The following is a 144,179-nucleotide window of genomic DNA, read 5'->3' as shown; positions in this document are numbered from 1 at the left end:
ACAGAGAGCTAATGACTTAATTTATTGTTCTGTTGAAGAGCTGACATGTGACAACCATGCGATACCGATAAGCTCATGAGCCAGTGATCGACAAAGGGTCCAAAAAGCAACAAGGTGTGTAACTGTCAGACACAGCTATCTATATCCTGAAATATAATCACAGAGCTTGGTTCAAACAACAAAAAGTGAACATTATAATCTTCATGAAGGGAGGATTTATTGCAGGACTGCATTAGTTTTAACTTACTGTACCTAATAATCTGGCAAATGTATATATTCTTATAGGCCTTATAGGAATGCCAAAATTGTGTATTTTAAGAGCAGTGGAGTACAAATACCAAATCCCACCAACAATAGAGACAAGCTCTCATCTGCATTTTGTCAAATAGCGTATATGTAACATTCAATTAATCTGAGGCATTGACACAGCCATCCTTTTAGCTACTGGTCTTTGCTTTGTTGTGTGTGTGGCCTTGTGTTGGGACCAGGTCCAGGGAGAGACGACCTGTTCCTGCACGTGGGATTGTATTCACTCTCCCTTGCACTCAAGACAGTCTCTTTGGCCAGCTACTTGTGCCTGACCACAATACTGAAATCAAATTTTGAACAGAATACACAGATAGATTTCAGCTGCACAACACAACTCCTCATGTTTATGGCTCCCAATGATTAATAACGGTTCAACTTTTCATTTTGTTTCCCAGAAAACATGGCTCGCAGACCTGTAAGAATGCCACAAGACTTTGCTGGACCAACATCACTTTAGTATTTTTTGGATTTTACATTGTCTCAAAATAACACTTTCTTCTCTCTCTTTGAGGAGGTGCAGCAGCTCTGTCATGAATTCTATTTTTAAGGCTTTATAATGTTGAGCTTTTGTTGACAGTCAGAAATGTGTAGATTCAGTTCAGTCATAGTTAAATGTGGTGTTGTACTCAACTACATTATATTGAGAGGTGTGTCTCGTTTCTCAGGGGCAGAAAAAAGTACAATATAATAGACCTCTAAATATAATGCAGCTCAGTACAGAACACCACCACCAACTTTGACCATGATGCTGAAACATTGATTGAATGAACGCCTCTATGGCAGTGTCAATAATCCTGAACATTACAGGAAACAAAAAAGCAGAACTTATGGCTGAGCTGTTGTACTAGTTTACATTAGATTGTACAGGTGCACTAATAAAGAGGCCACTGAGTATATAAGGATTCCCCTGAATGTGCGGTTGAGAGTGTGGTCACTCAAAGCACTGAGCTAACCTGTCACCTAAACTGCAGCTAACAGTGATGGAGCCACAAAATGCAGAATGGATTGTTTCTGTGTTGTTATTTTGTTATTAGAGAGGTTGCTTGTCACCAGGCCCGGCCACAATGTGTTGCCTTGTGGTGGTCACACACAGAGGGAACTGCTGAAGTGTTACCAGGAGTTTAGAGAAGTTTAGGTGTTTGGCCAGCCCGCAGCTGTAAGGTTAGTTTGGGATTTATTGGAAATAAAATAGCAACAGAAATAGAGAAATACAAAATACAAAACATATATATGTACATTTTATGCAAAGGGCTATTTTAGAAAAAAAGTATTATAAAACATACATATCAAAAAACTATATATATATATGTGTGTGTGTGTGTGTGTGTGTGTATTGCTGCAAAGAACTGTAAGAAAAATTGCCATAAAAATATACTGCCAAGAATTCTGTAGAATTTCACAGACTACACACAGACTGCACATGGTGGATAAAGTGACTACAGCATTAATGATACTTCACAGAAATAAATATGTATATGTCACAGTAGAATAGTATTATGTATTGATATGTAGAGTACTCAATGAGAGTGGAAAAAGAGCAATAATCCAAGGTATAGGCGTATGATAGATCACAAATCACTGCAAAGAACAGACTGAGTATGGATAACAGTGCTAAGATTAGGGGTTTAAACAGCAGACTTTCAGCTTTAGTTTTAGCGTGTTTATTATTTGGTCATCATATGCAAATAATCTGCAACCAAATATTTAGTGTGACTATTTTATTTAGGTTTATAGGAACCAATCACCTCTGAAACTGGCATTCTGTTAAATAGCTGGTTCACTTGATGCATCTGAAAATACCACAAATTTAAGATGAGAGTTTGCACTTGATGCCCATCTGTACTGCAGTGCAGAGACAACATGAGAAATCATTCCCAAGTCCAAATACATATGGACCTAACTGTAAGTGTGTCCTCTCACTTCTGTAATCTCAACCTTATGAAAATGTTTGGGAAACATTGGCTTTGATGTTCATTTATTTCCTTCAGTGTATTAACCTCAACATTTTTTCATCCTTCTTTACTTCTCCCAGTTCTCTCCAGCATTGTCAGGCTGGACTCAATTCAGGACCCGGTCTCCCCTGGGTCTATGACATGGCCTCCTTCTGGCAGTAGAATGTCCTCACCAAATATTCAGATAACTGTAGCATTACCTGTGGGATGGCGTTTGAATGTTTTCACTATCATTGTATGAATAAGTGAGATGTTTAGAGTCGAATTTCTTTTTTTTTTGTATTTCGTTTTTTTTTTTTTATTTCTCTCTGTTGCTGTTTTTCTTCCCACTACCATTACATGCTGCTGTAATGCCCAATGCCCAAAAAAGAAACAACTTAGCTATCCTCTCCCTGGATATATTATGTAATAAAATGCTTAGTTGAGTGCAATTGTCTTGTTTATTTAATGCTATTGATCAAACGTCTTTATTGCTTGTTTGCTTGTTGTGCATGTTAATGCGGACATCAGGATATGAGTAATTATAGCCATAAGCAAGCGTGAGAAAAATATGAATGCACACATTCTGTAAATCTGTGGTGGAAGAAGCACTGGGTAATAGTACCACAGTGTGGAAATACTCTTACAAGTTCTGCATTCAAAATTTTACTTCAGCAAAAGTGCAAAAAATTTTAACAAATACGATCTAAAAATCAGCGATATAATAAACTACCTAAAAAACTCAGGGTAAGGGTAAGAGTGAGCAGAGGCCATCAGTGGGGAGGCCTACTATGCAGGGGTGCCTAAAGGTGCCACCACTAGTGAAACACAGCAAACCTCACAGCAATCTCAACAATCGTGTCCTGGTGCCTTTACTTACATGCAATGTGTAGGACCCTTACCCGGGGTAGCTAGCCTCCCCAACAAAATGGCGCTCCACCTCACGAAAAGAAACAAATACTAATAACAAAATTAACAAATACAGCAACCCAGATGTTTTAATATATTCAAAGAAATAACTCAATATGATGTAAAAGCAAATCAAAATGAGAAACTGAGCACAGAATACAAGAAAGCAAAACAGGAAACCAAACAACCAAAACGAGGGCCAAACAAAGGCTCTAAAAAGGACAAAACACGAAGGCCCTGGAAGGGCTAAACTTATATTATTATAGTCAGGCGTATGGTCAATCAATTATAGCAAACACGTGCTAATAAGCATTGATTCTGAAACACGGTCATTAACTGAAACAGAAACACCTGTGCAGGAGGCTTAAAACCGGGGCCAACTGCTACCAAGCTGAGGTTGTGAAGGACAGTTTCATATCACAGAACACCATAGTAAGACTGAGCACAGCAACAAGATACAAGGTAATTATACTGCATCAGCAAGGTCTCTGCCAGACAAAGATCTCAAAGCAGACTGGGGTTTCAAGATGTGCTGTTCAAGCTCTTTGTGAAGAAGCACAAAGAAATGGGCAACGTTGGGGATTGTAGACGCAGTGGTCAGCCAAGGAAACTTAGTGCAGCAGATGAAAAACACATCAAGCTTATTTCCCTTCGAAATCGGAAGATGTCAAAGAACCAAACCTCTGACAATGGAAACAAGGCCAAGCGACTCAACTATGCATGAAAACATAAGAACTGGGGTGCAGAAAAATGGCAGCAAGTGCTCTGGACGGATTTCAAAATTTGAAATATTTGGTACAATAATGAGTGTCTGCAGGCAACAATGAAGCATGGTGGAGGTTACTTGCAAGTGTGGCATGACGAGGGAACTGCAGGAGAATTTGTATTGCTGTCGTCAACAACGCCACCTAGGGTAGGCCTAGGACCCTGCACAAGGCAGACACAGGTTCGTTTTACCACATTCAAGTATGGGGCAGAGACAGTACCTTTAAACATTAAAGTACAGATTTTATTTAATACAATTCTTTTAAAATTCAGTTTCAATAAATGACAATTTAAATATATGAATATGATAAATGATACAACAAAAAAAAGAAATCTCAAACCAAAAATACACACAACATGCAAAGAAAATAAACACAAAATTCACATTAACAAACCACCAGTTATTTACAGTTAAAATTTACAATATGTACATAAACCCAGACCGCTACTAACAGTTCCAAAGGACTCATAAAGAGACCTAAAGTTCTTTTGTGCAGTACCGGTCAAATAAAGAGAAACTGAGTTTTACCAAGACTGAACTGGGAGGAGGGACATCCAGAATGGACCAACCCAACACTTGCCAGTCCAGAACACCGCAATCCAGAACAGCGGAGGTGGGACGAGTTGTGCCAGCCATAGCCGGCGCATTCATAGGTGTGGGCCAAAGGAAGTCCCCAGGAGACACAGGAGATGCAGCTTAATCCTGCAAGCAGAAGCACCGGTCTCCAGACCCCCACGGAGGCGTACTCTCAGCCTCGGAATAAACGTGTGTGTTACCATGTGTGGCATGAACGAGGGGACGGCAGGAGAATTTGTATTACTGTTGTCGACAACGCCACCTAGGGTAGGCCTAGGACACTGCACAAGGCAGACACAGGTTCGTTTACCACCTTCAAGTACGGGGCAGAGACAGTACTTTTAAACCTTTAAAATACAGATTTTATTTAATACAATTCTTTTAAAATTAGGCTTCAATAAATGACCAATATAACATGAATATGATAAGTGATGCAAACAACAACAACAAAAAAAGAAATCTCAAACCAAAAATACACACAACATGCAAAGAATATAAACACAAAATTCACATTAACAAACCACCAGTTATTTACAGTTAAAATTTACAATATATACATCAATCCTGACTGCTTCTAACACCACGGGACCTAAGTTCTTTTTGTGCAGTACCAGTCAAATAAAGAAACAGTTTTTACCAGAAGTCCGGAACCCACGACTGAACTGGGAGGAGGGACATCCAGAATGGACCAACCCCACACTTGCCAGTGCAATCCAGAACACCGCAATCCAGAACAGCGGAGGTGGGAGGAGTTGTGCCAGCCGTAGCCGGCGCTTTCAGGAGATGCAGCTTAACCCTGCAAGCAAAAGAAGCACCGGTCTCCAGACCCCCACGGAGGCGTACTCTCAGCCTCCGAATAAACGTGTGTGTTACCACGCACTAGAAACCACCACACTACACAAAGAAGAGAGAGCATTAGACTGGCTGGGCACAGCCCAATGGGTCAAAGAGAGAGACATGCCACTTACCCGAACATCAAATGCCACAAGACCACGCAAACGGCGGCCTTTACGCACAGCGGAGACACTGTAAGAAGGGAGCGCATACATAAGTGCCAAATACGCGCCGCACAAAACCATGAAAGGAGGCAACGCGTACACACTCACCCACAGAGCAGCGCGAGGTTCCCAACGGCAGCTGTAATTTGTTACCGCTGACCAGGTGTCCACACACGCCACCAGTGCACTAAAACAAAGTGGCGTTAAGTGCCAAGTAATCGCAAGGATGGTGCGTAAAAGCAAAACAAAACTCACCCACGGAGAGCGGAGTGCTATTTATGCGGAGGAAATCCAACGCAGCTGGACACACCAAGCGCCGCCACAGGCACAACTCCCACGAGAAAGCAGCAAGGATCCACGCACAGGAGAGGCAAAAGAGAATCTGAGCCACTTCAGACCTGGGTTTAAATCCCCTCGGTCCTGCCCCGCAATCAGCGTGAGAGCCAGGTGCGCACACAGGTGCACTCCAAGAAACGGGTGGGGGAGGGCGCACGCTCTCCACACTGCCACACATGCATACGAAACCACCACACTACAAAAGAAAAAAGTATACCTAGAAGAATTGATGCTGTTTTGAAGACAAGGGGTGGTCACACCAAATATTGATTTGATTTAGATTTCTCTTCTGTTCATTCACTGCATTTTGTTAGTTGAAAAGAAACTATTCACACTTCCATTTTTGAAAGAATTTTTTCAATCCTGCGTAAAACCTTTGTACAGTACTGTATATTATTGAATTATAATAATATCATACAATAATTATATATTACTTTTGCTACTATTAATGTTGCAGCTACAAGGTGGATTGATTTGTTTTAACATATATACTGCAGGGTAGCATGTGAATTTCATCATAATTGATATGCTGATTCTATTTTGTATTATTAATCTAAATCTGCAAAAGAAGCTGTCAAATAAGTAGAAGCAGAAAGTAGCACAAAATAGAAATACTTTTATGAAATTGAAGTACAAGTACCTCAAAACTGTACTTATATACTGTACTTGAGTAAATGGTCAAATCCACCACTGTTGTAAATGTATTCTGCTTTCTCGGAGCAGTGTAGTCAACAACACAGTAAAAATTATTTCACACCACAATAATTTGTTTTGTGCCTGTCAAACTGTACTCAATTGAAAACACTTACTAATGATACTCTGAAACAGCTTTTAGAGCTCTGCAGCGCCATTTAGTATAATTCTATCTTTCTTTTTTTCCCACAATCATTTAAATATTTTTGATTAGGAGAAAAAACAGCCTCATCTGGCTGATGAAGCAAAAAAAAATGCCAGAGAATAGGGGCTCTCTCCCTGTCCCTATAAATATATTTCTGACAAATCGTTGTCTGTCCTTGAAGAAATTGACAGTCAATATTTTTCTAGTGTGTACTGGGTTGCTAGCCGTGATTTGCACTGTAATGACTTAATGCATACACATTAAATTTACAATTAAGTACATGGCTAAGGAACTGGTAAAACTGAAAAAGTTGTTGTTTGTGTCAAACAGGTTGTAGTCACGCTACTCTTTCTTCTCCTGTCAGTCTGCCATTGCACGATGATATATAGTATATTACTTCCTTAGTGACTGTTGGTTGTACTCTACTTTTCATAATGCATTGTGGGACACTCTGAGTCCATTATTTAGGGTATAATAATTCTAACTACACTTTTGGATAGCACTAGAAAATGGCGAACTCACGATATAGTGGACTATAGTGAGTAGTTTTAGACACAAACATAGATTGTCGCAACTCTCTTTATCAAGGGTTTACCCTCTTCTGGGTTTATGCGTAGTCCGCGCTGTCTCTGTGGGTGCGCACGGAGAAATTAGTCCCTGAAAAGGAAGGAGTAACAGTGATACAAACTATATATTGTACTTTACAGTGAGTAGCGAGTAAGCATCACTACGTAGTACACTACTTTTCATGATGCCTTATGGAATACTTTGAGTTCACTGTAGAGGGTGCAGCAATTGTCACTATATATTCGGACAGCAATACAAAATGGCGAGTGAGTGATTTCGTACACAGCCATAGATTGTCTCAACTCTCCGATTCAACAGCTCTGCCTTGTTCGCGCGTAATACGTAGTCTGCACGATGTGTCGGCGGACGTACTGACGCACGCGCAGTTTGTATCGAGTAATTCGGCGCTGAAAAGGAAGGAGTAGTAGTCATACAAACTAAGCACGACTTGCAAGGTGAAGCAGTGTGAAGTAAAACAGCGTCAATCTAGTGACTTTGCTTTCGGGCATTGTGATTCATCGCAGCGTTTGGAACATGGCAGATAAAGAGGGTAGGTTTTCAAACACCAAGTTACCGTACGCGGTGGGCCGTTTTCCCCGTGTGTTGCTCAGTATGCGCGCCACTGCATACTGGGTATTAGCATGACATGCTAACTCATTTAAGTCCTATAAGGAGGCTTACTAGTTATAACTATTCTGCGTACTATTCTCAGTTGAAATGTAACGTTGTTGTTTGAACTTCATATCAAACCTCTACTATTTAAGCTCACTATACACCCAATGAGCAAAACAGGACTTATTTCAACTTAAGAAATTGCTTGCTTGCTGTTCCACCGTCACAACCCCCTTCGAAATATACCGTAGTGGGTGGCGAGCAATACACCAGTTCTGAACCCATGGATGACAACAGCGTTATCTGGATTACGGGGAAGACAATAATATTGAATATCTGACCAGCTACGATTCTTGAAGTTCATTTTCAGTATTTTGGCAGTATTGTTAATATTAGATGAAGTTGAACCCCTAGTTGCCCGTCGGTCAGCATCACCAGATTATAGGTTGTGCTTAATACGTAACCGTACTTGTGTGTGTGCTTAATCTGTTTTTCCCCAGTAAACACGTAAATGGTCTAAGGAAAGTGCTCATTAGCTCCCATTATATGCTGTTATACCTGCAACTTACACCGTTTTGTTCTGCTCAAGTGTATGACGATGCAGTGGAAGAAAGGGTCATCAACGAGGAGTACAAGATTTGGAAGAAAAACACACCTTTCCTCTATGACCTGGTAATGACTCATGCACTGGAATGGCCCAGTCTTACTGTCCAGTGGCTTCCAGATGTCAGCAGGTATTTCTGTTGTTTCTGTCTTAGTCTTCATAAAACATGGTTTAAAGTCCCAGCAACAATGTCAACAAGTTATGGGTGGGCAGTACTGGGTTTCGTCATGGCATGGATTTTGCAATAACATCATTACAGTGCCAATCATTTTAGCATATTAAAGGTATGCATTGCTGTGGCTGTGACAACATGCAGGTAGAGGGACTGCACTTACTTACTTACTACTAATTTTCTCACTATAATGCCAAGTCCACTAACACAAAGATGTGGAAGGTAACCTTACGAGCAATGCATGCCATTTTCTCTGTTGCTGACTGCAAGAACCACACAAAAGGTATCCTCTCCCACCATCTGAGGAAGTGAAGACCCAGTGGACGAGCTTGGTGGAAATGTCCCTACAACAACAGCTGGAAAACTTGTGGGCTATATGTGTGCGCTGTCGTTTTACTTCAGACTGCTTTGCCAATACAGAGCAGGATTCACTTCTAAACTGAAGCTGTAATATTGAGGGACAGTCGAGATAAATTGTTTGAACATTAAGCCTCATTTGAAGCCAATAGCCAAATAACCAGAGTAGCAGGTTGGATGTGGGAAACAGTTTTTTCATGTTGCTTTTTGTGTAGTCTCGCGGACCTAACGTTATCTCCACAATTTAAACTGCAACACAGGCCTGGCTGGTTTTGTTGTTACAGGAAAGCCCCCTCTGCTGCGTGCCGCGTTGGTATGTGTGTCTGTTGCTGTCATATGTAAATGTCCTTGATGGACTTGCCATGTGGTGCACTGACTGTATTTATATAGTATACTTTGGACAAATAAATGACGTCTAAAATGACCCATTGTCTAACTGATTCTAAGAATAAATCACATTACATTTACTAATTAAGCTACATCCACATGGAAGGAGTAGCCTGTCCCATAACATATTGCAGCAACAGACACATATGCAGACACAATGTACTTTTGCAGAAAACCCGAAGTATATTGTATAAGTACAACCGTCAGTGTACCATGGGGCATGTCTATCAAGTACATTTGCATAGGGCAGCAACAGACACACATAGCTGCGCGGCATGCAGCAGACGGAGCTTTCCTGTAACAACAAAAAAACTAGCTGAGCTTGTGTTGCAGTATAAAGTGTGGAGATAGGTGGAGTTGGCATTATATTAAGGAAAATAGTAGTTCGTGAGTGTAACTCCACTTCCATGAGCATGTGCGTAGCCCTCTGTCTGCGTGTTATCACGGCCACAGTAAAGCACATTTTTAGTATGCGAACACATTTGTCACAGTAATGATGATACTGCCAAATCCACATCGTGGCAGAATGTGACACCAGTGACAGTGATGATCCCGGTATACTTCTCACTCCTAGGCCTATACCTCATTTGTACCTAATCTTATGATGTGTTTGTATACACATGAGGAATGTGACTCTGATTTTATTTCTGTCAGTATACCCACACAAAGTTCCAATAGAAATGGACATTGAAATAGATGTACAGATAAAAACAAGGACAAGAAAGCTGACAGGGAGACCTGACAACTGAACGCTTCTCTTATCTTTACACGATGGGTGTCTCTTTGCTGAAGGTTTCTTGCAATGTCTGTCTCTCTTTTGGGTTCACAAGCATCAAAACTATGCATCAAAGCCAACACCTGTTCAGGAGTGTGACAGACAGAGTTCAGTGCTCTGCTGCGTGTCAGCCCTAAAAACATTTGTTCAGTTCCTTCCCACTCTTTCTGATAACCTACATTTGTGGTCAAAGTGTACATACACTTGTAAAGAACGTGTATTTTGCCAGTGTTGAGTTCCAATGTTGTAAATGTAATGTCTAAAACTTGTATTTTTCCGTGACGAAGTGAATGAAATGGTTTATTTATGTATTTATCATAAATACTTTTGAATATATGACAGAATCTGCTGGGTCAGAAATATACATAGAGCAACTTGATTTATCAATTTTTGTGATGTAAAAAGTTTTGTCAATCAAACTTTCTTTGTGGCAATCGACTGGTGACTTCTCTGAGCCCATTTAAATAGGTTTTGTTTGATATACACAAAGGCTATAATGGGAAACACCAAGGAGCTCCTTACAGAGCTGAAAGAGCAGACTTGAACAAGTCAGAAAAAGCACTTGGAGGCGTTTCAAAGCAGCTACAGGTTCCAAGATCAACTGTGCAAACAATGGTAAATATGAAGTGCTTGACACAGTTGTCACTTGCCACGATCTGGAAGAAGAAGCTATTACCTGCTACTGAGATGAAATCGGTCAGGATAGTCAAGACTCAACAAAGAACCACCAAAAACAGGTCTGAAATAATTTAGAACTTGCTAGAACACAGGTGTTAGTGTCCACAGTCAAGTGTGTTTTCAAGCTCCATGGGCTGAGAGACTGCTGTGTAAGAAGGAAGCCCTTGCTTCAGCAGTGACACCCGAGGCTTGATCGATGCTGCTGAAAAAGGCCTTCTGGACAAAGGTTCTGTGGTAGGGTGAAACAAAAAAAATAAGTGGAACTGGTACTTTACGGAAAGGAGGATTACACAGAAAAATACTGTGCATGTTCTTTACAAATGTATGTACAATTGATTTGATTCAACTATATTCCTTCTTTTAATAAAGCAGAACTCACAATTTCGTTGTCACAACTACAGGACACATATTAAATAATGATTATTTCACACCTTCTATACTACGAGGCAATCAGCTGATGTGCTGATGATTATTTTATGCTCACAACATTGACAAAATAAACATAAATACAGGTCAATGGCAGCTGCTTTTACTGTGTGATAACTTAAATTGATGACATTTAATAAGTAGTCATAAAAGTGATCATAAAAGGGGACAAGTCTGCCCTGTTATCACCACCGAGAGGGTCATTCATCATTTGCAAAAGCTACGTCTTGGGGTGAGAAAATGTTGGAAAATTATTGGCAAGGGCAGTTAATATCACATCTCATCTCATTCTCATTCTCATCTTGAGAAAATGCAAGCTAATAGACAAAAGACAGGAAAATGTAGAAACAGAGATCGTGTTATTTTAAGTTGCAATGTGTTGAGCGCTCGAGAGAGTGACTGAGTACAAAAATCTAAACAAACTGACACTTAACTTTGTTTGATTTGTCTCATAGTGGCTACTCACTAAATTCAAACCATTCAGCAATGATCAGGTAGTGGTCTTTAGGGCTGTCAACATATATTCTAAATTAAAATTTAGATTCAAATTGTAAAAAAGCCCTTATACTTTTGACTTTGAAAATGAATGTTTGAGTGGAGGGGTTAGCACAGTGGCGGCGGCTGCGTTGACATTACTGCATGACATGTATGAAACCAGTTTCTACAGTTTGATATGTAGAAAATCTGTTGAAGTGCAGCATATTTAAGTCTCTCCTGTCATAATGAAAAAATGAAAAAAATAATTCCAGAGGTTTATGTGTAAATATTAAATATTCTGGCTCCACGTGCTGTTTTCCCCCTCTCTCTCACTCCAAAACACAGTTACTGATGATTTTAAAAGTTGTGTTGAGTTTAATTTTTGTCGCGTTTAAATTTTGTTTTACGATGATGAAATCACTGTTTTTGTGGAAGGAGTCTTAGGAGACATCAATAATTCAACGATATGGTAGAGGACCTTATTTATTTTGTAATGTGTCGGTATGTTATGGAGCCCCTAAAGTGTCATGAAGAAAAAAAAAACTATCGTGCGCACGAGATACTAAAACGTGCACACAAGATATTAAAACATGCGCACGAAATACTAAATCGAGCTCACGAGATATTAAAACGTGCGCTCGATTTTATGCATTTATACAGACAGGTAGCAACAACAATAGACAACCGGGCTCCATTCACGACTGAATCTGATTTTAATATTTACCATAAATATTGGCAGTATATTTGTGTGTCACAATCACTTAGCAAATATATATTGATTAGTTGTCTGTTATCAGAGAAAGCTTTTGATGCCAGTTACCACAGGAAATGGCACTGCTTTTGTTTAGGTTATGGATGCTCCTGTCTATCTTTTTTTAAGTTGCCAACATTAGAGACAACTATGGCTGTAAATAAATTCAAGAAAAATCCAAAAAGACATCCCTGTCTGTGTCTGTATCACAAGTATGACTGGAATTTCCAAATAACAGGAATACACTAAGCGATTCATTGTAGCCAAAAATATTTTTTGCAGCTTGGAATTCCTTCCTGTATAAAAGCTTATTGTGTTACTGTTGGACTGTTTTATGAAAACTAATCAATTTGCTTGTCATACCAAAAGGCCTGCACGAATGTTAAACTGAAAGGCAAAGATATCTCTGCTACACTGGCTATAGATTAAAATGATGTGTCCACGTCTGCAGGCCAGAGGGGAAGGACTACACTGTACACAGGCTGGTTTTGGGGACACATACATCAGATGAGCAGAACCACCTTGTGATCGCCAGCGTCCAGGTTCCAAATGATGATGCCCAGTTTGATGCCTCACACTACGACAGCGAGAAAGGAGGTAAATACAGTTGGAGTCATCCTGCAGAAGTGCTGCATTCGATGCTTTTCACATGCATGGGAATATTAGCTTGTCACCATTGTAAAGAAAGTCAGTGTAAAGTCAGGAAAGTAGGTGTACGCTTGGCATACAAGCAAGTGGACAATAGGGATTTTTACTTAATTATTTTTCTATATTCATTGATATTATCATATTCATTCTCTCCAAAATACATAGTGTGAATCTATTAGGCCTAGCATGCTTTTCCTACCTCCTAAAATATTTGAAGAAGCTGTTTTGGTGTTTTTATCAGTTAGCAGTCTGGTCATTTTCTGGAGTATTACCACCAACAATTCTCAATATCTGTCTATGCTGTCTGCAGAAGTGTAGATCTGTCGACAACATGGCATACATTTGATTGTCCACATGCTGGTAGAACATGAGGTGCAGTAGTCATCAAAACACCTTGACAACAGTGGTCAAACACTCAACAGAGTATCTAATACTGGTTTTACACAAGCTCAAACCTAAATACAGGCACTGTTGTGCTTCAATACAATGATCTAGGTTTTTGTAACTTCCCTTTTGTTTGACATAGCTTGTTATTGACAAAATCTCACCACATTTTTTACTATGAAAATGTCCAGACTAAGGCACCCAATTATTGAACTCTTGAGTGAAAGAAGTTACTTATTATGTGTTTTGGTAGGTTGTCACACTGACTTTCTCAGAAAGAACCTAAATTAGTTCAGATTTTTTATGTGCTTAGGGAGTTGGCTAATGACTAAAGACTGAATCTTAATGCTGAAACTATTCTTTTGTATTCCAGCAGGTATGTTGATGGATGGCCAGCTGTGTGTTAGTTTGCTGAAGGCTCGCTGCTCCTTTGGTGTGTTGTATGTTAGTATGGCCACTGAACAATTTTAAGGTACAGTCCAAGTCTTAACCTCAATACACACAAAGCAAATCTAGCATACATATAAAAAAAAAGAAATACTGACACTAATAAGGCAACTGCTAAAACGAATCTTACAAATGCAAAAATGTGAAGAGGTACCCACAGAGCAGTGACAGTGTCTCAACTTTTATGGAGTCAGGGTTATCAGAAATTTGTCTGGGACAGGCAGATTGTGGCAGCGTGTTGTAGTGTGCACTGGCCCTAATTTAATGTTCTACATGTTCAGCAGGTGTTTCATACATTTCTCATCCTTTCTCCCTCCCAGCTGCTTTTGTGGTATTTTTGACTAACAAGCATTTTTGTACAGTAAAGCATAAGCAAGTACAGACACAGGATAGAATGGCATCGAGGAAACCCACATTCAGAACCAGATTGATCTTCCTAGTCTGTAGTCAAGGCTCTCCATTAGTGGATACAATGATAAGATGATGTTCCATGATTTCTTATTTCACTGCCAATAGTTCATCAACCACCGATATATTGTATATCCCTAGTAAAAGTGCTTGTTTGTGTTCTCTTGTCAGAATTTGGTGGTTTTGGCTCAGTTAGTGGGAAAATAGAGATCGAGATCAAGATTAACCATGAAGGAGAGGTGAACCGAGCACGCTACATGCCCCAGAATCACTGCATCATTGCCACCAAGACTCCCACCTCTGACGTGCTGGTCTTCGACTACAATAAGCACCCGTCTAAGCCAGGTTGGGTCACTGCTGTGCCTGTATACTAAAAACTACATGAATCAGAATGCTCCCACTCCAGTGAATCACACATCATGTTGGTGAATGCAGTGTGTATTTGTGTGTTTCAGATCCCAGTGGCGAGTGTAGTCCGGATTTGAGGCTGAAAGGCCACCAGAAAGAAGGGTATGGTCTTTCCTGGAATCCCAACCTCAGTGGCAACCTACTCAGTGCTTCAGATGACCATGTAAGCTAGAAATTGTAGTTACTGAAAATATTCTTAGGTAGCGCAGTCTGTAACAAGCAATCATCACCACCAATTAAATTTCTCAATAAAATACAGGCTGGTCAGTGAATTCTATACAAGTAGAATCAAACATGGACTCATAACACTGGTGTGACACCACAAACGCATTGGTTTACCCAGCTTCAGATACATGGATAAGGTATTCCTGAGGGCTTCAACTATACAGAACACTACTTGAAAGAATTTCTGACAGATATCACTATTCTGTTCGCTCAGTATCAAAACCTTCAGTAGACCTCCTTTTTCACCATTGACATGGTACAGGCTCAGCACAGCAGCAGTGCTTTGTCTATAGCATGTCAGTGGTTTCTCAATTTTCTGTTCGTCACAGTGGTCTCATATTATACCTACTGGACCATGCTGATAAAGCCATTTAAAAAAATGTGGAAATATGAAAGCGAGTGAAACAGAAGCAATGAGCCATTTGCATTTTGCTTTATCACAGCACAATGTCACAGCAGAATTGAAAATCCAGAACTCTACAGTGTATGTTGCAAAATGGCTTCAGATATGTAGATGTCATGTAGAGTAGAATGGCTGGACCCTAGAAAAAAAGAACTTGTCTTTGGTCCTGTAAATTTGAGCTCACATTTTTACATCATTGATTCAACAAGAAGCCTTTCCTCCTTTTCTTAATTAACTCTCATTTTGACTTTTGACGTTTGTCCAGTCTTGTCCTCAGACTGAGCAGCAGTGCAGCAGGGATTTTCAAACAGGGTTTTTTGACACAAAGAGGTACTTCGACAGTTGTCAGGGGATACATGGAAAGATTATGGAGTAGCTCAGTTAATTTGAAAAAACAGAAATCATGCTTTGGTTAAAAAATATACATTCAGGTTTAGGGGGACAAATGAGTTCAAAAACTCACCCCCAAAGCACACAACGTAGAGTGGAAACAACCATAACCGAAGCAATGGCTGCACATTACTTTGCATGTTCCTGAAGTGGAAAAGGCTGACATTATGGTTTACTTCAGCTCAGCTTATGGGCACATCAGACAAGGATTGCTGTATTGTTTTGTGTATAGTTTCAGCTTCTGATGATAGTGTATTCCCAGTTTATAACTGGTCATTGCAGCAAGGAGATAAAAGAAATTGGTCCTCTCCATTTTACTTCTCTCCAGACTATCTGTCTATGGGACATCGGGGCCAGCCCAAAGGAAGGGAAGATTGTGGATGCCAAGACAATTTTCACTGGCCACACAGCAGTGGTGGAAGATGTTTCCTGGCATTTGCTCCATGAATCTCTATTTGGCTCTGTGGCGGACGACCAGAAACTCATGATGTAAGTGACTTAGAGCTGTACCTTAACTTTTTTGCACATTGCACTTGTGCTACCTAGGTTGATAGTTTTGTAAATGACATTAACGTTGCATACAGCACGCCATCAGAATCTTCAGACCGATATTTTAGTTATGTTATATATCTAGCTTCAAATGAGCAGTATAAACCTCAGTAAGTTTTTATCATCATTAAATATAATTCATATCAAATTCATATTGATCATACAGCATGAATCTGTAGTGTTTTTGGTCCATTGCTATTGATTATAGTGTCTTAACTTGCTCGTAGATATATACCGTAGATGATGCATCAAGCTTGTGAGATGTAGATCTGCTGCCACCATCTTGGAGCAGGTTCTGATCCATCAAACAGTAGAATATGCCAGACCTTTGTGCTCCTTTTGGATGTTCTAAAGAAAAGAAATGGCAAAACCAAGCAACAAGGAATACAATTTCACAGGTGCAAAGGTATTATGCAATATGTTATGCTTACAATACTGTTAAATTTAATACATCACAATAAGTTATCCTATTTTAATGTCCTGATACTAAGTTAAGGCAGTTTATGCCAGGTAATGGGGCATAATTTGTATTGTTCAACTTTCTGTATAAACATACAGCTGTAATTATTCCACCAGTGCTTTTATTTTCAGTTGTACAAAACAGAGATAATTTTATCAGAATGTGGAACTGTTCACTGCAGCTCTGCACTCTGGACATGTTTTTATGTGCATAATGTGTGACTTAAAATGCAAATAAGCCAAATATGAATTTTTCACTATAAACCTAAGTGAAAACAGAATTGTGAAGCCTGACAGAAATTTAGTTAATCTTGTAACAGGTGTGTTTGTTGTAATTTCTTTTTTTAATTTAAATGTATAAATTTGAATTTATTTAAATTCATTTATTTCCAAAGTAACAAACAAAATTATATCATGTCAGCCAGTTAACATACAGTAAGAAAAAAAGATTATGTCTAATTACTAATAATGCAGGCTAAGTTCATCTTAAATATTATGCTGTAGAAGTATTACTGTTACTATCTACATAACAGAATGTATTTTGGCATGAATACCTGCATTTTTAATTTAGCAAAGCATCCTTTATCATCAGTACATGTCTGGCATTTGTCACAAACTAAACTGCTTGAAAACTGGTCAGAATGAAGTGAGTTATAATGATTTTAATTGTGTATAGACCTGCTTTAATAGACTTATGTGCATTAGGAAGAACAGCTCCCCTGTATCAATATGGTGGCCATTCTCCGCAGCCAGGGACATGATTTATATGCAGACCATAGACTACAACTATGAAGTAGAAGAGAAATGCAGCACGGATTCACCACAAACAAGCACTTCTGTCTCACTCATGCAAATAGGTAGCCTTGTTTTGTGAATGGGGACAAAGTACTGAAGTTGAAACTGCTCCATTAATTTTATTTATTTATTTTCCTAACTAAGCAAATGATATATCTGCCATGCCTGACCCTCCTCCACCAGATGGGACACTCGGTCCAACAACACATCCAAAGCCAGCCACGCAGTAGACGCTCACACTGCCGAGGTCAACTGCCTGAGTTTCAACCCCTACAGCGAGTTCATTCTTGCCACTGGTTCTGCTGATAAGGTAGAGAAGAGGCAAAAATACAGTCTGAACTGATGAATGCAATGGAATGAAGGTTTAATGCAAATTTTATTTTGTTTCTCTCAGACTGTTGCATTATGGGATCTAAGAAACCTCAAACTGAAGCTCCACTCCTTTGAGTCCCACAAAGATGAAATTTTCCAGGTAAGTGTTGTCATTTATATATTAGTCCAATACATCTTTGTATGAATGGACTGTAAAGACATCTTTGTTCTGACTACCAACTGACAAACACCCAATTTGGTTCCCAACGATGAACCAAATTGGTGATTGCATATATTTTTGCATTGGAATGATGAGGGTATGTTACCTGTGTGTAGCTCTAGCATCTGAATTACAATTACATTATTCTCAGACTTGCCAAAGTTCTTGGTTCGTGCCACTGCTGCTCGTCCTCTGTACAGCTGAGTACTGGGGGAACCACTGGGATTTAGAGCCGGGAGTAATGTGCTAACTGGAACAGGAGAGCAACACAGTGGTTGCACAGCACTGATCCAGCCACACATGTACAGCTATGATGCACCAGCTCAACAGGGTTGAGTCCTTCAGCCCCACCTGGCAGAAAAGAAAGTAAAGCAAAATACTTTCTGTTCGGTTTGGTTTGTATGAATCAGGGTCAAATTCTAGCTTGATAACATTGTGCTATTTTAAGGAGTAAATAAGGTTCTAAATCTGTTGTTTCCTCATTCACAGGCAAATCTGTGAAGTGAAATTATACTCACAACTTCTCATACAGACTGATATGAATTCATGTATCATTATTCATTGTTATTATTCATGTAATATTTTCATACTGATGAAGAGTAAGAACCCATGAATTACTGAGCACTACCAAACTCTGCGTGCAAAAACTGAAACAAAAAAGCCAGTTTCTGGGGACTAGCTACCCCGTGCTCTTTCTGTTATACTAAGGTTTAGGTTTTACTATTGGCTCTGACATGTCTGAAATTAGCCAAATCGTAGAGCTGTTATCTTCATCCTACTCTCAGACAATAGGGCTTGTCTGACTGAAAAAATACATGTCATCTGTCTTTCAATCTAGCCAAACTCTATGCAGAAAACAAGAAGTTTACAGATGTCAAGCTAGGCTGCTGGGCTAAGTTATAGGCTTAATTACTCACCCTCGTAATCGTGGCTGTAACTTGATATATATAACTTGAAGCCCTTCTCCCATTTGCTAGTGGGTGTAGGTGAAAGTGTGTCATTGACATTTATGTGTGGTAGATCTTGCAAGAGTCACATTGATGAGAGGACTGACAGATTGCATTTTCATTTTGTCACATGGTGACATGTAATAAACAGCCAAATATAATTGCACTAGACTGAAAAGGTGCCACCAAACCAAAAGGAGAATTTTTTTAACAAAATATTCCATGCTGCTATATTATCACTATATTGACCTGCCAGTGACCAAGTGTCCAATTTGTCAGGTACAATGGTCCCCTCACAATGAGACAATCCTGGCTTCCAGTGGCACAGACCGACGTCTCAACGTATGGGATCTGAGGTAAAAACACTCCACCATACCTCCCACCATCCATGCCTATACTCTTTGTTTGTATCAAACAGTGATGGGTTTTATTTGTTTTAATCAGGAGTTTCGAGCAAAATATGTTGAAGTTAGAATTGTATAGCAAACACAGCCTGAAGAATACCATGATATAGACAGAAAATCTAATGATAAAATGAAACTGAGTCAAATATAAATGTTTCTCCGTTGAAACTTGGGCCCAAGATCAACAAGGAACATCTCCTGGCTGACTTGTCTGCTAAGAGCTCAGTCAGTTGTTCAGTCTCAGTTGTTCGTGGGCAAATATTCACACCATATGCTTTAAAGTATGAAATTAGAGCACGTAAAAAGTGGCTGTGCTGATAGGTAGAAAGTACGATATGCCAGTCGGATGGTCAATTTCAAAGGATTAATACTTTGGCTTTGACAGTACAGAACTATATTGGGAGCGGTTGAGTAGATGTTGGCTGTGGACTGCTGAGCAGGTCGTGTTAAGTGGGTTTATTAGAGCTTTTTACCTGCTGCTGCAGAAAACTGCGCTATGAGAGTGGTCAGAGTGAACCAAAATACTGAAATTGTGGCCTAGTAGTGGGTTGGAGGAGAGCTCCTGCCTCAAGTGGAGGAGTTCAAGTATCGTGGTGTCTTGTTCACGAGTCTCGGAAGGATAGAGCGTGAGATTGACAGGCGGATCGGTGCAGCAGCAGTAATGCGGTCGTTGTATTGGTCCATCGTGGTGAAGAAGGAGCTGAGCCAAGGCAAAGCTCTCGATTTACCAGTCAATCTACGTTCCCACCCTCACCTATGGTCATGAACTTTGGGTCACGACCGAAAGAACAAGATCTCGAATACAAGCGCTGAAATGAGTTTCCTCCGCAGGGTGGCTGCCGCATAGACAATTAATTGCTCATTCTCACATATTCTGTGCAATGTTTCAATCTTTTCAAGCTGTGCAATTCTGTCCAATTCTGTACCATGCTAATCCCTGGTTTCCAGTCATGGACACACCAAAACGCTTGTGCTGTTTCGAGATCTTCTTCAATACTTTGCATAGTATTGAAGAAGTGAAGTGGTCAAAAAGTATGGTGGTAGCTTTCTATATGTTGAGCCTTTAGCCACCACTGATCACAGAAGGTGTTAAATATCACACATTGCATTCAGTACATTGAAGGGTAACTACACCAAATAGACTCAGTTTTTTTGTTGGGTTTTGTTTTTCTAGTAAAATTGGTGAGGAGCAGTCAGCAGAGGATGCTGAGGATGGCCCTCCAGAGCTGCTGGTAAGTGATATCCTAAAATTAAGATTATTATTCAGTCACCTTTAAATCTTTCAGTCATCATGATCTGTAGTTACAGGCCTGAAATTGGGTCATTTTAGGGCAAGGCAGCGATGACCTAGTCATTTTCAAAGCACTGACCTTTCACATTTGTAGGGTTTGAACATGTTGATGGTTCCAAAATGTAGTTGTTAACCACTGTCACTGATTACCTCTTCCTGCCTGTCTCTAATTTCCACCTTTTTTCCCATCAGTTCATCCACGGTGGCCACACAGCCAAGATTTCTGACTTCTCCTGGAATCCCAATGAACCCTGGGTCATCTGCTCAGTCTCTGAGGACAACATCATGCAAGTCTGGCAAATGGTGAATACAGCTACTGCCCATCAGCCACACAGTTTTTCTTTTGGGGAATTTTTAGAATATGTCCCCTCCGTCTCACATAGCCAGACGCATCTCCTCGCTTCGTTATAAAGCTGTGTCAGAGCTTCACAGATATCTGTGGTATACCAGAGATATACCTACACCTAAAAAGTAGATTTCCTCATTCTCCAATTAATGTACCCGTATGTTAGCCTCTGTGGTCAAAAGAGGCAAATGCATGAGTCTTGGATGATGTTTGCACATGAAATCTTTATTTTACATAGCATCAGGTGGACTAGATCTGCCTAACACCTTTCTCCACCACACACAGACAGACTCCTTATATAAGGGTGTGTGTCTCAAATAATTAACTGGCACATACTATTTGCAGAGGCCAACGCAGATGTCCACACACAGAAATATACAATAAATATTGACATAAACCAATTACAAACATATACACCATCTTTATTTACACACACAGGTAAACCTAATAAAAACTAATAAATATCTTACATAAATCAGTACAAATGAACAATGCAACCAAACTCCCATTCCCACTTCCTGCTTGTTCCCCTCACAACACTAACAATGCAAGGCCCTGTGGAACCCTTTCCCCAAACACACGTATTTCCTCATTCACAGGCAAAGTGGAATAGCCCAGCGCCCTCACTTTGAACTCAAGCCAACTGCAACATTAGTTAAAACCCAGTGTGTTCATTTAACCTGTGTAATAATTTGTATGCTGCATCATTTAGCCATCTTCACTCATAGTGAATATCTAACAACAGTAATATCTGCTATTGACTGGAGATTTAATAATGGCGACCCATCATTAGTGGTGCAGATCATCACAATAAGTGTTGAGAAAATGTTTTAGATTTTCCAAAGAGACCTATGCAGAAACAAGTTTGTGCAGGCTAAACATACGAAACAAGCACACTGCCTGTCCAAGCCTGCTGCATGTGTCCAGAAGAACCCACGGCTGATCCCCAGCTCAGTGCAGCTAAATGATAGGTAGTTGTACTTTAGCCAGCCAGTGCTTTTATGTTACTCATAACATCAGGTTGAATTCAACAGCAAAGTAGACTGATGTAGTTCAGGTTGGAGACAGAACGTTAGATAGCTAACGTTAGCTTCACAGACTGAAAGGAAGAGGTAGGTGCTGATTGAGAACTCTTACTGGCTGGCCAGGTATGTTTGCATGATGTTGTGCTCCAGGTAAAGATGTCAGGGCAGCTTCAAGAGGCCAGCTGGGTCAACAACAGTGTTGTTGTTAACATTCACATGATCACTGTGACCATGGTCACCAGAACCTCCCTCTCTGTTATTGGAAAAGCAGTGGTGGAAAGTATATTACATTTACTCAAGTACTGTACTTGAATACAGTTTTGCGAGACTTGTACTTTACTTGAGTCTTTTTATTTCTAAAGGAGAAAAGAAAGCTTGTAGTGGAACAGGTGCGTAGGCAGGAGGAGTTGTTAAGAGGGGCAAAAGCAGTTGGTCAAGCCAAACAGGGACAATGGTTGAATTGGGAAGGTGTTGAGAAGAGGAAACTTAGTTGGAGGGACCTGTGGAATATGGAGGAAGGCCGTATTAAATTTCTGATAGGGGCGACATACGATGTGTTGCCAACCCCGCAGAACCTAAGTCTCTGGGTACAGGGCGATCAATCGTGCCCACTCTGCTCAGGTACAGCAAGTTTAAAGCACATTTTGTCAGGTTGTAGAATTAGCTTATCACAAGGCCGGTATACATGGCGGCATAATCAGGTGCTGAGAAGCTTAGCCGCAGGCATTGAGGAGAGAAGGAAGCAGGTGAATTCTGGAAGTTCTAGAAAGGAGAGGTTAGATGTGCAGTTTGTTCGAGAGGGGGAGAAAAATAAAGCTGCTAAGTCAGGGGGAAAGCAGGGAGGTGGCTGCCTGGTAGGGGCTGATGATTGGCAAATGCAGGTCGACTTGGGAGGACAGCTAGTTGTGCCCCAGGAAATAGTTTATAGTAATCTGAGGCCAGACATTGTCTTATGGTCCATGAGTAAAAAGACTGTGTATTTTATTGAGTTAACAGTCCCTTGGGAAAATTCAGTGGAGGCAGCTTATGAAAGGAAGAAGACTAAGTATGCAGATTTAAAGACAGAATCTGAGCAGAGGGGATGGAAGACCAGGGTCTGTCCGGTTGAAGTGGGGTGTAGAGGTTTTGTTGCAGGGTCAGCTGTTTCACTGTTGAGGGAGCTGGGAGTGCATGGGCAAAATTTAAGAAAGACAGTGAGGGAGATGTCAGATGAGGCTGCTAGGTCTAGTCAGTGGATATGGATCAGGAGAAATAATAGTAGTTGGGGGGTGAAATAGGGACAGTGGGGGGGCAGGCAGAGGACATGCATGCCTAACCCGGCAAGAGAAGAGGTTAAAGTCTGAACAAGACACCTCTCCTCTGCTCTGCTTTCCCCGCCCCATCTTCTCGCTCTGCCAATAGGAAGAGAACCAGGAAGTTTAGATAAGGTGGGGGTGTGGCCAGCTAGAGTCTCTCTTTGGGACCATGCGGCCTGTTCAGGTGAGTTTGCGTGGTAAGACACAGAGTTGGCTTGTTTTTTGATCTTTTTGGTTGTTTTCCTGTTTTGTCTGCTTCTTGAAGGAAATGTTAGGGTTTGTTTTCCTGCTCTGTTTGCTTTTTGAAGGAAATGGTAGGGTTTGCTGCTTCTTGAAGGAAATGTTAGAAGAGGCTGTTAAATCTAGTCTGTGGTTTAGGCCTCCACCTTCAGCACCTTCTAAATTTTCCACCCCCTACCCGAACAAGGGTCTGTATCCAATCCCTACTTTCATCTTTTGACTCTACCTCTTTATTTTCTATCCCCTACCCGAACCAGGGTTTGTATTCCCACCCCGCTTTTTCTTGGTGCAGTTGGTGAGAGGCAGGGGTAGATGATGGTAGTGTGGCAATCGGCAGTTACATGTGGCATCTAGGCCTGTGGTAGCATTGTAGCAGCTAACAATAGCTAAAGCGGTGAGAGTATGATAGTATCTTAGCAGTTAGTATTGGTAGCTAGCAATTAACATTAACAGTATAGGTGAATCTAGTGTTATTGTCTTCTTCTGTTCCTCTTAGCAGGTAGCGGTTAGCACATAACATTAGCTAAATGGTAGCATCGGAACTGTATTGTCTTCTTCTGTTCTTCCTAGCGGTTAGCAGTAGCATTAGCAATAGTTAAATGGTAGCATCGGTACTGGCCACTACCTGGAGCATCCCTGGGTCAGTTGAACGTGGCGGTGCTGTTTGGATTGTGTAGGAGCAGTGTGAACTGGCACTAGGGGGGGTGACTCTGGGACGCCGGAGTTCACTGCCTAACCTCCTGGAGGTGTAGTGGGACTAAGTAGGCGAAACACTGTTGAAGGGAGGTTTCCACCTGATGACCCCCAGAGACGTGTTAGGAATCACTGCTCTTTGGCAGGTATAGAGGCAGATTAGAGCTCCAAGGTTCTTCACTGAGAATGAATCCTCTTTTTGAGCACAAGTATCTTGTGTTTAAATTAACTTTTCTACTGCTTTCTACTTCTACTCCACTACAGAGACATTTCAGAGGCTGTTATTGTACTTTTTAACTACACAGCATTTCATTGGTTACTTTTATTAAATGTGGTTTGCAACCTTTTTATCCTGTGAACTCGGACAAAAAGTAGTGTCTGATTCGGGCCTCTTGTCACATTTCAGATGAATATTAATTGTTCACAGCTCCACCAAAGAGACGGTTCCCCTTTGAACTTCTCCAATATTTTCAAAAAATGTTCAAAGCTAAAGGAAAGAAAATCAATAGAACGATCTAATAATGGCAGATAGTCATGTATCAGTCACAGGAGACTTTGTACTGCAGACTGAAAACTGGAAGTATATTTACCTGATAATACCTCTGACAGTGAATGCAGTTACTTTACTTGTATTTGTACATTGTTGTACTGGTACTTCAAATGATCTGAATACTTACCCCACTGGTCGAGAGTTAACATGTTAACATGAATAATGTTTTCATAGCCTAATTTAGGTTTCCTTTTTTCCATATTAAACTACTGTCAGCAAAGCTCCACTCTTCCTGGTGTGTTTCCACATGAGAAGGTTTTCTTACCAAAGGAAGGCATAAAGACTTCATGTGTAAATTCTGGAACAAGTGTTGAGTTTCAGTCACGGCAGTTTGATATGATTCAGGGAAGAAGTCAAAGTGAACGCCTGCCATGACTGCTGCTGTATTAATGGAATCAGTGTTGTGGAAATGGACATTGTACTGAAGACAGGTGAACATGGAGGAAGTGCTGAGTTTGCATTGAGAGGAGAACAGGAACAATTTGAAACAATGGTCTGCCTCTAGTGTAAGTTAACAAAGGCCTGATTCAATCTACCGCCGAGCTAACTGAGAATTCGCTGCATTTAGTTAAGCATTAATATTGTCATAGCATCGTTATGCTCCTTGTCAGCCCAGCTTCTAATAGTCGAATAAGAGCTGTTTGCATGTTAATGTTGTGTTGTTACAGAAGTGCCTGGTGCCTTGGTCACACCTGTGAGCCAGCAAACATCAGTCTCTACATTCATTCTTGCGCATTTTGTCCTCCTTGTTCTTTTCAAAGGCGGAGAATATCTACAATGACGAGGAGCCAGACAACACCCCTGCATCAGAGCTGGAGGCTCAGGTATCATAAGCCAGCTGTGCACGAGTCTCTCTCTGCAGGCAAGACCCCTTCTTCACTCCCTGAGCTCCAGACCCAGCCCGGCCTGTCGTTTCCCTCTCTGGCTTATCTTCGAGTGCAAATTGAAAAGTCTACTCTCCACATTAAAGAACACTGTTGAGAGTTGATGACAGCATGGACTCTACCCTTGCTAACAGACAGTTGGATTCAGTCTTATCCTGCTTATACTTCACCATGCCCCAGGTACCCAAAAGCACTTCAGCACTTGGAATAGGATAAGAGTTGAAATTTCCTACCTGCTCAGGTGGTACTATCTCCAGTGATAGGGGAATGGGATTTTGTGGTGAAGGGGCTTTGAAGACTCTAAAGAGCAGAAAACCTGCTTGTGCACAGTCATTGTAAGTTGTTTCCATCAATTTCAAATGGCTCATGCAAGGTAAACAGTCGTTGTTATTTTGGTAGTCCAAAAACCACTAGATAGCAGACTTAAGGACAGTATGTAAGGAAACCAGGGCAACAGAAGATGATCTGAGCACCGATGTGCTTTCAGTAAACCGACTCTACAAGCATTCAAACTGTGATGGGTTAAAAACTAACAATGATGGGCATGTCCAGGGAAACGTTCTTTCATACCATTTTTCCCCTGTTGTTGCTGTTTTTGTCAAAGAAGCTTCAAAGTGCCTCTTTGAAAAAAACGAAACATTCCCTGCTGTTTGTTTCCTGTCCTTCAGGTTCAGAAACTGCTCAGTATTCAGCTGGAGTGAAAGGTGTTCGACTAAATTAGTGCACTTGAGAAAAACCGCACATCTTTCTTTTTCCTCTACTCTTTGTTTTTGCGTAATGTGAAATTGCCATGTTTTGTTCCCTGCGCCATAAATTGCAATAAAATTTTTATAACTTTTCAAAATTAAGTTTCACATTTATGGAGATTTTGCATTTCTTCTAAGCACCTCAAACGTTTCCTGAGATTGAGAACTAGCTGAGCGATCTCATTAATACACATTGTGGGAAACACTGAACATACAAATGACATCTGCTACCCACTTCACTCTTAGACTCAGAGGAAATGACACAAGACCCAAGACTTCCATTGAGGAAATAAATCCATAGTTATTGCAAATTCTACAAAATGTTTATTGAAAAGCAAGACAGGACTATAAGAACATTGTACAATCAAAGAGGGTGGTGTGGGCTCTTTTTTTTTAGTAAAAATAAAGCTTTCTGAAGCTATGGTGACTCATGCCTCTTCTTTCACAGTTAGTCTCACCTGCAGAGGTAGATTCTGACATTACCTGAGAGTCAATTTGGGGCAACGCCAAAGAAAGGAAATAGATGCTGAAAAGTCTTCCCTCGGCTTGGGGCATGACAAGTCCTCTACCCAAAGAAAAAGCTCTCTCTCACACACACACACCACCTGACCCTGTACGTGTTCACATCAATTTTGTTTTTAAATCCACACAATAAGAAGATAGATGCATGAGGATAAATTTAGAAAGGCCAAAAGTCACAAAGTCACAGATAAAATCAATCTGACTGCAAGATGACGTCTTGGAGGACATCAGGACACATGGTTTATCCAACAGGCAGCTGGTTGTGTACATATTTGGAATGACTTCAGGACCACCCCGATGACTCTCACTGATTTAACAATACACCAAGTTGAAGTTGAAAAAAAGACAGCCACGTCAAGAGCTGGTGAGCTGGAACAAGTTAAACAGTGCCGTTAAAATCTGGTTCTTCAATTAATGTAACAAAAACGGTTTATACCCACCACGTATGATCTCTCAAAGGATGCTGGGCTTGCATCAATTTTGTAATTATACCCACAAATAAGACAGATGAAGCCGGGGGGGGTTAACACAGAATTAAGTGCTATACTCAAGCTATTGGGCCTACTGCAGAACAGTAGCTGCTTTCTGAGCAACTGCCTGGGTAATGGAGCAAGGAAGGTTAAAGATTTGCCAAAGGTGCCCCAGAAAAAAACTAAATGAGAATCAAATATGCAGAGAGGATGCACGTGTGTGAAGGGAACTTCATTTGACCCTGCTGACAACAGATTTCCTACATTCATATCAGGACTCGACACACCCTGATGGGTTTACTCATGTACAATAATTGCAGCTCCTGTAATAACTCCTATTGATATGCATCACAGATGGAAATCAGTATCTTTGTATTCAAAGGCATAAGAAATCTCTTTACATCACAAGCAACAATATAAATGTCTAGACCTGTATCTTTCATGATGGTAGGATTACTTCAAACCCAGATTTAACCATTTCCTGGGAGGTGAAACCAAGTTCAAGTTCTAATCCTTCAGACTTCAGTCCTGGTTGATTTGGAGACACCTGTGGTAACCGAAGCGAGCTTTGATGATATATACCTATCACAGAGCTCCATTCAAAGTGACACACGGATTGACCAATGGGGCAGCATGTACTCCTTGAGTGTGAACTAGAACAGGAGGAGGGCAGACCTTGGTCTGAGCGGCTTCATTCACATTAGGTTTTATTGAAGAGGACTCTAAACTCCACTTGACTGAAGTCTGACTAGCACACTACATGAAATGCACCCTGGCACTGGGTTTCATCTCCTGCATCACATGTAGAACGTGCTGATCGTCTCCTGTTAACCCCTTGTGGACAGGTAGCTAGTCTTACAGCGGAGTATTATGGTCACAGTTAGGAAAATGATAATAGAAGACAGAAAAAAAAAAGTCCTAATATTTTAAGTTTGAAGTCATCATACTGGAAGAACATGTCATCCTTTTTACACTACCTTGACTTTTCTAATTTGAGTTTTTGTTGTGAAATTACAACTATCCTTAAATATTAGGATCTTTTTTCCCCACAAAATTCCAACTTCATTCTCAAAACATGATTGACATTTTCTAAAATGTTGAATAACAGCAACAAAATTGTTTTTTTTTTTTTAAGGATCGTGACTGAAAAGACGACAGCTTGCAACAGAACTATCCAGCAATCATCCCAGGACTCGGTCTAGTGGTGTACCATCAGTTTCATCCTTACTAAAGCTTTCAGTCCTCTGAGACTCCCTCTCCAGCAGTCAGGGGGCCAAAGCCGACTCTTCGAGCTACAGTAAGAGGCATGCTGTCAATTAGTAGTGGCAGCCACACGCTGAAGGTTCAACTTCAGCCCTTTTCAGATGTCTCTCTCTGGTTCTGAACTGGTGGAGCTATAATTTACCTATCAAAGGAAGATCCACTCTGAAGCTGCTAACAGTCTGCTAACAGGTGGCTACTTCTTAAACTGCTTTTAGCCAAATATAGGGTCGGGCAGACGGGCCTTTACACAACCACAACTTCAACTTCAACTTGTTGATGCAAATTTCCACTGTTGACAGTGCTGACTTTTGAGGGAACAGAGAACCGGAGTACAACACTTAGGATTTACCCCGTGTTAAACAACACTGCTCTACCAGGCAGGAGTTGATGGTATAAATATGTCTCAAGTAAATTCCAGTCCAGTCAGCAACCAAGCCAGCTGCTAGGGCTGTCACCATTTCCAAAATTCAAGTTCAAACAAATTTAAACATCATTTGTTGCAGTTGAACAAGACAGACTAATCCTAAACTATGTTGCTGAGTTGATGTTTGTTATTATTATTTCTCAGATTATCTGAGAAATGATTATCTTTTCAGCATGGTCAGTTTTCTATATTTTGCGTTAGTAAGGAGAACCTAGTTGACTGACTGTGTGAAACAGATGACAAGCCTGTTGGGCTAATTTTGAATTCAGATTACAGATCAAATACTCATTTTTTTCCCCACAGAAAAGTGACAGCCCTACCAGCTAACTTGCTAACTAACAATTAGCAAACTGGCCAGCTTGTTGGACTATTGTGGCTGGCAGGTAGTTAGCATGTTGTCAGTTACTGCTACGTTACCAAGCTTCAAACCAGCAACAACCATTTCACAAGGATGTGCAGATTCATTTTACTGTGACACTTCGAAAAACTTTAAATTATCCATGTTCTGAGATGATGTGATCAAAAAGATATTTAATACCCTTTGGCTAAAGAAGATGTCAAATAAGCCCAACTTGTTTTTCACAACGTCCCATATCGTCTTCCAGCTTTTCAGATCACAATCTGACTGCAGGGGTCTTTTAACAGAAAGCGACCTATGACAATATCAATGCGATATACCCACGTGTAAATTTAATCAAACTAGCATTTCCAATGAGACATACGACTCTACAGGGAGAGATCATGTGAAGAGAGAAGTGAAAGGCCAATTTGACTTTGAAAAGCTTCAATCTGACTGCAGGGAAATTCCCTATGAAAATACAGTTATGGTAGAAAACAGTGAACACAAAGTGCTCACCAGAAAGCCAATTATTACAACCACTGTAAATGTAGGCAAGTTTTAGAATAGCATCCTGGATACAATCATTTAATGTTAAACTATCGCACAGAGAAAGATATGGGTTCAGTTTCTGTGTAGAGACCTGGAGAGGCAAGTCTAGAGTTGAAAAAAAGAAATCTATCTCCATTAAAGATAGTTTTTTTTCTGGCTAGTTATGGAACTAGGCTGGAGGTGTACGGTGCCCTCCCACCACACCTTCCTCACCCACACACACAGCTTGTGTAGGCTTGTTCAGTCCTGCTGCGTGGTTGCTGTTTCTGCAGGCTGGCTGGCTGCTGTCGTAGCAGCAGTGGCTTTGTCAGCAGCAGCCGGTGTAGCGTCCAGTTCAGGTGGTCTGGGAGCTTGGTGGATGCCCTCTGTCTCCAACCCGTCACCCCATGGCAAGCCATCCTCATCTTCCTCCTCCTCCTGCTCCCCCTCCTCCTCCTCCCTGGCAGAAGGTTCCCGTAGCTGGTCTTTTGGGGGTGCTGTGGTCTCTTTGCTTCCCTGCTCCTGAAGGAGGCTGAGCCGGTTGTTGAGGTCATTCCTCTCCTTCTGCAGGGCTCTGCACAGCCTCTCCAGCAGCTCCAGCTTCCCCTGCAGGGCCTTGAAGTGTCCGTCACGCAGAGTTTTCTACAACACAATACAATATTTTGTGAGCTCCTAAGTTCATTCTTCACCTTGGAAAGTAGTAAATGGAACTGGACTAAATTGCGAGGAAATAAAAAGGAAACTTTAGCAGATACTAAAGCAAAGATTCATGAAAAAGCTGATTTAAAATCACTGAAACAGTGTGACAGAACTTATCCACAGTCAGGGCGTAGCTACAGACAGTGCAGCCAGTGCAATCGTACTGGGGCCTGTGCTGTAGATTGCAAGCGGGCCTCTAGCAGAGCTGTGGTGATTGTGACAAGTGTAATTATTCTACACATGCCATAGAGACTACGAAGAAACTATGAAGCAAAAACCGATTCAACTGAATTAATATTATCTCTATTATTCATGTCTGCTGGGTAATATGTTGTGAGGCGCTCCAGTCCAGCATGTGGTGTGGCACTTTGAAGCAGGATCCTTTAATGTTTTGATGTTTGAATGTTGTTTTTGTGTCTCTCTAAAACACACTCACATATGCTGCTGCAGCTGTCCACGTTCACTGTCCTCTGCTGCTGCTGCTGCTGCTGCTCAGAGCGCAACAGTTTTAATCCTGAAACTGACAACTCCATTCTGTTTCTACACAGTGCAGCCAAACAGCAGCTAAACACAGACAGTCCAGACCTCCACATGAGGACCGATGTGTTCAAATTCACGATATGAAGGAAAAAGAGGGAGAGAACGAGAGGAAGAAGAGGAGATACAGACTTAATGTCTGATGAAGGATTACTTGTTTTGCTGTTGTTCAACAATGAAGAGCAAATTTGTAACAATCTGTGTGGTTATTAATGTAAACCTTCCTATCAGGGTGTGGGGCAGAAACAGCAGCACTCTGACAGGATCTGCTCCTGCAGCAGGATCAGCCTGTTGCAGAGCAGGAAGCAGATCACAGTGTGATCCTGACAGCTGTGCTGATATTTCTGCTGCTGTGATGCATCAAGTTGGTGACATGCAGGTTAGATTGGCTGCAGGTGTTGATTAACATATATTTTGTCGGTCGGGGCAGGGGGGTTGGCTCTCATGATGGATCGTGTGAATGCGGTTAAAAAAAAATGTTTTTGTGTTTGTGCGTATTTGCTTCTTAACTGAGGAGCTCAAGGGCCCGCCATGATAGCCTGCACTGGGGCCTGTCATTACTGACTTACACCACTGTTCATCATGTCAAGGAAGATTATTTTTCCAAAATCATCCGTGGTGGCATGATTGCATACAGAGTCAAACAGAAAGATGACACAAATTGGTAACTCTGGGAGCCAAATCTGTGCAATAGTTGTCGGGGTATTTCAGTCTGGAAAATGGGTTCCCGGGAATACCCATCCAAACCATTTCCCAAGAAATGTAATAATAACGGGAAAACTTTTTTCTTGATCACTTAGAATATATTGGCATATATTTGGAAAATATGTAGGCTTATTGTTTGAGAACCTTGATTTGAACTTTAATGATCAGCCACTTTATACAGTATATCTAACACTGGCTCACAGCAGCAGCCTCTGAACACTAACAGAATATGGATCTGAGCTTAAAAGATAACTTTGAAAACACAAAATTATTTGCTGTAATGAATTTTGCTTATTTATACAATGAAGAATTGTGAAATATCACTTCCATGAGGCTGCTCTCTGCAGACACATGGCAGGCAGTCAACTTGACTTTTCATGGTCCTTGCAGCTGTCACAAAGTTCTGCATACAAAGGTTCTGTGACAGCCATTCTAAGGTTGAAATCTTTTGCCTGATTAACACCAAATAATAACACTGAAGCAGTCAGGCTGCATATTTGTTCTCAGCTATGCATATGACCACTGCATTTTGGCTGTAGCTGAAGTTATACCTTCACAACAAGTGCAGTTCCTGGGATTCCCAGGAAAGTGTGCTCTGTTCCCTGAACAGAAAATGTCTCGTGTTCAGAAAAATATGAAACCTGGACGGACTCATTTTTTGCCTTTGCTGGCCATGTGTTTGTATGTAAGTCTTTGCCCGCAGAGTCACCATTTAACAGCAGCTGTCAGTCTATTGTGATGAAGTAAGAAGCACAGTGTTTGTGGACAGGAAGTACAAAGCATTCCACAGAAGTGTACCTAGCAGAAAGTCCAATTGTGCCATGAATTTTATGACTACAAAGACACTGATGTTATTTCGTTTTCAATTCCCTAAATTACCAGAAAAACATAAGAACTGAAAGAATATATAATGAATCAAATATTTAGTTGTGTGTATTTATATTATTTTGTATCTTTTTTATTATCTATTTGTTCTACTTATTGTTTTCCACTGTTTATTCATTTTCAATTAATTTAATACAAAGTAGTAGTTTAATATTTTGAGAAATAAATTGTGAAATATTTGCTTATGCTAAGCTAGGCTAACCATGCCCTGACTCCAGCTCTACACTGAACACAGAGAGTTACGATTAATAACCAGCTTCTCATTCACCCTCAGGAAAGAAAGCAAGTAAGCATATTTTCCAAAACAACTTTGTTCTTTTCATTTTTCTTTTTCAACCAAAGCACTGAAAAGCAAAGCTCATCAATCTACCTCCTCAGCCATCTGCAGCAGGGCCTGGTTGTTACTCTCCCATTTGGTCCTCCACTGTGTTGTTTCCTTCTCCAGCTTCTTAATCTTCTTGGTCATCTGGAGGTAAATCCAGACAGTTAGAGGCTACCAGGGAAACCATCGACACACACGCACACAGACAAAACTAGACAACAGGAAGTTATTAACCGTGACTGAGCTTTTTCTTGCTTTACCTTCTCCATCTCTTGTCTGAAAGTGGTGAAAACCTCGTTGCTTTTAGCCAGAGTGCTCTGAAACTCCTCAAACTTGTCCATGTACAGGGAGAGCTAAGAGAGACGAGCACAGTGAGAATCACCTGGGATGCCGTACACAGAGGTAACCACAGGCTTCTACAGTAAACAACGACAGTGTTTCTGATCGCCCACCCAGGAAGCATGTGCTCACCTGTTGTTTGAGCTGCGTTTCTTGCTCCTTCATCAGCTCACACTTACGCCTGGACTCTGTGGCGTCCTTTAGCAGCTGAAGCGTCACAGAACAGTCAGTTCTACAGCTCTATCAGCAGATGTTTTCAGTATAAAGATGGTCCATTTAAGGCCTAAGACTCTCAACGACTGGCTACCTACTAATGCTATCTGCAATGCAAACTAGAACAGAGCGTCAGGAAAAGAACCAGCACAGAGGGCATACTCACAAAGTCTCTCTCTCTCTGCTGCTTCTCCTCCACTTCTTTCATCATCTCAGTGATTCTCTGCAGCTTGGCATCCATCAGCTGCTGCTGCAGCTCCTTGTGCTTGAACACTTTGTCTATATGCTGCCAGAGAGATACATCAGATTTCCATTAGCTGGATGACCTGTGGTGTGCTCTGCTGTGAGTAAATATGATCAGAGCTGATGAACTTTATTTGCAGTTGCATTTTAACGAAGTGCCCTTCAGGTTTGCACTTGGTGCCGTAGCATGCATCAGCCAGGCAGGTCAGGAGAGGGTTAAGTGAGCTCAACAAACCAAATTGGGTAGTTCTGGCCAGTCTTACCTCCTCTCGGAGCTCGTACTGCTCGATAAGCTTTTTGAGCTTCTCAGCCAGCTCCATGTTCTCCTGCCTCAGCTTGGTGTTGTGGGAACTATGCTGTTCCATCTGCACCTCAATATCACTCAAGGTCATTTGGAAGTGCAGCATGGCCTCCTTCCGCTGCTCCTCATACTCCCTGGACCGCTGGGCATTTTCCTCCTGTCAGGTGACAGGAGTGGCAATGAGAGGAGGTGAACAAGGAGTTTACGAGACGTGAGGGGAGGAGAGGGGAACCTATGTGATTCACACTGGCAACAAATGGCATCATATAAGCAGAGAAGCACTGTGCCTTGGACTACAGATATGTCAACATAAAAAAAGTCCCTCATTATCAGAAGCTGGCAGCAAATTTATCCTCTACCTGGTTAGATTCATCTATCTGGATGCACACTAGATAAAAACATATTTTTAACAACCAGTAAACTGTACTGGTTGTCAATTTATGTTCCGAAATACCAATTTTGTGATTATGGCAGTGCAAGAACTGCTGGCTATTGTCAAGCCGACCAGAAGATGAAAATAGCAGTTGCAGCAGGTGGAGGTGTACCTTCAGTGTCTTGTTGTGTCTCTGCAGCTCCCTACAGAGGCTCTCCAGCTTGCTACGGGCCAGAATGGCCTTGCTGTGCTCTCCCTGCAGGTGGATCTTCTCTTTCACAATCTGAGACTGCTTCTTCTGCAGGGCTTTCAGCCGCTTCTGCATGCAGCGACTCTCCTCCAACTGAGACACAACACATAGTCAACATCGAACAGTTTGCAGAATGGTTACACTCGATACCTGTCTTGGATTAATAAAAACATGTTATACTCATTTGGAAAATGATATTAATACATGGGAAAATGGGAACCAATGAAATCGTTAGCTGTTGTGTAGTAGGAAGTAGACGGCAGGACAGCTTGCTTTGTCTGTTTTCATTAGTGCTAAAAGAAAACCCATCTGTGGCCATGCATTACGCCCCCTCAAATCACTGTCAAGAATTTTGTCGACAGTGATCTTCCACTCCACATTTAAGCATTCAGATTTTTCAGGATGTTTGTGTAACATATTTTCCATTTATTATTTTTGTTTGTTCTTATTTGCTGGCCTCAGGACACGGACAAACATGATGCCATCTAACGCTGTTCATTGAAGCAATGCAGCAACACGGCTGCGACATTGGTACAGAAAACACCAAACTGTCTGGTCCCGGCATCCCTTTACTTAGAACATCCAAAAGCAGCCATTTTCTACTAGTTTATCAACACTTCTGCATGACGTCTATGGCATCTCACAAGTTTGAATGCAGCTACTGTATACACCTACAGCACAACAGCAGACTGATGTCAATCACTGACAGAACTGAGATGTGGCCACTGACTCAGAGGTCTGGATCCAGTCTACCTTCAGGTTTGTCAGTCGGTGATTGTGGCACATATTCAGCTTACCAAGTCTGCATATTTCTTGCACAAGGCAGCCAGTTTCTCCTCAGGAGTGTCAAGGGAGTTCAGGGCCTGCATCAGAAGAACAACCTCCTTCCCTGAAACATCAACAAGAGAAAAACTACGTTTACAGGGATTCTTTCACTGTACAACACTGCTAGAGGTTTCATTTAAGTAAAAAAACAATGAGCATTTTCTATCATAAAGATGGCTGGTGATAGAAAATGCTGTCACATATATGGATCTAAGTATGTGTATCTATATATCAATATATAAATGACAATTGCTGACTAATGGGACACAACAGTAATGTAACAATCTACTTGTTCATTTAAGGTATTCCATACTTGGTGGGGGTTGGACATTAAACCAATTTACATTCATACCTTCATAAGTGATGCATTTTAACATTCCTTCAAACTAACTTCTAAGGATTATTTGATTTGATGTTGCACTGAAATAGCTGGATGGAACGTTTTCAGGACTCTGCATCTAACAATAACTTCTGTAGAGCCAATATGGATAGTTATGGACACAGTTTTATACCATTAACTTCTTCCTAATCAGTCATAATATTTTCAAAAATATGGCTCATTGTTTAAATGATGACTTGACTTGCAAAATTTCATATCCATACAAGTTCTGTAAAAGCAATATATTGCGGCCTTTGTTGAAATCATTAAAGATGCCGAGGAGTACTGTTTGGAAATACTTCGCATTCAAGGCAAGTGACCCAGGAAAGGCAAAGGATACACACATGCTTATATGCAAGTGATGCTACAGAGCAGTGCTAACGGAGGGTGCTAACACAACAATACCAAAGCACCCCGCACAGACACATCAACCTTTATTCAGACTTTCAAGAGGTTGTTGACGGCTCCCATTTCAACATCACGGGAGATTAAAACAAGACGGCCCGATAAACTGTTGTTGATAATTGTGTTGTCCACCTTTTGGCTCAAACGCCATTTGTAATTCTCAAAGCTAAGAGAATTGCCCTCAAAGCTATCAGGCCTGACAAATCTCAGACTGCAGAGTTTCAGTTGATAGGACAATACCTTGACTATGGTCCGTAGTATTCAGACCCTTTACTTAAGTATTTAAGTATGCATACTGAAGTATTGCCCGCAAAATGTTCTTAAAGTATTAAAAGAAAAAGTACTAATTTTGGAGTGAAATTGTTCCTGTCAGTGTTTTACAATTATATCTGATATTTTTCTGAGTAACAATAATTGCGCACTAATGTGTATGCTGCATTTTACTGCAGCAGACTTTATGTCCCCCATGTTGTGTCAAGTTCTTCCCTGTGGTATCAAAAATGTCATCGAATATCAGGATATATTTGTCAAGGTATTGTATCAAAATGAGAAATTCCACTATCGTGACAACTCTAGTATGATCATTTCATAGTAATATGAAAATATTTTGGAATGAGGTGGCAAAACTCTCTATCTGGAAAAACAAGTTGAATGCTCTGAAATGCCAGGGGTTGTACAAACAGAACATCAAGAGGCAAAAAGTCATGGGGTACATCCTGAAGCTGCATTTCACTAGTCGTTCAACATGGCCTTGACTTCCCCTCCAGAGTCTACTAATTCTTTGAAGGTCTTTTGGAGTCAAATGGGGGGGTTGATTTGCCTTTCTAGCAATCAAACAAGTAGTTCTCTCAGACAGTTCTTGGTCTTCCAGACCCTGTTCGGACAAGGTTTGAGGAGTCACAGTATTTATAAAGGTTTGAAATCTGCATCCCCTTTCCTATCAACGATTGTGAACAAGGCTTGTCTGTGTCTCTCTCTGTGTCTCTCTCTCTGTGTCTCTCTCTCTGTGTCTCTCTCTCTGTGTCTCTCTCTCTGTGTCTCTCTCTCTCTCTCTCTCTCTCCCCCTCTCTCTCCCTCTCTCTCCCTCTCTCTCCCTCTCTCTGGCTGCCCAAACTTGTGCACGGTGCTCCTTTCCTTTTTTCCACTCTAAAATTGCACAAAACAAAAAAAATGCACTCATCTCTAACACTGGTAAATGGACTGCATTTATGTGGGGCTTTTCCAGTCTGCCACCCACTCAAAGCGCTTTTACAGCACAAGCCTACATTCACACAACGGTAGCTAGGCCACCTGCTCATTACAAGCGTTAACACACTCACACACCGATGCACAGCATCGGGAGCAATTTGGGGTTCCAGCCCAATGCCTGGAGTCATATGCTTTCAACATGAAGTCGACTGTGGATGATGAAATGCTCGCTGACATCAGTGATGACGACAAGTAGAAGATTTGGGATTTTTATTGCAATGAGGTCATCAGTTGGTTGGACAAGAACCAGGCTGCTGAGAAGGATAGGTATAAGCATCAACAGACCCCATCATCGCTAAGCTGTACCGGTGCTGGTGGCATGCCTGGTGGTATGCCAGAGGGTATGGCTGGGGGCTTCTCTGGAGCTGGTGGTGCAGCTCCTGGTGGTGGATCCTCTGGCCCAACCATCAAGGAGGTTGACTAAACATTGCACCACTTAAGCTACTACTTCTGAAAGATGCTTTCAAAGAAAGTAACCCTCTTGTAGCACAAGCTAAAGAGTGGAACTTTAAGAATTTAAATGAGGGCATTGAAGAGTATGTTTCATCTCTAACTTTATGCCTTTTGAAGATCAGTCAAATTTTTACTTGGTTAACAATTCACAGAAACAGACATTTTGACAGCATCATTTGCAAGCCACTGTAATTCTAATGATTTGTAAAAAGCAGTATAGTGCTAAGCCTACAACTGGCGGCTGATCCCCGTTAGTTTGGGCTGAAAGTGTACAAGGGCATGTGGAACTACTAATGAAACAGGATGCAAGTTTGTGTCTTTTTTCCTCCTCCAAAATTTGTATTCATTTTTGTTGTATTAAATAAAGGGCACCCTGCATAATCCCTACACTTACTGTTTAATTAAATGTTTTTATTTAATATTCTTTCAGCCATTTCCTCTTTCTATCCCCACACAGTACATGTTTATGTTGCTGTGTGCTGAGCTATGACTGTTTTCAATTAAGATTTACACTAGAATTACCCTCTCACAGCTATATGCCTCCACCATCCTGTCAGATTGCAGTTAATTTAACAGTGATGGCTGCTCTCTCCTCTACTCCTCTCCCAGTTCAGTGAATGAAGAGTTTATTTCAACCAAACCAGAACAAGTGTTGATTGTTGGAAAGGTGAAAGATGAACCAAGGAGGTTTTGTTGAGTTTTATTTTGTTAGGGACCCTTTCCATAATGATGTCCAACAATCTGAGCATGTCAGCGGCAAAAACACTTCTAGTGGATGTACATCGATGGTGTGCAAACGCTTGGAAGGATCAAATCGCAGTCCATTTCATAGCTGTCGGCTGCAGCGTTCTCATTCAATATTGAAAAAATCTTCCAAAAACTGCTGTTTCTATTTACTTTACTCTATTCATCCCATGGACATAAAAATATGGCAAAATGGGTCGGTAATCAGATAATGTGTCACCGAAATTCCTGAAGTCTTCCAGGACGGGTGGACCAGCGAACATCACTTTCACTGATTGAAAATGTAATGTAGGTCAAGCTGAAACGAGCGCATACTTCAACAGCACAGGATAGGACATTATAACCGTCTCTGCAGCCTTTTTCAGACATGGAACACGTCATATTGTAGACTATCTGTTAAAGTAATGGAACTTTAAGCAATGAACGTTACAGATCTGGCTTTTTAAGATTGATGGAATTGGAATGAGACTGAAACTTCAACATGTAAAATCGTAATCACATTTCACTCAAATCTCCCTGCTGTGGGAGTGATTAAGGATTATCTCAAGTAATGGTGAGCATGTATCCAAGTGCTTGTTAGATACATTGTAAGGTTCCTACCAAAAGCCTTGTCCTCTCCAGTCTTGGGGTCTCCTCCGGGGTCGAGCTCTGCCTCCCCCAGGTCGCTGGGACTGTCCTCTCTGCCTGGAGTTTCCCCCCTCTCCTCCTCAGCACAGCACAACCCCAAACCAAACTCTGCAACCTCCTCCTGGTAACACACACACACACACACACACACACACACACACACACACACACACACACACACACACACACACACACACACACACACACACACACACACACACACACACACACACACACACACACACACACACACACACACACACACACACACACACACACACACACACACAGAGATGACTACAGAGCATCCAGTAACTTACTAAATGAACAGCTCTTTCAAACAGGCAGTTTTCACTGAGCAGCCCAATGAAAGAAGCTGTGGATTCAGTGCATTGCTTAAGGCGCTTCAAAGCGGCAGCTGCAGCATGGAAACTCACTACTCACCTTTACTTCACTTTGACCAACCTCAAACTGGTTTCAAACAGATGACTTCTGTTACCTCTATGCTACCCGAAGGCTGGTTATCTAACCACAATACCTTTAAGTACTGATGTGTTCGTAGCACAGAATATCAAAAAGTGATGAGTAAGGCTGTCAACAAATATTCAGTCTGAACTGGCTGTCCGGCCCAGCACTTGCTGCTCACTGCGGTGAGTTTGTGCTGCTGGAGGACAGTCTGTCGGCTCAAGGGGTGTGTACTGGAGAGCAGTGCATCATTGTCATTGCTAACTATCCAACTATCCATGTCTTATTTACATGTAAGACCTCTAACATTATCATCATGAATGTAAACAATGAGCATGGCTACTGTAAGCACTAACCGCTGTCAAGCTAGCATGTTAGTGTTGGAAAGTTTTGGCTGCACTTTCTCTGCCATTCTTGTGCAACTGGCTCCTTGAAGAGAAGTCTGGTCAAGTGCAGGCTAAAACCAGTCATGGATACCATTTTTTTTTCTTTTTATTGTCAGAGCATTTGATTTACTGATTGATGTCAGTATGTAAAGAGAATTTCTACAAACATAGCAAAACAATGCTTCTAAAATACATTGCCCACTCTAGCTAAAACATACATTGCCTAAAACAAAATTTAACATATTTAAGAATTAAGGGTTTGTAAAAAAGGATTTAATTAATTAATAGTTACTTTTAGATAAACAGTTGTAGCTTATCTATTGCCACTGGACTTTAAAAATGGGCTACTCAACAGTAACATTAATGACGAAAGAACATTCACACGACACCTCACACATATCAATACGTTGACAGTGTTTACCTGACATGGGCTGTCCAGCTCGGGTGGAGAATCACTGCCTCCTACTATTCTTCTAGTGGCCACATCAATCTCACAAATTTCTGTTGTCTCCATCAGTCCGGATCACAAGCTAGAAATTCATAGTACACCAAAAATATTGGAAAATGAAAATGAGCTTGTGCATGACCAAACGCTTCTATCTAGTAATAAGCATATATATATATATATAAAGAAGAAGAAGAAGACACTTGGAAATGGTGCTGGTGGGCTGCTTCAGTCAAGTGAAGCAATGTCATACAATCCAGAAATTCAGTGTGAACAATACAACCATATGGCTTTTCAGACACCACAACACCAACAGCTCTTCTGGAAAGTAATCTTTGCAGTCGTTTTATCCTGTCAGGCCAGGTTTGGGTTTGGTTATTTTCAAATCGAATTTATTATGAAATATCTCTCTCTGTTTCCTTCTCTTCCTTCACTGACTGTATCAATCTTCTGTGTTTGTGTATTCCAAGAAGATCTGCAATGTCAATTAGGAAGAGGGAAAGACTCAATGTAGCCAGTATATTGCATTAGCCTAGCAAGCTTAGCAACAGATGAGCTAGGGCAAAAATGTAGCTTCACATGTCAGGTAGGATTTAGGTCTCAAATTTACCAAATGGATTTAGCCTTGTCGGTAGTCACTAGTTTAAGATTAGGATCTTGTATGTTAAAACTTTGCCTTGATGAGTCGAAATTATGGCACAATAAGGCCAATTCTGGGGTGTGTAGAGTATCATGCCTACTGAGTCTGGTGGTTGACGGCTGTGGCGCCCCGTTTCAGAAAGAGCACCAAATCTCATCGTTTCTAAATGTGAATCCTCACGTTAACTTGAACGGTCCCGACGGCTGGAAAATGCATTCTCTATTCACCCTGTCATCAGTCAGAAAATATTCTGGTCATTATGTTCAAGTCCAAGCACAACTTCCAAACTCATACATAAGATTACCCGAACTTTTCAACGCTCGTTCCTCTGTTGGTCTCTAAACCAGGTATGCGGCGCAATAGGCCGTAAGTTACTGTTGTCAAAAGACTGATTGGCAAACAAAACGAAGAGCCCATCTATTGCAGTGATTTAGCGATCATGTGCATTGTTGAGCTGACACTTCGCTGAGCCACAATGTTAAAAAAGGTTTTATTAATAAAGTAGGGCCACTTTCTTAATGCAAAATATGAGGTCCCGAATGGTTTAATGCATTTATACATAGCCATATTCCTGCTACGGGGCAGCTAAAAAATAGAAAATAATATTTTATTAATAGATATACAATTATCTATTTTCGAATCGAAAACGCAAATTATGGCTGTTGCAATGAATCTATGCATCGAAACAGTCAAAAAGTCAACCACGTGTGTACAGCAGCGGCAGGATCAACCTTGTAGTCGTCTCAGGCCTACAAACACCATCGTTCACCTCTCCAGTCTTGTTATCCAGCCCGCCGTTAAGTTTAGCAGCCTCGCATTAACACTCACATTAAGGATTCCAACAAGTTGAAGATCGCTAGACATGTCACACTAGGCTAAGGCAACATAAAGACAGTGGACCGACACAAAACACGGGTTAATTTACAATGACAATCTAGCTAGCTTACCTTGTCGGCTAGTAGGTGTGTATGATGTAGTTGTTAAGCTAACAAAAAGGAACAGTGATAACTTTTGAGATACTAACGTTAACCTACACCAACCTACCTAACAATGACATAACGTTAGGTCTGTGTTGCTGCCGTGAATAATAGTGTGTGATTGTAGAGAAAGCTGCATGTATTACGGACCTTCGGAGTTGAAGTGACAAAAAAAAACCCATAGGTTTTGAAACGATAATATCAGAGCTAACAGACGTTTCCTGCATCACTAACCACGGACAAGCATGCAAAACATGTCATCTAGCGGCTGTAACTTTAGACGCGTTGCTAACTTCAAGTTGTTCAGTAAATGTGAAGAAAACCTTAGGATGACCCCCTTCGGCAAAACGAAACAGCTGTCTTTTAACCTAACTTCTGTCCTCTCAAAAATACACAAACATGCATTGCGTAGGACGCTTAAACGTTAGCTAACCTTAACTTTGATGACAAACTTTTCTGTAGATCTCTGATACGTTAATTTAGCAACGTTAATAAGTAGCTAACATTAACCAACTTCATCTTCAGGTCAGTAATGTGCTTTTGCAGATTAACACGGTAACCGTAAACCTTTAACATCCCATCGGCTCAGGACACAACGGCGCATACGGTTCCTGTTCATGTTAGCTAAGTTAGTTAGCTAAACGCACAACAAGCATTTCAACATCTATCCCTAAAACTTAACTGCTGTAAACATTTGCAGTGTAAGTGTATCGACGCGGACATGTCAGGTATCACCCTGGATGGTAAAGAGCACAGCTGGTTAATTAAAGCTAGTAAGCCGTGGACGTGTAAAGCAACATTTTATCGTAAGCTAACACTGGCTTGCTATTGTTAGCAGGGCTAATCCTGTGCTAAGAGCTACTCTGTGTCTAGCCCTGCTGACTAACATGAGAAGTGAACTTTACTTCGGTAAATACCAAATGTGTGATAGTGAATGCAAAAGCTACACGTTCACACTGATGGTGGCAGGTCATATACTACATTGAAATCATGTAAAAATCAGTACGACACAATATCAGTAAAGCAAATACGTTTCTGAAATAGCTAGAGCGTTTACCTGTGTATTTGCACTGTGGATGGAGGCAGGACACAGTTGTAAAGCTAGCTTGGGCTGTCAAATAACAAGTACAACGTCCGGTGAAACCTTTTCAAAATATATGCCGGGCGTGTCCAAAGTTCAGATTCTACAAGTAAAACATTTGTATCCGGTGATTTCTAGAACGCTTGTGCAAATACGTTTGTTGTCCAGTTCTTCGAAGCAGTCTTATTACACCTATTTTTACATCACTGTGTGTCTGTTTGCCTATTAAGCAGGCTAAAGAAGAGATTCAATTTTCCACTGTTTCTCCAGTTTTAAAATCAGAGATTTACTATTTGCCATTGAGTTTATTCCAGTTTTTATATCATCATCATCATCATCGTCGTCGTCGTCGTCGTCATAGTTATCACCATAAACATCAATAGGCCTTAATCTTGCTTGCTTTTCTACTGTATATAAATAGTATATAGTAATAATAGTATCAATATTATATAAATATAAAATGGTATATAGGTATCTCATTTAAGCTGAAATGAAGTATGATAATGAATTTTACTCCTTTACTACCTTTTTTTCCGCTTTTAATTTGAAGGTAGCCAGGGGACTGGCAGTTCTGCAGCTGGACCCTCTTGTATTTTACAGTTTTTACAGTATTTTACAGCCATGGCTTCTCATTTGCCAGGTGGCTCAACAAGATCATGACTTGCCCTTTGTGTCTGCGGTTGTTGAGTTAGAACCCTGTGATGCAGAATAGAAATGCTTTGCACACTCAGGCACAATGTTCTGTGTATGTTTTTAACTATTGTTGTCTTCCTACAAGGGAATCTGTCTTCCCAGGCATGAAAATGACCAAAACTTTGTGCAAAGGTCCACTCTAAACTCCCTCAATTGGAATTACAAGGTAATAGTCTTGATGGTGGCACAACAGCAACCATCAAAAGTTTTAAAACATTAAAAATTCATAAGAAATCAGTCATATGTGCAACCACGTTGATTGCAATGTCCAAATGCTTTAGCTGGCAGTAATTCTGAAGTCCGTCTCTGATCATCATGCAGAATAAACATGCCAATGCCTGCTTAGGCTTTGTGCTGTGGGGATTAGAAACACATGCTTTTAAAGATATTTTTAATTTTAGAAGGTTTAGATAATTGTGGTCCAGGCAGACAGACCCTCATGTATTTGTCATTTGTTTCCTGCTTTTCCTCCTCTCCCCCCTTTTCCTCTTTCTCTTCTTCTTCCTCATCCTCCCCTTCTTCTTAAGATAAAATAAGATCAACTTTATTAATTCCCAGATGGGGAAATTTGGTGTTACAGGCAGCATGAATAAAAAGAGCAAATAGTGAAGGCAATGGAAAATAAAAAATACTAAATACAAAATAAGAAGTTGACTATATATATGTGTACATTTTATACAAAAGACCATAAAAAATATATTGCAAACGGAAAGTACTTGACAAATATTGAAAAATTGTACAGGGATTTAAACAAAAATCACACATAGTTATGGATAAATTAAGTACAGTATTTGCTCCATTGCACTGTAGATAAATGGAAATAAAAAAAATATGCATAGGTTTAGTATTTAAGGAAAAAGGAATGTGATATTGCACAGGTTATAGCACGTATGAGACAGAAGGGTGTTTTACAGCAGTGCAAAGAAAAAACAGTATGTGTGTTTTTTCTGCTCAAAACTTCTCCACAGGTTCGTTTATCTTACCTTTATGGCCTTTATGCACAGTTTGTCCTAAGGGGTTTCCATAGCCCAGTAGGTTTACTTTCAGGTATTTTACAAATGTGTTTTAGTAGCTGTCTAGTAAATGCTTAATGCAGCTTTAAGCAAGATCAGGCAAGCATGTTCATAATCGCTTGCTTTTTAAAGTTTTTTTTGTGAATATTGGGGTGTCTTATCACTGGAAGCATTCACCCATAAATGAAAGTGCCTACCTGTCACACCCTCTGCTCCTGCCCCCCCTCCTTCATCAGGAGACTCTTCCCCTCTCACTCTCTGTCTGTCTGTTGTGCTCTGACGACAGGAGTGGGATCAGGTGTCCAGGTGTCGGCTAGTCAGCTGCCTATTATCGCCTGTCGTCTCTGCATCAAATACCAGGCTTCAACTCCACCATGTTGCAGACTCTGCTACAGACCTCCCTTGTCCAACTCATTCGTCTGACCCTCTCCTGTAAAACCTGGAACCTTCTTTAGGTCAGACATCTCCTCCTGGCACTTTGGACTGCCCCTGCTCAGTCTTTCAGTTCTTCTGCCCTCCCTGGCTCAATCCAGCGGCTCATGGCTCAGCCTCTGCTCCCCCCTGGCCAAGTTACTCTGCTGGCCATAAAATAATATTGCCTGTTAATAAATTGCTTGTTGTGTCTACTCCCTGTCTCCACTCCTGTGTTCTGCATTCGGTTTCACACAACAAGTCCGGTCTAACAATACCATCTTTATGTATGATGCAACTCTTACATTACACACATTTTTCTGGGTACCTCATCATGATCACAACATGACATTGGTGGCAAGACCCAGGTGAACTCTCTAACCTATGTAGGCACTGTGCTGTGTGAAATAGAGACAGTTGAGGTATAATGATTTTGGTCCATACAGTTCTGCAGATAGACCGTACTGTATTTTTTGTTTTTTCTTCCTCCTGTTGCATTTTTCATCATCATCCTCTTCCTCCTTCTTCTCCTTCCTCCTCAAAATGCCTGGTCCTGCTTAGGCAGTAATCTGAAGCGAGAAGTGTAAAAGAAAAAACCCCAAAAAAGGCAAAACCAAAAAATAAGGTCCAAAAGACAATTACATAACATTAGTTTTATTGACCCCACAAAGGGAATTTAATCTCCCACAGTTTAATAGGTATGTATTATTGTATTAGCACTTGCACTGTGTACCAATTGGTGGATCTTACCTGATAATGCACAATTATTTCTCTGGGCTGCGTGCATGATGCAGTGTTCCAAAACATTCGCTTGGGCCTTGGGCTTACGCTGTGTAGGCCTACACAATGACAAAATCACAAGGGCTAAAACAACACTCTCTCATGAAGCTGTTTCTTTAAGGTACAGTGAAGGAATCAACTTTTGAGAGAACTGGAGAAATTTAAAATGCTGGCTGTGGCTCAGGAGGTAGAGCAGGTCATCCAACGATCAGAAGGTCAGTGGTTCAATCCCCAGCCTCAATCCCTGGCTCCTCCAGTGTGTATGGCGACGTGCCCTTGGCTGAGAAACTGAACTCCTGATGCTGTGTGTGTGAATAGCTGAATGTGGTATGTGTTGTAAAGCACAATCCTCAAAGAAATACTCAAACCATCCATCTGGCATGGAGTATAAAGCCACTTGCTCCATTTTCTCATTAGATGTTCTGGGTAACGGATGTACAACACAGCTTACAAAAAGTTGACACCTCCCATTTGAATCCGAATCAAAAGGGGAATTCAGTTCATTGCAGAGGCAAAGGTGAACCAAGGACCAAGGTGCTGGCTGGTGAGTCTGTGTAAGCAGTGTGTTACGATTCACAATGAGAGTGGTCAGGACCCAGATGCAGAGACGTTTAACACAGTTTATTAAAGACAAGCAAAACTCAAAATCATCTTTCGGGCAAAAGGAAAGCCACAAAGGGCAAAGTATCAGCTGAAAGCTCAAGCGGTAACAAAGTGACAAATTAAGGGAGGAACTAAAAATCACCATCACCACCAGGAGGAGCGAGGCAAGAGACAGGTGATCACTAGTGTGAGTAGCGAGAGGCAGTGACAGAGAGGATAGTCCAGCAACGAGACCAGAGCGGGGGCTATTAGCCGATTGGAGACAGGTGTGTCTCAGCGCTCTCAGCAGGGTGATCAGCACCGCCCCTCTCCTGCTCCAGCCTGAAACAAAAAGAAGTGTACTGTCAGTGTGTAGCAAGGAAACCAAGAATTCACAAACATAACATAGTGTGTGCATACCATATGTATGTAATGTGGTGCACATTTACAGATAATTCTGTGGTTTCAATTTAGTTTTTGTGCAACAAAACCATTATGTTGACATAACTGAAAGCAGAAATGATATTCAGTTCCATGGATCAAGTAGGGTGGAGACCAAGATTCTTTGGTTTTAGAGCTGAACTAATGAACTTCCAGCCCAGCCTGGCCCTTTACGGGACCTCCCTCTGAGTCATACAACAGACCTCAAGAACATCAAAGAAGAGTCAGTGATAAATGGCCAGCTCACTATGGGATGGAACTACACTAAACTGATAAATTGTCAATACCCCCACATCTCCAGATGTGGCCACGGAGCTCACACCACAGAGGGACCTCAGGAAACAAAGAACAAAGAAACAGGCTCAGCCACATGAAATGAAACATGTATTAACCTAAAGTTGTGATTTAACATGTTGATTTTTTTTGTCCAAAAAAACACTAAGGAGTGGACTAACAAGAATGGGTTATACCAAGGGAATCCAGGCTTTGCCTGACATTAGGACCTCCAGATCATAGAAGTGGATTAACACTGCCTGTCACTCACTCAATTACTTGCTATATGTATGTATGTATGTATGTGCATACACATACATACATACATACATATATATAGCAAGTAATTAGATAGATACACCCCCCTGCCTTTCTATATATATATATATACACACACACACACACACACACACACACACACACACACACACACATATGGATTAACATTGGATTAACACTGCCTGTCACTCACTCAAGTATGTATGATATCGTGTTAATTCATATAAGGTATCTTTGGTATCATTCAGCAGAGTGGCACACTTAAAAACATGTAAACATTAAAGAAAGAAATGAGAAAGAAATTGGAGCAGGTAAAAGTTCAAGACAGAAAAGTTAAAGGAAAAGTAGAGAGGGGCCAATGGCCAATGACATCACACCATCGCCACCCTTTTACATAAGTGTACAAAACAAGAAGAAAGCCAATGATCACGCTCTCGGCCCTCAGCTCCGCTCTTCTCTGATGCCTTCGTCTTGGACTGCTGGCCAGTGGGACCTGCTGAGCGCCCAGCCCGGACCTCAGCTGCATCCTGAACCTCACAGAATGTGCTGAAGTTTTAAAAGCAAGTATTTTCAGAAAGAAGCCAGCTCAACTCCTTTGTTGTAACGCAACAAAAACTCGATGTTTGTCAGCTGCTTGCAGCGAGACAGAGAGAGACATGGAAACCAACCCACTCTAGCTGTAGCGCCACATGGGAGTGAACACACCTGAGAAGGCCGGAGGAGAACTCCAGTGAGACCTATGGGAGAATCAAAGCTCCCTTTCCAAAGCATCTTTCCTTTGACCCACAAGATGAATTTTACCTTTACTATGATGGGGGAAATCTTAGGATGCTTTAGATCAAGGATTGCCCACCAACTCAGTTATATTGATTTCAGACACTTTTCCCACACTTCTCAGCTGCTGAATGGTGCTTATCACAGGTGAACATTGGTCTCCTGTGTTTCCTAACACATCTTACCATCATTCCCTGTTTTATCTGGTATACTCTGGCCCTCATTCAGTCAATTATTGTCCTTGCTGTATTTGTTGCATTTATTCTTTAATTGTTAGTGTCGTAATAAATGTTTGTCTTTAAAGTTGGTGTCTTCTTCTGTGACTTACTTCCAGGCACTTCATAAACATAGCACAAAAAGTAAGGAAATTTGTGTTTGGTAGATTATTTCTTTGTTGTAACAATGCTTCTTGGCAATAAATCTTATACTGTTGGAAAGCCTGTTAATTTCCCTTTTAAATAGTGCCACATTTGTAAGGAACATTCATTTGTGGGATGAGCAGCAGAGCCGAGTATGTGGGTTATGTGGGTATCTGAGTCCTACAGGAGCCGCCTCTCTGGGCTCTCAAGGCTCAGCATCACAGATTCTGGGGAGGATTGGAAGTGGGGCACACTCTTCTGCCTGAGCAGGAGTGTGGAGTAATGATAGAGCCCTTCCACCTCAACAAATGCCTTCTTGCTGTCTAGAAGAGTGATTTCCTATTTGTCCTCCTTTGACCATGTCACCAGCTTTTTGCTTTGGAAAGGTAGAGTGTCTACCTGCCTGTGACAGTCAACATTACAGAGAAGTTCTCCTGTGATGGCTGGGAATCCAGATTTAGCTGGATTCCCAACCATGACTAAACCTCCACACTGCAGCCAAATTGCTATGAACCCTGGTACAACCTGGGACGTTGATGGAACATGGAAGACCAACAGTGCTCTTTTCACATGCAAGCCCAATGTAAAAGGACCACATAGTATATAAGTGTAGATAGACTACACACTTCATAAAGCTGAAGGAATGGGGGGTTAATAAACGCTCCATTTGCAGGTCATGCCACTGACCTATTTTGAGGGGAAACAACATGAAACTGTTGATTAAAGAAACAAATTACAAACTGTTTTTTGGGGTGGACCAGGGTCCTTGGCTTTCCATGAGAGGGCGCCAGTGTTGTGTTTTCTTATACATTTGGCAAACTTGTCTCAGTTAACAGAATCTCATGAGACTTAGCTGGTGTTTTGTTTTTAGTTTTGCACTGCATCAAACCAACTCCTTATCGATGCAGTCTACCTTTCCTAAATAACTGAGGCATTAAGTTTCAGTTTAAAAACTGTTTAATTATGGACAAATTATGAGACAATGTGCCCCTGGACACAGACATGTATAGGTCCCCTGACCACCACAGAACTGCTCCCAAAATATGCATGCTATACACAATATCATTGGAAAGCATCAAATGAAAATTGTTATTTATCTGCTCTACTGTCTAGCATATAGGCCATTCAAATTGATTTACTGTTTATAATGTAGACTTACTTTTGCCTAAGTGTGTACATTCTGTTTTCTTTGGGAAATATTCTGAAAAATGTAGTAACAATAAAAATAATAATCATACACAGAATAGTAGATACTCAATATTACAGGATCAAGAGGATCAGAAAATGTGATTGGGACATCCATATTTGTGATTTCCCCACAAGAAATGCTAACAGTGGTCTCTAATATGACATTTTGCTGCTTTACTAGATAAGATGTTTAAGATGTTTTGGACTGTTGGACTGACAAAACTTGTTATTGAATTGTTATTTGTAATTCAATTCACAGTTTATATCTCACTAATTTAATTTTTCAGTAATAATCATTACTGAAAACGGGGATTCCTGTTATGTTGCCCTTGCTTTTAAAAGACAGAAATAACTGTGTCTTTGGGTGTTTCTCTTGCAGCTTTGTTCGTGTAGCTGTGGCGAGGTGATCTGACACCAGAGACATCACATCCCACTCGCTCTTCTCCCGGTGTCGTAGTAATTTCAACTGGGAGGTCTTTACTTCGCCAACCAATGAACACACGACTCTGTGTTGGAAACAGAAACCGATTGGCTCAAAGCAGTAGATTGTGTCATATTGATGGCCGATTGGTCAGAGAGGTTGCCTAAACGCTCGAGACCCGCCCATTTTCTCTCTTCACTGGGGACGACGTTTTCCATCCAGACCAGAGGAGAAAAAAACGGCAGAAAGAGAGCAACCACCGGACGTAGGTTTGGCAGGAAAAAAAGGGGAAACCTCAGCTGCTTACCCGGGATAAAAATACATTTTTCAGGAGGACATAAGAGCGGTCTACACCGGTGCCCCCGAAACGGTACGTTCTCCTCCGCCTTTGTTGTCATAGTGGCTGATAGTTTGACTGAGTCCACTGCTTTGAGATACACTGGTGTCAGATGACACGAAAACCTTCTTGTTCGTCTCTTCTTTCCCCATGTGCGTCGCCTTTTTGGGTGTTTAAGGCCAAATAATTGACCTATAGTGCCCCGTGAAGGGATAGTTGCTTTGTTGCTGTGTCCATGATGTGTCCTGGTATGCCAGATACGTTGTTGTTACAGTATACAGAGAAAAAGCACTTTTGGCTGATGAAGCCTCTCCGGAGTTCACACAGTGGGGCTTTACCCTTTGTTCATTGACTTTTTGAAAAGTTTACATCTCCTGTAGATTTCTAAGTAGGCCACCTGCAATGCAAGGAAAATGCCAGAGTAGCCTGTAGCAGGGATTTCCAAAGTGTGTCACTCCAGTGTTACCTCAGAGGACATGATTGGATTCTCCAGAAATGATGAATAGAATGTATTCGACACATATGAATAACCTGATTTTGCAGAAGCCTAATATCTGTGACCATAATGCCATTCACACAGTGCATTTAGCCATAACTGCAGGAGGGAAGTAAATGAAAAGGCCAGAAGTTGAGCTGTTTGAACAGCAGTGTTTGAGATGTGACCAGAGGATTGATTCACACTTTGTGAAGAGCAGCTTACAAGAACACTGAGCAAACCATCTGTTATTCATGTGAACATGCTGAGATGAAGTCTTCTTGGTCGTGGTGATCAGCTTCATGTGCATTGTATGATGGAGGTCAGGCTGGGTTTGCCCCAGTGTGTGCCTCTCATGTAGAGCCAAGTCAGAGGTAATTAGTTAGTTGTTGTTTTAGTGGAGATCTTTCAGAGATAAAGACAAGATGTAACAACACTCATCGCTGTTTGGAAGGTATTCACAAAATCTTCAGATCTTGGAGTCATGTGAACAGCTGGACAAGACAACAAGACAACCCCCCAGCCTAGCCAAATTGTTGACTTTTCAAGCTGCCTTTGGCCTGTTTTGTATTCTTTAAAGTTAGCTAATGACGATGTCCACCAAAAGCAAAGACCACTGGCAGGATATTGATGCCATTGCTGAATCTTTGTTAGAAAAACAAACCACACCTCACCCAGATTCAACAGGTGGGGAAAGATAGAAGTGCTGTTCAGGGTGAACTAGCCAAATTGACTGCAAACATCTGATGATTCTAATGTTATTACCCTGAAAACTACTGTTGAGAATAACTAAGAAAGTACATTGGATATCCAGGATAAAGCTCTTCAGCAGTGGAGCTAAAGTTTGCGGACACAGAGGTATAGAAAGTGTAACATTCATATCGCTGGCCTTGAAGAGGGACTCAAAGGATGCAATGCTATTCAGTTTCTCGCTTGTTCCATATCCAAATGGTTCCGTATGCTCGGTATTATGAGAGCACATCAGATCTACATCACAGTGTGTGTAAACATGAAGCTAACCGCATCCTGATTTTCAGTTTACTTCACCCAACCTGCGAGGCTGCCGCAAGCTACATCCTGCCAGGAAATATCCCCTCTCCATTCAATGGTTGGAGAATTCGCTTCTCTCCTGACTACAGCAAAAGCCAAAAGTCTGGACTTTTTAAAAACGTAATCCTGCCACACTGAAAATTAGGGACGGTTCTCATTACAAGATGTTCACCGATCCCAAAGAAGCAGAGGATTTATTGGCCTCTGTGGCGGCCCCACATCCAGAGACCTCTATGGTGAACAATGACAGCGTTCCCTGGCCTTCACTACGAGTGTGGTACACCAGTTTCTTTACCGTCACTGGTGTCAAGTTCTGCAATGTCATGGATTGTGCAATACCGTTACTACTGTGATGTTTTACCATCTTAAAAATAACGTGCTCTACTCTGGCTGTAACAACATTCAGCTAGGGGGCTATGCACGAACCCAACTGGAGTTACACTCAGCAACTGCTATTTTCCTAGCCATAACACGCACATCAGTCCCACAAAGATGTGGAAGGTAACATGTTCATCTACACCCACCATCTGAGGAAGTGAAGACCCAGTGGATTAACTTGATGGAAACGTCTCCACAGGCTATATGTGTGCGTTAATCATTTCACCTTGGACTGCTTTGAGGGCCAATGCAAAGCAGGATTTGCTTCAAAGCTAAAGCTTAAGGATGGATTGATACACCAAACTTAGTGCCTCTACGTTATGACATTTTCCTGTTGCTTTAGTGTTCATTCTTCGGGTTAGCCTGCTGAATTTGGCGTTAGGACATCCCGTGGCTAATATGGCTAGTGTCATCTATTGTAGACACACATGCTGAAGCAATGTTGGAGTATTTAATATTGAGGGGCATTCAAGGGAAAAAGCATGATGTTAAGTCTCATTTGAAGCTAATTAAATAATCAGAGTAGTAGCATGTGAGAAACTGTTTTTTCCTGTTGCTTTCTGTGTAGTCTGGCATCACCGGACATAATGTTACCTCCACACTTCATACTGCAGCACAAGCTCAGCTGTTTTTTTATTTACAAGAAAGCCCCCTCTGCTTTGTTCCACGTCGCCTTGTGTTCCTGCTGCTGCTGTATGTAAATGTACTTGATAGACATGTCCCATGGTACACTGACTGCTATGCTTACATCATTTTCTTTGGGTTTTCTGCAAATGCTGTTCATCATTCTAATTGCCTATTAACACTGTTGTATTATTACAGGCTGCCCTGTATCCATTTGTCATTACCCACCAACCTTACTTTTTTTGACCCATTTGGATGCTCTGTTTTCTTCATTTTCCCCCTGCTTTATATTTTGTATCTAATGTGTAGAGAGGGTCTCTACTTTGTGTTAGCCTTTTCCTGTTAAGGTCCCAGACAGTAGTCAGGAAGCACAGGGGAGATATTTGTTTTCCTCCTGGGCCTAAGTCGATTCTTGCTTTGGACCTAACCCCCTCACTTTTCCAACAGTTGGCAAACAACACATGGGACTTTCCTTGGTCTTGAGAAGCTGCAACATTTATTAATGGACGAACTGTGATCTACACTGGACATTCACTGCTAAACTGATGACTTACGGCTAATTTCTGTCCGCTCAAATTCACCGTAACTCTTCTGGTGCTCTCTCTCTCTCTCTCTCTCTCTCTCTCTCTTGCTTAACCACTCACTGGCCACGCTCATACTCTAAGCACTGGCTTATTCCTTAGAGGAGTTACGCTACTCTTATATCATTTGTGTACTGTATTGAATCGTGCAGAGGGTTGTGATAGCATTTTTTCAATGAATACTTTCAAACATTTACTTTAGATAATTGGTGACATTTCTGTTTTAGGGTGGAACTGTGAAATGAATGTCTCACAAATGAACAACCATTCTTGATCTAATGTAGTGAAAAAACAGACAGCCTTAATGCACCTGAATGCATCTGATGAGATCCCACCGGAATTCTCTGTAACTGAATTCCTATATGCAGACCCCTCAGCTCAGGTACTAACCGCTCAAACTTACTCTTCTGTTCTCAGTTTCTCTGTCCTTGCATCAGGGCTGTCCATGAAGTCCTGGGCTATTTGTACTCTTCCTAGAGGCACTAACTCAGTCGATATGCCAACATATCGATTCTATCCTTAAACCACAACATGAGGTGTCTTTGTATTCTGACAATGTATTAGTATTCCTAAAAACCCTCCTCAGTCTACGCCACATCTTCTCTGTGAGGAGTTTGGGAGTAAAAGGAATGACTGAATGGCATTCCCATAGTACAACAGCTTACATATTTAGGAAGAAGTCTTTCCCCCCTTTAAACCAGATTGTTAAACACAATCATTTACTTGCTCTTGATAAGGTTCAGAGGGTTATGGACCGATGAGTTGGTCACCCCATTTCTATCGAAGCCCGCATTTCTATTATATGCCCAGGATCGATTTTGTTAGCTCTATGGTCTCTCTTCCTACTCCATCTGATTATTGGAGCAAGCCTCAGTCTGCAGCTTCCAAATTTTTTATGAAAGGAAAGCCGCGCCTGAAAACGCCCACTAATTAGTGCTTAGGCCCCTGATCGAGGGCAGCCCTGGTCTCTCCAACATGGTTTTTTTTTTTTCGTCGACATTTCTAAAAAGCAATGTCAGTTGTGTCTTTTCCCCATTATTTACTGTACAGAACATACCTCACCCCTGTCGGGCTTCATTGCATGAAAATGATCAATGATTCTTTCTGTAACCTGTGTTCTGTTAAGGTTCAGGGCATGTTTGCTTGTATGTGTTGGGGCTGTCCTCCTGTTAGACAATTTTGGAACAATGCTACATCCAAATTATCTGATTTGAAACATCAGACGGTGCTCAGAACTGTATATGCTTTGATTTGAAATGACTTATTTATTCTTAATCTTTCCAAACTCAAAACAGACAGACAGTAGTAAAGAGAATGATTGCAAGCTGCTGGAAGCCACCTCATTGTCTTACCATTAGATTTGACCTCCTTTTTAGATGTGATGGTGCCAATGAGAACACATTAAATGCCTGGTATCGTCTATCATTCTGTAAAGTCAATATATTCACTTTAGCTGGCTCAATCCAGTGCACTAAGATGCTTAGTTTTTCTGTTTTTGTGTTTGTGTGTGTGTGTGTGTGCGCGTGCGCTAAATAGGTTTACACTTTATTTCCTTACTTTATCGCTTCTCGTAATGAAATTTGGTTCATTTGTTTTTTTCATTTTTTCATCGATTTATGTGTGATTACTCCGTGGCATGCTCTTATGTCTTGGACCTGCTGTATGTACTGTCTGCTTGCACCGTTATTCTGTAGTCTTACATTCATGAAGTCACAACATTATCTTTACTTAGCATGGTTGGTTGAATTCCAATAATTATTTATAATAAAAGTATCTTCAAATCTTTTTAGGATTTTAAACCTGTTTCTGAAATTGCAAATCTGTTTATTTATGATAATGAATCATTGAAGTCATTTCTCAAGCCAAACTATCAAATATTTCCTAGTTCCAGTGTGTTTTTGCTGCTTTCACACTTATTGAACATTTTTGAGTTTTGAACTGTTGTTTGGACAAAACAAGCCTCACCTTGGACTTGAGGCAGTTGTTACATTATTTACACTATTTTCTGTTTCCAGCAGCCAGAGAAAGGCTGGTCAGATGCTCTTGGTGGTCTTTAGCCTGATGAGAATAGATAAGACTGTTACCTTCTTGTTGTTGTCAACTAAACTATAGCTAGTTTCAGTTTAAGGCCAGCAGACTCACAACCTTTGCTGCAGAGTTAATGTACAGAAATAGAGAAAATCTTCAGCCAGAGTTAACCTGCTTCCTGGGTGATCTGATGTTTGCAGTTGGAGCCCATGCAGCTGCTGAAGTTTTTATCATCGCAATCCCCTCTGTTTTTGAAGTGGTTAAATTTGCCTCTGACCACTTTCCAAGACTCACTGAATCAGCTCGCAGTCACTTCAGGGAATGAAAAATAAACCGAAATGTAACTGGAGGCAGGTGGCATAGGAACAGACTGAAAGGTTCTGTAAATGTGAATATTTGATGGGAAGCTGTTGAAGATGGTAGAGATGGTAGGGTTGTGAGGGGCTCATAGTGTGACTCAGTGTCTTGAGGTTTCACACAGCAGACAGCACCATCAGTTTGTCGGTGCGATGGCAGTGCCAGTCTGCACTCTGCCCTCTCTCCATTTCTACCTCGATCATCACCTCTATCAGATGCTCCTGTCAGTTTAACTCCATTCAGTCTGCCTTCTTGGCTCTGAAAGTTGAAAACAGTATCCATCCATCTCATAAACACACACACATACAGGAACATGTGGATGATGCACAGGCATGCTGCAAACTGAAGACTGACTTCTGTGTGTGGTTGTCATGGAAAGTGTTTCCGAAGGCAAAAGAAAGAACAAGAGCCACATTTTTCAAGGTTCATTTATCTGCCATTCTACAACACAGGCTTGCAGAATGAAATGCAAGTTGTGTCCCTTTATGCTAAGCAAGAAAAGCTTTTTTTAATGGTGGACTGGAAAGAGGTGGAGAAGTCTTACAGCCCGAGGAAAGAAGCTGCTCTGTTGTCTGGTGGTACGGCAGCAGTACCTCTGTATCACTATTAATAAACCGCAGCAGAGCTCTCCTATCCTTGGCCGTACACAAACCATACCACTTTTTAATGTTTCCAGTCAGGATAGAGTATATGTAACTTAAGGCTTAACTAATTAATGCTTTATGAAAGCTAATGACAAAGTAAAAAAGCTAATGAAAAGTTTGGATGCTATGTGTTTAACAAAGTGTTCCTGAGCCCAAGGAGTAATCTCCTTTATCCAATCGTATGTTCACAGCGTGGTGAACCTAGATCCATCCTCGCTTGTGACTGAGCCTTTTCAGGATGCTCCTTTCAAACCCAGTTATGATGCTATCACCTGCTACCAGTGAACCTGTTTACCTGTGGAATGATCCAAACAGGTGTTTTTTGTGAATTTAACAACTGTCCCACTCTTTTGTTGCCCCTGTCCCAAATTATTTGAAATGTGTTGCTGCATCCAGAATATGCATATATATTCACAAAAATTTATCAAGTTGATGAAACATTAAATATATTACTGTTTTAATTGAATAAATGTCTATTATTGCACAACTGTGTGCAGATATGTTTTTGTTATTGTATGCAAAACAGAGCAGTAAGTTACTTCTCTATTACTATTAGTGATATAGTAGTAATATAGCATTGTATCATGAATTGAATTGTAATTTCGAGCCATAATTTTTAATTATTTTATTGACACTTTGATTATTTGATTTCAGCATCATGGATATTGTGTCCTCTGGACTGCCATCTCTGATGGTATGACGGTGTGTTAGTGCCCATGGTATGGGTAACTTGCACAGCTGTAGGTACATACAGGTGCCCCTGTCCAAACTTTTTTGGAAGTTGTTGCAGGCATCAAATTCAGAATGAGTCTATATTTACAAAAACAGATAATCAGTTTGAACATTAAATGTCTTGGCAAGGCGTTTCAGGCAGTTCTGTTCAGGAGCAGGCAACTGCCTCTCTGCTGTGGCCGTCCTCTTTGTGCTACTGGGTTATCTCACAGTCTATCAACGATGTAAGGCAACACATCTTTGGAAAGAAATGATAAAAAAATGGATGTGTGTATTGGCTAGAAATAGGAATGAAAATGAGGTATAGGCCTACATGTGATTTAGATGGAGTAACCTATCCTATAATGTAGATTAATAAGGCAATGTAATGTGATTAATTCTCAGTTAGAGAAGGGGTAGGACATAGTATCTCAGCAGCATTTATTTGGCAGAAAAACCCAAGTACATAGTATATATAAGTACAACAGTCAGTGTACCATGGAGCATGTACATACAGCACTGGTGCTGGGGAAGCTACATGGAAAGTATAGTTATATAGTATAGCTACCAGTACCACTCTACATAAAGTGAAGCAACAGACACACAAACTGATGCATACCGAAGCCGAGGGGGCTTTCTGTACCAACAAAAGCAGCTTAGCTTGTGTTGCAGTGTGAAGTGTGGAGATAACGTTAGGTCCACCTATGCGAAACTACACAGAAAGCAACATGAAAAAACATTTTCCCACATCCAACCTGCTACTCTGGTTATTTAATTGGCTTCAAGAGGCTTCATGTTCACACAGTTTCTCTTGACTGTCCCTCAATGTTAAATATGGCAACGTTGCTCCAGCATGTGGGTCAGCAATAGGTGCTACTAGCTACATTAGCCTTGGAACATGCTAATGCTAAATTCAACAGGCTAACCAGCAAAATAAACAGTAAAGCAACATAAAAATGGAAAACTTGCAGGTTCTAAGCTTGAAGTCAGGATTGATTCATCCTTGAGCTTCAGTTTTGAAGTGAATCTTGCTTTGTGTTGGCCCTCAAAGCAGTCCAAAGTAAAATGATTAACACACACAATGTTTTAAGTGTTAGCTCAAGAGTTTCCCAGTCATTTTTTAGAGACATTTCCTTCAAGTTAATCCACTGAGAAATTGGCATGTAAAGTTGCCTTCACATCTTTGTGTTACAGAAGTCGGTGTTGTGTCGTGTCGGTGGCGAAAGAGGTATACTGGCCACCCCAAGTACAAACTCAGTGGTGTCACTGTTTGGTGCCTGCTTCCTCAAGGATTTTAGAGCGAAGGGGGGGGGGTTAGATAAAGGTCTGTAGTTGGCTAAAACCCCTGGATCAAGAGTACGTTTTTTAAGAAGAGGTTTCATTAAAGCTACTTTAAAACACTGTGGTTCATAGCCTGTTGATAAAGACAGACTGATCATGTCTCATAAAGAAGTGCCAGTTAAGGGTGTAACCTCTTTAAGCAGCCAAGTTGGGATGGGGTCAAAGATACAGGTTGATGGTTTAAATGAAGAAGGTTGATGGGAGAAAAGCAGTCTAAATATTTATCAGGGTGTTAGATGTCTTTGAAAGTAAATCAGCACCAGTTTAGAGCAGAAGGAGATTTTGTCTCTAATAATTAAAACTTTATTTTTAAAGAGTGAGCCTGCAGCACGATCCACAAGATGATCAATTTGGGACGGACTAAAGTTAGCATTGGTGTCTGTGATTGTTTTCGGGCATGGCATTGAATTAAATGCTGAAGGAATCACTTTCTTAAATTTAGCAACAGCACTATCAGATAGACATCTAGTATTGTGTCTCTGGTTGGGATGTTTGCCTGCTGGTCCAGTCCAATAATAGGAATTTGGATGTTATTAATTGATGGCGTTTTCTGTGAACAGATTATTAAATGTTCAAATTCAATGCCATATGTCATAATAAGGTTGAGGGTTGGTTAAAAACTGTTTATGTACACTCTGACTGAAGCCAATCGAATCTAATAATAAAATAAACACAGTACTAAGGCTGCAATTGTCGATGTCTACATGAGAATTAAAATTTCCTCTATAGTAATTACTTTATGTGTTTTAAGGGCTAAAGTTGATAAAAGCTCAGATTCTGAAAGTTATCAGAATTGGCCAGGACCGCGGTACAGTATAACAGATCGAATTGCCTGCAGTCTTTTCCAGTTTTCCAGTGAGTTTAGATTTAGCAGACCTTTTGTTTGTCTGTCTTCCTGTGTGGAATATCAACATCCTCGTTTGTCGCTCCACCCACTGAAACTCAGGCCAAACTACCTCTGTGTCTGCTCCAATACATCTCTCTGTCCCTTCATGTCTACAGGAGAAGGAAGTGTGTTTCCCTTACTTTGAGACTAGATTTGACACTTGAGGGCTGTAACACTGGTGAGAATGTGTCATGTTTTCTCTGTGCTGACAGCATGTGTGCCAGGCTGACAGCGTACCTTCTTGAACACATTCCAGTCCCCTCACACTGTTTACTTTCCTTTCAGCATCTGCCCTCTACCTAGCTTTCTTTCTCTTTGTTTCTCTTCAAACGCTGCCCTTTCTTTCTCTAACTCCATGCTTCCTCACCTTCCTCCTCCCTCTCCCTCCCTGTTTTTTTTCTCCAGCTCAGTGACTGTTGTGCCTCTCAAAGGTCCTGGAAGTCAAGTTGTTAGTCGGTATTGGGTCTGTAACTCATTTACTGTGCAATACAAACATCCAGACAATTGTGGAAGACTGCTTCTTGAATGATTTCACCTTTGACGTCACACTGACAGACACACCATGATCTTGAAAGGAGGCTGTTCCAGTCCTTTATTTGTCATATTGTATGTTACAAGGAAACAGTTGTTAGCAACAGAATTCTTGTTCTCAGGTTTGCTCATACAGTATGTATAAAATCAAAAATCACAAAGTAAATGAGAGATAAGATAAACAGAATCTAAAACATAAGACATAAAATAGTGCTGAAGTTAAAATAGGAATACAATTTATAAAATGAAATAAAACATAATACATTAGATGAAATGATGTAGGGTGGAGATCAAGATTTATTTAATTTAGAGCTAAACTGAGAAACATCTTCTTGACCTGGTTGGAGCCATGCTACAGACCCTGCGACTACACCTTGACTACATCAAAGAAAAATCAATGAGAAATGGTCAGTTTGCTGCAGGATGAGCCTCCGCGAAACTGATGAACTGTCTATACCCACAGTGGCCGTGGAGCTCACAGCACAGCGTGAACTCAGAAAACAAAGAGACAGGCTCAGCCGAAACCAAATTTAACATGTTGATTTCTGGAGCCAAACTAGTAAGATTTAAACAAACAACTACAAACATTTGTTTTGCTGATTAGTGCATTTAATATGTATCTATTTCAATAATTAACACAACTATCACCCTGCACAATGTTGGAGATAGATAATGATATGTTTAGCCATGGAAGTAATGGCAAGTTACTACTGTACGGACTAGTTAGCCTGGCATGCTAATGTTAGCAGCCAACATTAGTGGGCTAGTTAAACAGTTTCTTGTCACAATGTTGACTAAAAGCTTCCTACATCCATCAGGATCTGGATCTGCATCAACAACTGTACTTTATCACTGACCAACAGGTTAGGTTAGTTATCTGACCCTGAGGCTTGACTGGTCACATAAAGGGTTATAAAAGTCCAAACAGAAGCAGTAAAAGGAGAACTGGTGTGTGAGTGTAGAAAATGTTTTATTCTTGGAAGTAATGTGTTTCCATGTGAGTGGAATAGTGTGTGTGTGTGTCTATGTTTAGCTGTGTTTGTATTGGACTTGGCAATTATGGTTGGCAGAAGAGTGTGTGTTAGAGCGAGCAGAAGAATGCCTTTGGTCTGCTCCTGTCACTGAAGCTTAACTATGGGCTGTTCCAAAGCTTTAACCTGTGTGTGTGTCTGCGTATGCATGTGTCTGTGTGCACGTGCATGTGTGACTTTCTGAAACTGGCTGACATCGCCCAAGCAAGCATGGACCTCTGAAATGTGAAAATCATGAGCCATCCCTAGTACACATATATTCTCTATCTAGGCTCCCTTAACAAGGAAGAAGCCATAGCTTAGTCTGTAGCACACTCACACACATAATAAACACACATACATTTAGAGACATGCAGCCTTCCTGTTTGGGTGGAACCACTGGTTGATGATGTCACTGGCTGCTTCTGGTGGCCTCTAGGTGATCTGTCTTCCAGATGTAGAGTGCTCTCTCTTATATTAAAGACATACTGTAGCCTTGGTTATTCACACTTGTTTTGAGCCTTGGCCTTACTTTTAATGCCTGGCAATGATGTCTACATTTTTGTTGTGGTATAATGAATTGTTTTCTAAAGTTTCTTACTGAATGGACTGAAAACTTTTTTTGCAAATAGATGCTTGCAGATGACTATATCTGGGACTTATTATCTGAAGGACACAATAAAACCACAGCATGATACCTTACACCAGTCCAAGCTCAGTAAAAATTGATAACAAGAAAGTAACACAGAAACTGAAGCTTTTTCTCTCATGGTGTATTCAGGCATTCAAATTAAAAGAAAATTCAAGAAATCTCAAAAGTTTGCCATCTATATGCATACTAAAGGTATTTATACCTATATTGTGGCTATATATTTTGTATTGAGGCCATTTTCTATATTTTATATCGGCTGTGATTGGCTCGATCTTCGCACGTGAGGACTGTGATTGGTTCTCTGGTTGCTTGGCTCAATCTGCCAAATCGTGATTGGTCAAGTGAGGTGTAATTTGAAACCTGAGACTCCAGAGATAAACTGGAGATTCCCTTCTGCAGAGGTTTCTGGAAGGTAAAACTGGGAAAACACTGAAGACAAGTGGAAGACAAGCACATTGCCTGCTAATTTAAAGGAGAAAACATCTTTCTGTGGATTACTATCTTGTTATGACTAAATATCTTTACTGCGGTGGATCGTGTGGACCTTAATGGATGTTTCCAGACCATTTTTTTGTCTGAGTATAGTTGGTCTGTGGATCTGTGAGAGATGATGTGGTGTTTGTTGTGCCTCCTGTTGTGATTGCATTGTGAAATGGTTTGCATCAATCGATTCATGAGAATCCAAGCTTTCTAACGGTGTATAGTATAAGTATATATATGTGAAGTAGCATTATAAATGTGAATTAAGTGTTTATGTCAATATGTGGGAAGGAAAATAAACTACGCAGAATGTTCCGTTGTTGATATTCCATCATAATGTCATGCGTTGAGTTTGATTTTGAATATAACTCTTTCTTGTAACTGTGTATTTTTAAATTGTGGTATTGTTACTTTTATGTGCACATTTAAATCTGGCTGTCAATTAAAAGAACAAGCAAATCATAAAGGTAAAACATGAAGCATTTTTTAATGTTAACTCTTTTGCCAAGAGATTGATATCGAGTTAAAGTGGAAAGTGAAATACTCCCACACAGTGTTTCAGTCTTCTGACCTTTGTTGAGACATTGTCTTGAAATGTCTCGAGAAAGGTCAGAAGATGGAAACACTAACAAATAATTAAGCAGAGTCTACTTTTGTGTGTGGGAGCATTTTTGCTTTCTACTTGAAGTGAACTGAGGAGCCTCGCATTGAGCACCAGAGCCTGAGAAGGATTTGGAGAGTGCCTTTTGTTTGCTGCTCTGATACAAGTCTAGTTTAAACACAGAAGAATGTGCACACATCCAAAACAAACCCTGAGGAGGTTTGTTTGGACTGGAAGATGGTTCCACAGCAGAGGAGCTTGATAGCTAAAGGCTCTGGCTCCCATTCTAGTTTTAGAGACTTTAGGCACCACCAGTAAGCCTGCATTCTGGGATCGCAGTGTACTAGATAGGTAGGTAATAGGTAGGGATGCACGATAACCTGTTCCCTCGTTTGTGAGTCGTTCCTTCAGCCTTTTTAAGTTCATATTTCTATTTTTTACGTGTATCGTGAAAAAATACTGCAAATATCAATTCAAGTCACAACTAGCAAAATTATGACCGGGTTAACGAGTTGTTTTCTGGCATGATTCTGGTGTTCTTGATTTTTCCCGGTGAGAAAGATTTCTTTTCTGATTATGCCGACATCATGTGAACACAGCATTCACTGCAGGCCATTCGGGTCTTATAGTGGGAGCGAAGCACTGCCGTGCTGACAAACATACCTTATCGGGGCTATTTGTCATGATTGTATCGGCTCAATAATTGTCGGCCCGATTGTTATCGTGCACCCCTAGTAATAGGGTACTATGAGATATTTTACCATTTAATTCTTTTTAGGTAAAGAGAATGATTTTATTCTATTCTGGATTTTACAGGCAGACAGTGCAGTGCGGCTAATATCAGAGAAATCTGATCTGTTTTCCTTGGTTTTTGTCAGAACACGTGCCGTAACATTCTGGATCAGCTGGAGAGTATTTACCAACGAATTGGGACAGCCTGATAGTAAGGAATTGCAATAATCCAGCCTGGAAGTAACAAATGCATGGATGAGTTTTTCTGCATCATTTTGAGACAGGAAGTGCCTGATTTTTACAATGTTACTTTGGAAAAAGGCAGTCTTTAAAATTTGTTTAACATGGGAGTTATATGACATATCCTGATCAAAGATGACACCCAGATTCCTTACTGTTGTACTGGGGCCCAGCGCAATGCCAACCAGAGTTGCTATGTTCCACAGATAGTGAGTTTCTAAGGTGTTAAGGCCCAAATACTCTGACTTCAGTTTTGTCTGAATTTAATTACAAAAAGTTGCAGGTCATCCAGGTCTTTATTTCCTTAAGACACGCTTGGAGTTTAGTCAACTGATTGGTTTCCTATGGCTTCATTGATAAGTATAGCTTTGTATCATCTGCATAGCAATGAAAATGTATGTAATGTTTCCTGATAATGTTGCCTAAAGGAAGCATATATAGAGTGAACAGGATTGGTCCAAGCACAGAACCCTGCAGAAATCCGTGATTACCTTGTCAATATGTGACTTCACTGTATAACGCAAAGACTTGTAACCATAGATGTAATCCGGGGAGTTGCATGCATTTGTGATGAGGGAGGAGGGGGCTCATTCGCCAGCCCCATCAATTGTATCACATTGGCCTTGGTCTCCCTGGTCCCCTCTTGGGGGTGCCTCTAGCCATGCTAAATTGTTGAGCACATATCGAGTATCACACTAACCTCTGTGTTGACTGGTTCACTTTTGTGAGGTGTCTGATGTCAGATGGTAATGATGATGATGATGATGATGATGGTACTCACAGCTGGTCTTTCTGACCTCTCTTCCTGAGAGGTTCTTGGTAATGTCCACCATTAACTACACTTGTATTAATGGTCTGACTCTGCAACTAAAAACTTAAGTTATCAAGTAAATGCAGTGGAGTAAAAGGTATAAAATAGGAGAAAATGGAAAAAGTACCTCAAAATTGTACAGTATGTACAAAGTACAGTACTCGAGTAAATGTAATTATTTACATTCTTTTACTGTATATGCCACACCATGTATTCCACAGAGGTATGTTGGTTCCAAATATTGGCCAATATCAGTCTCCCTGATTACTTGGAATTGGTATCCATGTCAGCCCTGACCACAACATTTTGGTTGACTAAATACTCACTAAATTCTCTTTGTGTTCCACTGTACACAGAGTCACTTTTATTCTCTTTCTCAGGTGATTATTTTCAACAAAACACACATTGTGTGTAAAAACAGCTTTGAGACAGCTTGTGTGTGTCTACGCACAAGCTGTTTATGCATATTAACATGTTTCTCTGTACCGGTACTAAACACACCTGTAGGCATGCCAATAACAATGCACAGAGCTTAATAAATGAAGGGTAATGCACGGTCAGGTTAACTGTGACAAACAGCAGGAGTCTGGCTTTGTACTGACACTCCCTCACAGACACACACTTGAAAGCCTCTTTTAGTAGAGCTAGTTCAGCTACAACACAGTAGGTGCATCCCAATTCTCTTAAATTGCATCCACCTTTCCCTCACTTGCGTCTTTTCCTTGCATCTTAGACCGTCCCACCGGGGAGACGAAAGGAAACCACGCAAGGAGAGAAGAAACGAGGAAATGCGTTTCCTGAGGCGTCCTTTCCTGTGAAGCATCACGTGAAGTGACTTCAGTTTCTGATAACGCAGCACAGCTGGTTTACTGCTATATTCACACTGACACCAACACCCCCCGCCCTCAGTACTCCGTTTAGACACACTCACTTTTATTTACATTATTAGAACACTCCAAAATATGTACCTAACACTTTTATTAACGCACATGAGAATTAATGACTTTATTCTTGGCTGGATGCCTCTTCCCGGTGAGCAGGTGGTCATTTTCTGACCTGAACTTTATCAGCCTCGCTGTGTCTTCTTTCCTGTTCAGTGAGACACATTCCGATGTGTTTGGTTGATATGTCAGAGACAGTTCTGGAAACATAACGTGGCTACATGAAGGCTTGAAATCATAACGTCAAAGTTTCAAACACGTGAAGTTTGATCAATAACAGAGTGCTGTCGTCTGTATGATCAAATATGTGCCACACAAGCTCAGAGGCTGCTGTTCGTGAGATTCATAACATAACTAAACAGGTTGTGGATGAAATAAATTTAACTGAAACATGACGGATCCCCATGTTCAATTGTTGCTCTCTGGAGAACGTAGCGTTAAGTTAGATACGTCTGAATTACAGCCATTCATTGCAGGATACTTACACTTAAACAGTTTCTCCACCTCGTTCAAATGTGCCAGCTGGGGGGGCAGATCTTCATACTGTTCAGTTAAAGGCCTTCGGGAAGGATGCACTCATGTATCCTTGCTCATCCTCCTCCTCATTGCTCCTTGGAGCAGAAATAAGAGCTTTGGCAGACCAGAAGTACTTCTGGTTTGAGCGAGGAGCGAGGAAACGACAAGTAAGAGAATTGAGATGCACCCAGTGACTCTCAAAAAGACATCAGTGTTGTTCTAATGACTGTCAAACTCCACCAGAAACCCTGTCTTGGACACAGAGTTTATCCCATGACTGGATAGTTTTGACTAGCAGCTCTGCATCTGTGTCCATGGTACTGTATACTGAGTCAGTCAGTGCCCCTGCCCTCCAAGTCACACACAACATGGCCACAAGGCCACGTCTCCAGCACTGCTCCCTAACTCACTCACTGCATTTTTTGAAAATCAAAATCTATGCAGCAGAGGCCAAGATATCCTGACTTTTTGCATCTATTGGTCAAGCTCCAATATCAGAGGATCCTGCATTTCCCATAATCCAACCAGCAGCATTTTGTCACTTAACCCTCCCTCCCTTCTAAACACACATGTATTTCAAACTTTATATATTCATATCATAGCGTTCCTGTTTTTAGTCTACATCATCCCGGTTATTTTCTCTGCCTTGTCAAAGCTCCTCCAGCGCCACAGAGGTGGAATCAGATGGATCTTGATCAGTGTTGTGCAAGTTACTGAAAATTTGTAATTAGTTACACTTACCAGTTACTTATCACAAAAGTAATCAAATTACTTTACCAATTACTGCATGTAAAATAATTAGTTACAAGTATTATTTAGTGTTGCTTTGCCACAGTGTCAGATAAGACAACTGTGAAATTGTAACTGTCACTGTACTCATTATCACTGTAGCATTATGAATACACTTGACCACTAGAGGGTAGCAATGAGTAACGTTCCTATCTGTAAGCTATCTTGTATTGACAGGGGCTGTCATTTCAAGCAGAGGCAGCAGCGCAGGCTTTTGTGCAGTTGTTAGCTCGGGAGTTGTCCCATGGATGTATAATTAGAGCTTAATACAGGCTTCCAGTTTAGGAGATTAAATCTTTAAAGCATGCAGCTCCTCTAGACTTTCCAAATGGTGTCGGACCAAGTGGATGAAATTCTGAGTCATTCCAGGGGGGTCGTGACACTAAAAAAAATGTGTCCGCCGTGTTACACCTGCTTCTTTCACAATGCAGGTCTATGGGAAAAAAGTATCTTTCGGCCCATGCGCATCACTTTACGTTTTAATTTCATGGTTTGGCCACGTTTGGTCGAATTGGCCTCAAATCCTGCCGCAGTTCCTGGTAGCTTGGGTTGTCCCCGTCCCCAGCTGCATCGCCTGAAGTGAGCAGAGTAGAGAGCACACCCGTTATGGCCAAAGGGGGGCATGAGGCTTATAGCAGAGGAGCACCACATTAAGGGGAGTGGTAACATGTCAGTAGTGTCAGTCAGTCAGTATTCAGGAGAAAATTTTAAAAATCACAAAAATAGTGTTTTTTCAAGATGGCGGTGTGTGCAGACACAGCGGCTTGTAGCTCATGTGTCTACATTTTTGTTTGTTTGTTTTTACTCGTTTTCACTTTCACCACTCCTCTGGAAGCTCTGACACAGTTCAAACTCCACACACCCCCTAAACTGGGCTTTATTCCACCGGAGCTGCTACGGACCCCAGAGCCCACCACCATCCTGACATCCTAAGCGATGACACACAAAGCATTTTACAACATTCTTTCATATTTTTTTCTATCTTCTACATTATAAATAATGTGAACTTATGGTGTTTCATACAAATATATTGGTATGTGCGTTAAGCTTAGTATCATGTATTTTCTACAGATCTTCACTTTACTGACAATGATTCATCTTTTCTGAAGTGTCAGGATTGGTGTCCAGGACACCATAAGCCTAGCAACTTCTTCTTCCACCACCTGGTTGTAGGAGTAGAAGTTCACAGCTGTGCGTGTGTGTGTGCATGCGTGTGGAGGGATTAGGGCCTTCACACACCCATATTCCCTCTTTTTGAACTTCTTTAAGTCACTGCATGAGCTTCCATGTGTCTGAGTAGCAGTGTGAGCTCATTTGGCTGATTTGCTTGCATTTAAAAAGTGGTTGGATTGCCATTAATGCTTGTTAACCCCCTCGGTCTCTCTATGCCCGGCTGCCAACTGAGCTTTGTGTCTCACAGGCTGTGAACTCTGCTTCCTCGTGGGAAAGAATTAGAGCCAGACAAATTCCTGGTCATCTGAGGTTATTCAGACTGCATTAGACCAGAGCTCCAAAGCTCCTCAACCATGCCTTCAGTTACAACTCCATCCGAGGCAAACTCTGGCTGTTTGGCTGTCTCAGCCAAACCCTGCAGTTAGAGACTGCAGGGTTGAAAATTGACTGAAAATTTGTGTGTTGTAAAACCAAACCATTGGCTAAAAGATGCTAAAACATTCTGTAAAGCAGAGTTGGGTGATAATTCTCTGTTGGTGCATCACTAGCAGCCATTTTTTATTATGTTTCTGGACCCAGTGTTGATATGAAAATACTCATTAGTGCAGATTTAATCTGACGCTCGTCAAAATTTCGTACTTGCCAGTAAACTTTCACCATTTTGGCAATGAATGTAGAAGATATGAAGTTTATTGTGATGATATAACCTCCTTCTCAGTTCTACATCTCTTTTTATACACTATGTTTCTTTCCGTTTCTGTTCTGGAGTTTCATCATCCCCTTTACCTCAGCAGCTTCTGTAATGAAGAAGAAAAAGATCTGTGTTCTCTATCTCCTCACCTAACTGTACACATTATGCAAACCTCTCAAAGCCTCTGTGAGTGGGAGAGGCTTTCAAGCTGTTGTACCCTGCTGAAATTCAAGTGTTGTGGCTCTGCTTTCTCAACAGATTCAACAGACATTTATTTGAATGAAAATCTTTGAAATTCTAATTTTAACAAATCTATTTAAGTTATTCTGTCAGTTCTCAGCGTTATAATCCAGTGTACATTTTTTAAATGGAGACTTTGGACATTTCAGAATTATCTGTGACTTCTTTAGGTCATTTCCAACCCATTGTGTTTGCATGGTTAATTTTTGCAATCGAATGTTATCAAATTCATGAGCATGTCATTCAGACCAGATGAAATATATCAGTGCAAATGAGGTCTTACATGTCTCCTTTCTCCTTGATGGAACATTTGAAGGGTTTGCCTCAATGTCCTGGGTATTCGGGTGGAAACATGGCAGTTTATGGCATCTAATCCAGGGCACTAACATAGAAGCAAACTGTGAAGTTAGTGTAGTGAAAGTGTCTCCCTGTCTTTAGGCCCCAATCCATCGACATCCTCCACCCTCACCATCACCTGACATAACCTTCATCCTCCTTCTCTCTTTCTCTTTCTTTCTGGGTCCTGTTGAATAATTGATGGCAACATGATACTACACTACCCGTCTGTGCTGAGGTGGACACTGACATTCATACTACCCAAGCACAAACACAACATGCGCGCACACGCACGCACGCACACACACACACACACACACACACACACACACACACACACACACACTGGCAGTCTTTGTCTCTTTTCAATTGTGACTCTGTCCTTAAAGTATAAAATCATGTTTGCTGTCTTTAACTCAGAGTTTGTACTTTATCTTTTTAGCTGAGTGTAGTGCATATTTGAGTTTGTGTTCTATTTCTATTGGCATGTAGGGTGTGTGTGTGTGTGTGTGTGTGTGTGTGTGTGTGTGTGTGTGTGTGTGTGTGTGTGTGTGTGTGTGTGTGTGTGTGAGAGAGAGAGTCATGGTTCAGGAATGTTCTGTATAATTTGTCACAGTGGAGCCTCTTGTTGCAGTAACACCTGGGGCCCCGTGGGAGATGAAGTTCTCCTGTTTGATATATTTGCACAGACATGTGTGAGATTGAGTAACTGCTTTATCCGGCAAACTATCAAACTATACGGACATGTATAGGTACCAAAGTTAGACAGAGCAGAGGGTCATTAAATCATCCAAAGTCAAGCCTGTGAAATCTTTTTTTTTTTTTTAATCTGCAAAGAGAAACTTTTGTCGGATCTAAAAGCTATCTAGCTAACAGCTAACAAGCACACTTTGTTGAGAAAGGAACATTTTGTTGTGTAAAAATAAAGTACTCTTTGGTCAACACCATACCTCAAACATACTGTTTCTTTGGCATGTCTGTTCTGCAGTTTGCTGTGGTTTGACACAGTTAGCTAACATCAGCCCTCAGCCCTGACAATTTGTGAGTTAAGATCAATTATGGAGACACCAACTGTAAAATAATTTAGAAAATGGTGACGAGATATCTGACCTCACGGTATATACTCCTTACCTGAGATATAAAAGAGGTATTTGTACTGTGACATACATTGTGTCTTTGTACTGTTGACTGCATGAAAGTGAATCATGAACTGGGACATTACAAAGCAAACAGGTATTTAACGTAGTAAATAATGGCTTTGTCAGTAAAGCCCTGTGTAGCTTTCTAACCGGATCCATGCTACTCTCTGTGCTTCATTGCACAGATGGCTTTTTGAAAAGGAGAAGAATGTCAGCAGGCTTCCAGGGATTTATGTGCCCTCTCTAGAAGGATCAGACTTACTACTGTAGCCAAGTAAATGCAGTGTGGGATCACAGCTATTGTGTGCAATTCTCAATTGACCTAACATGAAAACAAGCCAATTTGCTTAAATATGTTGATCTTGGAATAGAAAGAGACAAATCAATGTCTGTATATTTTCTTTTAGAATACAGCTATATACACTATTCAGAGGGAAATGAAAGCCGGCCATTACTTGAATGTATGAAATGGACAGGCACTGCAATATCACTTGAGTAAGCAAAGAACTAAGCAGTTAGATATCTGTTAAAAATCTGAGCCAAATGATTGTTTGTTTCTCCAGCAGGGAAATCTGAAGTGTAAACCCCCACCACAACATCAGACAACCCATGCACTACTCGCCAGATTTACCTGAATGGAAAAGTCCTATTCAAGGTAAACCTGTTATATACTTACCTGTGCATGTCATTTATTACGTGTACTAGTTTTTAACTCGCACAGACCTGTGCCAAACATGTAATGGCTAGGTATATAACAAGTGGCCAGTGTACAGTACCGAAGTATACATGCTGTACATGATGTGAACATGTGACATGAACATGATGTCTCATGATCGCCTTGGGGGAATTTCTATTAATCAAAGTTGGTACAAACATTCACTCAGATTAAAGGTTGAACTGATTACATTTTGGTGGTCAGTTCAAGGTTACTGTAACCTCACAAAACACCTTTGGACTGTAATACAATAATTCATTCATATTCTAGTATTCATATTCTAATCCTGGCAAATTTCACACACTCGAGCAGTGTAGAGATTTGTGAGCTTTAACTTTGTAGATATGAAGAACAACTTCTGCATGCTTGGTTCTATAAAAGTGATGCGCAGAAGAAATACTCCATTGCAGTTTTGTATACTTTATGCAAGTACTGATGTTTTTATTTTTGCCCTATTTTCACACAGATTGCTCGGTGGAGTTGCTGCACCAGCATCTTCACAGACATAAACATACCCATAGTGGAACTGAAATATGGTGGAGAAAAGAAGCTTCTGCATTTCTTCTTTAGTTGACTAACAGCTGAAGAGGGACAGGAAAGGCAAGAGAAAGAGGGAATAACAGCAAAAGGGCTTGAGCTGGAGTGAAACCTGGGGCAGGTTAGCTACTGGCACCCAGGAGGCAGAAATGTTACCATTTTAACTTCAGTGTAGGCTGCACAGAAAAACTACAGTATACCACACACACCCAAGACTGATGTACTCAGGTGGTGAATAGAGGGAGTTCCATTGCAAGTTAGTGCAGGCTAACAATAAATAACACTATGTTTTACACATTTCTACATGGATGTCAAGGAATCTCTCCATGCTCAGTCCTGTCAGCTTGACACCCAAATATGCTTACATGCATTCCCTCTGCTCCAGCAAATCGGTAAAGGTATATAATTGCCAGGGGTCTGATTGTCCGCCCCAAGAAAAAACAACCGAAAGGGTGGTCCAAAAATGAGTGATTTTTTTATCACTTGTTTGGCAACGCTTTAGATAACACCCCACAACATACAGCATAATTACTTAGTTACTGTGTAATGTTTTATATTATATGTTTTGTTACCCACTTATTCCATAACTTTGCATCTTGTTCCCCAGTACATACATTTATGTATTGATATGTTCTGTACTGGTACACTGGAAGGTCACCCATAATACACCACATAAATCAAAGACTTTCAAAATAAAATAAAATCCGACACAGGTAGAGAGAGAACTATGGCTGACACTCCCACGTTTACCAAGAATTTAACTAAATAACATGTTATTCATTGACTCTGCTACACTTGTATTTTTTTTATGTTAGTATTCCTGGAAAAACATATCACCCATATATGGCAGTGACATCATCTTTGAAATCACAACTTGCAGTGATACATTTATGGCCTTCTGAGAACCCCAGGAAGTTTTCACTGTGGTGTCAGGTCACAGGCTTGAGGCCGTAGGGGTCCTGTTTTTAAAAAATGTAGTCTTTTAACTGAATGGTAGGGGGTTTGCTCTGCCATTAGTGGAAGAACAATGTAAACAATATGGCACTTTGATGCATACTATTGCAGAGCATTTATTACATTGATAGATTTCTATGGTCAGCATAATTTCACACATTATGTTTCTTACCAGTCATAAAGTTACAGTTTGATTATTTAAAATATATAAAGATGGTCTTAAAATATGGAGAGTTTATCATCTCTAAGGCCTGTATCACACATGTCTCTTTGGCAGGGCCCTCTGTCCCACAAAGTCCAGATCTGAAGGCTGTATATGAATGTGTATGTGTATTGTGCTACTCTACACAGATGTGATTTGTTTCAATACACCATCTAAAGCCTGCTGCTTGTTTTAGAAATCAGGTCAGGTCCACGCTTTTCAGGTGCAGTCAGCACTAAGAGGATGGCTTTGTGTGTGTGTGCAAACAACCCCCAGTATTTGGAGCATGTGATAAATTAGATATACTAGTAAGTAGGCTACAGAAATGTGTCAGGTACATATTGATATTTATAGACCGCCACTGTGTGTGCTTGCCTGTGTTCGGTTGGACAACACTACCTTGCGGGGTGACGTTCCATTGCATTTCGGTAAACACGGTTAAGCCAGCTTCATCTTTTTTTGCCAGGTGACCCCTGCTGTGCCAGCAGAGCAGTCTCATTGAAATTAATTAGTAGCCAGTGTTTTTTCACATAATGCAGATGCCGGTCGGAACATGGACTGAGTCTTTTGTTCTTGTGTTGCCCAGTTACCAGTATCCAGTTTCCATATACTGTGCCTGGAAGTAGGTACAGTATATGGAGGCTCCATGGCCCGTCATTTGGCCAAGGTTTGTGACTGGAGTGGCAGATTGTGTGGGCTGACCTCTTGTTTCCCTCAATGCAGCATTAGACTGACATGATATACTGATCATGGCAGCTCTTAGTTCCTCCCCTGATTGGATCCTTTTTAAAAGATCATGACTTTTCCCTTAGTTTGGATGCTGCCCTACCTGACTGTTTGTTTTCCCTGTCCTGTAGCTCGGAAACCACCACCATTTTACAGGCAGGATCTGCCATTGTTCATGATGGATGTAGTTCAGGCAAGAGTCAGAGTCATTTTTAATGGCACAACCTTGTGCTGAGCAAGAGGTTATCAAAAATGTCAAATGTCTCTTCATCGCTTTCCAGACTCATTCAAGACATTGTCATGGTGCCATGTCTCTATGTGTCTAAAGCTGGGCATACACTGTACGAGTTTTGAAGTGTTGTTGTTTCATTCCAACTTAACACTGTTCGAGGAAATCGTCTACGATGTAAAGGCAAAGTTCACGATTTACGTGCACACACTGTCTGGTCCGATTGTCTAGCCATGACCTGAGTGCTCACACTGCATGGCCCGTCGAACCCTGCCCTTATTCTGGTTATTGACAATTGTCAAGAAAGACCTGTAAAAAAGCTGCTTGTTTGAGTCAGAGACGATTGAGTCTGAAGTTTGTTTGCTAGCATGCTATCGAGGCAGAAACGTGCTGCCTTCATAATCTATACATGTACAAGGCATGTATGCTGTTGCCACAGCTTGATTAACTTGGCCTCCATAGAAAGTTGCCATGGCGCTTTCAGATGCTCTGTTTGCCGCTTCGCGCGGGATCAGTGAGAAAAAGTGCACTGATCTTGGGGAATCGACTCGCTTCAACTGTGCAAGAGCCTGACGATGACCAACCAAAATTTCTGACATGTCAGAAATCCATCCGAACATCTGACGGTCGGGAGGAGTTGATCGTTCCTCGCTCCCCAATGGACACTGCACGACAAATTATGCCCCACGAAGCTGAAATTCAACCAGACTCTAAAATGAGTCGTGCGGTTCAAAAATTGGGTCAAAAATGAGCTCAAATGTACAGTGTATGCCCAGTTTAAAGAAAAAAAAATCCCACTCTCCATGCTCAGTCCTGTCAGCTCGACACCCAAACTTACATACTTACTTTGATTATCACCAGGGGAGTATCACATGACCAATACCAATGGCCAGTACCAAGAAATGAACAGTATTGCTAACTTGCTACACACTAAGTGATCATTCAATTGGATTGTCCCACATTTCTTGCCTTTAAATCAGCCATTGTAACACAGTTTGTGGGATATACTAACATCAGCATCAGCATATGATTTTTTGAATCGCCAATTTGGTCAGTTATTTTAAATTATTATTTAAGTGCCTCACCATCAATAAGCAATCTTGTCTGTCTTAAGAACTTTCCTCCTGACAATCACATTGATATTGAGGGATGTTTTCTCGATTTTTACATAAACAGCCTCCTTCACTCCTCTTTCAAACCATCTCTCCTTCCTATCCAAAATATGTACATTGTTTTCCTCCAGTGACTGTCCTATGTCTTCAGGCAAAATGCTGTCTTGATCTGAGGACTGAACCTCAGATCTGGGCCATGCATCTGTTTAATCTTTATTTAGTCTGTGCGTTCCTCACTGCATCGGCCTGCATACACTGGACTGCTTTTCTTGTGTTTGGGTGTGCTATCGTTCTGATAGAACAATTCTTGTCTTAGTGTGTTGCTGGGTTTGACAATCACAGGGATGCAGTGTCTCAGATACAACAGACACATATGGAATGATGATGTTGTTGCATTGGTTCTCTGTCTCTTCACCACCAGTGCTCGTGTTCGTCCTAGATTTTGTTACGGTTTGTTGCGGTAGTAGAATATATGACATTAGACATATTGTAGCCATGATATCAAGGGCTTTTCTTGTGAGGTTTGTTTTGAACATTTGAACATTCAATAAAATCATCAAAATATCCTCTTATGGAATTCAAACTACCAGTTGAGGAACTGATGTACTCTGAGCGAGCATTGCTTTGGAGGAAAACATTTCCCCGCCAAAAATGTACAGTACATGTGCCCACTGCTGAAAATTAGCAGTTGAAATATTTGAAATAGTTTCAACATGATCCATTTTTTGAAGAGTTGGAACAAATGTCTGATGAAAAACCAAAGCAGTCCAAAATACCTAAAGTCTTTAAAGAGATGAACACCATCAACTGAATACGTGATGTATTGCCGAAACATCAGACACCACCTCTGGACCAGAGGAGAAGCACATGAGGACAGGATTTCAGCCAGCTTGGCCACCAGTTGTCTAACTGCTGTGCTCATTGTTCTGCTCTTGTCAAGCCATGCAGTTGGGGACAGGGACAGCTCCTGGCTAACAACTGGCCTGTGCTGCTGGCTCGGCCTCAGACGGTAGCCCCTGTTTAGCCCCTGTTTATGTAGCCAGTAAAAACTGATTGTAGTCTCAAGCCTACACTCATGTGATTAGCTGAAATGAAGGGAGACGATATAGTAGGCTACAGGTAATTCCCTTTTTAAAAAGTTTTCTTAATGAATTATATAGGTCAAACTTAAGGCAGCAGTGACAATCACTATGACACACAATATTGAAAGAACTGAACTGAACTGATTATTCATTACATTCTTCATACGTTTTCCAGTCCTCACCACTCCTCCAAGACAGTTGATCTAGAGCAGGGGTCACCAACCCGGTGCCCGCGGGCACCAGGTCGCCCGCAGCATCCACATCAGTCGCCCGTAAGCCAGTTCTAAAAATAGCACTAATCACGAATTAGCTCCGTCTAAAATTTTATGTAACTGTGTTGCTATTCTTTTTGAGTTACATTAACAGTGATGTAAATTTAAAAACGGATACATAAAAATGTAAAAAAAATGTACATCATAAAAAAAAGTTTAATATACGAACTCTGACGTAGTCTGGGTCGGAGGTCAGTCTAGAGTGCATGACAAACCAGCTTTGCTGAGATGAGCTCGTGAGCGCTGCGAAGATGAGGAGACAAACGTGTTTTCTACCCACAAAAACAGCAGAAAAAAGGAAGAAAACTTATCATTTTACAGTGAATGGGAGGAAGACTTCTTTTTTACTAACGTGAAAGAAAACTGCGTGTGTCTCATTTGCGGTGCGACTGTGGCGACGGCGTGGAGAGACACTTCAGTACATGTCACAAAAGCTACCAATAAAAACTGTTAGTGGCTAGTAAAAATTGAAAAAGATTTCAAACAAAATGTTGTGGAAGTGATCATTTGAAAATGAAACAATTGGATATTGCATATTGAAATGTATCTGTTTCCTACCTTGTTTAATCATTCTGAATAACTATTGTGATGGATCATATGCGATCAGTGTCTTCACATAGAATATCATTAATAATAATATCAAATTAAAGGTACACTGTGTAACTTTGTTATTTCAGAAGTGTATTATCAAAGTGGTAGCCCTTTGCATTACTCAGTGCCCTTGAAGTAGCTCTTAGTTTCAAAAAGGTTGGTGACCCCTGATCTAGAGGAAAGACTGGAGTTGAGCTGTCAGTTGAAGTGTAAGGGAACAAAGTAGCTGATAAGCCAGTTGAACGTTAATCAACTGTATGATGTCTGAAAAAAATTCTTTTGGTTGGAGTGAAAGTATTGAAAGCAGGACTGTCAGTTTAAGAGTAAAAGATGAAACAGTTGAAATGTCAGTTAAGATGAAACAGGTAAAAGCAGATAAAGTGTCAGCTAAAGGCTCTGTTGAGTGAAAACACTGGGAAAAGTTGGAGGGTATACACATTAACTGTGGTTGATATGTCATTTGATGTGTACGACATGAAAACAATTGAATGGTCAGTTAGAGGGTAAAAGGTGAAAGCAGTTCAAATGTTGGCATGTTTTCAGTTGTTTTTCACATGTCTGGCTGATGCTGCGATAAGTTCAAGGGAAGCAAAGTGAATATTTTTTCAAAATAAACTTGCCCCCACCAAAGTCATCATTAACTTCTCATTTGTGGAAGACTTGTGGAAGACGTGTGTGTTGATCTTCAATCTCAGTCTTTTCAACATAAAGCAGATGTAATGTGCAAACAGTGTGCTCTGTGTGTGTTCCTAGAGTTTTTTTTCTTTTTTGAGAGGAAACTTTCATAAAGAGTGCTTTTTATTTCATATTATTACGACTTGCCACTGTAGCTCTCATAAGTGTAAGCAGCCATCCAGTAATAAGAAGGTCAGTGGTTTGAAGGTGAGTGGTTTGATACTGACCCCCAAATTGCTCCTGATGACATGTCATTGATGTGAGAATGTGTGTGGATCACTGATGAGCAGGTGGTACCTTCCTCCTTGGTGGCACCGCTGTATGAATATGTGTGTGAATGTCTGTCTTGTTCCTGGTGGTACCTGATCAAGACAACAGGTGCATGCTCTCGAATATGTTCAAGGTCAGTCAGGTTGTTAGCTAACAGAAAAACAGCAAAAACATTTCTTAGTGGTTTTAACCTCCACTGAGACTCCAGCTGCTAATGCTAAACCTGCGTCCTTCCTTTCTTTTTCTTCAGAAGTTGTTCTCACAGCTCCAGATCTCCTCTAGAACTTTCTCCACCTCCTCTTGAAGGGAGAGAGAAGGAGGTAGCAGGGGGAGGGAAGGAGTAGTGCTTTTCTTGATAGACAGATTGAGTCTAACTTCCCCACATCCAGAGCTGGTGTTTTCCTCCAGGATTTTCAACCCAAACCTGGCACTGCCAGTGGATTTAAGATGAAGGTTAGTCCACATGTCCCCCAGCCAAGATATGGTCATATCAGCATAAATTGGTTTTATTATGATTCACCAAAGAGAAGTACAACCATAAATTGCAAATGATTATTGGAACAGCAACTAGTATTAAAAGAAAGTAGCACAGTAACGTAAAAGATAGAATATGAGAAAAGATAACATAAAAATATTTAATTAAAGGTGTTGTGCATAAATGTTTTGCTCAGAAAGTAGGCCATTACACACATATATCATTACAATACAAATAATGATTATAACAGCTTTAAACAATTGAATTTCCTCTATTCAAAACACATTTATGCTCATTTGAGGCAGAAGCTGATGGTGTACAAATCAATGGGCACGTATTTGTTGATTAGAATGATTTTATATATATATATATATATATATATCAGTTCACCTCGGTCTGATGAAGTGTACTCACCTCCAGCTGTCTGCATGGTGTCCAGTGTATTGTCCTCATTCGTTCAGGCATTATGTCATCACAGGTGCTCTATTAATCTGTCAGGACCTGTAAGCAGCTACCTGTGGTGTAGTCTCTGTAGGTTTAACAGTCTGAACAGATCGAGAGAGAGCAGCAGGCAAAAAAAGTCAAACGGATTGTGGTGTAATCCGGGGAGGGTGAGGCAAAGATGAGAGCATGAACAAGAAGGTATCAGGTGTACACCAAGTGTCCGATTATGCTTTTTTGTCCTGGGACGCTAGTTGGAATAAATACTGTTAAAGTTCCAGTGAGAGTCCTTGGACATATGTTGGATAGTGTGTGTGTGTGTATGTGTGTGTGTGTGTGTGTGTGTGTGTGTGTGTGTGTCTCACTTTCCGACTCATGCCTGTCTGTGTTCTCTGGTCATTTGGGCCTTGTTTTGGACAGAGCTGCTTCTCATAAAGCTGTGGCAGTAGTTTCAGTCTCAGTCATGTGGACCAGTTGTCCGCTCTATCTTTGGATTTAGGAGGTATGAGAAGCAGATGAGGGCTTTTCCTCCCCAAAGGCAGCTCAGTATGTCTGTTAATGATTTCCTTGGATTGTGTCTGTGTTCTGAAGTTAAATTAGTAACTTTTTTGATCAACCTTGAATTCTTTTATCCTCAAATAAGGCAAATGTACAGATGTACATGCAAGTTTTATTTTCTCCTGAAGCTGAATGTCATTTCTTTCTGTTGCTGTGTTTCTGTATCCAGGTTGATCACTGACTGATGACGAGGATGCTTTCCTGAATCTCCCCACTCACAACCCTGACCCCCTTCATCCTCCTGACCGTCCTCATCCACACCACCACCACCTCCTCCATCATGAACCACACCCCCAGCCCCCACCTCTCCGAAGGCGGTAAGTCAGCCGGAGGCGGTCTGCTGTGCAGCCTGGGTCTGGGGCCCGACAGGGGGATCCGCTCCCCGGACAGCCTCACCCACACCCCGAGCCCCACTGGAGGAACCCCCAGCTCAAGCCCCCCGCTGCTGCTGTCGCCCGGGCTGGGGGGCCTTGGTCTAGGGTCCCTAGGGACCATGAGCGAGGGAGCTGCTGGGGCCGACTGGGAGAGCAGGGAGGAGCTGAGGCTCAGGGAGCTGGAGGAAGCTCGTGCCAGAGCTGCCCAGATGGAGAAGACCATGAGGTGGTGGTCGGACTGCACCGCCAACTGGAGAGAGAAGTGGAGCAAGGTGGGATGCCATTTACTGAAGCCAGGAGGGAAACTGTAGACTGAAAAGCTATTTTATTTTATTACCATAGTAATGCCTCAAGATCTGATTCATACATACCCCTGTTTAGTTTTTTTGTGCACAGTTTCATAAATCATTGTCAACAAAATAGTGCAAACATTTATTAAAACATATATGCATTTTGCCTTCTTAAGCAGGTTTTATGCTGACTTCACTCACTTTTTCTTGTTAAATTGACTTAATTACATTGACTTATTATTTATTCTTTTTCAAAATATTTCATTGATAACTTTTGAAATAATTTGCTATGTTAAGTTAAAATGGACAGAACGAATTTTACTTCAGATATCATAACTCAGTTATGATTGGTTAACCTTCTACATAACCTTAACCAAGTTGACATCAAAATGTTAAACAAAATGCCTAATATCAAGTCCTCATTTATTGAAGATTAAACACGACTAAAAACAAACTAAAAAGGTTAAAAAAGGAGTAAAAGGGTTGAAAATAGGTCTGTCAAGCGATTATATAATTTGATCTAATTCATTTCATGCTCTGTGATTAATTAATCATAATTAATTCCATATGTAATCAGACACAGGTAGATTTGCTCAGTCTGTGTGTGACTGCCGATTTGAGCGTGGCTCACCCAGACTGGTTGGGCTGTGCTAGGTCTGACCTCTAAACCCAGTGCTAAGTGCTTTGTGTTGAGGTGATGTTTCAGGCTTGAAGTTCTCCAATGGTACTGAAATTCCTGACTGCAGACATTGCATAGAACCCTGCTTCCATCATTGGCTCCATCTGGCCATTAGTAAATTTTCCATTCACTGGACTAAGCAACGCTTTGCCATCTGCTTCCATCATGTTTCCAAAGCCACCGTGGACAGCTGCAATCCATACTTAGCACATTAATTTCAATTAACTATGTAGACAACCCTAGTTAAACTAAAAACAAACCTATTTTATCCTGAGTAACTTATGTAGCATATTCAATGAGTTGAGGACGACACAGTGAACACCCGTCACTTGACAAAATAATCCTGATCAGTTTCTAGGTTCTTCGGTAGCTTTTAACCCTAGCTCACTGTGTTGCTCAAAATAATAGTAATAATAATAAACATGCATTGTATTGCAATGCATTGAAGCAAAAGACAGGGACTTTTGACTTTTTCAATATTTAACCAAGCGATGAATGTATCCTGTTAATAAGGGTTGTGTATATGTAGACACACATAGTGCAGTTTATTTTGATTCAGCCCACATAGACCGCTCTGCTACCACCAATACACACCATAGCACAAACGTGGGTTGATCCACCACTAAAAATAGTCCCAAACAAATTACTATTTCCTCACGCAGCTGTTTTAGGAAATTTCTGAGCCTTTTTGAAAAAATGTAGCCATGTATTTCTGACTTTCTTTTGGTCTTTTTTTCCCAGGTTCGTGCAGAGCGGAACCGTGCACGTGATGAAGTCCGTCAGCTGAGGCAGCGGCTGGATACCCTCACCAAGGAGCTGACCAGTGTTCGGCGGGAGCGGCAGGAACTGGCCTCAGAGAATGAGACTCTACGGCAGGAGACGCTCCGCAGCAACCACACAGCCCCTCCTCCATCTGCCACTTCTCCATCTTCCTCTCCTGCACACCCTCGTGGTGCTTCCTGCTCCTCCTCCTCTCCATCTATCCCTCCCTCCTCCCCTGCCTCATCCTCCTCCTCTCAGGTCCACACTGACGGCAAGCTGGACAGAGTTGGGGAGGGACCGCCAGGGTCTCCAGAGCCAGAACCAGTGAGGGACGTGGACTTAGACAGACAAAAGATAGCTCAAAACAAGGTGAGTCTGCAGTGTATATTTTAATTGCTTTTTAACCATAGTTGTAAATAAGATCAAATGTTTTTGTCTACGCAGACCTGAGAACACAATCTGTAGATGACATACAAAACTCAATCAGATGAAGTCTAAATTATAGAAAATATTGCTTTAGGTACTGCTTGTGTTCAGGGTACCCTGTGGTTTTAAGCCTCACTGGCATCGTGGCTCTATGGATGACAATGTCAGTCTTTCTGTTGGCCCATCAGTTGGTCCATGATTGGTCTAGACTTGAATATCTCAACAACCTTTGGATGGATTGCCGTGAAATTTGAATCCTCCTTTTGAGAGCCCCTGACCTGGCACCACCATGAGGTTGACATTTGTGGCTTTAAAGTGTAACTAAAATCACATTTAGCCACCCCTTTTTGTTGTAGCCATGAAATTTGGTACATTCGTTCATGTCCCTGCTAAGGATTTAGTGTTATTAAGGAAAGATGCTGAACATGCCAAACAACAGCAAGCAAACAGAGTCATTGTGAGCATGTTAGAAAGCTGACCATTGAACAGTGCCCAAGTAGCCCAGAGAGCTGCTAGCATGATGGTAGACTCTTCACTTGCATTCAGACTGATTTAGCCCCATGTGAAAAAAACACTGGCCTCATTCATTTGAATGCTTGCATGTTTATGTTTAGCAGCTATAATAAACAGTCTTTTCCATGTTAATTTAGTGTGTTAGCATGCAGTAGAATGCTAATTAGCATTAAACACAGTATAGCTGGGGCTGATTGGAATGTCATTAGTTTTGCAGCCATTTGGCCATAAAGACAAATTTCAATGTTGACCTAATGATGGACTAGACTAAAAATCAGAGGATCATATAAGTTATTACAGTTCACCCAATGGGAACTATATCACACAGTAAACATACCATAGTCACAGCAACAGTTATAACCATAACAAAAAAAACAACCTCTAAACATCAATAAGAATGAAAGGACTAAGCCCATTTACAGAAACGGAGAGGGGTCTCCCCTGAGCAGCACTTGTTTGTTACAATGGATGTAGAAGTGCTATGCATTGATATTGATCATTCTGATTGCGATAGAACAGTCAGTTATTATCAGTCAGATAGAGAGGGACTGACACCAACAGGCTTCAGTCCTGGAACTCACTGAGGGGGTGTTAAATGACAAGGTGTTCCTGTTTTAAGACAGATGAAATGTAGACAGTGTAAAGGGACCAGTATGAGTGCTGGTTTTGGCTGTGGAAACACTTGCCTTTATTTGGGACTTCGGGAGTCTGAATATGTTTTAAATCTGCAATTAAAATGTATTGTAGACTTACTGATTAGATTTGTCTTCTCTACAGTGGTAGTCACAATGATTTGGTGAATTTCACAGCCTTAATATATGACATGATGTTTTGTGGACAGATCATATAAAACCACCAGTGTCTCCACAGCTCTGACTTAGACAGCATCTATAGGATGTCATTATCATGTCTCCTACAACAATTGAACCTGTCTCACCATGGTCTAAACCCAGGTCATGTTCCCAGTAGGAAGAGCAAAGGCAAAGAATACACACTTCAGGTATACATTTTGTCACGCATTTCAGCAAACTGGGTTTATTCTGTCTAACTGGGACATCCTCAGGAGCAACCCCTCCTTGAGGAACAATTAACAATGTCCTCCCACCTTGTACTCCAAAGAGCCCCCTCTGTAAAGGACTGACAGACAGTTATCGTTTAGCTAGGAAGGGAGGCCACTTGCTCAAGAGACCTATTGGGAATTTCAAATGCATGCAAATCACTTGTAATCACTGCTGCGACATTATACAACAGAAGGAGTTCATAGATCTCAAGACAAGGAAGGTATATAAAAATGAACATTTCATTATGTGTAACTCTTGTTGTGTACTGCCTAACCTGCCCATGTGAATGTTTTGCATTGGGCGTACTAAGAGACATCTGAAATAGTGACAACACAAACCATGAAAAGAAATAGATTACACTATGGCATGGCACTACCTTAACTCTCATAATGGCGATGGCAGCCTTTTGAAAGTGGAGGGTATTAAGTTGGGTGTTGGGTATTAACACTCGGTATTCTTTTGTTGTTGCTTATTTTTTTCGTGCTTTAAACAGTGTCCCAACTTTTTTGGAATCAAGATTGTATCAATGGGTATTTAATTATTTTTACTGATGCATTGAATTGATTAATCAATTAGTTGATCAACAAGATCTATTTCTGTTAATAAAGTAATGGGATCATGTGATTCAATAGAATCACATAATAGAATTCAATAGTTTCATAGCTCAAGCAAACATGTCAAACATTTGCTTGTTCAAGCCTACACAAATGTGAGGATTTGTTTTGTTTTTTTAGTTTTACTATATGGACTGTTGGTTGGAGAAAAGACACAATTTAAAGGTGTCATGTTTTGGTTTGGCACTTTTTTTTGACATTTTCTAAGCAAAAGGATTTTTCATCAGACAGTCAGATGATAGTAGATATGAAACGGAGTGACTGTCTCCTTGATATCAGTGTGCTCATGTCCTCTGCTGCTCAGTGGACAATGTGACCTGAGCCTCAGTGAATGTAGGTCAGTCTGGCTGCTGGCTCTCCAGCCCGGGTAGATCGCTCCTGTGTTGCAGGGTTGCTCTGTTTAAGAGACAGTAGCAGTGTAGGTAACCAGGTACACACACATGCACGCACACACACACTCGATTGCTCTCTCTCTCTCTCTCTCTCTCTCTCTCTCTCTCTCTCTCTCTCTCTCTCTCTCTCTCTCTCTCTCTCTCTCCCTTCTTCTCATCTTCTCTTCTCACTTTACATATAGAGCAGGTACAGAGCAGGCTCTAAGAGTATTTAGGAGTGGGTTGAGACGCAAATCCAACCCCTTTCTTCCCTTCTCTGATTGAATAAAAATACTGTACATTCATCACAACTGCACAATCAGTTCCTGTTTCCAATGCCTCACTTGAAAGGTGGAATGGGACCAGAAGTTTGCTAAAGTCAGGCTTTAATATTTCAATTATCTCGTTTGCAATGTCATTACTGTCAACGTGGACAATTACAGAGTGCAGGGGTGTTTGATTTAATTTTTTAAATTTCTATCATGAGTTCCAGCTCCAGACTTGACGCTAGCACAAGTGTTCCAACAAGTAAGCCAGGTTGCTAAACAAATTAGCCTCCAGTCCAACCCACTATAGCTGCAGGTGCTAATGTTAATGTTGCAAGATGGCAAAGGGAGCAGCATAGGAAAAGAAGCAAGGTATGAGAAGCAGTTCTGGATAGTGTCTGGGTGAAGTCAGTGAGGCAGCAATTCTTGATAATTTAATTGTTAGTCTTGACATTGGGAATGCCCCCCTCACCTTTAAGACAGATACATGGGCAGATGTGACATAAGTACAAATACATTCCTAAAGCCTATAGACTGGCTCCTGCAGACACATATGCAGTGCACACTGCCAGACACATACCACTTATGCCTCCTGTAAAGAAGGAGACGCAGCGGTCGGAAAAGGACGACCGCTGCGTAGAAGGTTACGCAGCCCACAGAGTGGTGTGCTGCTATGGTCTTAAAGCCAGCCAGAAAAGAGGTCCAGTCCTGTGCAGACGTAAGGAAACTAAACCGTGCAGTGAAACAGTGAGTCTAATGTGTTAATATCACTTCAGTTTCTTTTTGTTCCAATGGAAGTGTTTTTCCCACAAATATATCAATAGTTAGATGCATCCTGAAGATTATTGTCATGGAGTTGCCTTCTAAAAAGTAGGTTGTACACAGCTGACAGCCAAGGGGCAATTCTATTTTTAATTCCATCTAGCAGGCTGATAAGAAAGTTGTGCTTATGCTGTACTATGCTAATGCATTTGCTGTACTACTATCTCTGTTTCAGTTTCACTGCCAATCTTTAAGCCTAGCAATAGCATTAGCAATCACATTAGCATGGTAAACTATTTTTTATTTTTTTAAAGGAGCTCTCCTTCATTCACATTCTGTGTCCTGGAAGGCAGTACCAGGATCAGTCCAGGAGCTGACTGCATAATGAGCTGCTGTCTTAGTAAATCTGGTGCTGAATACACACAGACTGCAGCCACAAACTCAGTGACAAACGCAGCACACATTTGCACTGTTGGGACCTGGCAGATATTAAACATAGTTATTGGTACCAATAACTGCATTAATATCAATAAAATTCTTAATATAAACTGATAATAATGGGGCACCACCCTGAGATCAGTGACCACCAAAGAGCCGTTAACTTAAAATGTCACTGTTTTTACATTACCTGTCTCTGTCCAGATGAAAGCCTTACTTCACATTGCTTCTGGAGCGATTCATGTGTTTCAGTCCATCCAGTGTGTCCAGTGAGCTCACATGGTGATGGGACCGATGTGTTACTTCGTTGACGGTTTAACAGCAGGTTGGTGCTCGTAGGCAGTGGAGGAAGCAGCAGAGAGTGGATTTAGGTGAAAGAGAGCGGGGCGTAGAAGTTCTGTCTTGAAGAAAACGATTAATCTGTGCCTTCCTTCTGTATGTGAAGCGATATTGCTGGCTACTCAAACAGCTAATGGTTCTGAAGATCCAAATGTGTTCGTGTTGAACACGGCCAGTCTGTTACTGTTATTGAGCGAGTTAAAGGACTGTTGCCTTGGCCAATAAAGTACAAACATTTTAATGGGAACAGTACCTAGCATTGATTCTTATACCCTTGATGACATCATGGCCATGTTGTGGGGAGTCCCCTGTGTTCCTGTGGGTCTCGTCCAATGGAAAACTAGGATTTGGATTCAGGCCAAATCTTACTCTCAGGTGTGATTTGCAAGGCCTGATGGGATTTTGGTAGTATTTCTTTGTTCTCTGTTCAGAGTTTTTTTTGTCAGGCTTTAGTTTTTAGGTGCAGGTCTCCATTTAGACCATTTTCTAAATCCCTCAGTCTTGTTCTGCAATACTTTCATTGGTCCCCTTTTAACATCTGTTGTGATGAGAGAAGGCTTTAGTAGTTGAAAATGTTCTGAAAAATCTTTTTTTTTAATCTCGGCACTGCAAGATTATTAAAATGTTGATTGATTGATGTACAATTCCAACTCCTGCTGTACGAGTAAATCGTTTGCAATGTAAAAGCAAAGCTCATGATATACAGTGCCTATCATAAGTATTCACCCCCTTTGATGTTTTACCCTTTTATTGCTTTCATAAATCAATCATGGTCAATAAAATTTAGCTTTTTCAACACAAAAATTTATTGGAAAAAACTCTTTAATGTCTAAGTGAAAACAGATTTCTATAAAGTAATGTTAATAAAAGAAAATTATATAAATGAAAATAATAGTTTGCATAATTATTCACCCCCCTTAAGTCAGTATTTAGTAGATGCACCTTTGGCTGCAATCACAGCAGTGAGTCTGTGTGGATAGGTTTCAATCAATCTTGCACATCTGCCCACTGCAATTTTGCTCCATTCTTCTTTGCAAAACTGCTCAAGCTCTGTCAGGTTGCATGGGTATCGGGCATGAACAGCCCTTTTCAAGTCCAGCCACAAATTCTCTATAGGATTGAGGTCTGGGCTTTGACTCGGCCACTCCAGAACATTTACCTGGTTCTTTTTTAACCATTCCTGTGTAGCTTTTGCAGTATGTTTTGGATCATTGTCTTGCTGGAAAATAAATCTTCTCCCAAGTCGTAGTTCTCTTGCAGACTGAAAAAGATTGTCCCCTAGGATTTCAGTGTATTTTGCAGCATTCATTCTGCCCTCTATCTTTACAAGCCTTCCAGGTCCAGTTGCTGAGAAACATCCCCACAGCATGATGCTGCCACCACCATGCTTCACAGTGGGGATGGTGTGTTTTTGGTGATGTGCAGTGTTCGGTTTCCGCCAAATATGACGTCTTGTCTGATGGCCAAAAAGCTCAATTTTGGTCTCATCAGACCAAAGAATCTTCTTCCACTTGACCATGGAGTCCTGCACGTGCTTTTTGGCAAACTCTAGTCGAGATCTAATATGACTTTTCTTCAACAGTGGCTTTCTCATTGCCACTCTCCCATAAAGCTTTGACCGGTGAAGAACCCGGGCAGCGGTTGCTACATGCACAGTCTCTCCCATCTCAGCAGCTGAAGCTTGCAACTCCTTCAGAGTAGTTGTAGGGGTCTTGGTGGCTTCTCTCACTAGTCTCTTACTTGCACGGTCACTCAGTTTACGAGGGCGGCCTGATCTAGGCAGATTCACACAAGTGCCATATTCTTTCCATTTCTTGATAATTGACTTCACTGAACTCCGGGGGATGTTCAGTGCCTTGGAAATTTTTTTGTAACCATCCCCTGAATTGTACTTCTCAATAACCCTTTCCCTGAGTTGCTTAGAGTGTTCTTCTGTCTTCATGGTGTAATGTTAGCCAGGAATACTGATCAACCACTCTCTGGACCCTTCAGACACAGGTGTTTTACAACTCAATCACTTGAAACACACCCACACCACTCAGGTGATCTTCATTTCACTAATTGTGAGATTATTGGCAACAATTTGATAGACCTCTATTGAATTAGACCATTAAATAAAAAAGGGGGTGAATAATTATGCAAACAATTATTTTTATTTATATATTTTTATTTCATTAACATTACTTTATAGAAATCTGTTTTCACTTTGACATTAAAGAGTTTTTTCCAAGAAATTTTTGTGTTAAGAGAGCCAAATTTTATTGACCATGATTGATTTATGAAAGCAATAAAAGGGTAAAACATCAAAGGGGGTGAATACTTATGATAGGCACTGTATATGTGCCCACACTGTACAGTAAAATCCTCAAGCCACGACCTGAGTACCCTCACTGTACGGGTGAAATAGAAAATAAAACGACCCCTCAACTATTGGGGACCATTTTGGCTATTGACAATCAGCAATAAAGATTTGTTTGAATGCTCCAAGGCAGGTGGAAGTTTGTTTGCTACCGGAGGTCTGTGAAGTACACACACACACACACACACACACACACACACACACTAGTCAGCAGCACCAGCAAACTAACCAGCTAGCTAGTCAAATTAGAACAAAACATGTTAGCAGGCAGCTGAACATCAGCAGCTATTTCCTGCCGTTTGTCTTGTAGTGGTCGTGAAAGGAGGAGGAAACGTCAAAGAGCCATGTGCACAGAGAGAATAAAAGGCACTGATCTTGGGAAAACAACTCCTCGCAATGTCTGACATGTCAGAAATTGTATCAGAACATCCCACAGCTGGTCGAGAGCAGTTGATACGATCGATGCTCGCCCCCACCCCCCTGTACACTGCATGGCAAACGATACCCAAACATTCAGGTCAGAAACAGGTTCAAACCGTACAGCGTATGCCCAGTTTCAGGGTGGGAAATAGCACACTAACTAACAGCTGAGCTGTTGTCCCATCTGATAACACTGCTTTGACCTCCTGTGTTTTCCCACTTTCTCTGGATTTCACTGGGCTCTCACTGTGTGTCAGTGGCAGTGGTGTGTTCCTCTGTTTCTATTACGTGTGCGGTTCACCACCCACACATGAAAACACACACACACATACATATGTGTGCATGAGCTGTAACATCAGAAGGTGCCTGTGTCATAGCAACATGGAATAGAAATCACTGTCATTGCCACAATGACAATCACATTTGACCTATAGCGAGTTCACGTGAAGTTTCCACGGTAACAAACACACACACAGAAAGTCACATTGAGGCTGTAGCGTTCCAATAAAACCATGATAATATGTCTGTCAGTGGCTGCAGCAGCGGTGGTCATGGAACGGCGGCTAATTGGTACTCACTCACAGCAGAGCCTCATCTCTTGTCTCCTTCCATTGTTCCGGTTATCACACACACTGAGCACTCCCACATGTGGCACAGTATGGCTTCTCTGACTGACATCTGTTACACACTGGGTCCCTCTGTTGTGTACTGCCGGTAATGACAGCAGCAGCATCACATCTCTGCTTTCCATTTTCCACCTCAACCTTAAATGATAATACACATGCTCATGCACAAGTTTTTAAAAATGATGTCTCGTGTTTTTCATCAGTCAGTTGTATGTCTTAAATGTCAGTTTCTCAGAAATTGGGAGGTGTGGTCATCCCACGCTCTTATTCGTAAATTATTAAACCATAGATCCAAACCTTAACAGCTGTGAAAATATTCCAGTGATACTTAATGACATTTAATGATGATTGGTGTGTCTAAAATGTTTAATCTGAGTTCTTATTGATATCTAACATGTTTTAAGATCAGTCTGTCTTTTCAACCTTTTGAAAGGCTCTGGAGTCAGCTGTGAATGTCCTCCCTGATCATTCTCCAACCATCCACTGACTTGTGGTCAGTGAACTTTGACCTCTTCTCAGTTGATGCTGTGAGTTGTTTAGTCTGGTGTTCACAGACAGTTGATGGTGTTGGTCTCTTGTCTAGGGTCCTTACTGCTTTACAGATATACTGTTCCCCACGGCAGAGGTCTTTAGAGGAACTGAGACTCGACCTTGACCCAAATCTGACCGAGCCCAAATTGTACTCAGTCAGAATCTATAATATAATCAGAATCTGTCAGAAAGTCAGATAGGGTTTGAATGGAGGGTCATGGGTCTCTGATCTGTGTGTATATAATATTAAGGTGGATTTCAGGGATCTGAGGGTGCTCAATGAAAATTGTTTTTTGGAATTTGAATTTAGATATTAACCCTCTATTACCATGTGTTCATTCCTTGTTTCCTATTATGGTGTTCCAGGGCATAAAGGAAACATAAACCAGAAATGATCACTAGATGATGTATGACATATTTAACAAAAAATGTGTGTGTTCATGAGCATGAGTAGCCACGTGTGATCATTTTGCTGTGAACCCTACAAAGTAATGCATGGCATGTATGGCAGGTGAAGCTAGTTTTTTGTTCTGTCTCAGCTACGTTTAGGTAGGGGCCCAAAATTTTACATGATTACAATTCTTTGTTGTATTTACTAAGACAACAGATGTAAATAAGCCCAGCCACAACTCATCTGATTTGCATATGGTGCTGCTAGAGACTTAATGCTGGGCTGGTTTGTTGCATTTGTCTGGAAAGTAATAGCTGAACTAAATATCCTAATCTGAACTCAACAAAAAGATGAGTGATTGAATGAAAAATTATGAAAAATCATTGTGGCAGATTTTTGGTAGATTATCACTCTTGCTTGTACTGTACTTTGACATGCTTGTTGCTTATGGCTGTCATACATGTACTGCTTTTGAGCTTTTGTTCCTTTTTCAGTCATTAATATATTAGGCATTTAGCCACGGCAGCTGCTTGGGTCTAAGGATGACAATGTTGGTCTGTGGTCCGTCGGCTCATCAGCCCTGTATGTGTGGAAATGCATCACAATATCAGATGCCTGTGCATTTCTGTCCCCATCCTGTCACTGCAGCTCAAAAGAGCTCTGTGCTGCTTTATGGCAAACAACTGCAACTAATTAAAATTCTCTCATGAGGTCATGTTACAGTGTACTGCTAAACTCAGCCACAGATATCTTTACAACTCTCAGTCACAGCATTAGATGTTTATGAGGAACTCTTTAAGGCAGCATGCTTATTATCTTAAAGAACCACACAGTGTTACGGAGCCTCTGGGACACACAGACCTCACATTTGACATCTGGCAGATGCTGTGAAAGATATAGGGAAACATTTAGATGTAGACATGTTTACTATGTGAACAGAAGGAAACACTCCAAATTTCCTTTTCAGGCCATTAAATAAAATAATATGTGAAAATGATCATGAGTACCCACCCAAGAGTTTCAGGGTTCTGCAGTGACAGCACGTTGGTAGAGACCTTAGATGATCTTCTGGATGAAACCGTTTGATTTGCAGCCGTGGTTTGGGAGGAACAGAGGGTGGAGCGGGACGCAGTGAGGACAGAAGAGTGAAATATTGTTGAAAGAGGCCCACAAGAGATTTGGGTAGTTTAGAATGTGACTGACTGACTTTATTTGCTGGGGTTGAAACTGAAAGGAAGCCTTCATCCCTGCTGATGTGTTGTAAGAAGTTATGGAATGTTATGAGGGTAAATGTTTCTCAAAGGATTAATCCCATGATGTGTCGTTGGAAACTGCTAATATACACCAACAAGAATGAGAACTCCACCCAGGAATCTCATACAGCTCATCTCCTCCCTGATAGTGTGATTATTTGATATTATGATAGTTATGATCACAATGACTGTAGGTGGGGTAGGTAGGCAGGCAAAACTGCTGAAAAACCTTTGACAAGACTTTGGGAAAGCCTATCCAAATAAAGGCTTGGTCTCCAGCTTTTATGAGAGTAAAATTTTGTGGGAAATCAATTAATTTCAATGGAATCAGTCACAGGGGTACTTCTTGCCACAAAGTAAGAAGGTCCTGGTACGATTCCTGGTTGAGGCATGGCTTCACTGTGTGGAGTTCATAGTTCTCCGGTCAGTGCTCTTCGTGCGTTGTTGGTAGTTGGTCTCCTGGCGCATGTATAGTGGCGGCCCATTGCTCCGAAAGCTTAGGATGGCTTAAGTACAAGTACTGTGCACTATTATGTGTATGTGGCAATAAAAAAACAACTTCATCTCAACCCCTGCTAATGTTTCATTATCAGTTGAACTTCAACATCTGAATTTGCTCTTTTGACCAATAGCAAACTATCTTTACAGCTGAAAACTACCTCCAGGACTGTTCAGAATGGAGTCAGCAATCACAGCCTGATAGCTGTGGTGCACCATCCATTTTCATTCTACAGTTTATCGCTCTGTCAGAGTGTAAACTGCTTCACAATAGAGGCATGGTTTGCAGACAGAGACGGGAGTCAACAGGACAAATGTGTTTTGGATGGACTTACTGCTGCGGAGCTAAAAGCTTGCTTACTGACAGCTTGGAGAGTTTTCTTCTATTGTCAGTAGCGCTTTATTTAATGGAATCATGTGCAGTCCTGAGAATACAACACCACACACTGCAGAGAAAAACAGAAATTCACAAACGTAGCCACCCCCTTGTCTGACGGTGTATTAAGCCATTCTAGGCAACTAGGCAACTCACTATGATCATAATTAAATCCAGTTAAACAGGTAGAATTTTTATTATTATAATGTGTAGTAGTGTAGTTATTTATATTAGATTTGTAGTAAATTATAATAACTTATTTGCACTGCAAGGAATGACTTTCACACGACTTAAGACGTCATATATTTGTTCTTTTTTTCCCATGCCTTTTGGGTCAAGATCTAACTTATTTTCCAATAGAAACCTACCTCTACCTACCTCTACCTGTCTTTCATTCACTCACCTGGCAGTATGAGCCCTGTTGAATTGTGTTGATATCTGAGTTTCAGTAATAGCAGTGTAAAGTATACCCCTGTATCATTAAACTGGTATTCTGATCTCATTTTGTCCTCACTCTCTCTCATGACTTGGAGGTGTTGGAGTCGGTCCTTTGTTCCAGAGCTCCAGAAGGGGACCCAGAGGACTGGGAAAGTCGCAGTGGTGTTAACCAGGCCAGCTCACGTCCGTCCTCCGGTCTGAGCCGGCAGGAACGCAGCAGGCAGCTGTGGGAGGACATTAGTACGGTGGAGGATGACACCAGCAAACTCAACGCCCTGCAGCTTCGTCTGGATGAGTCCCAGAAGGTCCTGCTGAAGGAGAGAGAGTAAGAGAGACAGAAGATCCAAAGCGCTCTGGCCTGTAGCACAGATATGAAGTGTCACATAACTGCAGTTGTATCTGTTGCAGTGGTAGCGAGTTCAGTTAGTCCAACTTCATTTTATAACTTCCATTAGATGGTACTTCTACTCCTCCACATTTCAGAGGGAAATATTCTACTGTTTTCCTCCATTTCATTTAAATAACAGGTATTGTTTGTAGATATTTTTGAGATTGATATTTAACCAACAAAATGTGTTCAAATTTTATTCAACAATATGTTAAATAGTTAAAATGAGCTCCTCCAGCATCTACAACAGAATTGAAATGCTATTTTAATTAAATTCACCAGTAATAATAATTAAATTGTATGATAATGTAACACTGAGAGAGGCCAATCTGCATAATGACTACTTTAACATTTGCTAACAACACTAGTTTTAAAAGGCACCCATTTTACACATGTAGGTTACGCTTTCTTTCAATCCATGTCTTCCTTCTGCAGTTAGAGTGTCTCTTGTGTCTCGGTCTCTTGTGAGTCCTCAACACTAATGTAATGTACTCTTACGAAGTTAAAGGATCTGAATGCTACTTTCCCACTGTTCGTTAAAACAAATATTGCTGACCTATGATGACAGATAAACTCATATACCAGTAGACCAGTTGGACTATATTCTCCAAAACTAATTACTGTATCATTTTCTGCTCTCAGAATAGAGGTTCATTATACTGTACTTACATGTGGCTGTGCACCTCCTACATAAGGGCATCAGTTTTCTTATAATTGTGTATAATTGTTGTGTCCTATAGACCAGTGTAAAAGACCTGTAACTATTGCAGATAGTGGAAATTCCTCCACTACTGCTTATCCTACACCGAGATGTGATGGCCATCTCTGCTGAAAGCTGTGTCAGTGGACAGCAGCTGCAGCCAGGAAGTGCAAAATTTGAAATGTTTTAGTTTAGTACACCAATGAAATGCCAGCAAAATGCTTTAAGTGTGGCTGATGACTGACATTTCACTAGTGAGTTCTGTGATAGACCTTTTTCACTGTGAACTGCACAGGAATACTAATTATGAAAATGTAAAACGTAAAAAAAAAATCAAACTTCAAGACATTTTTTGACTCAAATAGTAACCCAGTATTGCACTAGAGCAGTATGATTGAGTGTTGAAAATCACTAATTATGTCTTTGTATCTTCCCCAGAGACAAGCTAGCGCTGAGTAAGAGCATTGAGAGGCTGGAGACTGAACTCAGTCAGTGGAAACTTAAATATGAGGAGCTCAGCAAGAGCAAACAGGAAGCCCTCAAACAGGTGAGACATCCATGTAGTCGGGCTACAACTGAAGTCAGAATATGTCTGTGTGGATCTCCTGTTTACTGAACACAGACAGACATCAAATCAGTGTTGTAGCATGATACAAAATATTCAACTTTCCGGGTCCATAAACAATGTAAGTTTCAAGTTATTGGTCCAATAAGGTAATTCATACAACGTTTTGTTTGTAGTCAGACACTCCCATGACACAGACTTCACTGCCAGTGTTTGTTTGGACACGACCTGGTCACACCTCTAGTTGCAGTAATGGCTGGTTATATTGCTGTCTGTTGGGTTGGCATGCACTTGACAGCACTTCAGTTCTGTTTTTGCATTTTCATATGGACAGAGATGTTATTTAAAACCGTGCCTGTGCGGACAGGATTTGTATTTATTTCTTTTTCTGAAAACAAAGGAGGAAAAACCCTGTTGTAAAAAATAGCCATGTGTATGGCCATAGTATGTGTAGACCAGGCCTTAGGGAGTACAGGTAAGTCCACTGTAGTAGTGACTGGCGTAAATTAGTTCTGTTTTTCATTCATTTCATTTGAAAGTTACAATATCATACAAAGTGTCTGTCAGTGACCAACATGTCACTTCAGTTTCACCAAATAATTGTCACAACTCCAGGAAGCTTTAATGCAATGGTTAACTCTAAAGTCATGGCTAACTTTTAACTGTGCTACACAAGAGTTGCATATAAAAATACACCTGTCTTAAATGCCTCAATCAGAAAAAGGAGCAGAGCTCAGTAAGCCCAAATCATTTTTTTGTATTAGGCTGGTTACTTGGAGGATATCACTTAAACAAAGTAAGTATGAATCCGAGCAGCAGAGGGAAATATTAAACAACAGCAGAAAAGTACCCTTCCAGAGACAGCTGGATTGCCAGAGATATTGCATATGGCTTAACCTTCTATACATATATTAAACTGAGTTAAAGTCTACAAATAGCATCCTGATGCTGCAGGTGGGTCAGGGCTGTGTGCAGGGTGATGGACACAGCATCCTCTGTGGTCTATGGCTGTAGCATCATTTGGTTCAGCACATATGTACAGTTGTGTGTTTATGCATAACTGTGGAAACATACATGGTAAATGGACTGTATTTATATAGCGCTTTTCTAGTCTTGCGACCTCTCAAAATGCTTTTACAACACGAGCCTGCATTCACCCATTCACCCCTGGTAGCGAGGCCACCTGTTCACCTGTGCGGTTCAGTATCTTGTTCAAGGATAATTCAACATGTAAGCTGCTGAGGCCAGGGATCAAACCACCATCCTTCTGATGAGTGGAGCCACAGCCGCCCGCATTTGCTCTCTGATGATGTCACCAAGTGGCAGCAAGTATAATGAGTATAAAAGCAGTGTTACTACATTGTACTGCAGGAAGTAGTATATTGTTGTCGTAATGGCAAGAAAAAGGCAATTAACAATTGAAGCTGGGCCGAGCATTATAACCCTTAAAAGTATAAGTCTTTCCTTGAGAGAAAGTGCAAAAAAATGTGATGGTCTCTTCTGCTGGATCCATAGTCAATACACAGTATTTTGCAGTGCCATGCAATACCATCTGGTCTACACCCAGTTGGTCTGGGATTCGTTCTACAGGAAGATAATAACCCAAAAGATACCTCCAAGCTATGTTAGAACTACATTAGGAGAAAAGAAGATTGTGGCCAGCACAGTGGTGAAAGAACATTTGTCAGTTAAAAAAGGACTTTGTTTCCTCTGCCTGGCTCTGCAAATAAAATCTGACATACACAAAACGGTTTCCTTCTTAAAGCATAGCTCGAGTCATTTATTATCCTCCAACCAGGAGCGGTCATAAGGGAAGAGGGACACTATACTCCTTAAACCATCAAGTAATGAACAACAAGACGACTGATAACTGCTAAAGCCACACCTAATTCATGTAACTAACAAGGCCTTCATTCTCCAGGGAGAGCAGTAAACCTGCCTGTCTCTATACCTGATGGCAGTGTACCTGAATGTAACTGTGCACACAGAGATAATTCACTTCTGGTGAAGTTCTCTAAGCTCTGAACTATAATTGTCAACAATACGTTTGCGTGAATTATTGCGTGATTTAGTGAATTAATTTCCTATACATAAGGAGGTTTTTGTGTTGAGCAAGCAAATACTACACTGTAACTGGTTTTGAGAAATAATAACAATGATTAAAAAAAAATCTCACAAAATGAAATGTGCCTCAATAGTCCAGACATGTTCACAAGTCCAGTTAACATGTGATAACAGGACACAGCAGAATACAGTTGCATGGAGAAATATATTCTAGCACATTTTTATACAGTAGGATAACATAGTACACCTGTAGTCCTGTGATATAGATGTCTTCAAAACATCTCTGTGCACTGTGAAGCTCCTTGGGTGTTAGATTACCAAAGCTACACCTATAGAGTGTTAGGTCTCTGGACAGAAACATGGCTAATGTTTTGCCAGTGTTAAACCACATGGGGGCAGTTCAGGTCTGCAGTGATGAGAGACGAAGAGGAGAAAAGGACCCAGCAAGGACAGGTCTCAGTTTGGTAAAACTGGCAGAGAGAAAGAAAGGAGAGGACAGGTCAGAAGAAATGAGAGCTGTGTAGATGGTGTTGATGGATGTTTTGAAGATAAGAGGGTAAAAGATAGAAATGGAAGTAGGATCAGATGAATTGCTGAAGGTGGAGAGGAGGCAGATGAGACATTGGCAGATGCAATGATAAGATAAGAGCTAGGAGGGATGAAAATGGATGGTAAAGGAGATAATCCTTATCGACATGTTTGTTGTCCCAGGTACTTTAAGATCTCAGGAGAGGTTCTGTAAATGGCCACCTTTTAAGAAGGAAATGTGTTTCTTTTTTCTTTCTTTTTGTACCTTGAGGATTTGTAGATAACACTTAATATCAAGCAAGTACAAAGTTTGAAGGATAGCTGACACTGGAGTTGTCCTGTCGCTTCCTCTGAGTGTAACTTGATCACCACTTTGTTTGCTAAGCACTAATGTTAGATTTTTTCCATCCTGGTGTTGAGGTTTGACTTCAGGAAGTAGATTAAGGTGCATGTGGTCAAGGTAAACAGCCCCATAACACAGAGAAAATGCCATTTTTTTGGATGCAAAAAGGATGAATAAATGACATATTGAGATGACTAAGTGTGAAAAATGTGAAAGAAAAGCGAAGGTTCGTCACAGGACCATTGTTGGACCATTGTTTCAGTCTCCGCTCTCTCACCAACCTTGTTTTCGGTGAAAACGCTCTAAAAAACCCCAGTATGTGACACACTCAGCAGCAAACAGCAGACAGACACAGACTAGCTGGTGAACACAGTGGAGCATTTAGCAGGTAAACAGTCAGATGTTTTTCTCAGGAACTGAACTAAGTTCCAAAAGAGAACTGCTCTAATCAGACCAAAGCAACAGTTAAATGTGTTGGCGAGCATCAGTTGTTCCCTGTTCAGCTGTATTATCCTTGGCAAGATCTTTATCAACTGAAAGCAGATGTACACAAAATGTTGTGCTTCAGTAACAGCTTGGATGAATGTTAGTATGAAAGTTTGGCCTACCTTCCACAGTATATCAGTCAGTTTATCTGATAGATCATGAATTATGCATTATACATACAGACTTTGATAAACAGCATCAAATGTACTTATAAGAGAGTAGATGTGGATCCTTGCCCCTTTACTCCAGCTGTCATTGTGGAGTTGCTCCGTTACAAACTGTAGAAGAAGAGGATAATTTCTAAGAGTTTAATGCTGCTAGAATTCAGTGGTCCTGCAATGTTTTCTCAACATTACCAATAAAGAGCCAGATAAACTCCTAACTCTCTCATGTTTTATGTGACCCATCTAGCTGAACCTGCTGAAGGAAATGCACCAGGATGAACTCGGTCGCATATCTGAAGACTTGGAGGACGAACTGGGAGCCCGAACCAGTATGGACAAGAAACTAGCTGAACTACGAGCTGAGGTGAGGAGAAAGAGGTGCAGGATGGAGGAGGAAAGAGCAGGAGCTGTGAGGATGGAAGGAGGCTCCTCACAGACTGCATCACACCTGTGTTTTTGAGCTGTATTCAGTGCCATTTGTCGCTGGTGTGACAGAGCAGTGGATTGACTTCTTTTTTTTATGTTCCAGTTTGATTTTTTTTTTTTCAGGAAGATGTATTTTTGAACTTTTCCAGCATTCCTGCTTAAACACCAAATACATTTATGATAATAATCCTGCTTACTCAGCTATCTAGTGGTTGCTACATAATATGTTTTCATCCTAATTGCACTGAGGTACATCACACTTCTGCCCTGCATTAAATCACATCATGTCTGCATGGATCCATCTTTTTCTTCTTTTTGCACACAAGCCAAAAACCTGCGTAATAACAAGCGCTGCACTTTTAGTTCCACAGTTTTTTCACACCATCACGCTTTGTCAGTGATTTAATAACAGCACCAACCCCAGTCCAGCTGGGGACCTTTTCCCTGACAAGGAGTGCTAACAAAAGACAGAGACTGTACAAGGTATAAGTCATGTCTTCATTAGCTAACCTCGCTGGGGTTGTCACTATTTCCATTAGGTGTTTCACAATAAAGGCCCACCACTGCCCTCATGGCGTATTTATTGTGAAACACACACAGGAAGTGTGTTGGTATCACCAGTAGCTGGCTGACACCTGTAAATATATACAGACAGTGATGTTTTACACAATAACTACTGCTGGTCTGGTGATCCCTGAGTAGTGACAGATGTAGTCGCAGACTGCACCCGGCCAGGCCCACCTGTAACTCTGGCTGTTGTCAGAATTGCTTCAGAAATGATTTTAAACTCATAGAAGCCAGTGCAGCAATGCTTCTCCTCCACTCAAGATTTATTGTGCAGTTGCTTTTTAAGGGACAGTTCCAAACGTTTACACCAGGACTTTTTCTGTAGAACTCCAGCCTTGTACTGTTTATTGCTAAGCAGCTCCACTGGAGCTGGGGTTGAGGGAATTCAACCTCTTGTCTAACCTTTATGTTACCACTAGTGTTGGTCGGTACACCTAAAATACATTTCTCATTTCACTGTTCTCAGCCTCTCTTCTTTTCATCTCTCTCTGTCTGTCCATCAGATGGAGAGGCTGCAGGTGGAGAATGCTGCTGAGTGGGGGCGCAGGGAGCGCTTGGAGACGGAGAAACTTGCTCTGGAGAGGGACAATAAGAAGCTGAGGGCTCAGACTGAAGACTTGGAGGAGCAACTGGCCAAGAAACGCCGGCAGGCAGCCTCTGCACTCGACACCGACCTCAAGGCCATTCAGAGCGAGCTGTTTGAGAGAAACAAGGTGGGAAGGACAGTCCTGTTTCCAGACATCCCAGTTCTTTCACCATGCAAACGTTTGAAACTCTTTATTACATCTTAGGCCTGATTTCCATAGTGGTGTCCTCAACTAAGTAACCCAATTTTGAATTCTTCTTCTTTAGTTCTACCAGACCTTCTATCACAGGTCACCGGCTGGATTTCACTTAACACAGACATCATCTGATATATGAGTCTCATGTGAATCAGCGACATGTCAGGACTTGAGAAATCAAAAAAGTAAACATGCTTTTCTCCAAAACTTTAGATTCATTTCACAAAAGAAGCCAAAGTTCTCAAAGTGTAATATGTAGTTAAAATGTTTACATATGTTAATAATGTTAATATTTAATGAAGGCACTAACAATCTGGACCTTTTCCACCGGTAAGTAACATTAGATGTGCACATTCTTCTGAATTCATTAATATTCTGTGGGGAGATGGGAATATGGCAGGCTAAATGTGACGTGTGTGCCGCTGGTTGGCGATATGGGCTGTGTCTGGATTGACTTTCAAATCGGATGTGGAATGAGGACTTTGAAAGGGCCTGAACTAGAAGATGATATTTCCTGGAATGACAAATGGGAAAACACACGGCAGCCTTTCCGTTGTAGAAAAGGAAAACTAAGTCAATTTAAAATACTGAACAGATTGTATTATACCCCGTCACAGCTGCAGAAAATGGGCATAAGGAAAGACAGTAGGTGTATTAAATGTGGTGCTGTTGAATGAACTCTGCTCCATCTATAATTAAAGATCTGGGGTTTGGCATAATAAAGTGATGATCCAAACTAATATAGCCATTCCACTCACACCACAATCATAGTACTGAGGGATTTGCATTACGTCAGCAGAGAATCTTCAAAGAATAAAAATATCTGTCTTCATTATGTATGGTCACAAAGGTAATCATGAATAACTGGATTGCTTTAAATATGCAAACACACATATATATATTTATCAGAGAATAGTGAAATACCTGAAGATTTAGTAAAATATCAGTAGATGTGCTGTGATGACACCTATGCTCACTAGGTGGAGTCGTTTAGCCAACACACGCCTCTCTGTCAGGGTGAAGACAGTCAGGAGGACCAACAGTGTTAACTCTGTATTTTCTGCTGGCTGTGCAGTTTGTAGATAGATTTCATCCAAAATAATGGCCCATGATCGCTGTGTCACCTTGAAGTTACAGTAAGTTTTTTTTTCAGTAATAAGTTGGCAGGTTATTTGTGTGCGCCTGTGTGTGAGCGCCTGTGTGTGAGCGCCTGTGTGTGAGTGCCTGTGTGTGAGTGCCTGTGCGTGTGTGCCTGTGCGTGTGTGCCTGTGTGTGAGCGCCTGTGTGTGTGCCTGTGTGTGAACGCCTGTGTATGTGCGCCTGTGTGCATGCGTGTATTTTGATGAGGTCCCCTGATCATTTTGGAAACATCTGGGTTTGCTACTATGAAATGATGTTAGGGTTTCTGCTGAGAGCTCCTCATGTGTGTGTGTGTGTGTGTGTGTGTGTGTGTGTGTGTGTGTGTGTGTGTGATGATCTCTAGTCTCCTTAAATGGCCCTATTAGTAGCTGGCTGGGTGACACAGTCATGCACCAGCAAGTATGTGTGTAAGTACAGTCAATGTAAGTGGGCCCCATTAGCACCCGTCCCACAGGGTTATCACATTATGCTGCAGTTAGCAAGGCACACACATACACACGCACAGGGTAACTAACCAAATTAATCAAAAGAGACAGAATGTTATGACAGTTATGTTTGTGCAGTAAAACAACAGGGTGACTGAGCTCACAGTCTCAGAGGTAGGAGGATGAGTATGATCAAGAAGATGAAGATTGAGCAGAAGACAGACAAGGAGAGAGAGGAAGATGAAAACCTTACCAGTATATTCTGGCTTTATAAAAAGAAAAATGCTCAAACTTTTTGTTTCCAATGTTCCAATCAATGTTTTTCCAATCAATTCCCTTCATCATCAGGAGGATCATCAGTACTTTTCCATTGTTAGATCATCATCACTAATCATGAGACGCAAGCTATTCAGAAATATTCAGAAATCCCTTTGTGTTTTGAACATGCTAGCTGTTTGCTTTGGGGCCATAAAGGCAGGGATACCTGCAGCTCCCCCATGCTGCTTGTGTGGACCTGTCCAGTTTTCTCACATAAACAGTTCTGCTGTGCTGTTGTTGGCTGGTGATTGCATCAACAAAATTGCGGAGCAAGTTGTGCATGTAGCATTAGGCTCCCTAGACATGACCAGTGGCCGGACCGCTTCGTACTGGCGTGAGAGAGTGCAGACGTTGAATCTTGCAGCAGCTCTGCTTCGATGTTGTGCACCAGTGGGATTTTACTCCTCGCTGCTGCAGTCAAAGTTTAAGCTGAGCCTGTTTGGTTGGTGAACTTTCAGTGCACAGCTTATGAGATGACTGCTGTCTGCGGTTAACTTGTGATTAATTAAAAAGACAGAAAGAGAGTGTGTTCCAGAGCTGTCTTTTGTGTTAAACTGATATACATAGATCAGTGTGTACCAGGACTTGTTCTGTGTAGCAAATTGTTGCCTACTATCTAGCACATATTGGTGATGAAAACCTATGTAATATGTATCCCATTATGGTGGAGACACACCTAAAGATTGTTGAGCTGATTATAAATATTATTTGAGAATGACGACTGATGTGACAAATCAAATAATTTGTCCTCTCATCTATTCGTTGCCCATCATTGTCATGTTTAATATTTACAAATGGCCCATACAGGGGAGGAATAATAACAAATCCTGTCTGAACACTGCGAGAAATCTGCAAATTAGTGCGATGTGCAGTGAATGAGGACATGGCTGTTCATTTATAATCCTTTTCATCATGTGTAGTGCGACACTTCAGGTGAAGTTCACCCTAATCTGCTCCCTCTCCCGCAGCTCTTTTTGAGAGGTCGTCCAGCCTTCATCTCTCCACCCACCGTTTTGAATTAAAATTTTGATATATGTTTCCCATTTCCAAACGGATTACAGTATAACATATTAAGAGTTGATATTATTAAGTTCATGTTCTCACTGATCCTAGATTGTTGCCAGCTGATACAGCTGTAGTCATAGCCCACCGATAGGCCAGTATTTTGTCTCTGTAACTTCTCCTAATATGTGCTCCTTTCTGACTGAAACTTATTCGATTTCATTCCTCTTCAGTTTTCATTATGTGTGGGTTGTCGATTCTGTCAATGTTTTATTGGTATTCAGATCTGTTGTAATGTCCCAGTGCTCATTAACTGAGGAATCCAATCAGTGCTCAGAATCAAGTCACAGTGTACTGAATCAGTACCTTTCAACTGGGAATTGATTTAACGTCATCTTGATCAAAGAATATTCACATTCTTCATATTCATAGTGGTTTTAAAGTTAGTTAAAGTTTAGGTTATTTTCTGTCATTACGGATATGTGGAGACAAAAAAATGTTCTTAGGCTACACATTACAGATTTGAAGTGAAAGCATTGTGAAATACAGATTTATCATTTTATCATCGACATTACATATAAACACACAGTTGGGTTTAGTTATATACTTTACATGGTAAACCTTTATATTGAGATACACATGTTCACCATTAACTAGTTGCTTCTTAGCGAGCATGTCAGTAGCATATTGTTTGTTTAAAGTCTGAATTAAGGAACCCAATTTTGTGTGTGTATATGCATACACATGCAAGAATCATGGCACTTTAAGTGAGCTGTAGTTGTGTACATCAGATATTCTCACATCTGATTGTGGTTTATGTATGTATTTATTTTTTGTTCTCTCACATTAAAGGATGCCATTTGTCAAGTTGAGGAATGTGTAAACAGATTTCTGGCCATAAGCCTGATGTTTATATATATATATATATATATGTGTGTGTGTGTGTGTGTGTCTGTGTGTGTGTCTGTGTGTGTGTGGAACAGATGAGGTGGACATCAGGTTTTCACACACACACACACACACACACACACACACACACACACACACACACACACACACACACACACACACACACACAGTTGTGCTTCCAGACATATATTTGGCACAAGTACAAAAGAGAATAATCCCTCATTAGAATATTAACACAAACATGGGCACAATAAACATATTCATGGTCACTGATCATTCAATAATCCCTTATGTTTAATAGAGTCAGGGTCTCCCTGTCTCGCCCCCCTCTTTTTTATTCCTCTTCCTGCCCTGTTAGACATTCATTGCCTAGTCTTGAAATGATAAAACTACAGGGAATGTGAAGGTTTCTGGCCTGTATGTATGCTTCGAGGCATACAGTACAGGAACCTGCTTCATTTTTGAGGCCTGACAGATACCAGGCCAAGGACCAGGTCTGTGTCTGCCTGCAACCTTTTTCTTTTGGATGAATCTATTTTGTGTTTCACTCCACAACACTGTGTCTCTGTGTTTTCAGTTTGGTGTTGTGGAAAAAAGGCACTGACCCTGTTTGATTTAGATATCTGTATGATCATTTATTCGTGCTGTAACTGTTTAATGTTTATTTGATTTGGCTAACTGGGGAATCAGTCATGGTGGGATTTGTTTTCACGCCAGCAGCCTTTTTCTAGGTGTCACATTTTCAGAAGTGGATATTTTTTAAGGTCCTGTTGGCCAAGTAAATAAAAATTTAATGAACCTGTAGGGAAATGAGGATATGCACAAAGCTGTCCAAAAAGATATGAAAATGAAAAACAAAAGAGCGTTAAAACAACTAATCACAATAGGTGTGTTTTACTGTATTTATTCATTCATATTATATTTCATTCATGTGCTATTTTTTTTTTCTTTGATTTTGAGCAGATATTTCATTTACACTGATAAAAAGCAGTGAACAGCTAACACTGAAGGTGTGCTGCTGTGCTATTGGACAGATGTGAGCAGCTGATGAGAACAGCTGATAATTGACAGCCTCAGACAATGACAGCAAAGAAATTATGAGTGAGAGGAGTGAATGCAGGATGGTATGAGGGATAATCTACAGGCCTCACATGCAAAACAATAGTCTTCCTGAGTGAACTTCCAGTTCTAGAGCTTCATTTTTCAGAAAGTTTTTAAAAGACTTATGATTTTCAAGATTTATGCCGTCATTAGGAAGCCACAGGCTTGGGGCTCAGAGCCGTAGGAAAGTCAGAAAACTGATGCATAGCTCATCTTTCTCCCTTTACCGCTAAACCCATAAAATGTGTGGTGATCTCATGATTTTTTTTAGGCATCTTTCTTCTCTTATGCAGGCTGCACAATATTTGTTGCCCTGTAAAACCCCTCCAATTACTCCCCCTCATCACTTCATCCCTGTCTCCTTCTCAAGATCCCACCCCCCCTTTTAATTATTCCCTTCTACCCTTCCCTTCACTACCCTGTCACTCTTTTTTTTGGCCTGGCTCTGGAGTTAAACTAGTATTTGTGTGGCATTCAGGCATTTAGCCTTGATTATTATGCAAATATTGACTGCGGGGTGAGTCCATGTGCTACCTCTTAAGAAATGTGTTAGTGAACAATAGTAAAACCTCCAATTCTTCTTCTAATCAAACACACTCTGAATGTTGTCAGTGAGAATAAATAAGATAAAGCTCAACAAGCTGGAGCTAGTTCAGTGTTATGGCTAAAATAATCAAATACTTAATACACAATGAAGATAACAGCGTGATCAGATAGAGATGAGGATGAATAAATGAATAAATAAATGAAGGGCATTTTCCACTCCTTGATTTGGGCTTGTCTTTTATCATTCCTGTATATATCTCATTTCTCTCCATCATATTGCTGTATAAGTTTAGAAAAGCTCCTTAGAAGCTGCTCTGTCAGGGTGTGAGACAGCAGAGAGGGAGGTTGAATCAGCTCCATCAAAGCACATGAAAGTGCAGTGAGTGACATTTGTGCATTATTGATGATGCCATTAACTTTCCTTCGCTAATCCCAATGGGAATCTGTGGAGTGGGACTTATTATTGGTTCAACCACAATTACCTGAAATTACAGCCTGACAGATTTAAAAAACATAAACAACAAAAAAATTGGTTTGAAACACAACCAAATGTTAGCACATGTCCAACATGTCATTTAGGGGCCTTTACACCCATGTTGTTGATGATGTTGTTGAAAAGGTCCTGGTTTGCTTGGCCCCTGCAACTGCAGATTTTCAGAAGGCAGGGATTTAGACCCATTCCGAGCTACAAGAGAACACCAGGCTTTGTTGTAAAAGGAAAACCTGACTTTGCTATAACCTTGTTCAGACCTGGCATTAACATGTTTCTCCACATTTTTCTGTGACCAGTTGTGATTGGATCCCACGCTTCTGCTCTATATGCAAATAAACTTGTACACCATTCTGTCTACAAACACCAAATGCATTGTTGTTTTCAACTGGTCGGAGGCAGGGATGCACCTCTTGTTGCCTAGTCTGCCAGAAATTAGAAGAAGAGGAAGAAGTTTGAAAGGCTTGATGCGTCAGACAATGCATTTCTTGTATAATCTCATCCATGACAATCTATTTGCCCGTTTCCATGGCTTCTTGTTTCACACATAATATGACCACTGCATGCAAATGAGTGCGTACTTAATTGTCATCAATGTGGAATTAAAGCCTTTGCAGACATTGATCATGATCCACAGTGCAAGAGTTCAACCAGGGGAACTTTGTGTGGAAAGGTGTGTCAGACAGGAAGCAGAGCAAATTTTGCCTTGCATCACTGCCTTGCATTTTTTTCATAAATTACTTTTACCGATTGATGTAGTGATTAATCACTTCATACTTGTCAGTAATAATTGAGACAGAAGATCTGGTTGACCAGAATCAGCTCCAGCTTCAGTGGTTGAAAGCCTGTCTTTTCTGTCTGCTGTGTCCTCAGGAGCTGGCTGACCTTCGTCATGTTCACTCTAAACTGAAGAAGCAGTTCCAGGAGAAGACAGCAGAGCTTGCCCATGCCAACCGGCGGGTGGAGAGCCATGAGGCCGAAGTCAAAAAGCTACGACTGAGGGTAGAAGAGCTTAAGAAAGAGTTGGGGCAGGCGGAGGATGAGGTAGGAATATGGCTTTGTCCATGTAGTTCAAAATACATAACAATCAGAGACCACCATTGTTCTTGTCCACTTATCAAAAAACCTTCAGCTTCTGACCATTCCACCAATCCAGCTCCAACACTCACTGCAACCAACTAACATAATTAAAACAAAACCGGCAGAAAATGTGGGTGTGGTGGAGTATTCCCTCCCCCTCCATTAGCCGGCTGATGTGCCCTTGAGCAAGGCACTCAACCCCCCACAATATGCTCTTGATGCGCTTGATTGCAGCCCACTGCTCCTGTGTGTGTTTCACTGCATTGCGTCCTCAATGCGTCTTAGGTGCATTCACACCTGTATTTAGAGCTCCCCACACCAGGACACATGGTAATACCAGGTGTAAACAGGCTTCTGTCTTTCAAAGAGGCAGCAGAACTCAGAACATTGGCTTGGTGCAAGTCATTAATGGAGTGGGGGGGGTGCAGATTTGTAGTTGGTTATTTGTCTGATCCCCTTTGTAGCCAAACTAGTCATTGGCTGAGAACTGGTGTAGTTTCTCAGAATACAGTCATTTAGCTTTTCTCGTGTTCATGTGCCAATGCTTGGAAATGGGGCACTGGTGTGTCTTGGCTTTTGAGACTTATGAGGTAGTCTATTATAAGTATTAAGTATGTTCCTGTGTATGTGTGTTTTTGTGTGTCCAGTTGGATGAGTCTCATAACCAGACCAGGAAGCTGCAGAGGTCTCTGGATGAGCAGGTGGAGCAGACTGAGAACCTGCAGGTACAACTGGAACACTTACAGTCAAGGTAAGACACACACAGAGAGTAGCTGTCTTGAATCCACACGTGACAGTTGTTAAGGGTGATATTAACATATAAAAGCATATACACTTAAATACTGGTGCCACTCCTCTTTAGAGAGGAGCAGCATAATGTGTGTGTGTGTTTTTTTTTTAATCACATTTGTCTCTGCTTGATGATTATTGATTATGGATCAGCTAGTTGAGAAAATTAACATGGGAGTTACTGCAGCAAAAATGAATGATCCAATATTAATTAGCATTTAGCAGTCTGATCCATGTATATGTAATATTATGTATTGTGAATTAACACACCTCTTACAAACTGTCTAGCAGGAGACAATATTACAGCTGATATAAAGTCACAGACACATGTTGGGCTGTTTTCAACATGATCTGTTCTTGTCACAAAAACCCAATAAGGAGCTGTGCTGTATGTTGTTGCTTATTGATTGGTTGATTTGCATACCTACCTAGCCTGATAAACCTGATAGAAGTGACATTTTGTGAATTCAGTCAACCTGACTGTTGTGTTCATGTTAGCAAAAGAATCCCTCTTCCTAAACAAAAATAGGCTTCTTTTGCCTCAACCAATCAGTGGCGAGAGATTTACTGTATATGTGCTGTTGATGTCACTTCAGTTTGAAGCTGCAGAAAGAGTTGCTAATTTTTTTTCTTTTTTTTTTTTTCATTTTTCAGCGTTTTTCATAATGAATATAGTAGTTTGCTTAATGAGCACACCAACATAACTATATGAGATATAGGCAGAGATTCAGCCAGTTGAGTATTATGTTGCCTCAGTATACCCAGGTCCAGACCTCTATCGAACTATTGAGTTTTTAGGGCAGTTGAGTATTAGGTGTTGTGCACCTTTCAGGCCAATTGAGTGCGGGCAAACCTGAGCTTTCTACCAGGTGCGTATCCATGACGTTGCGTGTGCAACACGCATTTGCTCCACCCTCCATGCATCTCCAATCCCCACAGGTCACATTTCAGAAGTGGAGCATTTTGCCTGCTCAGCTTTGTTGACTTGTGCAGATCGTGTATATTTGATCATTTTCCCTTGATTTTTGTGCTTCTACCAAGGGTCAGAAGGTTTCATAGTTAGTGGTTTCTTTTTTTTGGCTGTTTCAATTGCATTCATTGTTGATGTACTGTATATTCAGGAGTCTGCACAGGGTGTCTGACCTCCTGCCTGGCTTGATCTGTACCCTGCAGATTGATAAATACGCCTCTGGGACGCTTCTAAAACAGAGACGCCATGCAGCCAGTGGAATTGACTCATTGACTAGAATGGCAGCAACCAGCTCCGTCATAGGCGTTGTGAAGGAACATAGACGTTACGCATCCAGTGTAGATTAGGGATAACAGGATGTGTGGGAATCCAGTGGAAGAACAGCAATTTATGCTTAATTTTTGCTTCAATCACAAAATATTAAGCTGCGAGCTATGTGAAGCTGTTAACTCGTGAAATTATGAAGTGTTTTAGTTATTGTGGTAACTGTGTAACTGTGTTGATTCTGTGTATTATTTTGCAGCTAAACAAAAGCTGCAAAACAACAAAAGCTATGAACATATAACGTATCATGACAACAGCAGAAATAAGAAATTAATTGTAGACACATTTTAAGTCATTACACAAAACAATAATTGTCAGTAGTACTACAAGTAGTATAATGATCAACCAAACTGCAGTGAGTATCTCAGAACTCTGCAGGCAGCCAGGGATAGCAGGCTAACGGGCTACTGTCTGACTCTAGCCAGCAGGGAAGCCCTCAAATGCTATCTTTATATTTCGGCATATTAGCAGGAGTTAAACATACAGCTGGGATCAGCAGTAGTTGAGTTGAGTCAGGTCGAGTTGAGTATATATGTGCAGTACTGAACGATCTCAGCAGCAAGCGCATAAACAGCGCTGTAATTCAGTGTGTGTGAGACAGCCTGAAAGGGAGATTGTTTTCGTTTTAAGTGTATCAATAGGGTTGTGCACAGTTATAGTGTAACAGTTACACATTCTGATTAACACATTTTAAAGATTTGAGGAGAGAGAGCCGGATTAACAATAAAAAATTTATTATAGCTGCCAAACCAAGTCACGCCCGAAAGATTTCCTTTTAAAACTGTAAAAATAAGTCACTCTAGGATTCCAGAAGGCAAAAATGCACAATGAAATATTCCACACTCGTGTCAGAAGGCTTATGCCAAAGTGTATTTTTTTTACTCTTAACAAAAGTGGTGCCATGTTTACAGCCGCACTCAAACTCCCAAAAACACCTAGATAGCCATCAAGGCACTCAGAACACACCAGGTGCACTCACTTCTCTTACTGCATATATTTACTATTAGCCTGCTCTGTTCTGTGTGTGTGTCTTTCAGGTTAGCTTTGCACAGTCCTCCTTGCTGGCTCCTTGCTCTCTCCCTCTCCCTCTGCACTCTCCCCTTTTTTCCACATTGTTGCTCTGCCGCCCGGCAGCCAATCATGAAGCTCCCAGTTGCAGGTTACCGTAGTAACAGAGAGCTTTCTTGTTGCTCTGTGACAGCGTGTAGGCATGGTAACAGCTTCAGAGACTGACATAAATCTGTGTGTGTTCTTGGAAAAGGTGTAGCTTAATGTTTTTCTTAATTCTGGATTTTTTTCATTTAGTTTCTCAAAGAGTGCTTGACTAGTGTGTGTGTGTGTGTGTCTGTGTGTCTGTGTGTCTGTGTGCGTGTGCCTTCTGCCCTCACTGTGCCCTAACACTGTGTGTGTGTTTTATCCTACTGAATATGTCGATGGATGGCTATGTTCTCAGTGCACCACTGTGTGGGTGTTTTAGGTCATGTCCCGCTGACACATGTTAGCAGTGTGATGTGCTGTGTCATTTAGTTTTGTCATACATTGTTTTCTTAAAACAAAATATCAAGCATGGGGAGAGTGTAACAGCTATTCCAGAGATGTGACGTTTAAAGCCACCTGCTGGTTGATGGTGGCAGTTCCTTAAACACAACATAACAAATACCTTATAACAGTGACTTTTTTTTCTATTTTTAAGCAGAAAGCCTGTGTTGTTAACTTTGGCCACTGAGTTTGAAAGATGTGGCTGTTTACCAGGCAAATGAAATGTAGGATTCAGTGTTTTGGAACTTGACCCAAACCAGGGACTATCGGGATATCTCAGATATCTGATTTTTTAAATCTCTCTTGTGACTCCCACTATCTAAAGGAATTGCATTACTCAATTGCTGGAGTACTCCCTTTTTAGAATCGGTGACAACATATTCCCACACAAGATTCACACAATTCAATTATATTCAATTCAATTTTATCTAAATAGCGCCAAATCACAACTGAAGTTGTCTCAGGACACTTTCCATATAGAGCAGGTACAGACCAAACTCTTTATCTACAGAGACCAACAATTCCCTCATGAGCAAGCACTTGGTGACAGTGGTGAAAAAAAAAACTTCACAGAGAGAGAGAGAGAGACAGAGACAGAGACACACAGAGAGAGAGAGAGAGAGAGAGACAGAGAGAGACACACAGAGAGAGAGAGAGAGAGAGACAGAGACAGAGAGATATAGAGAGAGGTTCGGTTGAGGTTGACAGAAATCACAGTTTTGACAGCTGTAATAAATTTATAGGTATACAAAGTACATATGGCATTGTATATACATATATGATATATTTATATATGTGATGTATTAACATATTAATAGCAGATAGTATATGAACATAGTATGGCACTAATGATCTAATAATAATGGTGACATAGCTAATAACAATAAAGGTTGCAGTGGATGGTCCAGGCTCAGCCGCTCTCCATTCGGACCTGCATTTCCTAGGGCTTTCCAACATATCCCATGGCCTAGGAAATATAAAGGAATATTTTATCACAAATGTGTTCCCAAGGTGAAGAATGAATGCTCAAGTTGTTAACAGGTGAATTGAAGTTCTCAAGAGGCACATGGGCAAAGAAAGATGAATCAAAACAATTCGCTGTGGATTGCATGTGGAAAGCCAGCGACAGATCACAACCAGGGGTTATACGTTATGACCTCCTGGTGAATTTTCTTATGGTTGGTGACCCATGTGTGTCGGTGGAAAAAGGTCCTGTTATACTGAAATCACTCACTGAAATCTAGCAAGTTAAATACAGTGTTTTAGTGGCAGGCGCGACACTGGTCCTCCTGAGTACTTCTACTATAATTGAATCCTTAACGTGCTCAGAAGAGAGAAATTTGAAAATTTGCCATCTGTAATGGGGCATGTTAGGAAAAGTCCTCTGCTGAACATTACTGTCTTCTATGTATAATATGTGGCACTCACAACATACTCCGATACACACACACAAACACATGCACAGCATTTCTGTCGTTTGTCTGTGGTGAGGGAACATGATCCCTTGTTTTGATGTTTTTTGAAAAGCCATCGATCCTCTTAATTGCTCAGTGAAATAACGACCACAACACAGTTTACAACAAAATGGATTGCAAGCATCCCTGTCTCTTCCTTCTCTCTCTGACTCTCTCTCTCTCTTTTTTCCGGTCTCCTACTGCTGATTGATAGTCATTCATGTCTCGAGCTTTGCTAAGTGTTTGTAGGCTCAATAGAAAAGCTTTTAGTGGCTGAGCCAGTGCTGTGGTCCAGCTGTTATGATGGCTGCCACTTGCTCTGATCCTGACCTGGTGTGCTGACTGACAAAAATGTCAGACAAATGACTGACAAAGGTAGACAGAGAATGAGAGAAAATGAGAGATAGACCAGTGAAGGGAGGAAATGAGGGAGGAGATTGGGAGGGAAAGAAGGTGAAAATATAAAGAGCAGGTGTAGTGAAACAAATTGTGGGGTGGTGGAAACAGGAGAAAAAGATCAAGATAAGATAAGATCAACTTAATTTATTAGAGAAGTAACTGTCTGGTCTGTCTGTCTGTCTGGCTCTGGTGGATGGGGAGTGAACTGGGGTAGAATCAAACCTGTTAAAGAACAGGTTCAGCTCATTTGCCCATTGCCGGTCTCCAGATTCTAGGCCCCTGCCGTTGTCACTGCTGTGGCCTGACATGGTTTTCAGGCCCCTCCAAACCTCTCTGGCGTTGTTCCCCTGCAGGTGCTCTGACAGCTTCCTTCTGTAGCTCTTCTTGCCTCCTGATCTCTCTTTTCAGCTGCCTCTGCACCCTCTTCAACTCAGTTCTGTCCCAAGACTTATAAACCCTTTCCTTCTCATTCAGTAGGGTTTTCACTTTAGGGGACATCCAGGGTTTGTTGTTCGGGAAACACTGCACCTTCCTGGTCGGCACAGTCCACACAGATGTTTATGTATTCCATAATGCATGTTGTTAGACTGTTGATGTCCTCCCCGCGAGGACTGCACAAGACTTTCCAGTCGGTGGTGTCCAAACAGTCCCTCAGTGCCATACTGGACTCCTCTGACCATGTCTTCACAAGCCTAATGGTTGGCTGTTGTTTAATTACCAAAGGTATGTAGGCAGATTGTGGTCAGATTGGCACAGTGGGGGGAGGGGTGAAGAACTGTAAGCATCTAGTAAGCGAACAGTAACTGTTTGTTTGGAGTTTCTGGTTATTAAAGCTTACTTTTTGTTTTCAGCTTGCCTTGGTATTTAACATTTGGGTCCTTTTTGAACTACCAACACCTGACAGGATTGGAACTAATTTCCAAATCACTGCTAGTCTGCCAGCAGATTTACGGTCATTATCTGACCCACCATCAGCACCTCCAAGTCTGAGGCCATGGTTCTCGACCAGAAAAGGGTGGCTTGCCCCCTCTGGGTTGGAGGAGAGCTCCTGCCTCAAGTGGAGGAGTTGAAGTATCTTGGGGTCTTTATCACGAGTGAAGGAAGGATGGAACGTGAGATTGACAGGCGGATCAGTGCGGTAGCAGTAATACAGTCGTTGTACCGGTCCGTCGTGGTGACGAAGGAGCTGAGCCAAAAGGCAAAGCTCAAGATTTACCGGTCAATCTACATTCCTACCCTCACCTATGGTCATGAACTTTGGGTCATGACCAAAAGAACGAGATTTCGGATACAAGCTGCTGTAACGAGTTTCCTCTTCAGGGTGGCAGGGTGCTCCCTTAGAGATGAGGAGCTCTGTCACTCCGGAGCAGCTCAGAGTAGAGCCGCTGCTCCTCCACGTGGAGAGGAGCCAGCTGAGGTGGCTCGGGCATCTTTACCGGATGCCTCCTGGACGCCTTCCTGGGAGGGTGTTACGGGCATGCCTCGTCGGGATGAGGCCCCAGGGAAGACCCAGGACACACTGGAGGGACTCGGATGTCACTCGGCTGGCCTGGGAACGCCTCGGGGTCTCCCCGGAAGAGCTGGAGGAAGTGTCTTGGGAGAGGGAAGTCTGGGCATCCCTGCTTAGACTGCTGCCCCCGTGACCCGGCCCCGGATAAGTGAAAGAAGATGGATGGATGGATGGAACTCCAGTGTTTTATTGTCTCTGGTGTGGCATTTGACATACTGGGTGAAGGTGGAAAGAGTTGAAGCTAGGGAAGCGTGGTTGAAGTGAGGAGCTGAAGTCTTTGTGCCTCAAACCATCCAACCATTCTACCAACCATTCAACTCGTGTGTTCAGGAAAAACAAGGACAGCACAAAAAAATTACACTGAGTAGAATGAAGTGTGACCAAATCCATCCCCAGAGTCTGTTTCATCATAGATCATCGTTGCCTTTTTAAATCAGTTGGAAATGCATACTGTATGTGCTCAGGGTGAAATAAATGATTTTTTTTGTTGCCTAATTTAAATCATCTTTGCCATATAGATCACATAATCGCTGCTATTTTCATTTTTCCACAGACCAGAGATGTAAAAAATATCCATCGCTTTAGCTTTAGGTAGTTGGTGGTGTATTCCTCAACTATTTAAACCCTGTTACTACTGTAAAGTTTGAGTTTCAATACCACCGTAAATTGCTGCTTGTCATTGATCTTCCAGTGTTAATAGCTGTCATAACTCTGTTGACTGAAGTGATTTAGATACTTTAAGACACATTTTTGAAGCTGTTGTTTTACCAATGCTAGCATTGGGATGGTAATGTAGGTCGGTCGATTGATCACTTATGTCTAAACTGAAAAAATTCAGCAAATATTTGATGGCTGGCCATGGAATTTTCAAACTATCCATTGGTTCCCAGAGGTGGAATTTAGCATTTGAATTGTGCATTTTATTCCAACCAAACCTTTTCCCTGAAGTTTTTCAAAACACAGCTACCAGGAGGATTCCTGGTGGCCTAACCAGCTGACTGGCCTGCAAAATGAACTCATCACTGAGCAGCTACGGTCACTCAGAGCTGTTGACCATCAGCCCTATACCTGATTCCTGGCCTGAATGATTATCTGAGTCCGGCCCTGACAGCCATGAACGCTTCCGATGTGTGTTGCCTTTTCGTCTTGTTGAGTGTAAGATTGTGATACACTTTATCTTTGATGGATTAATTACACCAAGTACCTCCACAACTCTTATTTGGCTTTCTTTTTCTTGCTGTTTCTCTGTGTGCAATTGTGTATATCCCCAACACACATTTATACATATAGATGTGTATTCTTACAGACACACACATGCATAGGGCAGAGTGTAGGCTGAAGCTGATACGCAGCACCGTCACATTCTTTGGCTTGTTATTTTAACCATGCTCTCGCTCTCTCTCTCTCTCTCTCCCTCTCTCTCTTTTCTTTTCCCATCTGACTCAGACTGCGGCGGCAGCAGCAGAATCCTGGTCTGTTTGGGAAGATGCGAACAGCCCGGTTCGGTCCTGAAAACCCAGACGGTCCGGCCAGCGACATGGACGAGGACGATGAAGAACTGCAGCTCCAGATCCCATGACAAACACAAACACTCACAGATATACATACATATTGTGATACAGGATGTACTTTTAAACATTCAACAGTCACACAAAGAAGGTGAATATATTTGTTTTTGTTTTTGTTTTCTTTTGTTTTTTTTTTTTGGGGGGGGGTCTCTATAGCTCCAGTAATGGTTATTTTTCGTAACAGGAAGCAGTAATGTCTTCTGCTCAAGTTTAAAATCGTCTCTCCATCATTTTAGGAACGATTTAACGCAGAGTCCAATCAAAAAGTCAATATCACTTTCATCTCTGCACCGACACCTACAAATTGAAGGAGCTGATATGTCAGAGTCTCACTTCTTTTGAAGACACACTCTCTCTCTCTCTCTCACACACACACACACACACACACACACACACACACACACACACACATATTCTTGGACACACTTGGATAAACAGACACACAGCAACAAGATCAAACCCAGCAGGAGTGTGACAGACATTAACATCCTTTCAATGTACTCACTCACTCTCACCTCATATCATCACAAGCATTAAAGCTGTCCATCTTCACGTGCTACTGTGTCCAAACAAGCCTCAAACACACATCCACATCTCCAGTATTCATTTTTGCCCATAGCAGTCAGCTATAAGGGAAAGGGCTTTCATGTCCCTGAGCATGACGTGAAGTGTTTTGTGGTATATCAAAAGGGAATAGCAGTCGTTTCAGGAATTGACATGTTGCTGAAATGGTCTGCCACATTTTAAACAGTATTTATAAAGGAGAGTATTTTCTAAAAGAGCCAAAACAGTCAAACAGACACGACTAAGTAATATGTAGTAAAATGTAATAATAATAAACATTTTGTTTATTACAATACAATAATGTAATGTAATAAACAAATGTCACAGTTCTTTTAGACAGTTTGTATATACACGTGAGCTAAGAGAAAGCACAACATCCTTGTAAAACCAACAGATTGAGCTTTACATCAGAGGGATGTGATGGATGTGGGTGGTAGTAAAATCTCAAACTTTTTGAGAAGGGGGATATGTACCTGTGGATGTCCACTAACAGACCAGTCGCATTACCATTTAAAACTGCTACATTTCAAAACAAAGCTCGTTCATTTCAAAGGAATCTCCATGATCAGTGGATTCACAGTCGAGGGCGAAGTCATTCTGAGACAATCTGATTCACTGACCTTTGGAACGAACACACAGCCGGAGAGTCCAAATGCTGTTGTAGCCTATTAGCTGTGTCACCACCCACTTTTATTCAACCTTCCTCTGTTAAAAGTATAAACTGTTTTACCTTAGTGTCCCACTAGCAACTGAGCTAAGAAGCTTGCAAACTGACAGTAAGAAATGTTGCTTTTTCCCCTTCGTTAACTCTTTACTGAATGAAATGATCTTTGAGAAGAAATCTCAGAGTGTAGAGTGGAGTAAACAGCACAGTGCAGAGAAAATGTAAAGGAGATCAGAGAGGTGATGTGATTGGCTAGCATGTTCCCAGCTGGCTAGTGCGTTAGCAATTAGCTCACTAGCTACAGTTTTTCACTCGCTAGAAATCAGTGATATTGTTCTTTAAGAGGAGGTGATTTAAAGCTGAATCTTTATATTCAGTCTGTATAGTCATCATGGTTAGACCACTGTCTTGATTCTGTTGAAATCAAAGCTTCCCTTTCAACTTTACAGTATATGGAAGTACAGTGTACACACCAGTGGAACCAAAACTTTCCAGACAGCAGATGCTAGAAACACATTCAAAGCTCTGTTCTTGTTGTGTTCTGTTCAGTGTTGTAAAATATTGTAATTTTCCTGGAGAATAAAACCCTGGGCAAGTATTTATGTCCAGCAGCTCCCTCAGGACTGTATCCAGCCAGGATGGAAACGCCTCCAAAGCAGCGTATAGACCATAATGGGATAATGAAACACTCACTGAAACCCAGGCCAGTAAAATTCCTGCAGGCTTAATTCTCACAGGCTCCTTATAAGATGGCCCACGTATTCAGCAGTAGGGGGGACTGAGGAGTTCATTTGTACAAAGCTCAGTTGGGCGATGTCTTCCGCCTGTGATACAGCTCCAGTCTAATAGTGAATACATGCAGTTGTGAAAGCAATAAAACATTCATTTATCATCCACCACCATCCATAGTTACTCTTGCCTTGGTTTCAACTCTGACGCTAGAAGGGGACCAAGATATTTTTACTGATCAGGATTCTGAACTATTTATATTGTCGTCTTTATGGTTTACTTTTTATAAATGATCTGTACCACAGTGGTTTTGTATTAGCTCTATAAATGTCAACTGTAATTATAAAGAAATATGAGTCACTGTGTCTTCTTTTCTTCAGGCTGTATGTGTGTGTTTTATTTGGAGAACACCTTCCAGAAACATGCAGTGTCCTTCATTGCTTGTAACTTTGTTTTCCTTAAGTTTTCTCTGAAAACGTTTTTCTAAATTCACTGAATGAGTGATTTCTCCTCAGACCAGCAGCAAAAACTGGATTATAATGTGTTAATTGTGTTAAGATAGATTAACATAAGCACAAACATTAAGTCTAATTCAAATACTTGTTGTCAGGGTATTTTGCAGTGTGTCTATTAAACATGAAAAAGAAGCTAAAATGCATTGGGATTAGAAACGCCTGTTAGATGAATCTGCCAAACGGTAAATCTGAGGTTTTTAAACTGTGAGGCACAGAAGAGTAGAGTGAAAGACACTGAGTGAGGTAAAGGGGTGGGTGGATGCAGGTGTTAAAAAAACAAGGAAGTAGGGCTTTTTCTTATCAGCCCCTTTTCTTTGGAATAATTTCCCTGCTGACATCAGACAATCCTAACTGTTCAGTCTAAGATAAAAACTCATCTTTTCATGAAACTTCCAATTATTGTGTCTCCTTTGATACCTCAGGTCTTGTACCTGATACCACTACCCTTCCAGCAGTTTGGACTCAGTCTCAATAAATCCATTAACATTTGTACATTTCTCTTACCCAAGGGTTGTCAAACGTATTATTCAAAGGTCCACATTTGATTTTCATTCAAGGTCCAGAATAACAGTCAATCAATGAATTAACGTCACTTTTGTTTGTGCCAGAATGAAACCGAGGCCGACAAGGCTCAGACAGTTCATCAGTATTTATTTCTGACTCAGACATATTCTTTCAGCTGCATTTACATAAGTTGTAGAGAACGAAGCACATTCTGTTTCTGCAGTTTAATTACTGATAGAAAATTATCTGGTTTATTGTTTATCTGTTAACTCTGCAGCACCAACACACAACACTCTCTCCAGCAGGTGTCTTTCTTTCAACATCACTAACAATCTCTTGATCAGTAGAAAATGGATTTAAAATATAAAATGTTACACTTCAAAATGTATTGTAGCCTATTCATAACATGAGGTGGCAGGGGTCCTCAAATAAATTGGTCCAAAGGCCAAATTTTTTTTAAGCAGACACTCGGGGACGGGACTTTCAGATAAAAAACACCCAAAACATTTATTTAGGTGTAATTAGCCTCTTACTGTTTCAGATTTTAGCTTTCTTACAAAATGAATGTTATTTTTAGGAGTCTCAACAGATCGAATAAAATCCGCAATGACAACTAAATACCTAACTTGAAAATGGCAAAACACATAGTTCAACAACCAATGAACGAGTCCTTATCTCAACATGTAAAAATTAATCTTTAGGATCCCAGAAAACAAAACAAACAAAAAATACTTTGTTATTAAAAAATAAAAATATATACTTTGAGACTCAATACAACAGCTGGCCAACAAAAATAAACCCAAGTGACGTCTATTGTGTCTAACAGACAAGCTGAGTGATTCTCAGACAGCTTTTGTGTTTGAGTTAACTTAGGTTCGTTGTTGTCGGCTCCAGGGAATGGCCAGCCTGGGAGCAGAGTCATGGTGGGTCCACAGAGTAGACAGAATGGAGCTGGACAATAATCAGTTTTGGTAGAACAGGTGAACTATGTATTTCGGACTTTTTGCTCATTGCAAGCGGTTGCAAGCTAACCAACATCACTCTCTGGACAGACTGGGCCACTTACACTGGTGAGTATACAGATGCACGCATTTTCTCAATTCAGTTACATTCTGAGGGATGAATGTGACCGCGAGCCATCAGCTGATGACCACAGAGTTATGGGCTGGGTCTGTGTTGAGTTGCCATTCCGTTCGGATAGGGATCATGTCTGGACTTTGAGAAGCCCTGCTCTAACCCAGTGTTTTTCAACCGCTGTGCCGCGGCACGCCAGTGTGCCGCAAGATATTGTCCGGTGTGCCGTGGGAAATTATCAATTTTGTGTGCCTGTGCAGTCTAGCACCTGGCAGAGTAATCATGTAGTAGCAGCCTACTCTTCCATACCAGTAGGTGGCAGCAGCAGGTAGCTAATTGCCTCGTCCTTGGAGACAAGCGAATTAGTGACGCATGGATGCAGCGGCAGGTGGCGTTGATGGTGGCATTGTGGATAGCAGGACGACGGTGAAAGTGATGGATTTTTAAATTTTTTTTAAAAATTAAAAAAGTTTTTGAAGAGGAAAAATGCTGACTCTGAACTGGACCCTGGACAAAATCCAGACCCAGATGAAGGCCCCAGTATGAGTGGAGGTCAAAAGAAAGCAAAGACAATGACGTCCAGCAAAGTTTCTGGCGCGAGGCAATACAACGAAAGCTATCTTTTATTTGGATTTACTTTTACCGGAGATGCAACGGCACCGACTCCGTTGTGCTTGTTATGTGATGAAAAGCTCTCCAACAGTGCTATGGTCCCAAGTAAGCTTAAACGCCATCTCCAAACGAAACACCCTTCACTTCAAAACAAAAAGTGGAGTATTTTGTTCGCCTGCGTGAACACACGGAGAAACAGGCAACTTTCATGAGAAAAACTGCAAAGGTAAACGAGAGAGCCCTTAAAGCTAGCTACCATGTCGCTGAACTTGTGGCTAAATCAAAAAAAGTCCCACACTGTGGCAGAGCAATTAATACTTCCTGCTTGCAAAGCCATTGTAAATGAGATGCTCGGACCCGAAGCGGCTAAAGAAATAGCCAAAGTCCCTCTCTCAGATAACACAGTTTCCAGACGTATTAATGAGATGTCTGCAGACATTGAAAGTGTGGTTTTGGACAAGATCCGTATCAGTAATAAATTTGCTTTGCAACTTGATGAGTCGACTGATATAAGTGGACATGCTCAACTCTTGGCCAATGTTCGTTTTGTGGATGGAGACACAATCACGGAAAACTTTCTATTTTGCAAGGCTTTGCCAGAAAAAACAACTGGAGAGGAAATTTTTCGTGTCACATTAGAATATCTGGAAAAAGGAGGACTAAAGTGGGAAAAGTGCACGAGTGTCTGCACTGATGGAGCTGCAGCCATGGTCGGGCACCAAAGGCTTTGTAAGCAGAGTGAAGGAAAAAAACCCAGATGTGACCATTACGCACTGTTTTTTACACCGCGAAGCCCTCGTAGCCAAGACTTTACCAGCAGATCTCGTTCCTGTGTTGGATGATATTGTGCGCATGGTAAACTTTGTGAAGTCACGACCTGTGAAAAGTTGCATATTTGCAGCTTTGTGTGAGGAAATGGGAGCGGAGCATAAAGCCTTGCTGTTTAAAATACTTTTTTCTTTGTGTTTATAAGATTCCTATTTTTAATTCAAGGTGTTATAATATATAGTCATTCTTCAATATTAAACAAAAAGCTTATATTAACAACATAACACTTATATTGTTAATATAAGCTTTTTTTTCACATTTTCAGCTGGTGGTGTGCCGTGGGATTTTTTCAATGAAAGAAACGTGCCTTGGCTCAAAAAAGGTTGAAAAACACTGCTCTAACCTGTTGTCTTTGATTTAGTTTCCCACAATCTACCAAACTGCATGCCCCCACACCTTCTTCACTCGGGCTTCTCTCCATTGGACTATCGGCCATCCTGGGACTTCTCTCTCTCCTGGCTGTTTCTGTTGGTAGTTCATGGAGGAGATTAAGGTATTTTCTTCTCAGAGCTATAGTTCAGTCACATATGCACACACAAACATGACATGCAGTACATTGGATTCGGTATGATTTACCGCCACAAATGGATGTCCATAAATCCACTTAGAAAAAAATTCTCCTTACAAAGCTGAGATTCATCAAGGTTTCTTCAGTATCAAAGTAATTCAGTGACATTTGCCCTTACTGTACATCCATTGGCACATTGCGAACAAGAAGTGTGAATAACTCTTTCGGCTTCCTGCTCTAAAGATCTGATCTCAACCAGTCTCACCCAAAATGTGGTAAGACATGACAAGAAATGAAAGGTATTCAGAGAAAACACAGGGACTTTCCTGTCCCTGAACACTCCTCTTTGCCCATTTGAATTAGCCCATTAATAATAAAAGAACTGAGATACCTGAAAGTTGCCAGTGAAGGTACAGGTCCTACACTGCTTCCCTACTGTTTGTTGCCAAGGACATTTGTGCCTTGAAAGGAAATTAGGATAAAAAAAATGTTACTTTAACCCCTTGACGCCTGAATTTATTTAGAATTATATTAAAAATGAATTCTTTGTGTTTTTGCTTTCAAATTGATCCTAAATTAAGAGGAGTTTGTTAATTTTTCTGTAGCACATACAACAGATATAAATTTAGGTATGCTGCAAATTAACGACAACAGGCGTTAATGCTTGCATTTAAGCATTAACCCCTGTTGTCCCTGAAACATAAATAATATCACTAGACTTTTCCATTATATATCCCACAGACTGAGAACAACATTATCATTCATTTAGAGTTGTTTTTTTTTTTTTATCAAGCTGATCAAAAGTCCCACAATAACTCTTTTTTCTGTTTTGTCTGCACAAACTCCTGAGGGAAATATCTGGTTCTTTACTGCTAAATACTCCACTATGTTCACCAGATAGTCTCTGTGTCTGCTGCTTGGTGCAGAGCATGTGTTATACCATGGTCTTTCTAGAGCTTTATCACTGAAAACACCTGCTGCTGCTGCTGCTGCGAATAACACTGATGAGAGCAGTTTGGGCTTAAAACCCAAAACAATGAGCCACAATGCTGGCAATTTTAGCGTGATGCACAACACATGCACAGACATTTTATTGAATACTAATACATAAAAATAATGCTGATTTAGTATTTGTTAAGAGAACTGTTTTGAAATACTCTGAGCACATCTTCGCCAGAAAATTGAACATATAGATCGGCTTTGCAGGTAGTTTATGACCAGTACTTACATTTATTGTTAGCTTGTGACCTCCAGTGGCTGTAGTAATTATGAAGGGAGCAAAGGAGGAAGCTAGGTGATGCAGTATAAACAGGAAGAAAGTAGAAACTGAAGAAAGGTCGTGTGAATAGATGGGTCAAACAAACACAGGACTTTCTCACCCAAGAGACAGCTGTTCATGTCCCATGTGAACAGAAAGTCAATGTTGATCCATTATAACACACTTAATATAACATAATTAAAATACATCACAAACGTAACAGTGACACACTTATTTTAACCTGTGATCAACTCCTGAAGCTGTGTGTTTTGTTGCTTAGACCTTACCAAGTAGTTCTGGTGCCTAAACCTAAGCAAACTACAACTTTTTCATGTTAACCATGTGAGGATGAAGGCGGGCCTAGGTATGTGGATGTGTTGGATACTTTTCAATGAACACCGATAACCTGAATGGTAGAATAATGGCCACAATAAATACTGTAGCATGAGAGGTTAAGAAAGCCACAGAGTTGGAAAATCAGAGACAAAGGAGTTGGCGCGAGAATGACCGCTAAACTCTGGACTGCACAGAATAGACACAGTACTGAGACTGAACTTAAGCCTGACTCCCCACGCACAGCATGGGGGAACAGCTTGCATCTTTCTCTGAGATCATATTCATTTCTCTGTGTGTGTGTCTAAAAGAGATGTCAAGACATATAGATACATTGTTTGCCCTTGTGTAGGCTGAACGACTGAAATCATAACACAACTCTGGCTCTGCACCTTGTGTGTGTGTGTGTGTGTGTGTGTGTGTGCTTACTTTGTACAAAACAGATGCAGACAGTTGTATATTGACAGTTTAGATATACAAACATGTGCAAGTATTCCTTATGCTGCTCCTGGGATAATCGCAAACACTGTATGCCTACACACTCAAGCTGTTCGCTGTGGATGACGGTGTGTGTGTGTGTGCGCAAATGTTTATCTCAATCCCATGAGTACAGTAGAAAAGCTAATTCAGAAAACTGTTAGCTAAGCATGACACCCACTGTAAGGCTCTGAGGGTGTGTGCAGTGTTTATATGCATCTTAAGATGTTGCTTTTTCCTATTTGAGTTCTGCAGATGTGTGTGTGCGTGTGTGTGTGTATGTGTGTGTGTGTGTGTGTGTGTGTGTGTGCAAAAGGCTTTGAGCCCAGTTCCCTGTTAATTTTCTGTGTCTTTATTAGGCTGACAGCAGGAAGACACAACATTAAACTGATCCCTCTATAATTATTCCACAGCATCTCCTTATATACCTGTGCTATATGTGTGTGTGAGAGAGCATGCATCCTTACGTATCACAACAAAATATAAACAATGTGTAAAATTATTGTGTTGTAGGAAATATCATTTCCATTTCCCTTCATCGACTGATGACAGATTCCCTCTGCCTTTCTTTCCTTTTTATTGCACTGAATTGGTGACTGCCCCTTTTGGAATTAACAAATTTAAACTTGACTGCATGTGAACAAGGTCAATAAATAATCCTGATGAACAGTATAGGCTGTCTGTTTGATGGCTGAGAGACAGGTCTGCACTTCCCACAGCTTTAATTTCACATTTGAACACAGAGAGTTGAGAAGCTGGCTGGAACTTGAGGCACTCTCTGATATCCACCATGGTCAAAGGTCAAATCACACACTTGCTTTCACTGAGTTTCCACATCAAGCTTTCTCTATGACTTAATCTAGACAAAATGACACTGGAACAATTTTACTTTGTCTGGTGCTACAGCAACACAGCAGCAACGTGGAACTCCTTCACAAATTCTGAGGATTCAGCTTCTTAGCTACTAGGGACTACTACTGCAAAACCTGCCAGTGCAACATTGGTTCTGTCTTCTAAGGCCACTGGACTTGCTTGAGGTTCTAGAAGACATTTTGTCTCTCATTTAAAAGGCTTCTTCAGGTCTAACCGACTGGTAGGGAGTCCCAGGCATTTATCCTCTTGCAGGATTGTGCCCACCTTCAGAGTCGTTGAGGTCATATGTGAGTCATTGACCCATTCTGCCATCTTGTGAGTTGTTAGGGTCACATGAGTCATGGAATGGAATGGTGTATGGGTATTAAGCCACCTGGGGAGGGTTCTCAGGACTGCATTGTAAGTCATTGGTAAGTGTAGTTGTAGACCACTTCCTTTTTCAGTAATGCTCATTTCAGTTTGACAAAGATGGCTTCTTCCATTGCTCTTTCAAATCATTGTCCAAAACATGTACTTGTCCTTAAGATGCAGGTGAATTGCTGAGTCCTGGCCTCAGGTGTTGGCTGTCCTGTGTTGTGCTTGTGAAGCTGTTGTTTTGTGTACATCGACACGTCTGTGCATGCCTTGCTGCGCTGGACTGTGTACACTACATTGCTCTACATGTACCTGGGTGTTTTGTCCTTGAAGTGCACAAGCTTCTGTCTCAGAGTGTTACTGGGCTTGATGTGCTCAGGATGTGGTGTTTGGTTCTGTCATAATGTGTGGTCTTGTGAAAGCTGCTTGTTGGACATCCAAACTCCATTAAAGAGTATTAACTTTATCTGAGCGCATTTGTCTTTGCAGCTCATCCAGTTTTGCATGTTTCAAGCTGTAATGACTCTTGAGCTTGGCCTTTTTCATCACTGTGAGCACGTCCCCACAAACTAAATTAGACACACTGGTTTGCCTTTACTTAAACAACAACAAAAAATAATTTGTCCTTTTTTCTTGGAAAGTGTGACACAGTTCAGAGTCCCATCCTTCTTGTACTAAAAGAAGAAGCCGGAACCCAAGGGGGAGGTTGAGGGCAGTATGAATCCTGGTAGCAGGGATTCATGGCTGTAGCTCTCCATGTTAACAAACATGTTGAATGATGCTTGTTCTTCAAAAGACATTTGCAAAGCTGGGTTTTTAAAAGTACTAGAACCTGCATTGTTTAGATCTATATATGTTAGCTAGTAGTCTTCTTCCCTACCTTTTGCTGACACAATGCTATATTTCATGATGACTGTTTTGTGTAATTGTGTCAACAGGAAAGTGTATGTGTGTGCATGCTTGTTAGGTAAACTGCAAGAAGTTCAAAATGAGAGCAAATTGCCACCTAGTGACTTTACCAGTGACCATTTTCTCTGAGGTCGATGTGTCAAAAACGTGTGTGTCAGTTGTTGTTGACATCAAAGCAGACATTTCAGTTATGAGTGAGGATTTTAGGATGTCTACAACTGCTCTCCACAAAAAGCCCACTGCGAAGCAGTTGGTCCCTCTCACTGGTGTCACGGCTGACCGTCTGGACTCAGTTGGCTCAGTCTCAGCCAGTTTAAGTATTATCCATAAGCCACTGACATTTGCCCTTCAAGCTGTCAGAAAATGAACTAAATCATTATGTTTTTTGGCTGGGCTTTTCTGTTGCTAAAGGCGTTGTTGTAAGCACCTGCAATATGACAAAGTAGTTCCACTGGTTATGTCCCTAAACTAATGTTTCTACAGTTTCAGTTCCAATCGTGTAAGAGATGGCTGTCACTCAGCGAGGTATGAGTGTACTCTTATGACATTTTGTGCACAAGTATGCATTCATTACTCATCCTCTTCATAGACACACAAGAGTGTTAAAGTCAAATTTTAGACTGCACTTCACACCTGTTGTTAATGTTAATGCCAGTCAGGGTGAAAAACCCAGGGTGAAAAATAGTTTACTACAGGAAATTTTTTTTTATGCTTTTATGGTACCAAGGGGCGCCAAGGGATGTTTCGCCCAGGTGCTAGTCTAGGCAGAACTAGGTTTACTTTTTTCGTTATTATCATTTTTCTTTGGTTGCTTTGCATGTTTATTTGAGCTTATTTTTGGTGAATTCAAGATTATTTCTGATTATCTTTGCTTATCAGCTGTGGGTTATTTGACTGTTTTCTTTTGTTTGCATGGGTTGGGTTTTGTTAATTTGTGTGGTTCATTAATTTAACCCTGATTTAAAACCCAATTTAATTATTTGTCCTTTTTTGTGTATTTTGTGGGGTCTTGTTAATTTGTGTGGTTCATTAGTTTAACCATGAGTTAAGCCCAATTTAGTTATTTGCCTTTGTGTTTATTTTGTTGGGTTGGTATAGGGGTGAGTGCGTGAATGTATGTGTGTGCATAACAATTTTATTGTTAAAACGATAATATATTGTTAAATAAAATTAACTTAATATTTACACTAGACCCAGTCTCGAGCCTTCATCAGTAAAACAAACTTGTGTGCTGTAACTACTGTGGAAAGGGTTAATGTCAATGTCAAGGGAAATTCCTGGGGTGGCGTTGTCGGTTATTTAAGTCAAATTGACTATCAGTCTCTCTAACTAGCTGTTTGGTTATGATTGGCCTAATTAATATTCTCGTAATAATTACTAAATTAAATCCATCATTCACCCCGACCCCCTCTGTTGCCACACTAGCGACCCTCGTTGTTCACCGCGATGCAGTCTTCCCCACAAAACATACCTTTTTCCAGCTGAAAACTTGCTTGAACCAGGCGGAAACACCAAAAATTATGTTGCACCCTCAAAATGAACCGCCAAACACGTCCATCTTCGACAACTTTTATGAAACATAAAAAAATCTCCGGTTCAGTACAAGGTCATTTCCCTCCAGCCTGCTTACCTCACGTCTCTCTTCACCTTCTTAAAGGAACAGCGCTCTCTGACTCTTTCTCTCTACCATCAGGTGTACAGGTGAGTACTGTCTCTAAAGATAACCAAATTACTTAAATAGAACACTTGTTTAAAGTAAATTATTTCAACTGTACACAACAATATAAAACAAGGAATATACATGAAAATGATATGAAATATTATGTTTGAGTGCGCTACACATGCATGGAGAGCGTGGCAATGGAGTGCATTTTTGTTGCTATTCTTTACTCTGTGTTGACTGTACCTGCTGCTTCCAGGTCTTTCTGGTAGTAGAAATTATTAGTGGAATCAGCTTACTGAGTTCAATACTTTCCTCTGTTATTCCACTTTATTGCATGTTACTGTTTTTATGGATTGGACTGTTACGACTGTTACTGTTTTCTGTGAATAGCATCATTGGAAATAAGTGTAATGAAAAAAATTGTTGTGGTGTTGATTATTTCCCGACTGTATATATATATATATGTGTGTGTGTGTGTCAGCAGAGTGAACCTCAGTCTCAGCCCATTAGAGCAGCTATCAGCCTCAACCATAACAGATGGTGCTGACTGCCCCATTCAGCCCATTTATTACAGAGAGAAATAAACATATCAATAAAAAGCATCACTACACTGATGCCTGTGAGACCAAAACAAAGTTTAAAGGTGTTCAGAGGGTACTTGGAGGTGTGTGTGATTGTGCATGTGTGGGTAGCGGGTTAATGGCTAGATGGAGGATTCACAGCTCAGAGTAGACATTCAAAATGTAGCCTGATGATTATAGTCAACTAAACAGCAGAGTAGATGAAATGGAGGCAGTGAGATGTATGTCCTTGTCCTTATGTCCTGTTTTAAGTGATTAAAGTAATTTTTACAAATCTTTTGCAACATGGCATAGAACATCTCTCTCTTGCGAGTGCCTAAAAGTCTATTGCAACTCTCAAAAGCCTTAATTTTTCCTGAATGTGATGGCTTGAGGATTTGGATCAAAAGCTCCTTACACAGAAACATTGTTGGATACATTTTTTGCTGTAGCATTTCTACATGTCCAGCGGACTGCCCAGCCCAACTGCCGCAATCCCATCTGAACCAGGTATTTTTATGTTTTCATTGAACATAGTGTTGAGAGTTATGTAGCTGGTGTAAAACATGCTGACATTTACCGGCATCTTCTGACTGCTACTGTGTGCTTGAACAGAGCGTGGGGAGAATTTTAGAGGTAGTACAATTGCATACAAAATCAACTGGAAGATGCATTTAGAAAAACATTGGCCCAGGCCAACACAACCTCAGCAAAAATCAGCAAAAAATTTACATGTGTCCTGGGGCTTTACGAATCAACTTCATCAATGCCACAAAGCCCTGAAGGCAAACCTCTCCCTTGTGCATGCAGCACATGCCACAACCTCAGGTTTTTTACAACAGTGCAGTCTAGTAGTTACAAGTACTGTCAAAGGAGCCAAAATAAAAGTAATATTACTTCTTTATTGATGTCACTCTGGAAATAACTGCAGCCCTGCTAACGTTTTGAGCATGGATGAAATAAAATTACAGACTTGACTATCCAGCACTGCATCAGTGGAAGAATGTGTTGTAGATTGTGGACTTACCTCATTTGGTGAATTGCTCAGTAAGGTCAACAGCACTGATGACTGCACTGATAATTCCATCCAGCCACCAGTCGCCAACTGTAACAGTAATGTTAGCTAGTGTAGTGAGGTATAGCACCTGACACTGTTAGGTAGTGCTTGTGAACGCACCTCCAGACTCCACTCCTCAGTAGCCACTCCCTTAATTACAGCCGGCCTATATAAGGGCTAAGTGAGCACATGCTCCTTCTTTTTGGCTGCTGGTTCCTGTGTGTGATGGCTGCTGTTTGCTGCACTGGTCGGTACGGGAGCCTTTTTCAGTTTAGTTGTCACGTTTTATTTCTTCCCTGCACTTTTATTTAAAACCCCCCTTTTTTCATTTTGGTAAGGTTGCAGTGGGACTGAGCCCTCTCCCTGCTGTAGTAGTCTGGTAATATAGGTGGTAAGTAGGGTTGTGCTTTAAAACTTTCAAAGGCAGTGTTGTGAACCATTATTAATTTCATTTTCACTTTATTATGGGTTCACGTTACTTACTGCTGTTTTGCCCTTGTAGAGCCTTTGTGTTTTGCCCTTGTTTTGCTTCTGTTTTGTTGTTTGGTTTCCTGTTTTGCTTTTTTCTTTGTATTTTGTGCTTAGTTTTGTTCTCATTCTGATTTGCTTTTACATCCTATTGAGTTAATTCTTAAATATATTAAAACGTCTGGGTTGCACAATTTTGTTGGGGAGGCTAGGCGGGTGAGGTTCCTACACATTGCGTGTAAGTAACGGCACCGGGACACGATTGTTCTAAGATTGCTGTGAGGTTTGCTGTGTTTCACTGAGGTGACTAGTGGTGGCACCTTTAGGCACCCCTACATAGTCTGCCTCCCCACTGATGGTCTCTGCTCACTCTTTTCTTTAGGTTATGTTGGGCTGAGTTTTTTAGGTATTTTATCACATCTCTGGTTTTTAGATTGTATTTGTTAAAGCCTTTTTTTTAGACAATATTGTAATAAAGAAATGTTTATAATCCCTTCCAGTGTTCTTCCAATCTTCCAAATGTTAATATTCTTGAGGCATTTCCTGGGGTGCAATTCCCCAGGTGGTGTCGGTTCTCCCCCTCATACTACTTGGTGACCTCTCACCTCACCCCGCCACACTAGCTACTGCTCAGTCAATGTGATACTAGTTCATCAGCAGCAGCCAGTGTCACTATCTTAACAGCAACCAAGTATGTGTTAGAGACAAATGGAAATTAAATGCGTTGAGTGAAAATAGAATGATGGCTTAATATAAGGTACAGCCTCTGTTCATTTCCGACGCGGACGTTCATACAAAATGTTGGTGCATCCATTCCTAGTTAGCTTACAGCTAACGCTGGATGTTTTGAGGGAACCCAAACAGGATGCACAAACGGTCCAGTGAAAATTAGCTTTACTTTCTGTCTCAACAGGGCCTTTAGACATGCACATCAAATGAACGAGTTTGGATTTTGTCAAGTCTACTTTAATACAATGCTTAGATGCCATGTGTACATTGAAGGAGACGCTGGTTGCTTTATCCTTGCTCCTCTCCACCCTGACCATGAAGCAATCCCATTATAGCATAACGCCACTGGAAGAGATGGGGGGCTGAAAAGATTTAACCAAATTAAGTGTGCCATATTTAGAATCTTTTGCCATGCTAGCAGCATTGCTCTAGGGATGGCAATGTCTGTCTGTCGGTCGATCAGTTTGATCCAGACTGTAATATCTCAACTGCTATTGGATGGATTACCAGCAAATTTGGTGCAGATACTGATAGTGCCCAGAGGATGAATCCTACTGAAGTTATTCTTTGACCTCTACTAGAGCCACCAGCAATTCAAAAAAACTTTATCCTATGAAATAGCACATTTAATTGCTGGATTGGCAGCAATGTTTGTAGCACCATTCATTGTTCTCTTAAGATAAAACCTAATGATATCGGTGATCCCCTGACTTTAATTCTGCCACCGTGAAGTTGAAAAGTCTGGTTTTGAGTAAAATGTCTCAACATGGATGGATTGCTGTGAAATGTTCCTCAGACAGTGTTCTCCTCCTGAATGAATTGTAATAACTGGTCCTATGCATTAATCCAGATTTAAAATGCAAGCTAAAATGTATCTTTTGAATAAACAAAAATGCAAATGACACAAGTTCAAGTTGTGAAAGGGTCAGTCTGTGGACTTGTGTTTAAAAATAAGTACATTTGGACTTCCCAAAAAGACCTAAAACAAAAATCTTTCCTGTCACCTCTCTTGTATACTACAAGAGAGGAGCAAAGTGCAGAGAAAGCTGCAGACAAGGTTAAACAAAGCTGTAGTGTTTTAGAAAGTTAGGCTGTGTTATACTGGAGCAATACTGACTGTGAAGGTAAATTACTCTAACCTACTCTCCTCAGTTCATCTTGCTGATTTTGAAGCCATGCAATGACAATGTAAAAGAATATGTAAAAATATATATTGCCACAAAGAACTATATTAAATATACTCCCAAAAATTCTATGGAATTCAGTTTTACACAAATTGCACATGTTAATCACAAGGTAATTTGTGTACGCTAAATCAAAAAACAGTGTGAATATGGACCCAGTGCTACATTAAGCAAAGCTGGAGTTTAACGCTCTGACAGCTGTTGGTATGAAGGACCTGTAATGGTGTTCCTTCTTGCAGAGGGGATGCAGCAGTCTGTTGCTGAAGGAGCATGAAATTTACCTTAGACGTCTGTTGCTGAAGATGACATTCTTCTTTCCATCTTTGACTGAGATTCAGCTTCTTCCCTTTCAACATCACCACCTCCTCTTCCTTCAGTCCTGTCGTTTGCATTGCATTTGTTTGCTTCCTCTCTTTTCGCTCCTTGCCACACTGGCTCATTCTCCCAGAGAGCAATAACATCTGTGAATATGTGTGTGTGTGTACTTTGCATAAATTAGTCACAATGTATTACTTCATGTCCGTGCAGCTCTAAAGTAATGCAGTTACTTCACTCTCATTAGGAATCTCAGCCTCACCTCCCTCCCTCCTATTGTTCTTTGGCACAGAAAATTGGTGGCACAGTGTGAAGGTCAAGGTCAAGGTAACTTTATTGATACCTGTAGGTAGATTTGTTTTGCAGTCTGGAGAGTGCATCTCAAACATTATGCACAACATTTAAGAACAGAGGACACATACAGAAGACAGATTAACATCAGATATTGACAGGTACTCCCAGCAGCTCACTGATCAGGGTTAAAAGACTAAAATAATAAAATAAATAAAAGTCATTAGATATCACTAAAAATGGCAATAAAGACCTGTTCAGAGCATGCTAAGAAAACATAGGAGCATGATACAAGGGACAGTAAAACAATAATAAATAAGTAAATAAATAAGTAAGCTAAGACCATGTTTAAATAAGACAGACCTCCTATTTAATAGAGAAACAGCAGCAGGAACAGAGCTGTTCTGGAGCTGGCCAGTCGCTGTACCTGCCTAGTGTACAGCAACTGTAGGCACAGCTGTGACTCCCCAATGAGCCGACCAGACCATTTAATGATCTGGTTCAGTGAGTTCCTTTCTTTTACAGGCAGGTTTCCAAACCATGACACAAGTGAAAAAGTTAAAACCGACTCAATAAAAGCACGATACGAAAGTGTCATCATGGTCCTATCAAGGTGGAAGCGGGACAACTTCCGCAGACAGAATAAACGCTGGTGTCCCTTCCTGCTCACAGCTTCACAGTTTAATTTAAAATTCAAAGTGGAGTCGATGATAGTCCCAAGATACTTATAAGATTGCACTTGCTCAATGGCTTGTCCCTTGATTGTGATGAGTTCAGGTGTATTGGCATTTTTCCTAAAATCAATGGCCATGTCTTTTGTCTTGGCTTCATTGACCTGTAGGTGTGAGTCCTCACACCACTTGACAAAGTTGTCAACGACAGGGCCGTGACTGTTTTCTGTTCCTTGGAGCAGGCTAACAATAACAGAATCATCTGCGTATTTTAAAGTGAAACGGTTCTTAAAAGTGCTCTGACACATGTTAGTGTACAGTATGAATAACAAGGGTGAGAGCACGCACCCTTGTGGTGAGCCAGTGCAGGAGCACACCTTGTCAGATAAAAAGCCATTAACTCTGACCCTCTTTGTCCTGTTTGTTAAAAAATCTAAAATCCAGCCCACAAGGTTATTGCTCAAGTTAAAAAGCTCTAAAAGTCTCTGTGTTAAAATGTGCGGTTGAATTGTGTTAAAAGCAGAGGAAAAGTCAATGAATAAAAGCCGTACGTGACACCCACTCCCTTTGAGGTGTTTAAAAAGCAAGTTAAGGAGAGTGAGTGTGGCATCCTCTACTTCCCTTTTCGGCCTGTAGGCGAACTGCAATTGATCAATTGCATTCTCTGTGTTTTTGAGAATTTCTAGACAAACCAGTTTTTCAAAGACTTTCATAATTATTGAAGTCAGAGCCACCAGCCTAAAATCATTCAGTGTCGTGGGGCGACTGGATTTGGGGACTGGGACAACGACAGCATCCTTCCAGATCCTGGGGACATGCTGCTTTTCCAAGGATCTGTTAAAAATTCTGTGGAATTTGGATGTGGATCCATATGCTCGTGTTTTTTGGTCCTGATATACAGTAAATATAATGTTCTGAACTTTAGATATCTGTACAGTATTTGTCTCAAGAAAATATCATCACTTTGTGATCCAGATAATGAGGGTCCATGCAGCTTATATTTGTCATATCTTCTTCCTCCTATCTCCTCACTGCACTCCATCTTCAGATTGTCCTCCACAGTCGAGCCAGATTTTTGAATGATAAAAAATTGAGCTCACAGTGTATCAAAATGTTTTACTGTAAACTGCATTTGCTGTTACATGCAACCCTGGTGATAGCCTCGGTCAGGGGTTCTCAAACTTATTACCAAAATGTCTGAATCTGCTTGTTATTCAAAGTCAGAGGTCTGGAATGATTGACAATAACTAAATAATATTTAATCATTTAATTAATGTCACATTGCTTGTGATTGTGCCAGTATGAAACTGATCAGACAAGGCTCAGACAGTAAGTCCATATTTATTTCTGACTTTTCAGACATTTAGGCAGTTTAGGAGCCGGTAGCAAATTCTCCATTGTAACATTAATGTGTGAGCTCTGCAGTAAATTGCAACACTCTCCAGCAGTTAACCACCCTTACCATGACAGTGATGTCAAGGAATAAGCCACATTAACCCTTTGTGAGTATTTTTGGTAATTTCCGTACCCTTTACAAATGGCCACCCTCCTGTGTCTCAGCAAGGTCAAAAACCATGTGGTCCTCACTGAGCCAATCAGAAGAGGTCACCCTACGTCACAGATCACATGAATGGTGTCTAAAGTGAAACTGCCTATGTTATACAGTACATAAAGTTTGTACTATATATGTTACACAGCATAAAGGTATACTGTTTATTTTGAAAGGCATCTGTATCAGCAAATTTTTGAAAATGTTACAGAAATAAACTCCTGTTATGGCCTCCAATAACACTCAAAGGTTGATTTTCAATGTATTTCAATGAGTCCCCTAGAAAGGGTTAAAACCACATTTATCTGGGGACAGGATTGCTGTGAATGGGACAGGTACACTGAATATTAAATGTCACTGACTATTTAAAAAAAAACAAAAAAACGCTCCTCTTCTGTGACTAAATACAGTGATAAGCCAATGGAAACAAACCCTAGTGGCGTCTCTTGCAATAGACAATCTTTGTGATTATCCCTGAAGTGGGTCGATTATGAAATTGAGACTTTTTGGCTGATTGCCAGTGCTTGGCAAACTAATCAGCAGTCATTCTCAGGACAGATGGGATCTTTTCCGCATTTTCTGATTTCATTAATATTCTGCAGGCCAGATGGGAAGGTAGAGGGCTGGATGTGACTTGCAGGCTGCCAATCTATGATACTGACTGGGTCCGGACCGACTTGCTGGAGGTCTGGACTTTGAGAGGCCATCTGTGGTGTTTTACTTGACAGGTAGCTCAAGAAGTGGCTTGCCCTTGGTGTCTGAGATTGTAGAGTTAGGACCCTGGGGGATGCAGAATACAATGCTAGAATGTGACAGGCTCTCAGGCTCAAGGTTTTCTCAAATGCAGACTCACAAAAAAAGCTGGTTTTAATAACAAAAATCGCTGAGGATATTTTCAGCTCAAAACAAAAAGCCCTAGGTTAACAAAGTGACAAACAAAAGGTGCATGGTTCTTGGAAAAGGTAACAAGATATCTCAAGATAATCTCAATGCAAACAAAAGGTCTCTTGGACTTACAGATCTTTAAGGCAAAACAAGGGTTCAATGATCTGTGTGACGTGAGCAGGGAGGAGTTAAGCTGTTGCACCACCAAGGGGAATTTCACCCCCAGGAAATTAAACAACTGGACTATTCAGCTAGTCAGACTACACAGGTTCAATATCAGCAGAGCAAGAGAATGTGTTCCAAACAAGTATAAGTAGTTTTCACACAATAGTTAAAAATGTCATGTCACCAGGACTTTAGTAGCAAGAACCCTAGTATTCTGGCAGGGATATTGAAGAAAGGGGGACAGGGCTGGGGCTTACCGCGGTGGCAGGGAGCAAACCAAAAAAAAAAAAGAAAAAAGGAAGGTGTACTGACAACAGTAATTGTCGTAAAGGAAGGCGGGGCCAAGGTTGATTTACAGCTGCTGTAAGGTGTGTGACAGATCACAGTCTGGCAGTAAACATGACAGACCTAAAAGTCATTTGTGAGAGTCTTCTTCTTTTTCTTCTCTACCTCACAGCAATTGGGGCCTCGTCTAATTCAGGAGAACGTAATGTGGCTTTGTTGCTGACAGTGGCTGGCCCGCAGGCTATTGAGGTGTATAATACGTTCATGTTGGATGATAAAAAAGATGATCTGGAACAAAAAAGACTGGAGCAAAATACTTTTCTAAGATGGATGCCTCACATGGTTTTTGGCAACTAAAGATTAATGAGGAGAGCACCAAGCTATGCACCTTTAATACTCCATTTGGCAGGTACTCATACCAACGTTTGCCCTTTGGAATTAGTTCTGCCCCTCAAATCTTCCATGTGGATGATCTGGTTGTGTGGGGCGCCACACAGGAAGAGCATGACACCAGACTGGAAAAGACACTCAAGAGGATACAGGAGTATGGACTCCAGACAGAGAAAAATGTCAGTTCAGTGTCAGTGAAATCAAGTTCCTTGGAGACAAGATCACCACGGCTGGAGTTCAGCCAGATGAGGTAAAAGTAAAAGCTATAAATGACATGGAGAAGCCAAAAGACAGGAAAGGGGTGCAGAGGGCCCTTGGAATGCTGAACTATCTAGGGAAATTTGTGCCAAATTTAGCTGTGAAAACTGCTAATCTGAGAAAGCTATTACATCATGAGACACAGTTCCAGTGGGCACATGAACATGACGCAAAATGGAAGGAACCGTTAAGTGCTCTAGCAAGTGAACCCCTACTTAAGTTTTTCTGTCCTGAAAAGAAAACAAAGGTTTCTACAGACGCCTCAAAAGAGGGTCTAGGGGCTGTCCTCCTCCAGGAGGATGAGGGGGCGTGGCATCCAGTAGTGTATGCATCACGCTTAATGACGGCTACAGAGTGCAGATATGCACAAATAGAAAAGGAATGCCTTGGTTTGGCTTTTGGCTGTGAAAAATTTCATACTTTCATTTATGGACTTCCTAAGATTATCCTTGAAACAGACCACAAGCACCACTGCTCGGGATTGCTAAAAAGAACCTGTGTGACATGTCGCCAAGGATACAGAGACTTATGATGAAACTGCAGCATTATGATTATGAACTCACATATGTACCAGGCACACAAATGTTCATTGCAGATACGATGTCCAGAGCTGCACCTAATGTCATACATGACACTGTGACAGAAGAGGACGTGGCTCTTCATGTTGATATGGTCTATGCAGCATTGCCGGCCACACAAGAACAGCTGTCGAAGATAGCCACAGAAACAGCAAAAGACCCCATTCTGCAGAAGGTGATGGAAAATCTTAGAGAAGGATGGAAGAAGGGGTCATGTAAACAATATTATCACATTCAGACAGAGCTCTCTGTGGTGGACGGACATCTGCTTAAATGTGACAGGATTGTCATGCCCACATCAATGCGTAGAGAGATGCTCACCAGGATACACGAAGGGCACCTGGGTGCAGAAAAATCAAAAAGGAGAGCACGTGAGGCCCTTTACTGGCCAAATATGAACTCTGATATTGACCAGCTGGTCAGTGAGTGTGCTACATTTCAGGAGCATCATTACAAGCAAACAAAGGAACCCCTCATTACTACAGAGCTTCCATCACAGCCTTGGGAGAAGGTAGGAACTGACATATTTCACTATGATGGTAAAGACTATCTGCTAGTAATAGATTACTTTTCCAGGCAGGGCATTCCACTAACTCTGGTTTCTGACAATGGTCCTGCCTATGCCAGTCATGAGTTTCAGGTGTTTGTGTCAGAGTATGAGTTCAATTACAGTTCAATTATGTAACTTCCAGTCCTCTTTATCCGCAAGCCAACGGAAAGGCTGAGAAAGGAGTACAGATTGTGAAAAGACTATTAAAAAAGGCAGCGCATAGCAATACTGACCCATACCTGGCCCTGATGTCATACAGAGCAGCCCCACTGGAAAGTGGCAAGTCACCAGCTGAGCTGTTGCTGGGGCGTAAGATCCGTACTCGACTGCCCAGTCACATCACACACATACCTAAACACAGAGATGAAGTGTGGGCAGAGAAAGCCAGAAGACTACAACAGAAACAAAAAGTATCTCAGGATCGCACAGCCGCTGCTCTAGTGCCACTACAGGACAAGGATGTAGTTCGCAGGGAAGGACCTGGGTCGTGGGACAGACGAGCCGTTGTTCTGCAACAGGTTGCTCCCAGGTCATACAATGTCATGACAGAGAATGGTGATGTCTTTCACAAAAACAGGAGGCATCTGCTGAAAACCGCAGAGCCATGGCAACCACAGGTGGTCAGAGAGGATGACCTAAGGCTGGAGAACAGGCTAAACAAGCAGGGAACAGGAGCAAGGGCACAAAGAGATGAAGGACATGATAGTGACAATCTAACAGAAGTCCAGTGCCATGCAGAGGAAATGATGCAACAGTCCATGCAGCTACGCAGGTCAGAGCGGACCAGAAAGCCTGTGGTTAAACTGGACCTGTAGTTGTGACTTCAGAGACTATAACAGTCATTGACTCTTGGGCTTGGGTAGTATTCATAATTTACCTGCTATGTTTCAAAAGGAGTGTTCATAGGTCATATGCAGATGTTTTAAAGGTACAGTTTATGCTGTTTGTGTTAATATGCCTTTCTTTGCTGTTATTTCAAAGGCAGCATTCATAAGGCACATTCAGATGTTTTAAAGGTACAGTTTATGTTGCTTGTTTATGCTTATTATTGTTCTTTCTTTTATTTATGAAAAGCTCTGTGTATATGTTATGTTTATGAAGGGGGAAGATGTACTGATAACAGTAATTGTCGTAAAGGAAGGCAGGGCCAAGGTTGATTTACAGCTGCTGTAAGGTGTGTGACAGATCACGGTCTGGCAGTAAACATGACAGACCTAAAAGTCATTTGTGAGAGTCTTATTTAACACATAATAACAATACAGAAGGGTCCTTGAAACTCACCAAAAAGGGGATTGTGGAGAAAACAGCACCACCAGGGAACTGGATTGCCGCCTCGACCACAGTGCCTGTCCAACAAAAAGAAACAAGATAAAAACGTGCCATGAAATGCTTATATCACTGGTGACAGACAATCACTCATAACCAAATAATCAAAAATGGAAGGAGAGGGAGAGGTGAGACCACCCACCTGAATACAAAAAGGCATGCAAGGCGTCGCCCAGCAATCAGTGCATCGTAACCTGTGTTACACAGTGTCGGGGAGGGAGTGATGTCTGGTTATATCTGGACAAGGATACACTAGATGGTTAACAAGACATGGCACACAAGACAATGTGTTACAGGACAAAGGGAGACTATATATGTACAAGGTAACAAGAAGCAGGTGGAAACAATCAGGGCGGGCAGGACACTAGGAAGTCAAGGGTCTGAAACAAGAGTATAGTTGGGTTTCACAATAAAACAGGAAGTGCATTACAAGACATGATGCCGGTGAACAAAACACATTAACAGACATGACGAGACATGACAGTACCCCCCTCTAGGGCCTGCCTCTGACAGCCCAGGTTCAGCAGGGTGTTGCTTGCGAAAGTCTGTGATCAAGGTTTTGTCCAAACTGAAACTGGCTGGGACCCAAGACCTCTCCTCAGGACCATATCCCTCCCAGTCCACCAGATACTGGAAACCAGATACCCCCCTCGTCGGCGTGCAGTGAGGAGCTTCTTGACGTGTAGACTGGACCTCCATCCGCAAGGCGAAGAGGTGGAGGCAGTTAGGTTGTGGGTACCAGTGGGCTTTCCTGGACTGGTTTTAGTTTGGAAACATGGAAGATGGGGTGGACTTTCATGGACCTAGGGAGTTTCAAATGGACAGATACTCGGACCCACAAACCTGGGTGCCAATTTCCGGGAGTGCCCAAGGAGAGGAAGGTCCCTCATTTCATTGCGGTTCTGGTTCGTACAGACTTGACAGAGCGCCTGGTTTGGTGTTCTGAGAACTGGGTCTGAACGAAAGAGTGAACCGGAGCCGGCTGAAAAACAGTGCCCACTGGGCCTGTCTAGCATTCAGTCTTTTAGCCTTTTTGATCTGTCCATACTAAGAAGGGCTGTTCAGTTCCTTCCAGCCAATGGTGCCACTCTTCTAAGGCATTCTTCACTGCTCCCTGTTGCTCACATCATATCTCTTTTCTGCGGAGGACAACTTACGTGACAGGTAAGCGCATAGGTGAATCTTGTTGTCCTGTGCCGAATCTGAGACAGCACTGCTCTGCATGGGCTGCATGGAATGCTAGAGTCTACTCAGACATTGTGCTGTATGGATTCAAGACATGTGATTTCAAGATATTTTAAGATATTTTATAAGACAAGATAAGACTTTATAAATCTCCAGCTGGGGAAATTAAGGTGCTACAGGCAGCTGACAATAGCAGTAGGAAAACAACAATATATATATATATTGTGATGGAAAAAGAGCAGAAGAGGGTGGTGGTAATAGATACCAGCTGACGCCAACATCAGGAAGAAGGAACACGAAAAAATTGAGACCTGTGGTAGTGGGGGGCACTCGGGGCAGTAACCCCCAAACAGCCAAGCCACTGTGCACAACCCTGTACTCCCAGGCCTCTGGTAGAGGACCCAAGCTTGAGGATGACACAGATACCACCCCACCGGGGTGAGAAGGAGGAAAAAAGAAATTCCTCCTTCTCAGGATATATATATATATATATACCACAGAGTCACAAAAAGTTTTCAACAGTATCCTACATATGCCAAAGGACCTCAGTCTTCAGAAGATGAAGAGACTTTGGCCCTTCCTGTACAGGGCATCTGGGTTGGTGGTCCAGTCCAGTATATTCTTGAGTTGGACACCCAGGTATTTGTACTCCTCCACTCCTCCATCTCCATGTCCAAACCCTGGATGCTCACCAGTGTAGCCTGTGGTGCTTTCCTGCGGAAGTCTATCACCATCTCTTGCTACTCTTGATGTGCAGTTGATTCAGTCCACACCAGTCGTCAAAGTTAGTGATGACTTCCCTGTATTCCAAATTGTTCCCCTGTGATACACATCCAACGATGGCTGTATCATCGGAGAACTCCTGGAGGTGGCAGCTGTCTGTGTCGTGTCTGAAGTCCAATGTATAGAGTGTGAAGAGAAAAGGAGAGAGCACAGTACCCTGTGGAGCCCCCGTGCTGCAAACTACCACATCCGAAACACAGTTGCAAAGCCTCACATATTGTGTTCTGTTGAGGTACCTCTGGTGAGGTAGTCAGTGGTCCATGCAGCCAGGTGGCAGTCAACTTCAGCTCCCCCCAGCTTCCTCCTGAAGGGTGATGGCTGGATTGTGTTGAAAGCACTGGAGTCAACAAACATGACCCTCACTGTGGAAAGAGAAAAGTAGGAAAGAGAGCGATGGAGCAGGTAGATGACTGCATCTTCCATGCCAATGCCCGGTAGGTTTGCAAACTGTAGGGGTTCCAGCTCACTGCTCACCAGGTGATGGAGGTGGTTAAGTAAAATCCACTCCGGGGTCTTCATCAGGTGGGAAGTGAAGTCTACTGGCCTGAAGTGGTTGGGCTCCCTGTGCGTGGGATCAGCTTATCGCGGTGGATTTTCCATCTTTGAGGTAGGCCTGTCTTCCCATGTTGCCGCAGTTGTTTTGTTAAACTGACTTCTAGTAATGGCTGCGTTTCTCATTTAACCCTAGCTCTCTGTACAGCTGTAGAGCCACCCGCATCTCAGCTCTCAGTTCCCCCACGCCAACTCATCGCTTGGCTGGATCTGCTGTTTTGTTTTCACTGTTTTACCAGTACAGTATAGGTGAATCTAGCTGTATTTTCTTCTTCTGTTCCTCTTAGCAGGTAGCGGTTAGCATTTACCATTAGCATTAGCTAAATGGTAGCATCGGAACTGTATTGTCTTCTTCTTTTTTTCTTAGTGGTTAGCATTAGCATTAGCTAAATGGTGTCATCGGTACTGGCCACTACCTGGAGCATCTCCTAAACAGGCCTGGGTCAGTTGAACGTGGCAGTGGTGTTTGGATTGTGTAGGAGCAGTGTGAACTGGCACTAGGGGGTCACTCTAGAACGCCGGAGTTCACCGCCTAGCCTCCTGGAGGTGTCGTGGGACTAAGTAGGCGAAACACTGTTGAAGGGAGGTATCCACCTGATGACCCCAAGAGACGTGTTAGGAATCACTGCTCTTTGGCATGTATAGAGGCAGATTAGGGCTCCAAGGTTCTTCACTGAGAAAACACAAGTATCTTGTGTTTAAATTAACAACCGGTTAAATTTAACAGTATTTTATTTTATTTGTGCTTTGTGTCCTTATCATTGTCAGTACGCTGTTCTGATCAGCTATCCTAATCAGCTGTGGTCCATGCCACCACAACCAAGGGTGGCTGCCGATTCCAGCCTGGCTGGTCATTGTATTGCAGTCGGCCTGATATTATTCTTTTGGCCATCACCCGTTTTACTGTTTGTATATTGTCCACTGTTTTTCATAAATAATTTCTTTAGTGTTTTTTCTGTTTTCTTGTGTTTGGTTAATTTTCTGTGAACATTTGATTAGATTAATTTTTGGTAACCTCTCTATTGCTGGGCTTGTAATTGAGCGCATAGCAGCCAGATCCCTTGGTGGTGGTATCTCTTTGCAGTGAAGTACACTCTGGGTGTCCCTGATTTTTCACATGGTGTTTTAAGTAAATAATAGTAAGGACTATTTTAATTGTTAGTCAAAATAATAATATTTGTTAAAACTTTCGAATCACTCACTCAATCTCACACCATTCATTGTGTAATGTTCAAGATGGCGCCGCACAAGTGGCAGCCTATTACAGCACCGTTTTTCTTTGTTTAAGAGTTTTCTCGTGGGTTTCTTGTCTTTTTCCCGTCACTAGTTTCGGCCGATCATGGGTTCCTATGAATGTACAGCTGGTGAGACTAGTGATTTGCTTTTTACTCTTTTGTGGAAGTGATGTTGGTCCAACAAAGACTTGTGAAATTCTTACAGGTCTGCGAGCCATGTTTTCTGGAAAACAAATGAAAAGTTGGCTGCTGGCCTCAGAGACTGTTTTGAGTGCAAGGGAGAGTGAATACAATCCCACGTGCCTTGGCTGTTTTCAGTAACGGGTCTCCTCTCTCTGGACCTGGTCCCAACAGAAGGAATACCAGAGGGGTTGTGTGAGATGGGATGTGTACTCAGTGTTCAGTTTGAGAATCTGTATTATGTTTGTGTAGTAGTACCATCTTTTCTGGAGTACAGTATCCCAATTACTAGGTGCAGGTGCATTTAATATTTTCCAATCCTTTGCTGCTTATACTGTCCTCTCAGCTACAACATTAGTTTCAGGTTTGTAGGTATTTGACCAGATTTGTTGAATTCTTCTGGCCTCATACAGAGACACTTTGTTAATCCCATCCCGGGGAAATTAAATTCATGCAGCAAACAATATAAGATAGACATCAGAGGATCAAAATAGTCAATAACAAAGGTACACAGAATAAAAAATAGAAAAACAGCTGTGTATATGCACATTGTATACAAGACTATGAGAATGCTGCTGCCACAAGAGTATAAAAAAATACAGGAGTCTGATTTCTGAAATGTTTTCTATTATCCATCCTTAGGGTCTAGATAGTGGGATATTGGATCAGCAATTCTGCAATCTTGGCTGAGACTATCCTTCCTGTAGCAGTTCTCACAGGAAAAACTCATTTTGTGTTAGACCCATTGTCAGCACAGACAAGGAAATATTTATTCCCGAT

General features: G+C 41.2%; 3 protein-coding genes across 6 annotated transcripts; 2 read left to right on the top strand and 1 right to left on the bottom strand.

Moving 5' to 3' along the window:
* The first annotated feature begins 7,632 nt into the window (after window positions 1-7,632).
* On the top strand, window positions 7,633-25,889 carry LOC121612388 (histone-binding protein RBBP7). Of its 2 annotated transcripts, none has more exons than XM_041946489.1 (12): window positions 7,633-7,780; window positions 8,432-8,576; window positions 12,921-13,066; window positions 14,528-14,701; window positions 14,812-14,927; window positions 16,111-16,271; window positions 17,769-17,895; window positions 17,980-18,057; window positions 19,344-19,420; window positions 20,643-20,700; window positions 20,952-21,062; window positions 25,670-25,889. In XM_041946489.1, exons 1-12 carry the CDS (start codon window positions 7,765-7,767, stop codon window positions 25,739-25,741), a joined length of 1,281 nt encoding a protein of 426 aa, XP_041802423.1. In that variant the 5' UTR covers window positions 7,633-7,764; the 3' UTR covers window positions 25,742-25,889. The 2 variants fall into 2 exon arrangements, with proteins under 2 accessions (XP_041802423.1, XP_041801600.1); XM_041945666.1 differs by having other exon boundaries at window positions 14,525-14,701.
* A 2,738-nt stretch (window positions 25,890-28,627) lies between these two features.
* Window positions 28,628-43,633, bottom strand: LOC121610969 (gamma-taxilin-like). Of its 2 annotated transcripts, none has more exons than XM_041943691.1 (11): window positions 43,604-43,633; window positions 40,906-41,014; window positions 39,607-39,754; window positions 35,750-35,841; window positions 34,875-35,045; window positions 34,292-34,486; window positions 33,952-34,071; window positions 33,705-33,779; window positions 33,494-33,586; window positions 33,282-33,377; window positions 28,628-30,727 (listed from the first exon to the last, which is right to left on the bottom strand). In XM_041943691.1, exons 2-11 carry the CDS (start codon window positions 40,996-40,998, stop codon window positions 30,347-30,349), a joined length of 1,464 nt encoding a protein of 487 aa, XP_041799625.1. In that variant the 5' UTR covers window positions 40,999-41,014; window positions 43,604-43,633; the 3' UTR covers window positions 28,628-30,346. The 2 variants fall into 2 exon arrangements, with proteins under 2 accessions (XP_041799625.1, XP_041800437.1); XM_041944503.1 differs by lacking the exon at window positions 43,604-43,633 and adding an exon at window positions 42,517-42,640.
* A 7,446-nt stretch (window positions 43,634-51,079) lies between these two features.
* On the top strand, window positions 51,080-118,636 carry ccdc102a (coiled-coil domain containing 102A). Of its 2 annotated transcripts, XM_041935512.1 has the most exons (11): window positions 51,080-51,211; window positions 71,699-71,790; window positions 80,144-80,620; window positions 82,059-82,448; window positions 93,857-94,086; window positions 95,288-95,396; window positions 99,247-99,363; window positions 100,496-100,705; window positions 107,579-107,749; window positions 108,433-108,536; window positions 116,217-118,636. In XM_041935512.1, the coding sequence occupies exons 3-11, from the start codon at window positions 80,255-80,257 to the stop codon at window positions 116,347-116,349; spliced, it is 1,830 nt and encodes a 609-aa protein (XP_041791446.1). In that variant the 5' UTR covers window positions 51,080-51,211; window positions 71,699-71,790; window positions 80,144-80,254; the 3' UTR covers window positions 116,350-118,636. The 2 variants fall into 2 exon arrangements, with proteins under 2 accessions (XP_041791446.1, XP_041791439.1); XM_041935505.1 differs by lacking the exon at window positions 71,699-71,790.
* Window positions 118,637-144,179: the final 25,543 nt, after the last annotated feature.

This window comes from Chelmon rostratus, chromosome 1 (genome assembly GCF_017976325.1).
Source record: "Chelmon rostratus isolate fCheRos1 chromosome 1, fCheRos1.pri, whole genome shotgun sequence".
Classification (NCBI taxonomy): Eukaryota; Metazoa; Chordata; class Actinopteri; order Chaetodontiformes; family Chaetodontidae; genus Chelmon; species Chelmon rostratus.
The sequence above is the reverse complement of the archived record's forward strand: the minus strand, read 5'-3'. Positions and strand labels throughout refer to the sequence as shown.

Excerpts from the sequence above, each read along its gene's own strand:
- LOC121610969 (XM_041943691.1), bottom strand. The coding sequence starts at position 40,998 with ATGGAGACAACAGAAATTTGTGAGATTGATGTGGCCACTAGAAGAATA. Across the intron at positions 34,487-34,874 it reads GACACAACAAGACACTGAAG|GAGGAAAATGCCCAGCGGTC; the intron begins GTACACCTCCAC and ends GTCACCTGACAG. Across the intron at positions 30,728-33,281 it reads TGCTGCAGATGGCTGAGGAG|AAAACTCTGCGTGACGGACA; the intron begins GTAGATTGATGA and ends ATTGTGTTGTAG.
- ccdc102a (XM_041935505.1), top strand. The coding sequence starts at position 80,255 with ATGAACCACACCCCCAGCCCCCACCTCTCCGAAGGCGGTAAGTCAGCC. Across the intron at positions 80,621-82,058 it reads GGAGAGAGAAGTGGAGCAAG|GTTCGTGCAGAGCGGAACCG; the intron begins GTGGGATGCCAT and ends TTTTTTTCCCAG. Across the intron at positions 82,449-93,856 it reads AAAAGATAGCTCAAAACAAG|GTGTTGGAGTCGGTCCTTTG; the intron begins GTGAGTCTGCAG and ends CATGACTTGGAG.
- LOC121612388 (XM_041945666.1), top strand. Across the intron at positions 16,272-17,768 it reads GACGACCAGAAACTCATGAT|ATGGGACACTCGGTCCAACA; the intron begins GTAAGTGACTTA and ends CTCCTCCACCAG. Across the intron at positions 17,896-17,979 it reads CCACTGGTTCTGCTGATAAG|ACTGTTGCATTATGGGATCT; the intron begins GTAGAGAAGAGG and ends TGTTTCTCTCAG.